This window comes from Ornithorhynchus anatinus, chromosome 6, assembly GCF_004115215.2.
Source record: "Ornithorhynchus anatinus isolate Pmale09 chromosome 6, mOrnAna1.pri.v4, whole genome shotgun sequence".
In the NCBI taxonomy this organism is placed as follows: Eukaryota; Metazoa; Chordata; class Mammalia; order Monotremata; family Ornithorhynchidae; genus Ornithorhynchus; species Ornithorhynchus anatinus.
The window spans coordinates 12,179,266-12,301,161 of record NC_041733.1 but is presented as its reverse complement, the minus strand read 5'-3'; the positions used below and the strand labels follow the sequence as shown (position 1 = coordinate 12,301,161).

Here is a 121,896-nt window from a genome sequence, read left to right as displayed (position 1 = left end):
CAGGAGCTTACAACTGAGCAGAGGAAAACAAACACTAAAATAAAATACAGAGAGGAAAAAGAAAGAAAAGTAGCCATGCACACAAGTTGAAGCTTAAGTAATAGTGCTTAGAGTTTGATTTGCACATGTTAGTACATATTAATTTGGATAGGATACCTCTGGGAATTCTAAGAGTGAATTACAAAGCAGAATACCTTTTTTGGTGTAGGAAGAACTAATTCATTAATTCATTCAATAGTATTTATTAAGAGCGTACTGTGTGCAGAGCACTGTACTAAGTGCTTAGAAAGTACAATATGCAATAAAGAGAAACAATCCCTGACCTCAATGGGTTTACAGTCTAGAGGCGTGGGGAGACAGACAACAAAACAAGTCAACAGGTATCAATTTAAATAAATAGATGGCATCTGGAAGCAGGTTTACCTGCCATGGCAATAGGATTTGAACCTGGGCCACTTTGACCCTCAGGCCTTTGAGCAACCAACCAAGTTGGGCTGACCGTTTGAACCCACGGGCTGCTGCTGGAGAGGACAAATCAGCCTCCTTTTACCCTCGCTCAGAACAAATGACAATAGTTTGGCAGCATCAGGTTTATTAATAGCGTTGTCATTTTAACCTCAGCCTTCACCTTTTGTTCCTGTATGGAATTATGAATGCAAGGAGGGGGGCATAATTCACTACCGATTGATTGAATGGGGTAGTTCTGTTGGTGGTGAATTCAGTGTGGACTGTTGATGGACTTCTAGCTTATCAGCAGACTAAACATTGCAACAAAGTGGGAAAATGCTGTTGTGTGTCTCCAGGGAGTTGTTCCATGATTGTGTTTTTTGTGTTGTTATTGTTTTTGTTGTAGTTATTTTGGTTTTTCATGGCATTTGTTAAGTACTCACTTTGTGCCAAGGACTTTGCTAAGCAGTGGGGATAGATAAGGATAATCAGTTTGCGCCCAGCCCATGTCCCACATGGGGATCGCTGTCTGAACCACCATTTTACAGATGAGGAAACTGAGGCACAGAGAAGTGAAGTGACTTGTCCAAGGTCACACAGCAGATAAGTGGTGGAGCTAGGATTAAAACCCAAGTCCTTCTGCTCCCAAGTCCCATGCTCTAACCATTAAGCATGCTGCTTCTATAGTCTCTGCTTCTGAATGTCTTGACCTACTACTTGACACACACTTTCATATCAGCCAAGGCATATCTTCTGAATACTGCCTTAAAAAATAGTATTGGATTGCACATTCAGTTTTATGTGCCTTAAAATACATTACATAAGCACATACATGGGACGAATGGATTTAGCCTGATTATTCTGTTTAAAATGATCAGCTGGAGAGCCAGGTGCTTTAAACAAATACCTATTACAGGTGATGTTACCTGGAGAGGGGCAGTAAGCCTACTTAAGTTCCTGTAGCAGCTAGTGCCAGGTATGTCTGAAGAGACAATGCCAGAGGAGTATTTTGACTAGCAAGTCGACCTTGTTAAGCTTTATTACATAAAGTGAGAGTGAGCAAGATCTTTATTGGGGCTAATGAATTCCATTTTCCTTTCTCCTTAAAGCTCGGGCTTACAATTCTCTGACACAAAATGGCATGTTTTCCTTTGTTTTGGGAATCACCCCTTGTCAGCAGGGCAGCTGTAACTTTTTTAAGGGTCTCCTCTGAGGTTGGCAAGGCAATGGGATCTTAACTCTTGCCTAGCCTGAAGTGCTGAGATCTTCAGAAAATGCCTGGAAAAGGGAGGGACTTAGGACCCTGGAGTGGAAGCTTTTTAGCATCACTTTCTCCCACTCTGTCTGTGTGTCTCTTCCTCTCTCTTGCTTTCTGCTCCTTTTTTTGCCAAGGAGTAGGTTAAGAAATGCCCAACTTTTATTCCTATCTTGACAAGGATGTAGAAGGGAAGATTGCCAACCTAAAAACAGAAAGAGGACCAGGTGGTGTGGGGGGAAGCTCGGGCAAGAGGAAAAGAAAGAGAGAGAGGATGAGGATCTGTGTACCTTAAGCTGCAATATCAACCGGTGGGGTTTCTGGTGCCGATAGCTCTGCCTACCCCACAGGGCTCGGGAGAGGCAACTAACTGCCGTGTTTGGGGAGAGGGCAAGTCAAACTAGTGGGGGAACCCCTTCCCCAAAGATCTTGGGTATTCGGGCTGCTCCTAGAGAGGGCATGGCATGAGAGCCCTTTCTCAACTTGCTGCTTTGAAAGATGCTTTGCAGAGCACACTGTTTGTTTTCATCCTTCTGAACTTGGATTCTCCATCCGTTACTTCTTTCTCTCTCTCGCTCTCAAAAAAAAAAAAATCCTATTCTTTGCTCTCTTCTATTTCCATCTTCATTTGATTTCTACAAGTGTTTTCTTCTCTCCATAGTAGCTCCCACAGATCCCAGCTGCAGCTCATTTGGACAGATGTGATTTTGGTTTGGGAGCACAGCGAGGGGAGATTGGGTGGACTGGGGGGCCAGCAAGATTCTCACCAAACCCTCTGAATTGCTTCTCTTTATGTGGACGTCTACCAGAGAAACGATCTGACTGTTGCCTTTGAAATGGCTGGGAAAGTTCTCCTGATATACCTGACTATCTACCCTGCCCTCCAGATCAGGTGAGAATGCTTACTTGGCTATTTAACCTCCTCAACCTCCTCCTCTGTCCCCCCCACCTTGCAACCCTTCCCTCAAGCCCTTTGAATTAACCCATCAACCTCTGTCTCCCTCCCATCCCCCAGCCTTTCCCCAGCCCCGTTCTCATTCTCAGAAGGTGAAATCTGTGCAGTCCCCCTGCTGCTGCCTACTTGCTCGTGATGGCCTCTGCCCCTGAGGCTCACTGCCTGCCAGGTGACAGAGAAGGAGTTAATACATCTGGAAATGTCCTTTAAACTGAAGGAGGGAGGAAGAAAGGTTCTTAGGAACCACTGTCCTGAGCCAGGGCTAGATTGATGCTCTCCCTCTTTTCCTCCCTCCCTCACTCCTTCCCTCTCAGCAGGCACAGCCTCTCCCTTTGGGCCTCTCCCTAGCTAAAAAAAATCCATCCCTTCCACAAGGGCCACAGGCAAGGTCAGGGTCCCTTTCCCACCCCCTTGCAATCCTCCATGCTGGGGGGAGGGGGGGTGGGCGGGGGCGGGGAGCGGCAGAGAGGGCAGTCTGGCAACATTTAAGGCCCTTTCCAATCTCCCCTGCCTGGTTTGCTGGGGAATTAATTTTTGCCCCATTAACAAAGGGGCTGATTTAGGAGATGGTAATGCTGTAGCCGGGAGTAGGGGGATTGTTACCAAGCTGCGTGGGAATGTCACACTGCACAAGCTCATATTCATTTCTCTTTCTCTCTCTCTCTCTCTCTCCTTCCTTTCTCTCTTTCTCTCTCTCTGTCTCTCTCTCCTCTCCCTCTCCTTGCTTTTGGGCCAAGTCAGTGCCTCCCCCAAGGCTGCATGCCGCCTCCACCGAGCCCGCCAGAACCTGGGCGTCCTGGCAAGGAGCAGAGAGTTCTCTTCCCCAGCTTCGCGACACGGATGTTGTCTAAGCCTCTGGGGGAGGGTATTTTTTTAAGCCTTCTCTGATTTCTAAAGCAACGAGCTCAGAATAGATTTCGATTCTCAAAAAGTCGAAGCAGCAGGTTTTCTTTCCGTTCTTTGCTTTCCCTCATTCCCTCTTTGGATCTTTTGAGTTTGCCTGGGAAAAAGAAATAGAGCCTGAGCTATGCTGTCATTTCTGTAAGGAAAAAAGTGATCTTTCTCTCCATGTAGTTTGTTTTCAAATGCTGTCCTGCCTGGACTTTCCTTTCACACCCTAGTGCTTTGTTTTTCCCAAATTGCCACTTTTCTGTTGGTCACCTCTATTCTGATGCACCTGGGGTACAAGGATGGAGAGATCAGGGGAGGTGAAGATTCTCGGATTTGAAAGGCTAGGGAATTTAATTATATATATACTTGTCTCTAGAGTGTAAACTCCTAATGGGCAGGGAACCTGTCTCCCAACTCTGTTGTCTTGTACACTCCCAAGTGCTTAATACAGTGCTCTGCATACAGTAAGCGCTCAACAAGTACCCTCCCTGAGACCTCCTGGCTTGTTATCTTGAGGGCAAGGGAATCAAAGGTGTCTCGTTCATCTAGGGGAGGGACCTGAGTCGGAGAGCCTCAGGTTGACCCTGGATTTTAACTAGCCGGAGCGAGACATAGCAGAGTGGAGATGTACTCCACAGGTAGGAATCTCACTGTCTCTGGGGAGCTTCCCCATGCCCCAACCCAGCTCTTCATGCCGACTGGTGTCTGAAACCACAGGATGTGGTGAGAGGGGATTTGAACCCTATCTGGGAGCAGACAATTTGTAAAGCTTTGCTGCAAATAGGGATGGAAGCCCAAAGCACAAATGTCTTCAAGTTTTTGCTAGTCCTACTGGTGAGCGTTATTGCTGGATGGGGAAAAGAGCATGTTATCAGCAGACCATTCCTCTCAGGGCCCCTGGGAAGTAGGATTTTACTGACTGGAGCTCATTGGCAGAATAAGGCAATTTAAAGCAGATCAAATTCCTTTACAAATGCCTTCAGGGGTCGGGAGCGTGAAACCTAGTCGCTTTAGTCCATGGGTGGCAGTGTCTATCCTAGGGCACATTGCTACACCCAGAGGAGGGGTGTAGGGCTGGGTCCTAGGTCTGAAGCCTTCCAGATTTTCTGAGTTTAAGGCTTGGGTGTGGGCCTTTCAAACTGAGAGCTTTGTGAGGGTAGAAGGAGATACCTAGGCACCTGCATGCTCAGTGCCAGCCTGGGATACCAGGTCCCTAGTGAAAAAACTCTAGCAGCTTTAATAAATTCCATGCCTTGTCATCTGTAGAGCTTTTGTTCTGAATGATCATTCTCTTCCCCAGACTACACCCTCATCAAAAAGCTGGGGACTGTCACTTTTGAAATCCCTGGAGATTTGGGGGTTTTGGTTCCCCTCAAAGAGACTTCAGAAGGGTCTTGGAAAGAGGGACCATTTAGGATATAATATTCAAAGGTGACAAACATCTTTTCCTGTAAAGTGTAGGCTCCATTTCTCTCCCGTCTCCTGTTGAGAGTATGCATTTTTGGTATTAGAAATGATGTAGATTTTTCCCATTTATCTGTTAATTACCCTTTGAATTAATGGAAACGTTGCTAAGAGCTTAACACATTCCAGAGTGATGCTGGGGCTTCCCACTCTCCAATTACATGATCTCTGGCTCCAGGGTTCTTCAGGATTTCTAGGGGTTGGACTTGGTCTCTACTCTGCTCTCCACCCTCTCAGTCCCATCACCAAGGCACTCCTGGAGTGTCACTCGTCTCCATCCCCATCCCCTGGCACTCTACACTGGCACATGACTTGGCCTCTCACTTGCGTCTTCCTCTTTCTTGTCCTTTGGATTTGGACCAGTGGTTTGATGGATGTGATTCGGCAAGGCATTGAGGTTAATCCTCCTCCCCAAACCTGCTATTCTGATAGCTCTGCCCCTTCAGGGTGGCAGTAAGAAAAATTCAGGTGAATGCTGAGTCCCTGCTTTAGGGTTTGGTCATCAATTCCAAATTCCACCTGAATCCACAAAACATGACCTAATTTTTGTGTATCTACCCACGGGCTGAGTACAGGGATTGGCACATAGAAAGCACTTCTTAACAAATACTCTTTTTTATTACTTGTAAACTTCTTGAGAACAGGGATTGTCTACCTACTCTATTGTGGTCTCCCAAGGGCTTCCTACAGTGTTGGGCACACGGTGAACATTCAATAAATACCAGTGAGTGACTGAATGAGGTAAGGATCCATCATCTAACAGGTTTGTAGGGTCAGCAGCTCAGAAGGTCAAGCCCTAATGCTTATTCCTCCCCTTAATTGGTTTGCTCAAGATAAATCAGGATTATCCATTCAGTTCAAATAGGAGCCCCTAACTACTGTTTGAATAACCACTTAGCTTCTCTGTGCCTCAATTTCCTCATATCTTTTCTCTCCTACTTGGACTGCGACACTCATGTAGGACAGCAACTGTGTCCAACCTGATTATCTTGAACCAATCCCACTACACAGTCCCTTCCTTGTCACATAAGTAGGTCCTTAACAAATACAACTCTCATTATTACTAGCTTTCCTTTGTCCTTCCTAAACTTTTTATAAGCTCTTTGAGGGCAGGGATCAGTGTGGCTCAGTGGAAAGAGCACGGGCTTTGGAGTCATAGGTGATGGGTTCGAATCCTGGTTCCACCACTTGTCAGCTGTGTGACTGTGGGCAAGTTACTTCACTTCTCTGTGCCTCAGTTCCCTCATCTGTAAAATGGGGATTATTTGAGCCCCATGTGGGACAACCTGATTCCCTTGTGTCTACCCCAGCGCTTAGAACAGTGCTCTGCACATAGTAAGTGCTTAACAAATACCAACATTATTATTATTATTATTATCATGTCTACTGGCTCCATTCATTCAATCGTATTTATTAAGCGCTTACTCTGGGCAGAGCACTGTACTAAATGCTTGGAAGAGTACAGTATAAAAATAAACATACTTTCTCAAGTGCTGAGTATAATGCCAAGCACAGAGTGACTCCTCAGTGAATACCATTGTGAATTAACTGATTGGTCTTTTCACCACACATTAAATCACAGTTTGTCCCCCTCCCTTTTGGACACCCATCTGCCTATAGCTCCACTACTTCCGAGAAAGTCATCAGCCATTACCCATCAAAGACGGGCTCAAAGTACACAGCTACAAAAAACACCAAGTGCCTTGAACAGCTCCCGGACACTGTGTCTGGATTGCTCCAGTGAGCAGCCAGCCTCCAGGGCCAGGACCGTGTCTCCAGCATGCCCTGGGCTCCTGCAGTTCCAGAAATTGCTTCAAGCGAACAAATTGTCCTTTCTTCAAGTGGCCAGTGATTCCCAGGCACAGTGACAAGTTCTATAAGAGGAACATACTCTCCAGTGAGTAAGCAGACATATACATCTGGAACTGAACACTGCATTTGTCCTCTAACCCCTCTACCTATCACCCCTCATGTGCTGGAGGCACACACCACCCCCTATGCCCCCAGCCGTCAGCTCTCTGAGGCAGCTCCTCTCCCAAAGCAAAATCCCTACAGCACTGCAGCTGCTCGTTCAGGTGAGGCTGAGCAGCCCTGTACAGAGAAAAGAGACAGAACCCTTCCTGGAGCCCGAGTGTATGACAATGAATCCTAACTAAAATATCATGGCCAGAGGTGGAATTGGCAGAAGCAAAAAGTCTACTAGTAGTGGCCGTGTATTCATCTTGGTTTTGCTAGGAGGGTCCATGTAACGTTCTGGGTTTTGCTAGGAGTGGCAATGTTCTGAGTTTTGCAACCTGACTTCTCCATTGCAGCAGGCTCACGTGGAGATCCTGCCATAGGCATCCATGTGGCTTGACCTGGATCCGGTCATTCACTCCACCTCCAAGGAGTGTTCCCTTCTGGGGAAGCAGGGACCTTCCTTTGGAACCTGGGGAAAGTTCTCTGGTTTTACTCCATAGAAACCTTAGGAGTGTCTTGAGAAGTCTGTCCTGAGGAGCCTGTCTGCAGCTCTGGACTTCTCCAGGTATGAATCGCTGAGCCTAAGAAGAATGGGTTTGAGGTTCCTATCAATCAATCATATTTATTGGGTAATTACTGAGGCTCATCTCAAATAGTATTTATTGGGTACTTAATGTGGGCAGGATACAGTATCAAGGGCTCGGGAGAGCACTATAGCAGCATGGCTTAGTGGAAAGAGCACAGACCTGGGAGTCAGAGGTTGTGGATTCTAATCCCAGTTTTGCGACTAAGCTGTGTGACTTTGGGCATATCACTTAACTTCTCTGTGCCTCAATTACCACATCTGAAAAAGGGGGATTAAGACTGTGAGCCCCACATGGGACAACCTGATTACCCTGTATCTCCCCCAGTGTTTAGAAGAGTGCTTGGCACATAGTAAGTGATCAACAAATACCATGATTATTATTATTTATAGGGTACGTAGATGTGACCACTTTGCTGAAGTAGTTTATAATCTAGTTGGGGAGAAAGAAGATCCCCAAATAAATTACAGGTATGAGAAACAACAGTGTATAAGGAGGATGTGTACATAGGTAGGGTGAAGAGACAGAATTTAAAGCTTACTGTGGGCAGAGAATATGTCTGTTTCATTATTATATTGTACTCTCCCAAGCACTTAGGATAGTGCTTTACTGAGTAAATGCTCAGTAAATACCACTGAATGAATGAAGTGCTATGGGATAAGTAGGGAAGTGTCAAGGTGGGGAAATAATTGGTCTGTTTGTGTGTTTTTACGGACCTTGTTAAGTGCTTACTTTCTCTTAAGCAACATTCTAAGTGCTAGTGAATATACAAGGTAATCACTTTGGACTTTATCCCTGGCCCACATGGTGCTCATATTCTAAGTAGGTGAGAGAACAGTTACTGAATCCCCATTTTATCCTCATCAGTGGGATTTATGGGATTTACCATGTGCTGAGTTCTATGCTAAGTATTTGGGAGAGTACAATACAAAAGAGTTGGTAAACACTTTCCTGCCCAAAATGAGCTTACAGTCTAGAGAGGGAGAAAGACATTAATATAAATAACGTATTATTTATAGAAATGTACATAATTTCTGTTGGGCCACCCACATGTTCAATCTGTCACCAAATCCTGTTGGTTCAACCTCCACGACATGACTAAGATGCACCCTTTCCTCTCCATCCAAACTGCTATCACATTAATCCAAGCACTTATCCTCTCCCACATTTATTATCGTATCAACCTCCTTGCTGACCTCCCTCCCTCCTGTCTCTTCCTGCTCCGGTCCATATTTCACTCTGCTGCCCAGATCATTTTTCTACAAAAACGCTAAGTCCTTGTTTCCCCACTCCTCAAGAGACTCCATTGGCTACCCATCCACCTCCCCATCAAACAGAAACTCCTTATCATTGGCTTTAAAGCAATCACCTTGCCCTCTCCTACCTTATCTTGCTGCTTTCCTACTACAACTTAGCCCGCACACTTCGCTCCTCTAATGCCAACTCACCCATTCTACCTCCATCTCATCTATCTTGCTGCTCACCTCTCGCCCACATCCTGCCTCCTGTCCTACCTCTTCGTAACTGGCAGACAATGACTCTCCCAACCTTCAAAGCCTTATTGAGGGCACATCTCTTCCAAGAGGCCTTTCCTGACTAAACCCTCATTTATTTTTCTTCCACTCTCTTCTGTGTGGCTCAGTGGAAAGAGCCTGGCTTGGGTTTGAATCCCGGTTCTGCCACTTGTCAGCTGTGTGACAGTGGGCAAGTCACTTAACTTCTCTGTGCCTCAGTTCCCTCATCTGTAAAATGGGGATTAACTGTGAGCCTCACGTGGGACAACCTGATTATCCTGTATCTCCCCCAGCGCTTAGAACAGTGCTCTGCACATAGTAAGCGCTTAACAAATACCAACATTATTATTATTTGCACCCTTTATTCATTCATTCATTCAAGCATATTTATTAAGTGCTTACTGTGTGCAGAGCACTGTACTAAGCGCTTGGGCAAGTGCAATTTGGCAGCAGGTAGAGACAACTCTACTCAACAATGGGCTCACAATCTAGAAGGGGGAGGCAGACAACAAAACAAAACAAGTGGACAGGCATCCACAACATCAAAATAGATCAATAGAATTATAGATACATTCACATCATTAATGAAATAAATAGAATAATGAATAGGTACAAATATATACAAGTGCTGTGGGGAGGGGAAAGGGGTATCCCTCACTCAGCTTGAAAGCACTTATGTCCATATCTGTAATTTATTTATGATGTCTGTCCTCCCACTCTAGATTGTAAGGTCGGTGGGGGCAGGGAATGTCTACTACCTCTGTTATATTTTACTCTCAAGCACTTAGTACAGTGCTCTGCACATGAGCACTCAATAAAAGCAATGATTGATTGGGGCAAATATCAAGTGCCCACGAGGTCACAAATCCAAGTACACAGATGACACCAAAGGAAGAGGGAGCACTGGAAAAGTGGGCTTAATCGGGGAAGGCCTCTTAGAGGAGATGTGGCCTCAATAAATCTATGAAGGTGGGGAGAATAGTGGTCTGTCATATATAGAGGGGGAAGGAGTGCTGGGCCATTTTATACTTGAGCAAACTGAGGCACAGAAAAGTTAATCGACTTGCCCAAAGACAGAGCAAAGTGGCAGAGCTGGGATTAGAACTCAGAAGTGACTTCAAGGTTCACATTTTTTCCCCTAGGCCACACTGCTGTTCTAAATAAGATGGAGGTATGAGAGAGTCGGCCTTAAAACTCTATTACAGGACAGAAAATGACAGTATAAACTGGATTTCTTTTAAAAGTTCTCCATCCTTTCAATACCTTTGCCCCATGAAATATTGCAGGGCTGAATTTAACTTCCTAAATAGGGGAGGATCTTGTGGTTTTGTGTTTTTCCTCTCAGCTCAGTCCTCTAGACTGTTAGCTCATCCTCTAGACTATGAGCTCCTTGTGGGTAGGGAATGTCTATCAACTCTCTCATGTTGTACTCTCCCAAGGGCATAGAACAGGGCTTGGCACACACTAAACTCTCAAAAAATTCACTTGATAGATTAATTGATGGCAGTTCACAGAACTGGCGTGTTCAGCCAAGAGTCAGAAAGACTTTCCCCAGACCAGGAGACTCGGTTCCCTCCAGTCAAGTGGGAGCTGGCCTTTAAGTGAGGAGCTGGGCCACCTTCCATTGTCTCCCTGGTGGGACTAATAATAATAACAATATAACTGTGGTATTCATTAAGCACTTACTCTGTGCCAGGCATTGTACTAAGTGCTGGGTGTGAATACAAGCAAGGACATCATCTCTGTCCCATATGGAGCTCATAGTCTTAATCCCCATTTTACAGATGAGGTAAGTGAGGCACAGAGAAGGGAAGTGTCTCACCTCAGATCACACAGCAGACAAGTGGCAGAGGCAGAATTAGAACCCAGGTCCTTCTGACTCCCAAACCTATACTCTATCCACTAGGTAACACTGCTTCTCTACAACCAAGGTAGACCACCTGGGCCTGGCTCTGTGCTCACCTTTGGAGTCGTTCAGACCATTAACCCTGTCCTTGTAGCTAGAGGACCATATGTACTCAATATATACTTTTTCTTCCAATAAGAGATGTAGGGCAGCTAATGAAACTGGCCAGTATCCTGAGGAGACACAGATTAATCTCTGGCACCCCCAGACTTCCCTAGGACTCAGTATTTCACCTTAAGCTGAAGGTGTCAATGCCACCCTCCCTCAGGAGATTGGGAGATCTAGGGGTGATAGATAGAGCACTTTGAGCTACTTGGATGAAAAGCAACACTAGGCCGCAACTTTTATTACATACTGAACGAGTGATTTAGCCTGCTCCAGTATTTTAGAAAATCACCAAGTAGTTTTTGTGTGTTATTTTTAAATAGCGTTTAAGTGCTTACTATGTGCCGGACACTGTACTGATCGCTGGGGTAGATACACGTTAACAAGTTGGACACAGTCCACGTCCCACAAAGAGCTCAGACTCCAGTCTTATTTCTCATTTTACAGATGAGGTACTTGAGGCATAGAGAAGTGAAATGACTTCCCCAAGGTCACACAGCAGATAAGTGGCAGAGCTAGGATTAGAACTCAGACCCTTCTGACTCTGAGCTTACACTACTTCACTAGTCTGACAGGGCACTGATCTCCAAATTCTTAATTGTGAACCTGTCTCAGCTGAAAGACTCGCTCTCTGGTAGATTTCTGGGTTCTGTTTCATTAGGATGACTGACTTTTAAAATGGAGGGATCCAAGGATAGATCTGGATTTGAATCTCCCTCTACTCTCTCTCCCTGACTAAGGAGTCATTTATTGGCTCTAGCAATCTCACTGCTGCCTCTGCCAGCAATCCCATCATTCAATCAACCAATGATATTGATTGAGTGCCTAATGTATGCAGCGCTCTGTACTAAGCGTTTGGGAGAGTACAATACAATAGAATTGGTAGCCTGATCCCTGCTCTCAAGGAGCTTACAATCTAGTGGTGGAGTTTATAATCTTGCAGTGGAGTTCTTCTTTGTATCTTATTGCCACTGTAGGAGAGAGGATTCTGGGCTGGATGACCCATTGGCTGAGTCAGGTTTCAATCAACAGTATTCACTGAGTCTGTACTGGTTGCAGAGCACTTCCCTAAGCACTTGGCAGAGTACAATAGATGTAAGTGGCACTGCTAACTGACCTAGGCTATGATAAGAAAGAAGAGAAGGGAAAGAAAGAAAAAGAAAGAAACCCAAAAAACCCTTCCTAGAGCTGAGAGCTTGAGAAGCAAGAAGCCAAGTGACGCTTTTCTCTACAGAGATCTCATGTCATGGTGTTTTTGCAACTCTGTGGCTGGGTGACACTCTTTCCTTACTCTGCGTCTGTTTTCCCCAGGACAGACAGTACGGAGGAGTACGACTATGATTATCTCAGCATCAATAAGACCTGGGTCCTGACGCCAAGGACCCACGAGACCGATGCCACCCAGATCCTGAACACACTGCTACTGAACTATGACAACAAGCTGAGACCTGACATTGGCAGTAAGTACTGATCAGAGCTGGTCTCCTCCAAGATGGCCTCTGTGTGGGAGGAGGGGTCACCTCAGGGGAGTTGGAGGGCAACTATTAGTCCAAGGGAATGAGTTTCAGGGGGATTAAAAATCACAGCCTGTTTCCCCAGTGAAAGCTGAGTTCTCTGCCTCATAGACTGGACCCCAGCAGTTAGATCCTATCCATGCCAGCCCCAGAGGTTGCTGGGAATGACTTTCCTCCAACTCCAGATCCATGTTCTAGTTTGGGGGGGAAATTCATCATCTCCCCTTTCCCTAGTTTCTAGATTGGTTGAGGTAGGGAAGCAGGTTGATCTGGTGGGAATGGATCTCCTGGGGATCCCCAGCCTAGACCAACCCCCTTCTCACCTCCTTGGTACTTGCCCTCCCTGTGCATTTCACCTTTCGCTCCACCTACAACTTACTTATGCCTACCTTGTTCTGATTTCAGTCAAGCCCACGTACATCGATGTGGATATTTATGTGAACAGCATTGGTCCAGTGTCTGTCATCCAGATGGTGAGTTCTGGGGCCTGGGGGGGGGTGGGGGGGGAATCTTTGGAAGAATGGGGGAATATGGGAATTGCTGAGGGAAAAAGAGGAAATTAAGTCTTTAGAGCAGATAGACTTTCAGATTATCAATTTTGCAAATGACTTCCATTCCACTAACACCTTTAGGTTATAAGTCCTCTCATTGTTCTCCAGCCTTCCTCCCACCCCACTCTTATCTGCCTCATTTCTGTAGGCAAATTGACAGTCTGGTGGCCCTGCCATACTGGGAGGCAAATCCCTTCCTTGAGCCTCTCCAGAGCCCTGGGGATTTCTGCTTCTCCAACTACTCCAAATTTCTCACTGGTTTTAAGACTTTCAAAGAATGGGGACCTCCACAAGCCACTTAAGTAGGCTGAAACGCTCCCTAGCCTCACCTGGCCTATTATCCTTGATGCTATTCATGGGAAAAGGATAGATGGATGAAAAGGAGACCCTAAAGCCTGTCACAAAGAGAAACACTTTTCTTTAAAGTCATCTTGGGATATGAGGGATGAAGAAGGGCAAAAACAGGGGACATGGAAACATTTTGACAATGTGACATTTGTAAACACAGTTTGCTGCAGAAGCAGCCTCCTCTGATCTTGATCTTTCCAGTAAGTAGTAGCACTAATTGTTAAGTGCTTACTATGTGCAGAGGACTGTTCTAAGCCCTGGGGTAGACACAGGGGAATCAGGTTGTTCCACGTGGGGCTCACAGTCTTAATCCCCATTTTACAGATGAGGTAACTGAGGCACAGAGAAGTTAAGAGACTTGCCCATAGTCACACAGCTGACAAGTGGCAGAGCCGGGATTCGAACCCATGACCTCTGACTCCAAAGCCCAGGCTCTTTCCACTGAGCCACACTGCTGCTTACTATGTGCAGAGCACTGTACTAGGTGCTTGGGAGAGTACAATACAACATAGTTGTCAGATGAGTTCTCTACCCACAAGGAGCTTACAGTCTAGAGAGGAAGACAGATATTAATATATACATAATTTATGGGTATAAATTCCACTAAGTATATAAATATAGGTATCAATATCTATACAAATGTAAACCAATGGAAGATGTGGCTCTGGGCTAGGGAGCAGGATGGCTCTCCCTGCCTGTGGCCTCCCTCCTCTCTTTCCTGGCAGCAAGATGTGACCCTCTAAGACTGCTTAAGTGGCTTGGGGTGAGAGAGTGTGGAGGAAGGAGTAACTGCCCCCCACCCACTTCCTTTTTCTCACTCACTTCCCAGCTCCTTTTCTTGTCCAAAAATGGACTAGCAAAGGTGAGTAGGGATGGAGGACTTGAAGAAGCAGCCAGGCCAAGAAGGGAACAGGCCAGGAGACATCATCAGGAGTCAGGATCTGAGGCAGAGATTGGGAGGGGATTGAGGGCATCTAGTGAAGGACTCCTGCCAGACAACAAAAGGCACCCCAGTTCATCAAGCTTCATTGCATCTTGAGGGTATTGATGTGACCTGAAATCTGGACCCCGATGGTAGCCATTCCCCAGAATATTTAACTCCTGCTCAGGGGGTATAGAGATCTACAGGAACCTGCTGCAGAAGGCTTTACACTCTCCATCCCCATCATTATAACGCTGGGGTAAGTCAATGAACTGTTTGCAATTCCTTAAATGTGTACCTCTAGCCCTTCAAGAGGTAAAATAGCAGTCTTTTTTGGTTGTGTATTTTTCTATCAGGTACCTAATTATTTCCAATGTATGGGTGCCATCTTCTCATGTTGAGTGTGGGGAAAATATGAGGTGAGCAGGCAAGATGTCAGGCTTTGGGGAGCAAAAGAGAATGAAAATTGGTTCAGAAGGTCTTGGTGCTCTGTCGGAAACCTGGAATGAGCAAAGCTGGGGGTCGAGCCTCAAAGCAGTGGGGTCATGGCAGACAGTTGGAACCTCTGTTCAAAGTACCCTATGTCTGAATGACAAACAACATAGATGCAGATTCACCTTCAAAGTTTATCCCCCAAAATCCTTTCTTTAGGCTGTTACAGTCATTTGAGCATGTCTTCATCTGAGCATATCTTCACTTCAGCCAAAGTTTTCAGATTCCAAGCCAAATCTGTATCAGAAAGCCAGCAGGTATTGATTAATTTCAAAATAAATGTTGCATATGTAGGCTGTCCATCTACAATGGGCCAGTCCTCCAAGGGACAAGAAATAAAATATCAAACGTCCACTAAATCCCCCACGGCCATTTCCTATCTCGGATTTGAATGTGCTTGCTGTTCTATAGATCGAGGTCTCTGACACGAAGTCAGTCAGTCACTTATATTTATTGAGCTCTTACTGTGTGCAGAGCACTGTACTAAGCACTTGGGAGAATACAGTACAACAATAAATGGACACATTCAATAGACACAACAACCTTACAGTTTAGTTCCAGTTTATGCTCTTCCTGGAGTGGAGCAATGATGGGCAGACTTCGGTACTAACTCCCTGCCTGGTAGCTGGTGAGAAAGAGGAGAACTGGGTGATGAGGCATGGCCTAGGTCAAAGAGTTTATATGAGGAGTCAGAGGAGCTGGATGCTAATCCCAGTTTTTCTATCTGGCTGCTTAGTGACCTTGGACAAGTCACTTAACTTCCCCATGCCTCAGTCTACCCACCCGAAAAATGTTTGTTTTTAGGGTATTTGTTAAGCATTTAGTGTGTGTAAAACACTGTTCTAAGTGCTGGAGTAGGAGCAAGTCCATTAATTGGATATAGTCCCTGTCTTGCATGGGGCTTACAGTCTAAGTAAGAGGGAAAACAGGAGAACTGAGGCACAGAGAAGTTAAATGTTTTTTTCTAAGGTCACATAGCAAGCAACTGGCAGAGCTTGGATTAGAACCCAGGTCCTGTGACTCAGCCTGTGCTCTTTCCATTAGGTCATGTTGCTTCTAATGGGGATTAAACCCCTGTTCTCCCTGCTACTTAGACTGTGAGCCGAGTGAGGGACAGGAACTGTGTCCAACCTGATTATCTTCTGTCTACCCCAGCTCTTAGTATAGTGATTGGTGCATAACAAATATTATGCACTTAACAAATATCATCACTACTATGGGGTAGAGCAGGCTTTGCCTGGCAAGGGGAGAAGGATTTCATTCAGACTACCAGTTCTTGAGTCAGGTCAATGGAATCTGATCCCACTTAGCCAGGCTACGAAAGCAGTGGCTCATTGCAGCAGAACGTGAATCGGATCTAACTGCAACAATGCAACTCTGGCACACAGGGACTGAGAGAAAAGCAGTGAGGAGAGGAGGAAGCCACAGAAACAAATGACGTGATTACCCAGAATTGCTTCCATTTCTCCGCTTTGCTTCCATTGCACTGCCTGAGAGATGGATACCCATCTGGCTGTTACAGACAACCATCAGGTTTCTAAATCTTCCTTCTCTCTGCCAACATAAAGACAACATCTGTTAGGTTTTGAACAAAACCAAACTTAGCTGACAAGTGGAAGCCATTCTGTGGCTCTGGTCCCTTTCCCATCTTTCCACTGTTCAGATTGGGAAACGATTTACCTGCTTTTCAGATCCTTCGGGTCATTATTTTTTCCCTTTTATTCATGGGGGTGGTTCCCTCTCCATCCCTGATGTCTTGGAAACTGTGTAAGCCCCTCCACCAGATTGTTAGATTCTTGAAGTCAGGGACCGCCTCTAACAACTCTATTGTGTTGTACTCTCCCAGAGGCTTAGTGTTGGGTAGCAGCGGTACGGGAGAGAGTTGAGGGCGGAGACTTGAGTTTACTGCGTGGAAGGAGGCAGTGCTAAACCACTTCCATATTTTTACTAAGAAAACTCCGTGGATCCACTACCAGAATGATTGTAGATGGAGAGCAGGATATTCTGGGGGAGATGTGTCTGTGGTGTCGCTATGGGTCGGAAACAATTCAGTGGCTTAAGACAAGACAAGAGGCTTAGCACAGTAAGCACTTGATTAATATCATCAAAAGATTGATTAATGTATGTTGGAGTGAAATCTTCCCAGTCTTTCCCCGAGTGTCTGATTTTTGAGGGGGTGGAATGGGGAGAAGCAGAAGGGGGAGACAGAGTTCTTCAAACTCATCCCACCAAACGGCTCTTGGGACTGTGACGTTATGCTACCTTCCATGGCCATGGGCAGTGCCACTCACTAAACCCCTACAGTTCTTCCAGAGCCTCTGGCTTCCAGTGGCTGCTGGGTAAATACTAATTGATGATGGTAATAAATGAATCATTATTAATGTAGGTGGTTCTAGGCTTTTGGAAATAAAGAGAGAGGGGGAGGCGGGATTTGTCCCCTAAGCCCACCTGCCTGAGTGCCCCTCTTCTGCCCCCACCCCTGCTAGATCTTCAATATGCAAAAAAATCCCTCCCTGGCTCTTTCCAAAACACAACTATCACTGCACCCCAGATAGGAGAGGGATTTGGGGCTTTGTGGTCCCTCTTATTGTTGGGAGGAAGTGATTTTTATTAATATTTAGTTGAATTAAAATTAGGAAGCTGAAGGCCCCGGAGTCTCAATAAGACCCACTGTGCAGTCAGTGTGAGTAAAGAGCATTAAGCATGACTATCTCTTGGAAATTACCCACATCTGCAGGGCTCTGGTGGGGAAACAGCTTTCGATGGACAGATTTACGCAGCTGGAGCCTTGCTGACAGGAAAAATACTCACTGTGTGTATTATGGACAGTTCAAGAGGGAATCTGGAGTTGGCCATCTGGGGGAAGGAGCGTCTGCTCTTTGGAAAACCCAAGGGACCTAATTCCAAATGTCTCTGGTCTTTCTGCTGAGAAGCAGCATGGCTTAGTGAAAAGAGCATAGGCCTGGGATTCAGATGACTTGGGTTCTAATCCCAGCTCTCCCACGCGTCTGCTGTGTGATGCTGGGTAAATACTTAACTTCTCTATGCCTCAGTTACCTCATCTGTAAAATGAGGATTAAATCCTACTGTCTCCTAGACTGTGAGTCCCATATGGGACAAGGACTGTGTCCAACCTAATTAAATTGTATCTACCTCAGCACCTAGAACCTATAGTAAGCGCTTAAAAACTACCAAGTACTTGGTATGGCTGATGCAGGCAGGAGTTCCGAGCTGGAAATGGAGAAGACTGATCTAGAGAAAAGAGCACAGGACTGAGTGTCAGGAGAGCTGGATTCTAATCCTGGCTCTGCTCCTTGCTTTCCAGGTGACCTTGATCAAGCCACTTAACATCTCGTGCCTCAGTTTCCTCAACTATAGGTTGGGCATAAAACTCCTTCTCTCCCTCTTAAAATGTGAGTCCCATGAGGGCCAAGGACTGTGTCTAACCTGCTCATATTAAACCCTGGTGTTTAATACAGTGCTTGGCACATAGTAAATGCTCAACAAATACCACAGCTGTTACTTTGATAAGAAGTCTGATGCTCTTCTTTCTTCCTCTCCCCTGGCTCCCATTCTTTCCCCCCAGTTTCTCTCCCTACACTGGTTTTCTTCTCCATGCTAGAAAAGCCCTTGTTGCTGTTTTCTCCTTACTAAGGTCCTTCTTCCTCATACATTCCCCTCCTGAAGTTCACCAGCCCCTGGCCCACAGAGGACACAAGCAGACAAAGCCCAGTCTCCAGCTGAGCAGGATGACATCTCAGGCTCTAGCCATGCAGAACGAGATTTTATAGTTATGAGGCAACTCAGCCACTAAGGGAGACAAACGGACAGACACAGGCTTTACTCAGCATCTCAGAAGTGGACAGAAGTACTGAGGGTTTCCAAGCCAATTAATTCCTCTGGAGCATCAGCTGCTACTAGAGTTCACAATAGGTATCCTAGAAACTACTCTACTCATTTGGTGATTAGGCTGCGGAGTCACTAGGTGATTTTTTTTTTTTGGCCTAGAAGGATGATGACATTTTCTTTATTTAGATCTAAGATTCTCCCCAACATCATGGTTGACCCAGAATTGTGATGCAATAGACAGAACAGAACTCGTACCAAGAAAAGGCAGTATGCTGTTAGTTCAGGCCCAGCACCGGCCCAAATAATAATCACGGTATTTGTTAAGCACTTACTGTTCTAAGTGCTGGGGTTGATACAAGGCAATCAAGTTGTCCCACGTGGGGCTCACAGTCTTAATCTCCATTGTACAGATGAGGTAACTGAGGCACAGAGAAGTTAAGTGACTTGCCTAAAGTCACACAGTTTATAAGTGGCAGAGTCGGGATTAGAACCCATTTCCTCTGAATCCCAAGCCCGGGCTATTTCCACTAAGCTCATTCTCATAATACCAAATACCAAGCCCACTGGAAGACCAGGAGAATGTGGCCTGCGGCTGGTAAGGTGGGGAACAGAAGAGCAGGAGATGTCCTCACTTCACATAGACACCTATTTTTAATGACATTTGTTAAGTGTTTAATATGTGCTAGTCACTGTATTAAGCACTGGGGTACATAGAAGATAATAAGCACTCAAGGCTCGTGTGGGACAGGGACAGTGTCCAACGTTATTGTCTTGTATGTACCCCAGTGCTTAGTATTGCTTAGTAGTGTTAGTCCCCATTTCACAGAGGAGGTAATTGAGGCACAGAGAAGTGAAGTGACTTGCTCAAGATCATACTGCAGACAAGAGACGGAGCCAGAAATAGAACCCAGGTCTTCTGTCTCCCAGGCTCTTTCTGCTAGGCCACGGTGCTTTTTGTTGAGCAGTGCTCTGACCTGGGAGGGACACAGACACTCACTACGGCTCAGGTTTCCAGTGTCCTGTTCTCCCTGTTTCCCTGGGATCTCAGAGCTGGATTTTGGGAGCCAGATGCCCCAATACTCTAGAAGGTGTAGGTATTATCGCCTGGACTCATAAGGACAGCTCTCCAGCTGGGGCACCAGATGATAAATCATGTCAAAAAGCGAAGCTCATTTTGTTCACTTTTAAAAATGAAAAGAAGATGTGATTTAAAATCTCCTTCTTAGGAGGTATGAGCAAAACCCCTATCATCCATCACCCAAATTGAACTATATTAGTTAAGAGCTGTTTGAAGGGAGACAAAGCGCAAACATGTATTGTTATACAATGCAAGAACAATCCCTATCTAAATGGCTCATTTTTTATACCTGCCCTGTTAATTGTGTTTCATCTTGGGGACAGTTTCCTGGAGTCAGATAATCTTCCTTTGGATTAAAGCATAAAAACATAAGCAATGACCTTTCGGGTAAGATGGATAGCCTATCCAGCCCAGTATTCTGTCTCAAACAGTGGTACCAAAGGATTCAACCTTAAGAGTTAAAGACGCTCATCAATCAGTCAAGAGTATTCATTGAGCGTTTACCATGTGCTGAGCCCTTATGGTGTGCAGAGCACTGCATTAGGTATTTGGGAGTAGCCTAGTGGAAGGAGCACAAGCCCAGGAGTTAGAGGACTTGGGTTCTAATCCCAACTCTGGCTCTTGCCTGCTGGGTGACCTGGAGTAAGCCGCTTAACTCCTCTGTACCTCAGTTTTTTTAAGTAAAATGGAATTGAAGAATGGAGGTTCAATAACTGTTCTCCCTCCATCTTAGTCTGTGAATTCCAAGTGGGACAAGGACTATGTCCAACCCAATTATCCTGTATTTACCCCAGTGCTTAGTACAGTGCTTGGCACCTAGTGAGTGCTTAACAAACATCACAGTTGTTATTAATTATAGAAGTAGTAGTAAACATGATTCCTTTCCCTCATGGAGCTTAGAGTTGAGTGAAGAAGACAAATGTTCTTCTTGTTACTCATAAATATAGTTAACCCCTCCCTTAAAATTGGAGTTACTGAAACTCCTTGAGGGCAGGGACAGTTTTTCTACTACTTCCATTGTACTCTCCCCAGTGCTTAGTACAGTTCTCTGTGCATAGTACGTACTCAGTAAATCCTATTGATCGGTTAATCAATTTAAGCACCTCTTGAGATTCAGATGAGTATTGCATAGACATGAGTTGTTAAAAAGGAAAAAGTCTATCTCACCTCCAGTAGGACATGCCCCCGTGTTCCTTTTGCAGTAATCATGATGGTGTGGGCCGAACAATCCATACTCTCTCCCAGTTCCCCTGAGCTGAAGGTCATCTCTCTCTAATACTATTTAAACCCCTCTGCACCTATTGATAATTTCTGCCTGCAAAGCATTCTACCATCCTGCATTTTTATTATTATTATCAAATGCCATCGAATGGCTTCCGATTCATAATAAACTCCAAATATTTACTACCCATCAGGTCTTCAAAGACGTATTTCCTTTTGTTGTCTAAGGCTGGTGTGTTTCTCTAGAGGCTTCCTTACTCACCTGCCCCTACACTGAGAGCCTTTTCTCACTGAGGCTAACTACCATCTTTCTGGGGGGTTCACAACCACCTCACCTAACTGTCTACTTCTGCATTCAGTCTCATCCCCTGTGGCTCATCAGTGGCCTCTCTTACCCAGTCAACCTTCTTAAAACTCTGGGGAGATGAGCTTCCTTTGCTCCTATTAGTCACATAGAGAGGCTAAGTGGAATAAAATAATCTGGAGCCCCTCTATAGCTGAAGCTCAAATAAATTTTGTCAGACTTCCCTGACAAAGCCTTCATTTCCCCTTTTGGCCTCTCCTTCTGCATTGCCTATGCACTACATATGTACCTCTCGAGTACTTGATATTCTTCCCACAGCACTTATGTATAGATCTTTCTACTCTGCCACTTTTCCTCTATGTTCGTCTACCCATCTAGACTATAAATTCTTCACTGGGAGGGATCGTCTCTACCAACTATATTGTACCCTACCCTCCTAAGTGCTTAGTATAGTACTCTGCAACCAGTAAATGCTCAACCTCTGATTGATTTCCTCCCTGTTCACGGGACAAGGACTAGGTTTATTCAGGTATTTACACTGGGGCCTATAGTAAGGTATTGCACTTTTACAATTAGTCAAGCAATCAGTCAGAGGTACTTACTGAACATTTACTGTCCTCAGAGCACTTTTTTCCACGATGAGGGAGGGATCTTTTAAAAAGCAGCTTTCCCACCAAGACAGCTTTGGCTGCACTCCTAATCCTTCCCCTTAATAATAATAATAATAATAATAACAATGCAGAGCACTGTTCTAAGCGCTGGGGTAGATACAGGTTGTCCCACATGAGGCTCACGGTTAATCCCCATTTTACAGATGGGGTAACTGAGGCACAGAGAAGTTAAGTGACTTGCCCACAGTCACACAGCTAACAAGTGGCAGAGGGGCATTCGAACCCATGACCTCTGACTCCCAAGCCCAGGCTCTTTCCACTGAGCCATGCTGCTTCTCTGGTGATGTCACTCAGGGTAACACCAATCCTAGAAGCCCTGGCCCTAAAAACCTATCCCAGTGGCCTAGAACCCTTCTTCTGGGTGGAGTTAATCCAATCCTGCTTAAGTCAATAGTTCATTCATTTATTCAATCGTATTTATCGAGTGCTTATTGTGTGCAGAGCTCATGGGGAGGAATATGTCCGATATATTGTACTCCCCCAAGTGCTTAGTACGGTGCTTTGCACACAGTAAGTGCTCAATTATATGAATGAATGCATGAATGAGGGTTCAATGCAACACTAAACAAACCCATTCCCTTCCCACAGCAAGCTTATAGTCTAGAGCGGAGGAGGAAGACATTAATATTTAAAAAAATGACAAATACGTACATAAGTGCTGTGGGCTGAGGAGGGAAGAACTAAGGGAGCAAGTCAGGGCGATGCAGAAGGGACTGGGAGAAGAGGAAAGGGGGGTGCTTAGGGAAGACCTCCTGGAGGAGATGTACTTTCAGAAAGGTCTTGAAATGACAGGGGGTTGGGGGAAGGGGAGTGGTAATTATCTGTCAGATTTGAGGAGGGAGGGAAGCGTGGCTCAATGGAAAGAGCCCGGGCTTGGGAGTCAGAGGTCATAGGTTCGAATCTCGGCTCTGCCACTAGTCATCTGTGTGACTGTGGGCAAGTCACTTCACTTCCTCTGTGACTCAGTTACCCCATCTGTAAAATGGGGTTGAAGATTGTGAGCCTCACATGGGACAACCTGATTACACTGTATCTACCCCAGCGCTTAGAACAGAGCTCTGCACATAGTAAGCGATTAACAAATACCAACATTATTAAATACCAACATTATTAATTCCAGGCCAGAGGCAGGAGGTGGAGGAGAGTTCGGCAGCGAGATAGGCAAGATCGAGGCACAGTGAGAAGGTTAGCGTTAGAGGAGCCAAGTGTATGGGTTGGGATGTAGTAGGAGAGAATTGAGGTGAGGTAGGAGGGGGCAAGGTGATAGAGTGCATTAAAGAAACTTGGTCCTAAATAAAGTACCTCATTATGCTCCACAGTGTCACGGAAGATGGGTGAATGAAGAAGCTTCATTTTCATTAGTTTATGTGCCTAAAACAGACTGATGCTTATTAAACCAAGCCATCCACAAGCAATACCTTCCTCTTCTACTGTAAACTCCTTGAAGGCAGGAAACACTTATTTAACTTCTGACGTACTTTTCTAATAATAATAAATATAGTGCTATGTGCCGAGTACCATACTAAGTGCTGGGGTAGATACAAGGTATTCAGGCTTGACACAGTCCCTGCCCCATCCAGTGTTCACATTGTAAATATGAGGGAGAACAGGTATTGAATTACCATTTTACAGATGAAAAGCTGGGGCACAGAGAAGTTAAGGGACTTGCCCAGGGTCACACAGCAGACAATTGACAGATTCAGGATTAGAACTCAGATCCTCTGACTCTCAGGCATGTATTCCTTCCAGTAGACAATGCTATTTCTCAGTCTTTACAGTGTTAGTCTCATGTGGGACAGGAACTACATCTGATTGTATTGTTTTTATAGCAACACTTAGTGCATTTCATGGTATATGGTAAGAGCTGGACAAACTCTACAGTTATAATTAGTACAGTGCTTGACACTCAGTAAACTCTACAGTTATAATTAGTACAGTGCTTGACACTCAGTAAGCACTCAATAGACAACACTGATTGATTGCAACTCAGAGGACAGATAGACCCTCCCAACAAAATGGCAAGTCCCTCAGCAGATTCATATTCAATCAATCAGTAAATCAGTGGCATTTACTGGATGCTTACCGTTGGCAGAACACTGTACTAAGTGGTTGGGAGAATATAATGAAACAAAGTTTGATGACACATTTTCTGCTCAACAGGAACTGACAGTCTAGAAGGGGAAAGAGAGACATGGAAATAAATTATGGATATGTACTAATTGCTTTGGGGTTGACGGTGGGGTGAATATCAAGGGCTTTTAGAAAAATCAAAATCTCTTAACTACTGTGTGCTATGAAACACTGGCCTAGACCCTAGACTGTAAACTCCTTGTGGGCAGGAAACATGTCTTCCAATTCCACTGTACTGTGCCCTCTCAATTGCTCAAATCTGTGCTCTGCAAGTGCTCAGTAAATACCATTGATTGATTCAGAATGCAATGATACTACATATATAAGATTGCAGCTAGCTGCATTAGTTCTTGCATGGTGCATATTTTTGGGGTTTTAAGCTGTCCTGGAAAAATCCAGGATTCTTTGATGAAGTCAGAATAAAAAATAACATTGGCATGCTGGTGCTGTGTAACTAACAATTATTGGCTTGTTAAATATGAATTAAATCCTTGTTTGATCCACGTTATAATTTAGAATATAAGCACAGCATGGATGCAGCACGCTCCTCGCTGCCTGCCTTAATATTCAGTAAGAGAAGCAAGGGAAAGAAGCTTTGGGTTTCAGAGTTTAAGTACAAGAGAGAAATTGCCTTTAAGGAAAAGCAAGTTCCTTCAAAACCTCATTATGGGTATTCAAAGTTCAGTCTTTTAAGTAACGACTGAGAAGGTTGCTCTGTTAAGGATGGACATCTTGTCTGTTCCTTTTGAGCACAATCCCGCTCTACCATGTTGCCTGGTACAATGCCCCACAAAGAATAATCATTCAGTAAATACTTTCAACTGATGAATTGTTGGGTCCCTGCCTGCCATCACTGCAAGATGGCAGCTTCCTCTTAAGGCTTTATGTTCAGTGGTTTAGACCACCTCTTTTCAGTCTCCTTATTTTCCAGGCTAGATGTCTTGGGGGCTCATTACCCAGATTGGCTTACCCTCTTCCCAGAACTCTTCTTGCCACCTAGAGCAGAGCTCCTGGTTCAGATCTGATCCGATATGGTGAAATATCAAAGCCTTTTGCTGAAGGTAACATTTATGGACCCTCAAAGGGGTCTTGGCTTAAGTTTTGTGGATTACAAATTTACTAATTAATGGCACTGACCATCGGTCAAGGTTGTCATGGCAACCATATCTTTGGATGCCAGGTTTGGGGAGGGGATGTCACCCCAAACCCTGCTGGTATAGGAAGGAGAGTTATTACTGGAGGGATATAGGGAAAAGTTTCAAGTACAAGCTATCTGTTACAGTAGTTGAGAGAGAGCACAGAAGAGATGCAGAGTGTGTTGGCGGGGAGGTGAAGTAGAGTGAGGCAGAGGGTGGTCAGACATGGAAGGAGGATTGGCTTCTTAGTGGGTGCACGTATGGCCGGGCATGAGCTCAATAGCCCCACTGATTTACCTCTTCTGCTCTTACATCCCTCCAGAACTGAGGATGGTTCTATTACCTCCTCCCTTTTTGAAGGTTGAAACCTTCTTGAAAGGATTTTTTCCAAGTTGCTCAGGAAGGAAGCCAAATATATGTTTTATTTTTTTTTCTACCCTTTTTTTGTCTTCCCCCTCTCCACCCCCTGATCCCAGAGTTCTGACACTGTGGTATTGACTTTTAGATTTTCAGGCAGTTATTATTTCTAAATGTAGGGGACTTTCCTGAAATTGGCCCTGTTGATCTTTGTGTTAGCAAGTAGATCATTCGTTTAGAATCCCCCTCCCTTTTTTTTAAAGGAGACTGAGTCCCACAGCTTTATTTTATATTGTGACAGTGAGGGACCACTGTTGAACTTTACAGTAGCAGTATGGCTTAGTGGAAAGAGCATGGGCCAGGAGTCAGAGGACTTAGGTTCTAATCCCCACTTTGTCACTTGTCTGCTGTGTGACCTTGGGCAAGCCACTTAACTTCTCAGTGCTTCAGTTCCCTCATCTGTAAAGTGGGAATGAACACTGTGAGCCCTCTGTGGGACAAGGATTGTGTCTGACCTGATAATCTTGTATGTACCCTAGCACTTAGTAGATTGCCTGGCACGTAGTAACTGCTTAACAGATTCCATAATCGTTATCATTATTAACGTTATATTATTATTATATCATTACTAATGTCTAATCATAGCCTCATTTAAATGGACCCCTCTGTTGAGTAAAACAGAGCAGCTCCTAAGCAGAACATTGCTGAACTGAAAAGCCAAATCATCACGTCCATTAGCAATGCAGGGGCCCAGTCATCCATCAACTCCAAATGGAGTCAACTTCCCTTGTCCTTGTCCAGGAGAAGCAGTGTGGTCTGTTGGATAGAGCGTGGGTCTGGAAACTAATTCCAGCTCCTCTACTAGTCTGCTGTGTGACCTTGGGCAAATGTGCCTCATTTACCTCATCTGCAAAATGGGGATTAAGGCTGAGAGCCCAGAGGGGACATGGACTGTGTCCAACCTGATTAGCTCGCATCTATCCAAGCACTTAGTTCAGTGCCTGGCAGATAGTAAGCATTCAACAAATGCTATTAAAAACAAAACAGAAAATAAAGCAGCCCCTGCTGCCTCGGTAGTCTTAAAGGGTAAATTTTCTGCTGCTTCCTGACATCTGTATTCACCATGGACAACCTTGCTGCTTCCTTCCCCAACATAATCACTATGAAAACAACCTACGTTCTTTTGGGTACTTGCCTCTCGGAGCAGGCTTGTTTGGTTTTAGTTGCCTATGGTTTGTTTTATCTTTCCTTCCCAATGAAGGCATAAATCACCATCCCCTCTTATTTCTTCTTGCTAGGCCTTCTCGTAGAGATTTTTATAAGCAGTTTATGGGGTAGGAAGTATCTGAAACTGTGTGATAAATAGTGTGTACATAGCCCAATCAAGCCAGTTTCTGGGGCAGTGGCCTTGGTTAGAAAGGAGAAAAACAAGTTTCCCCTTAGAAACCAGAAACCTGAATCAAATAAGAATTTCTTTTAGGATTCAGGGCTGCACTTTTGGAATTGGTCCTGGAGAACGAAGGCCTGAGGTTAATTACCATTTGTTCTCTCCAATCAAAAGCCGAGGGGGAAGTTGGTTGTGTTCCATTTAGACTTGGGGGTCTTTCTTCCCGTTCACTGCTGGAAGCCCGATGCCAAGAGGGACAGGACACCGCTTGTGTAACACGTGTAATGTCACTCATGTAACATGGGAGTGGAGAGCTGGGACACTGTGGGACAATACCGCAGCCCTATCATTAAGCACATACTGCCTGTACGTGTTCTCTTCAAATGCCACTTCACCATCCTCTGGGGAGCATCCCTTTTACTGCAGTCACATCTGAAAGCCGAATTAATTTTATGTCCAGATTGGAACAGCTTCCATTACTGTGACTCAGTGAATTTAGCCTTCCTCAATGGGCCTTGGGTATTAAAACTCACCATGGGGGGAGCGGAGGTACTGTTTTTATAGTATTTGTTAAGCACTTAGTGTGTGGTAAACACTGTTCTAAGAGCTGGGATAAATGCGAGTTAATTAGGTTGTACACAGTGTCTGTCCTTCATGGAGCTCACGGTTTTACAGTTACAGTTGAGAAAGCTCGGGCACGGAGAAGTTAAGCAATTTGCCCAAGGTCGCACATCAAGCGACGGGCAGAGCCAGGATTAGAATCCAGGTCCTTCTGACTCATGGGTTTGTGCTGTCTCCACTAGGCCACGCTGATTCATCTGAGCTACCATACGTGTGCTGATTCCTTCTTCTGTGGCGTCAGTGGGTGGTCTTAATTTGGGCTCTGCTCTTTGTGGCACTGAAACTGATTCCTTCCTGCAGAGGACATGGGCAGGAGAAGCAGAATCTTCATTCTAGCCTTTGCTTGCCTTTATTTACTTTGATTTGTTCTCTTTGCATTTGCCCACCAGTTCCCAGCTGGTTCTATGAGTTCTTCCCAGTTGTGTAGTCTAGCCCCTAGTATTCTACCCAACTACCACGTTCTAGTGAATGTCAAGGTTAATGGCCCCATCTTGCAGCTCGGCAAATAAAGGTTGAATGGGGTCCAGCATTTCAGGTTCAGTGCTGTAGCAAATCAGGGGAAGAGTCAGAAATTGAGCCCGGAGAGTACAAGCTCCACAGGTTCTTTTTCCAATCAATTGAACTGCATCAAATTGACATAGCCTCAGGAAGATCAATCTTCCAGTCAGCAGTGACCTGCAGTCTTCTGCCATCTCACCTCAAACTTTTGATGTAGCTCTTTTAGATAACCTGAAATCACAGTAAAAATCCTGTGGAGGAAAAAATGTTCACTCAGATACATTTTAGCCCATATTTTCAGACTCCCTTTAGACTGAAAGCTCATTATGGGCAGGGAACATGTCAGCGAATTTTGTTGTATTCTCCCAAGCGCTTAGTACAGGGCTCTGCACATAGTAAGCACTAAATGAATGTGAATGATTGACTGATCAATGGATATGGCTGATTCCTAAAACACCTATCTGTATGCTTTATGATAACCTGATCCTCTGGAAAAAAAAAAAGGCCTACATTTTTCATTCATTCATTCACTCATTCATTTATCAGTATTTACTGAGAGCTGTATACACATATTGGCTGCTGTGGCAATTACCACAGAGAATTTAACCCAATCCCTACCCTCCAGTTGATCCCAATTTAATAAGGGAAACAGAGTTAGTACAAATTTAGCATGTACAAACAGACACAAAAATAGTGATAGATCTAGAATGTATGACACAAGTCCAAGGAACAGATACATACAATATATACAAGAGAAGCAACTGCCAGAAGGCAAGGCAGCTGGAGGGACAAGAAGGTCAGAGTCAAGCAGGGTGAATATAGCAGAGTTTCGTTAGCAGAGTTTCTCTGGGGAAGAGGAGGAAGGAGGGCATGAGAGATGGCTTGATGCCTGGAGTGATAAGTAAGCAGGTTACTACGTCTGCAGTTGAAAGCATATGAATAATGGGAAAGTAAGGACAGAAGATAAGCAGAGAGCTAGCACTGAAGAATCTCAAAGTCTTATTTGGCAAACATTGCACAGAGACTGGTCAATGGACTAGTACAGTATCGAGGAGAATTAAGAATTCAAATGCTTTTTTTGAGGATGATGATCATAACTGTAATATTGGAACCAGTGGGATTGGTGGGGATGGGTCGTGGTCTGTGTTCTAAGTAAGCTGTCAGCTTACTAGAATTAGATTCTAAGTTGGCTGTGGGCAGGGAATAATAATAATAATGGTATTTGTTAAGTACTTACTATGTGCTAAGCACTGTTCTAAGCACTGGGGGATATAAGGTCATCAGGTTGTCCCACGTGGGGCGCACAGCCTTAGTCCCCTGATGAGGTAAGTGAGGCCCCAAGAAGTGAAGTGACTTGCCCAAAGTCACACAGCTGGCAAGTGGCAGGGCCAGGATTTGAACCCACGACCTCTGACTCCCAAGCCCGTGCTCTTTCCACTAAGCCACGCACTCTCCCAGGCACTTAGTACAGTGCTCTGAACACAGTAAGTGCTCAGTAAATACGATTGACTGACTGACTAAACAATTGGGCTTTAAAAAAAAAAATTGTAACCAGAAAAAGGATATTTGCAAATGTAAGGGGCTAGTGAAGACAACTAGACGGTCATGCAGAGTCAGTAAGATGTCACGTAAATTATAAAAGGAACAATGACAGGGTAATAAAACTCACTTGAAATACATAGAGCAAATGAAATCAAAAGGAGGAAGTCTGGGGAATCGGACTTCATCATCTGCCCTTAACAAAGAAGCTGTTGGCAGAAGAGAACACTTGGTAATCAGTGGAGACCTCATAAATGCATGCCAGGGATTGAGACTGAATTTAGAAGCATCTTTCTAGTTAAAAACAGTTAATTAGTTTCCCCTCAAGGCAAGTTGTCTTTTATTTAATAAGAACTTAATGTATTAATGGCAATAATAGCAATATTTTGCATTTCAATTTCCCCACTTATTCAGGTTGCTCCACAGGCTTTTTAACTATTGCTATCTCCTACAGGATAGTAATAGTAATCAGAGTATTTGTTGAGCATTTACTTTGTGCAGAACATTGTACTAAGCTCTGGAAAAGAATTAACAGGTGGAAAATAATACGACTCTTGGCTCTTGAGGGAGTTAAAGTCAAAAATTGAAAAAGTGGGAGAAGGGACTGGCAGCAGATGCATAAGAAAAAAAACAAAGCAACAAGACAAGCGAAAACAAAAAAACAACTCTTAGTAGGGTGCTCTGACTATAGAGGAGCAAAATTTCAGGCTCCTCAGCATAGAGTCTAGTCACAACCATAGCTACAGAGATTACAGTCGATTAGACCGTAAGCCCGTCAAAGGGCAGGGACTGTCTCTATCTGTTACCGATTTGTACATTCCAAGTGCTTAGTACAGTGCTCTGCACATAGTAAGCGCTCAATAAATACTATTGAATGAATGCAGAGAGCAATACAGCAGTAGCCGCCACCTCAGTCTTCCTGAAGTTTTGTTGAGGCGGTGCCAAGCTGCGGCTGTTTTTCTCTGTCCCACCAGGGTGGTGTGAGGCAGGACAGGATGGAGGTGGCAGGGAAGCTTCAGTCTTCATACTTTATACATTAAGGTACCATATGACCTAAGCCTAAGTAAACAGGTGCTTGTCCCCACTGGATAAGCAGGTGTAAGTCCCTACGGATACTAGACGGAATGGATTCCAGACTAGTTGGCCTTAACTGACGTACTTTTTTCCCCACCCCCATGCCATCTCTTTCTCCTCCCAGGTTTCCATTATACCTGAGAGTTATTTTAGTGAGAATCCATTTTCTTTTCTTCCAGAAGTAGTAGAAGTCTGGGACAAGCCACTGATCCAAATGATTGAAACAAATAGTTTGGAAGCTCCTTGGGAGCAGGGCCATGTGTCATCCCAAGTCCATGGAGCACCCACAGTAAAAGTCAGAATATGGAAACCTCCACGAATGTTCCCTCAGTGAGAAGTAGAGTGACCTAGTGGAAAGACCGTGGGCCTGGGAGTCAGAGGATATGAGTTTTAATCCCTAATCTGTAGTGTGACCTTGGACAAGTCACTTTACTCCTCTTTGCCTCATTTTCTTCATTTGCAAAATGGGAATTAGATACCTATGAGCCCTGCATGGGACTGAAACTTTGACTGAATGTCTTATATCTATCTCAGCTCTCAGTACAAGGCTTAACACATACTATTCTTATTCTTGTTCTTCTTATGATTACCCTGCTGGCCTAACTCTACCCCTGGGACTGCCCTCAAGGTGAATAAGCCTAGGTCATCTGGATCCAGCCCGTAGACTACTATGTTCGAGGGAACTGGGATGGAAATAGCATCTGTTGACACGTACTCTCAGCTGAATTAATTAGGCTCCAGGATGCTGTCCATGTGGACCACCCAACAAAATCTCAGCATTCCATCACCCAGCACCCAGATAGCACCCAAAAGCAGTGGTGGGGGGGCAACCCTGTCTGTCTGAGAGGCTGTGAGATGCTGAGACCCCTGCTCCTATCCAAAACTTGGTGTCACTCCCTCTCTTGGCTCATCTGGTTCCCTTTCCCCCGTCATTTTAAATTCTTCTCTGCCTCTCTCCTTTAAAATGTCTAAGAGATTGCAGAAAAATGCAGTGTCGCCCAAAAGAGATGGATTGATCTCACTGATTAGCTGCCGGGCTCACTGCCGACAGGTGTTGGGCTGACCCACTCCCCCAAACAATGTATCTTTGTCAAGCTTCCTCTATTCTGATCTGCCACACGTTGTAATTTATTATTTATGGAGCATGATCGGGATGCATGGCACAGTGCAAAACCCAGAGGCTGCCGCCATTTCATTCCCGGGCCCAGCCCATCTCCTCTGATGCACCCTCCCGCTCAGAATGGGCTCCAGTTAAATCCCGCCTCAGCCAGCCGACGGTGACAACTGTACCTGAGAGTGAAAATGGGGACTCTGAGAAGTCCCAGCAGGCCCTCCCGTTGCTCCCTCCCTTCCAGCTTCTGAGCCTCTGCCTCTGGGTCCCTCTCTCAGCCTGAACCACCCTGGAGGAGCAGTGGAAGAGGGCTGAGAGACAAGGTGAGAATATAACAGCCAGTAGAAATGGGGGCTTTAGAGTGGTAGCTGCTGCATAGCCAGCTGGGTCGGCCCGTTCTCCTAGCAGACTGTCAGGAGGAAAGTGAACCGAGCAGCGGAGAGATGCTGGCAGATGCCACGGGCAGGGAGACGACGTCTGGGAAAAGTTGGAACATTCCCAGGCAGCAGGAGTAGGCAGCCAAGGTCCCGCTGACATAGCCCGGAGCCCGATGGCATCCGAGCAGCAGGTGTTCTCTCCCGGGTGAGCACCGTGATGCCAGCAGGTGCCGAGCAGCCCGGGAGATTTGAGTTAGCAATTAGAAGGATTTTCGCAGGGAACGAAATCTTTTTCCAGGGTTCATGTCTGATCTGTACTGAGGGCTCTGGGGGGCGGACCACAGGCCAAGGCTGAATTCGTCCCCCTGAAAAGGCACGTGCAAGGCATTACTCCAGAGAGGCAGCCTCTCTTTAATGCTACCAGTTTCCGTTGCTTCTCCTTTTTTTTATGGTAGTGGTTCAGTGTTCACTATGTGTCAAGCACTGTTCTAAGCAGTGAGGTAGATACGATTGAATCAGGCTGGGTAGAGTCCCTGACCCACATGGGGCTCACAGTCTAAGTAAGAGGGAAAACAGGTATTGAATCCTCGTTTTTATAGATGAGGAAATGAAGGCATAGAGAAGTTAACTGATTTTCCCAAGGTGTCACGGCTGGCAAGTGGCAGAGTCGGTGTTAGAACCCAGGTCCTCTGACTTCTAGGCCTGTGCTTTTTCCACTAGGCCATGCTATTTCTCCTCTGCTTTGTCAGTTGATCCAGTGCTCCAAGCAGAACTGGCCAAAGCTAGGAACTTTCTTTTCAGAAAGAGGAAGGAAGGGAAGGAGAGAGAGAGGAAGAGAGGGAGAGAGGCAGACATTGTAAGCTCCTTTAGGACAGGAATCATGTCTATTTACTCTTCTGTACTCTTCCAAGTGCTTAGTACAATGCTCTGCACAGAGTAATCACTCACTAAATGTTTTGATTGAGTAAAGAGGGTTATAGAGAGGGAAAGAGATCCCAAAGGTACATGGTGAGTGATAGTTGACTGTGCATTGTAACCCTGAAGTTTTCAACATTAGGATGGCAACATCAGAGTGGCAGATTTCTAAGCAAGCAGGGTGGCCATCAGACACAAAGTCAAGACTTTCAGGACATCTTCATGCCAGAGCTGCATTTGATGGTGCATTGCTTGAGGACAATCAGTGTGTGCCTTGTTACCATTGACCTCTGCCTAGCTCCAGGGGCCTAATCCAGGGACCAGTATTTGGTAAGTGGTCACTGAATACTATTGATTTGATTGACTGGTGGTAAAGTAGGAGAAGCCAAAAGGGGAACGAGCCAGAAAGGAGAAGCGGATAAAGCTAGAACCTTTGACTTTGTAACAGGGCTGGGGAATCTAAACTCTAATCCCAGTTCTAAGCACAGTTTGTCAGATGGGCAGATTACAGATTCTCTCTGGGTTTGGTTGTTGATCCAGAGTTGCTTTGGCTATCATAGGTTTTATGACTCATTTTCACCCATCCTTCAGTCAGTCCCTATTTCTCTCCCCCTCCCAGACTCGTCTTGGGCAGAAGAAAGCTGGAGCTTTAACCATTCTCAGTCTTCAGTTGTTGCTTCCCAGCTCCACCTGAACCACTTGGCAAAAAAATGATATACTGCCCTGAGCTGCTATTTTTATATGTCCAAAGGTTTTACTGAGTCTCTCTGCTGTTAAAAGACCTGTGAATATGCATTAGGCATGTGGGAACTTTTTTTCAAGTTTCACAAGCAGCACAAATAATAAAAAATGAGACTTCCTCTCACGTGTCATTCATCCAAGGATTTTGAAGAGTTGGCCAGGGATTAACTCCTTCACAACTGCCCAGCCAGAGTCTGGATCTCGAGGAGGAACAGAAAGAGGAAAGGTGGTTTGGGTTGGTTTTCTTTTCCCCCAGTGGGAAAAGAAATAATTAGTCCGGAGCAGCCCCTCTCCAGTCCCTCTTTCTTCCTGTCCCTTCTTCAACTCTTCCAACTTTCCCATAAGTATCTAAAAAGGAGATCTCCTGCCTCTCTCAAAGTCCACCAACTCCACCTGTGCATCTGGCCCTATCCCTTCGCACTTTATCAAGACACTGTTCCCTCCCTTCTTCCTTCCCTAACGGCCATCTTCAACTGCTCTCTCTCCAGTGTCTTCTTCCCCACTGCCTGGAGGACTCATTCGATCCTGTGGCTTCAACTGACACCCCTAGGCAGATGATTCCCAAATCTACATCTCCAGCACTGATCTCTGTCTCCCCCTCTGCAGTCTTGTATTTCCTCCTCTGCCTTCAAGACCTCTCTACTTCGATGTCCTGATGTCATCTGAAACTTAGCTTGTCCAGAACAGAACTCATTATTTCCCACCCAAAGTCTGTCCTTCCCCTGACTTTCCCATCACTGTAAACAGCACCACCATCTTTCCTGTCTCACAAGCCCATAACCTTGGCATTACTTTAACTCCTCTCTCTCATTCAATCTGTCACTGAATTCTGTCAGTTCAACCTTCACAACATCGCTAAAATCAGCCCTTTCCTTTCCATTCAAACTATTACCACATTAATCCAAGCACTTATCCTACCCAGCCTTGATTAATAATTATAGTATTTCTTAAGTGTTTACTATGTTGCAAGTACTGTTCTAAGTGTTGGGTTTGATTCAAGGTAATCAGGTTATTCCACATGGGGTCACAGTCTTCATCCCCATTTAATGGATGAGGAAACTGAGGCACAGAGAAGTTAAAAGGCTTGCCCAAGGTCACAGAGCAGACAAGTGCGGGATCTGGTATTAGAACCCATGTTCTTTGACTCCCAAGCCCCTGCTCTTTCCATTGTCACACTGCTACTGTATCAGTCTCTTTGCTGGCCTTCAAGCCTCTTGTCTCCCCACTCCAGTCTATACTTCACCCTGCTGCCCAGATCATTTTTCTACAAAAAACATTCAGTCCATGTTTCCCCCCTCCTCAAGAACCTCTAGTGGTTGCCCAACCACCTCCGTGTCAAACAGAAACTCCTTACCACCAGCTTTAAAGCACTCACTCCCCTTCCCTCCTCCTTCCTCATCTTGTTGCTTTCCTACTATAACCCCGTACATACACTTAGCTCCTCTAATGCCAACCTTCTCACTCTACCTCGATCTCGACTATCTTGCCTCCAACTTTTTGCCCAAGTCCTGCCTCTGACCTGGAACTCCCTCCCTCTTCATGTCAATTACTCTCCCCCCATTAAAAACCTATTGAAGGCACATTTCCTCAAAGAGGCCTTCCCTGACTAAGCCCTTATTTCCTTTTTCTTCCACTCCCTTCTGCATCACCCTGACTCACTCCCTTTGGTCATCCCCCAACCCAGGCCCACTGCACTTATGTACATATCTGTAATTGATTTATTTGTATTAATGTGTGTCTCCTTCTCTTGACTGTAAGCTTATTGTGGGCAGGGAATGTATCAGTTATATGATTCTATTGTACTCTTCCAAGTGCTTAGTACAGTGTTCTGCACACAATAAGCACTCAGTGAATTCAATTGTTTTTGTTTGGGGAAAAAAATGAAGTCTGGGAACCAGACATACCTGCTAATGTCTAATTCCCAGCCACAGTGGAAGCCCTTTCCTACTCTCAATCTTTCTCTCTTCATCACGTGTTCAAATCTCAGAGTGAAGCAAAACCAGCAGCCCCAGGATTAACCAAAACATAGCAATCAAAGCCACTTCTCTACCACAGGGAAGAAGAGTCAGGAGTCCTTGCCTGCTGTGTGAACTTGGGCAAGTCACTAAACTTCTCAATGCTACAGTTTCCTTATCTGTAAAATAGTGATAAAATACCTGTTCTCCCTCTCTCCTGGGCTGTGAACCCCATGTGGAACAGGGACTGAGTATGGTCTGTCTGTATTATGTCTATCCCAGTGTTTAATAATAATAATAATAATGTTGGTATTTGTTAAGCGCTTACTATGTGCCGAGCACTGTTCTAAGCACTGGGGTAAACACAGGGGAATCAGGTTGTCCCACGTGGGGCTCACATCTTCATCCCCATTTTACAGATGAGGGAACTGAGGCACAGAGAAGTTAAGTGACTTGCCCACAGTCACACAGCTGACAAGTGGCAGAGCTGGGATTCGAACTCATGAGCCCTGACTCCAAAGCCCGTGCTCTTTTCCACTGCGCCACGCTGCTTCTCAACAGCGTTTGGCACATACAAAGTGATTAACAAATACCACAGTTATTATCATCATCATCATCATCATCTCCATAATAGTTTTCAATGGCCCAGAATGGAACAATGCCAGTGGACTTTGTAGCCCTGTGTGGGATCGGATTCAGTCTGGTAGTGGCCCCTCTGGGCTGGCTCTAGCCCTGTTTAAAGCCTCATCCTCTAAAAGGCTATAACAGGAGAGAACTGCTAGATAGAACTGAAGGGGGAGAAAGTAGGACCAAAAGAAAGGGGAAAGGAGGGGAGGAAACATCGGGAGAGATGAGAAATAGGCTGAAATGGAGCCAGAAGTGGAAAGGAGGGAGCACAAATTGCAGAAATCACTGGAGCACAGATCTCCCAACTCCTCTTTCTCCAGACTGCGAAGTACCCAGAAGGCATGCTCGTTCTTCGCTCAGCTCTAACGCTCCACTTTGCGAACGAGATGAACTTTTTATGAATTGATTTTTTTTCCCTCCCAAAGCCGAAGGAAGGAGAGGAGGAAGGGAAACTGAAATTGCTGCTGGGCTCAGAATCTCAGTGCTGCAGAAAGCAAGCCAAGCAACAATGGTCTTTCCCAGAGGAGCTTGGAAATCCTTCCAGGCAGTAGAGTCCGGATTTCCCAAGAGGGAGGAGGCACAATCTCCCACACCCCAGAGTCACGTTGGACTGATTCTTCTCAAGCCAGTATTAATCACAGGCTTGTTTTCTTTTAAGGCTTTGCCTATGGGTGAATTTTACTGTTAGAGAGAATTTTACTGTTGGTTTTAGCCTGGGCAAGTGACTGTGGGCATCAATGGGCCCACCAGCCTGGTCCCTGTCTACCCTCAGACCTCCACTGTTGCCAGGTACTTGAGTTCCCAGGACTTACCCAGGTATCCCTCTTGCAGAGGCTGCAGATACTACAGGGTTGGGTTTTTTTGTTGTTTTCTGTTATCTGATAAGCACTTACTATGTACCAGACACTGTATTAAATGCTGGGGTAGATACAGGATAATCTGGTTGGACACATTCCTTATAGCACATGGGTCTCTCAGCCTTAATCCTCATTTTACAGATAAGGTAACTAAGGCACAGAGATGCAAAGTGACGTCCAAAGTCACACAGTAGATAAGTGACAGAAAGACAATGAACTTGCCCACGGCCTCACAATAGAACCAGTAGTTTTACCTAACTAGTGAGTTTTAAGGGATGTACTCTGATTAACCTCATGTGTAAGGAATTTTTTCCTTTGGTCTATTTTAAATGTCCTGCCCTTTGGTTCAGGCAATTCTCGATTACCCAGGGACTGATTATCTAGACTGTGATTATGTATGCCGTCTTGCTCTGTCTCTCCTACTTCCAACCTCTTGGCCATTTCGCTGCTCATTACCACTTCCACCAGAGGGTAAGAAGAAGAAAATTCAAGCCAGCTCATTTCACTCTTGGTAAGCCGTGCTGGAGAAAGGTTTGGTGGGTGAGGAGGTTGGAACTTGAAGCTAAAACTCATTTTTGGGACTATCCAAAGAGCCATTAGTCTGTGTGTGGTATAGTAGTGATGATGATGATATTGGTTAAGGGCTTACTATTTGCCAAACACTATTCTAAGCACTTGGGAGAGTAAAGTATAACAGACACATTCCCTGCCCGTAACGAGCTTAAAATCTATTACTACCGTAAGGATGAGAAACTAATTTCTTTTGAGATGGAGCACTGAATGACATAGTTAATTTGACACCATCAGGTCCATAGATTGCACAACTACTTATGGTGCTTACTTCTCACTGCATTTATTAGATGATTATTTTGCACCCAACCACAGTAATAAGCATTAAGTAGATTACACGATGATAGGATATAGTCATATTCCACTCAGGGCTCCCAGTCGAAAAGGTAGGGACAGCCGTTACCTTATCTTTTGTTGCCGATCTGTACTTTCCAAGCGCGTAGTACAGAGCTCTGCACACAGTAAGCGCTCAATAAATACGATTGAATGATCTCTATTTTTCAAATGAGGAAACTGAAACCCAGGAAAGTTAAGTGACTTGCTCAAGGTCATACAGGGCATGAGACTGGAAGTCAGGAAACATGGATTCTAATCTTAGGTCTGCCATTGGCTGGCTGTGTGACCATGGGCAAGTCACTTAACCTCTCTGTGCTTCAGTTATCTCATCTGCAAAATGGGGATTAAAACTGTGAGCCCCCAATGGGACAAGGACTGTTTCTGACTCCATTTGTTTGTATCCACTCCAGTGCTTAGTACAGTGCCTGGCACATAGTGCTCAACAAATACCATTATTAGTAGTAGTAGTAATAGTAGTAGTAAGCTCGTTTTGGGCAGGAAATATGTCTGTTTTATTGTACTCTCCTAAGTGCTTAGTACAGTGCTCTGCGCATAGTAAGCACTTAATATGGTTGACTGACTAGTAGTAGTATTTATTAAGCACTTACTCTGCAAAGCGCTGTACTAAACATTGGAAAAAATACACAGATGAGGGTGAGGGTTAGACACAGCCTCTGGCCTCCCAGGGGCTCATTAAAAATAGGTTAGGTGGGGTTTGAGAACAGACACAGTAGGAACGATGAACTAATATAAATACAAAACAGTAAGAAGGGCAACATTAAAGTGCAGAGTCCAAAAAACTCTGGTGATAAAGATGACCTGTAGAGGCCTTCTACAGTTTGTGGAGGCTGTGTACTGCTTCAACTTAAATCCCTAGAACTCAGCATGCACAGAGCACCTCAGGAGCAGATCCTGGATGTTGTAATGGGAAGATAACAGGGTCCCCAGTAATGTCACTGAGCCGCCTGGTGGAGAGAGTGTCTGGCCCGCTCTTTGTCTCTCACACACCAGAATTTCATGCCCTAGGTCCTTGCTTCCATCCTCAGATGTCATTACGGGTAGGTATCACCTTCATCCCCGCTCCCGAAGGCTGCAGAGAGACCTGTTTGCCTATTGGGGAGGGAAATGGCAGGTGGTCGGCCCACGGTGCCGTGTGTGATGCAGATGGGATCGCTCAGCTCTGCCACTCAGTGGAGTGGCTTTTTGGAAGACATTTTAGCTGTTCCTGGTCCCTGCTGTGCCTCTAGGGTGCTTACGCTCCATTTCTATCCAGTCAACATCTTGCACCGAAAGGGAAAAGTAAAAAGGGAAACAAAACAAGAAGGAAAGCAAAGGGAACCTTATTGCAACGGCACGCACATTTCCCTGAGACGTTCAGATTCTCCATCTTAATTAAGCCACTCCATCTGCCTTTTTTCCCATCCTGGGTCCACAGCTCTGCTTTTTCTAATAATCACCTCATCGGCTGGAGGGCAGTGGCTAGCAGCCTGGCTGCTGTCATGTCTCAACTCAAGGACTCTGCTAACCCTCTGGGTCACCCCTGCTAATCGTTAAGTCACAAGATAAGCATTTGGGGCATTATGCTTGGGAATGAAAGGCAAGAACCTGAGGTGACCTGAGTATTCTGGCAGAAAAGGAGGCCCTGGACAGCAGAAGTAGCTTTTTGACCTAGAACATTTTTTTAAATAGAATTTGTTAAGTGCTTACTGTATGCCAGGCACTGTACTAAGCGCTAAGGTGTATACAAGATAATCAGGTTGGATGCAGTCCGTCTCCCACGTGGGGCTCCCAGTCTTAATCCCCATTTTACAGATGAGGTAACTGAGGCACAGAGAAGTGAAGTGAATGGCTCAAGGTCCCACAGCAGACAAGAGCCAAGATTAAAGCCCAGGTCCTTCTGACTCCCAGATCCAAGCTTTAACCATTAGACCACACTGTTTCTCCTTAGGACATAAAGAGGAAATGACATCACAGGGGTTACTTCTGCAGCAATTGTGTGTGGTAGGATGTGACATGCCAGCAGGTCAGAATTGATATTCTCTGCCATCTTAGAAGATAGTGGAATCTCTCACTGGCTGATAAATCCTCACTTTCAGTCCTTCACAAGGAAGAGCAGAATCAGACAAAACAAACAGCAAATGCGTGGAATTGCTATTGCTATTTTGTGGAATTTGCAAAGTACTCACTATGTGCAAGCATTGTGCTAAGCACTGGGATAGACACAATATAATCAGATTAGATACTAATCAGATTAGATACAGTCATTATTCCTTGTGGAGATCATACGCTAAGGGAAATAGGTATTAAATTCCCATATTAAAGATGAGGAAACTAAGGCACAGAGCACTTAAGGTCACATAGCAAGGTCACATAGCAAGCCAGTGACAAACCTGCAATTAGAACCCAGTCCTGAGCTCTTCTCAGTAGTCCATAGCATTGTTAGGGGTGCCTGGAGGGTTACAGCAGTCATGACAGAAAACCCACAAGGCCTCTGGGGAATGGAAGGCACAGAATTTGAACTTCACTGGCCAGATCTTGAGTTGCAAATCTTTATGCCCCTTGGGTGGGGCAAATGAAGAGAGAATGAAGAAAAAAAGCACATCTATTAGTTCATAATCGGAGAAGTGTGCACTGTCCTGAAGTCTGTTGGCAGGGAACACGGGGAATGATGGTGATAAATATGTTTCAGTGTGCTTGAAGAAAAAGAAAGTTCCAGTGAAGAATAAGCTGCCTGAAGCAGCTTATGCCCTCCCTCCAGCCGGAAACTCCCTCCCCTTCATATCAGGCCAGCAGTCTTTCCATCTTCAAAGCCCCACTAAAAGCTTATCTCCTCCGGGAAGTCTTCTCTGACTAAGTTGTTATTTCCCCCACCTTATAGTTCCTCCCTCCCTCCTTACTGCATCACCTATGCACTTAGCCCCACCTCCAAAGGGGTTAGGTACTCACCCACCCCCATTCCAACAGCTTTTATCGATCTATGTACTTGGTTGCTATCTTGACTTGCAACTTATCTTAGTGTCAGTCTCCCCACAATAGATTTAAACACCTTGAGGGCAAGAATTATACCTAGTCACTCTACTGTGCCCTCGCAAGCATTTAATAGAGTGTTCTGCACTCAGAGTAAGCACTTTATCAATTCCATGGATTAATGAATTAAAGGTTTCCAAGGCTGGGGTTTGCCTCTATGTATGGAGCTGCAATCGTTCTCCTACAGGACCCTGCTGTCTCCAATTTCAACAGTCATCCCTTTGCTTCATCTCACTCAGTAAGGATCTGGGACAAAGTTCTGACAGCAGCAAGCTCTAGGCGAGATACAAGCAAGAACGTGGGACAACCTGATCTCCTTATGTCCCCCCCAGCGCTTGGAACAGTGCTTTGCACATGGTAAGCGCTTAGCAAATGCCATCATTATTATTATTATTTAAGTCCCTAAGTCTTGGTCCTTCAGGTCCACCCATGTCCATCTCCCCTAGGCTTTTATGTTGTCATGACCCCTGACCCCCGTTTAGACTGTGAGCCCGTTATTGGGCAGGGATTGTCTCTATCTGTTGCCGAACTGTACACTCCAAGCGCTTAGTACAGTGCTCTGCACATAGTAAGCGCTCAATAAATACGATTGAATGAAAGAACTTCCTGACCATAAGGAAATGGAAAATGTTACCAAATGTATGATAGTGTGCTTCTAGGAGATTTTAAGTGGATAAGGTATCTTTTACACAATACCTACTGGAAAGAACAGGGACCTGCAGGTCAGAGAACCTGAGTTCTAATCTCAGCTCTGCCAAGTACCTGCTGTGTGACCTTGAGCAAGTCACTTCACTTCTCTGTGCCTCAGTTCCCTCATCTGCAACAAGGGGATTCTGTATCTGTGCTCCCTCCTAAATAGACAGTGATCCCCATGTGGGACCAGATCTTCTTTTGTCTAACCCAGTTCTTAGTACAGTGCTTGGCACATAGAAAGCACTTAAGAACTACCACAATTATCATTATTAATTATTATTATTTAGGGCATATGGATGCATAGACAGGGGAATGGGACCACGTAGTCTTTCAGCATTTTGAATGTTTCTCACATCTTGAGCAATGACGCATTTTAATGCTTGCCCCATTGTGGAAGTGCTTGTAGAAGGAAATATAAGAGATCTTTGCTTTCCTTCCTCTCACTTGAACACAAACTCAGGATATTAAGCCTTGTTACAAGAACTCTTACAGCCAAGAACCAAAGAATATACTCTGTTGGTACTTCACAGAGCTTGAGTTTAATTTTATCTCTACTTTGTAGTAGTAATTCTGTCACGCTAATTGAAAATATTGGCTCCTCACCTCTAACTTCACATGGGGGTTAGGAAAAGATCAGGTAGCCTAGAGGAAGCTCTATCTGCTTTATATTTCAAAAGACCGGTGCTCTAATACCGGGCTGTTAACAAGACTTAAAATGTTTTCTCTTCAATACGATTTATAGATTCAATTAATTATTAACACATATCTAATGAAGGGAAAATGAAATTTCAACTTCAGAAGGAGTCGTGGGTAGAAAGCATTATTAGAAGAAAGAAAGTGTAATTTTAGGAGGATGTGTGTTCGGAAAAGACAGCGTGCTAGAAACTGGGGTTAATTAAATGTTAACGGTGAAGCAGTTTTGGGAACTTTGGCCCAGGGTAGAGATGGCTGCTTCTATAAGAAGCAGCATGGCCTAGTGGAAAGAGCACAGGCTTGGGAGTCAGAGGACGTGGGTTCTAATCCCGCCTCCACCGCTTGTCTGCTATGTGACCTTGGGCAAACCACTTAACTTCTCTGTGCCTCAGTTACCTCACCTGTAAAATGGGGATTAAGACTGTGAGCTCCAAGTGGGAAAACCTGATTACCTTGTATCTACCCCAGTGCTTAGAAGAGTGCTTGGCCCATAGAAAATGCTTAACAAATTCCATAATTATTATTATTATTATAGTAGTAGTATTCAGGATGATAAAGGATCTTCCCTTAGTTCCCAGGGCCAGCCCTGCTCCACCCTCCACAGCCCTTATGTCCACATCCTCTACTGGACCATTTCCCCTATCTGTAATCAATTTAATTCATTCAATCATATTTATTGAGCACTTACTGTGTGCAGAGCACTGTACTAAGCGCTTGGAATGTACAATTCGCCAATAGATAGAGACAATCCCTGCCCAACCACGGGCTCGATTTCATGTCTGTCTGCCCCAGTGAATTGTAAGTTCCTTGAGGGCAGGGGACATCGTATCTACCTACGTGGCTCAGTGGAAAGACCACGGGTTTAGAAGTCAGAGGTCATGGGTTCTAATCCTGGCTCCACCAACTCTCAGCTGTGTGACTTTGGGCAAGTCACTTGACTTCTGGGTGCCTCAGTTACCTCATTTGTAAAATGGGGATTAAGACTGTAAGCCTCACATGAGACAACCTGATTACCCTGTATCTACCCCAGCACTTAGAACAGTGCTCGGCACATAGTAAGCGTTTAACAAATACCCACATTATTATTATTACTTTATTCTACTCTCCCAAGTGCTTAGTTCAATGCCCTGCACTCAAGCACTCAATCAGTGGTCTTATTAAGTATATACTAATATATAGTATATATATATATATATAGCAGAGCATTGTACCAAGTGGTTGGGAGACAACAACAATAGAATAGACTTAGTAGAAAGGTACTCTGCAAATAAGGAACTTACAGTCTAGAGGTAGCATAGACTGACTGATGGATTGATAGTCCTGTCCTGGATTCTCACACACCTCCGCCACCTCTTCCAGCATGGCCTAGTGGATAAAACACAGGTCTGGGAGTCAGAAGGACCTGGGTTCTAACCATGGCTCTACCACTTGTCTGCTATGTGACTTGGGTGAGTCACTTAACTTCTCTGTCTCTCAGTGAACTCAACTGTAAAATGGGGATTGAGACTGTGAGCCCCATGGGGGACAGGGACTGTTTCCAACCTCATAAACTTGTATCTACTCCAATGCTTAGAATATTGCTTGACACATAGTAAGCACTTAACATTATTATTATTAGTAGTATTGTTATCCTACCTTTGTCTGCCTCAACAACTTTCCATGCTAGACCCAGAACTGGAGGAGCCTTTACTCCTCTCATCCTGATGCTCACCTCTCTGGAACAGAAATTGACAGTTGTGTTTGTTACATAGGCAGGAGACTAGCGCATAAGTTTGTCTGTTTCCTTTTAATCTTGTTCTCCTTTTCTGTTGCTTTTGGATATGTTTCTCTTAGGTTGTATGCCTGCTGCTGGGGCTTTAGGGGGGACTGGGAATTATGCAAAGGTGAAGGTAAAATTTTGAGAGCAATTTGAAAGCTTCTAAGTGCCAGGGCCCCAAGAATGACTATAAGAAATGTATGACTTTGTCATTCAGGTAGTTCATAGGATGGCCAACTCAAAATCTGCATTTTTTAAAATTGTTTTGTTTGGGTTTTATATTTAATTAAAAGGAAATCTAGCCCTGTCCTGAGATGAAGCCCTAAAAAGTTCAACACATCCAGACAAAAATGTATCTGGCAGAGGAAGCACCATTTTCAACCATGTCTCGAAGCTGGCAGCTAAATGCTAGGATGCCCTATTCTCCAGTGGTGTTTATCTCCCTGCAGTTCAGGGATATTAAAAGTCATTGGGCTACTGTGTTTGGTAATGTCTGTGAGATGGATCTACACATCCCCTCTCATATGTCTCATATGTCTCTCAGCCTGCCTGATAGGCATTTTGTTTACAGCTGAGCAGCCTGAGATGAAATTGGTCACTAAGCTCAATTACCATCTCATGCATATGCAAGACCGAGATGTGTTCTGCCTGGTACAAAGGAAACAGTAAATCCAACCTAGAATCTCCTCACCTAAAGATTAATTTCATCTGTGAAATCTGTTCAAAGTCCTGATCCTTGCCTACTTCTTTTCCCTCCTCTCTCTGTTTGCCAATTGATTGATTGATTGATTAATGGTCACCTCCTGCCTTCATTTTCCCATTTCCTTTCCACTGTCCAGAACCAAATGGAATAGTAAGGAGAGACAGAGACAGGTAAGAAGTGGACTGATATATGTGATGGGATGAAGCCTTACCACTCCTATTGAAATGTTTACCCACTGAATCAATTAATCAATCAATGGTATTTACTGAAGAAAGCTCCAGATCAAAACCCAGACTTCCACTCTATGTTTTGTGAGAAGCAGCAAGGCCTAGTGGTAAGAGCATGATTCTTAGAGTCAAGGGACCTGGATTCTAATCCCAGCTCCATCACTTGCCTGCTGTGTGACCTTAGGCTAGCCACTTAACTTCTCTCTACCTCAGTTCCCTCATCTGCAAAAGGGAGATTCAATACCTAGCCCTCCTACTTAGAGTGTGGGACCTGATTACCTTGTATTTACCCCCAGCGCTTGGTACAATGCTTGGCAAGTAGTAAGCATTTAACAAAACCCACAATTATTATTATCCCCTTATTGAAGTGATTTTCCATACCCCACAGGGACTAGAAATCTGTAATCCTCTCAAACTCTGGAAAAGTTATCTCCCTTTTGGTGTTGGATTTGACATATGAGAGCCAGTCCCTTTCTCTCCCTGACAGTCAAATAATAAACTTTGGTCCTGAGAGCATATAGACAATCAATAAATCAGTGGTATTTATTGAGAATTTATTGTGTTCAGAGTACTGTATTAAATACTAGGAAAATGTAGAATAGAGTACGAAGACATGATCCCTGCCTTCAAGCAACTTACAATCTGAGTAAAAAAGATGACTTTTTCCTGGGGGGTTTTTTCCTTCAAAATGGAGAAGTAATAAGGCCACAGAAAATGTTATGACTGGGTGAGACCAATGATCCATTCAGCCTAGTTTTTGTTCTCTAACAGTGACATCATGATTCTTAGAGAAACACTGCCATGATTGCCATCTTTGGCAACCACCCTAATTTCTAGGAATGTACTCTCTGATCACCCAACTCAATCATGGGTTTATTAAAAACCTTTCTTGAACCTTTATGGGAGACAGTTCTCATAAGAGAGCCCCAAGGAAACAATCCTCCCCACCCCCTGCTTCCCGAGCCCTTGTGTTTTCCACTGGACCAGTCAGTCAATCAATCAGTTGTATTAAATAAACATTTATTCTGAGCAAAGCAATGTACTAAGCACTTGGGAGAGTACAATATTACTGTTAGCAGATTGGAGAAGCAGCGTGGCTCAGTGGAAAGAGCATGGGCTTTGGAGTCAGGGCACATGAGTTCGAATCCCAGCTCTGCCACTTGGCTGTGTGACTGTGGGCGAGTCACTTAACTTCTCTGTGCCTCAGTTCCCTCATCTGTAAAATGGGGATTAAGACTGTGAGCCCCACGTGGGACAACCTGATTCCCCTATGTCTACCCCAGCGCTTAGAACAGTGCTCGGCACATAGTAAGCGCTTAACAAATACCAACATTATAATTATTATTATTATTATTATATATTGCCAAGGGATCACAGAAGCAGAGTTGGAAGGGGAATCAATGGGGTGCTTGGTCCAGCCCCTACTATCCACCAAGACCTCAAATCAGGCCACAGCAGTAGCATAGAAGAATCCCTTCATCGGAGGTTCAGAATCCTCATTCCCCAGGTTTATTGGATTTATAGCCCCAGTGGTTTCGCAGTCTCTCATTACTTAATGCTGCTGTCACGGTCAGGCTTATTAATGGTCTAGCAAAGGCAGTGTTTCCAAATGAGAGAGGAGATAATGATGCTCTGTACTCAGTCTGTTCCTTTGAGATGCAGCCACATGGATCATCTTTCTGAAAAAACCTATTCCAACTGGAATATGTCCCTTCCTTCTCCGAAACCTCCAGTGGCTCACCATAGCTCCTTGCATGAGGCCAAGGCTTCTTACCATTGATTTCCAGGCTTTTCACCAGTTGTTTCTTTCTCATCTCTTCTCCTACCTAGTTTGGGCTTTCAACTTCTCCCAAGTTAAATCTCTAAACTGTCACTCAAACCAACTCTTGCACCCTGTACCAATGCTGATATTTTCCCCCTTGCTGGAACACTTGCCCCATGAACCTCACTGAATCATATCCTTCCTCTTCTTTAAAGTATTCCAAAATGCCTCCTCTTCCATTCTCTGTTTTTAATCCCAAGATCCCAAAGCTGTCACCCTCCAACTTGTCATCACTCATATTTGGTCCATATCTCTTCATTTCTCTGTTACAGATGTATTTCTTTGTCCTTTCCTGATCTATTAACTTATGTTTTCATTTTTATCTATTTTCATGGTCTTTCAACTATTGTTTCTTCACCCAATCAATCAACCAGTGTTATTCACTGAATGCTTACAGTGTTCAGAGCACGGTACTAAGTGCTTGGGAGAGTACAATACAGAATTGGTAGACAAGTTTCCTATTCACAAGTAGTTTACAAGTCAATTCAGTCGTATTTATTGAGGGCTTACTGTGTCCAGAGCATTGTAATAAGAGCTTGGAAAGTACAGTACAGCAAAAAGGAGAGACAATCTCTGCCAAAACAGGCTTACAGTCTAGAGGGAGCTTATAGTCTACTGCGTATGCTTGCTTTTCTGTTTTTCAATCAAGCAATCAATGGTATTAATTTCTGTGTGCAGACCACTGTACTTGCCTTTCCATTTATCACTTAAGCAATCAATGGCATTAATTGAGCTATGGGAAGAGCACTGTACTAAGCATTTTGGAGAGTACAATACAATAGAGTTGGTAGACATGATCCCTGCCCTCAAAGAGTTTGCAGTCTAGAGGACTTTGTCTCATAATTGTTCTGGATGATTTTGGGGCATCTAGCACAGTGCTCTAGTCCCACTAGGCATTCGCTAAACACTGTGGTTGATGATGAGGGTGATGATCAAAGTCTAGGAAGAAGGTAAATGACTAATAATGTGGGGGGTTTTCCATCAATCAATGGTATTTGAATGATTACAGTGTGCAGAGAACTGTACTAAGCATTTGGGAGAGTAAGATACAACAGAGTTGGTAGACGCATTCCCTGCCCACAAGGAGTTTACAGTCTAAAGGAGAAGCTTACAGTCTACTGTTTTCTCACCTTTTCAGTTTGAAAGGACTGGTCCCAAAATATGTACTGGTCCTTGACATAACCAGTCTGGATAAAGAATCCAAGCAGGCTTGCGCTCTCTGTCTCTCTCCGTCCCTCCCTCCCTCCTTCTCCCTCTCCCTTCCTACCCCCTCCCTCTCTCTCTCCCCTTTCCTTTCTGTTTTTATCTCTCTCTCTCTCTTTCCCTTCCTCTCTCGCACCTCAGTTTGGCATACCATTAGTAGGGAGGAAACATATTCACCAAATCTTCTAAAGAGTTGCAATCTTTCAAAAAAAAAAATTGCAGTTCAATCTATCCCTCCTCTTGCCTATAAATCTCCTAAGGAATTCCAAGAGCACTAGGATAGAGCTCACTGTGGTCAGGGACCATGTCTACCAACTCTGCTGAACTGTACTCTCCCCAGTACTTAGTACAGAACTCTGTATACAGTAAGCATTCAATAAATATCACTTATCAATAGACGATGCAGAAGTGCCTGTTTTTCCCAATCTGGCCCTGTGCAGGTTGACAGGGTTGAATCTGCGCTTCCAGAGAACAGTCTACTCTGTCATCTTCACTGTTCTGACCCTTCCAATCCCCATCCCCTGATCTAGCATCACTCAGAGAAGGAACAAATAGAAATGCAATTTCCAAACTGAACAGCATTCAGCAGGTTGGGGGTTCACACAGATCGTCTGTGGCCGGACTTGAGGCTCACCTGAAGGAGTTAGGGCAGAGGCCATCCTGAAACTCAGATTGGAGGGCACCACAGCAGGTCTGGTTACTAGATAGAGGGGGGAGGGCAGGGGGAGTGCAGTGGGGTGATCAGTGAACCTCCATCCATCACTTCTTTGCCAGGCAGTAAGCCAAAGATTTTCCCTTAGAAAATAGGCAAAATCCTACGATGTGAACTTGGTCAAATAGATATCTTTTCTCCCTTCCCTTTAAACCGGGAGGCCCATTTGGAATAACGGCTGTGTCTAATCTGATTATCTTTACCTCAGTGCTTAGCACAGTGCTTGGTAAATACTGCAATATAATTATTTTCATTATTATTACTACTATTATTATTATTATTGCTCAAAGCAACTGCCTTTTACGGCGAAGGAAGAGAATTAAGTTCCATCTCCAACTGAAAATTATTCCTTGGGCCACTGCAAGAGCCCAGTCCAAATGACCTGACCACGACCAAGTAGACCCTCTCCGAGCAGGTGTGCTCTGCTAGTCGGGAACCTTGTGGAGTAGAGAACCTAATGTGGGCCAGGAGAGCTGATGGTCTGGCTCCAGATCACAGGGTTCTGCATCCTCTGGCTTCCTCGGGTGAGCCCAATGCCGGTAGATGGCCTTTCGTCAATAGCTAAGATGATGCAGAGGAAACCGAAAGACTTGTATTAAAAGGACAACTCCTTCAGAAAGCCTTCCCCAACTAAGCCCTCATTTCCCCTTCTCTCTCTCCCGTCTGTGTTGCCCTGGCACTTGGATTTGCACACTTTAATAATAATAATATTCACCCCGCCTCAGCCCCACAGCACTAACGTACATATATGTAATATATAATTAATACGTAACATATTAATGTCTGTCTCCCCCTCTATACTGTAAGCTCATCGTGAGCAGTGTCTTCCAACTCTGTGGTACTGCACTCTCCCAAATGCTTAGTACAGTGTTCTGTGCACAGTAAACGTTCAATAAATATGACTGGTCGATTGAACGATTGACTTGTCCCGGGGGGTTAAATGAGGCTTCGAGCAGGAGCCTAGGTCTGACAGCAACTTCAGGAGCCTGAATCCCCACACCAAAGCGCAGAACCCTCCAACCCCGACCCACGGTGTATACCTTTCTCTCCTCTGTGCTAGGAATACACCATCGATATCTTCTTTGCTCAGACCTGGTATGACCGCCGTCTCCGTTTCAACAGCACGCTCAAAGCGCTGACCCTGAATAGCAACATGGTGAGCCGCATCTGGATCCCTGACACCTTTTTCCGGAACTCTAAGCGGGCTGATTCCCACTGGATCACCACACCCAATCAGCTGCTCAGGATCTGGAATGATGGGAAGGTGTTGTACACTCTCAGGTACTCGAGGGTGGGAGAACATGGGGTCACCCGGGAGGGATGGGGGGGGCGGGGGCGGCGGAGAAAGTACAGAGAATCTGATTGGGTGTATTCAGTGCTGCATTTCCTAATTTTTCAGGGGTTGGAAATATAGGCACTACAGAATGGTAGTTGCCACAGTAATAGTTATTGAATGTTTACTGGGTGCAGAGCACTGTGCTGATCACTGAGTAAAAATATGCCAGTGAGATTTAGACCCAGTTCATAGCTCACAGTCTAAGAATAAGGTGGGGAAGGGTCTGGCAACAGACGCAGTAGGGAAAATGAAATTATATAACCCAAAACAACATAAAAGGAAAAGAGTCCAAGAAACTGGTAGTCAACAAGACCAGTAGAAGCTCCAGGGGTATCAAGGGCATATTTACTTCTAAAACTTTTTGAAGTTTTTAGTGGAAGCACTGCTGCCACTTAAATGTCTCCTGGCTCCTTGGATACCGGCCACATCAGGAACAGGGGCTCTGGGTGTCACTTTGGGAAGGTGGCAGGAATTCCCGGTGGTTTCGCTCCACAGTGAGAGACCAAGCCAGCTAGTTCACTCCAAATCCCACAGGCACCTAGTTGGGACTCTGCAGTCACACGTCAGTGCTGGAGGTTCTGGCTGCAGCGGCAGTCCTGCCCCAGAGAAGGGGCAGCTCTTGGCTTGGAGCTGGATCACCTGCCGTGAGCCCTTCCAGGATGACAGTGATGGCAACTGGTCTGACAGCCAATTCCCAAAGAAGCAGCACAGTCTATTGGGAAGAGCACAGGTCTGGGAGTCAGAGGACCGGGTTCTAATCCCAGCTCTACCATTCATTCATTCATTCAATAGTATTTATTGAGCGCTGACTATGTGCAGGGCACTGTACTAAGCGCTTGGAATGTACAAATCAGTAACAGATACAGTCCCTGCCCTTTGACGGGCTTACAGTCTAATCGGGGACCTGCTGAGTGACCTTGGGCAGGCCACTTCATTTTTTGATGCCTCAGTTTCCTCAATGGTGAAATGGGGATTGAATATCTGTTTCTCCTCCTCCTTAGACTGAGCCCCATGTGGGACAGGAATCGTGTCCGACCTGATTAATTTGCATCTTCTTCAGTGCTTAGAACAGAGTTTGATGCTTAGTTAAGTGCTTAACAAATATGACGACGATGACGATGATACCAGGCTTCTGTCTTCCTTCCAGGCTTACCATTGAGGCAGAATGCCTCCTTCAGCTGCAGAATTTTCCAATGGACACTCATTCCTGCCCTCTCATCTTCTCCAGCTGTGAGTACCTTTTTCTCAGTTCTCCGGGATCAGACTTCTGAGAGAAATGGTAGAGGCCTACAACCCTCCCCCACCCAGCCCCTACCCTGCTTTCTTCCTTCCCCTGGCCAGGCTTCCTGGGGTTGGCTTATCCTTGCGGGAGGTTGGAAGATGCTGGCATCGCCTCGCTCCCCCTGTGCTCTCTTCTTCCGCTTCTTCACAGTACACACCACACCTGCTTCTCCATTAATTAGAGCCATCAGTTAGTCATTTTGTCAGCCCTCTCCTCCTCCCCAGTGGAACTGCCACACAAGCAAGACATCAAGGTTTCTTCTTCAAAAGGGCTTTGACATTTAATTTCACAAATCAAGCCAGGCCTGCAAGGGGAGTCTTGCCTGCTCTTACCGCTGGAGAACGTTGGCTTTGGAAACCGTGTTATCCGTGGTGTTTTAGAGGAGCAATTCATTACTTGTGCACAATCTGGAGTGGGCCAGACCATGCCTTCACTTGCTGGACAGAGGGTTAAGTGAGGATGATGATGATGGTGATGATGATGATGATGCCAGATTCTTTTCCAAGGTCCGTTTCTAAATTATTTCTCTACATGGTCATTTCTTTGGAACTTGTCAATATATTGCTTGTAGATATGTGTCAAAGTACCACAGAGGAAAGAAAGAGACCACAGAATCCCCCCTCTAGCTTAGTTGGCATTATCTAGGGTTGGCAGAGAAGGCCAGAAGCTGAGGGAAAGGGGAGTCACTTTGGAAAGAGCCTGGGAGTCAGAGAACCTGGGTTCTAAATCTAGCTCCATCACTAGCCTGCTGTGGAACCTTGGGCAGGTCAGAGAAGCAGCGTGGCTCAGTGGAAAAAGTACGGGCTTGGGGGTCAGAGGTCATGAGTTCAAATCCCAGATCTGCCACTTGTCAACTGTGTGACTGTGAGCGAGTCACTTAACTTCTCTGTGCCTCAGTTACCTCATCTGTAAAATGGGGATTAACTGTGAGCCTCACGTGGGACAACCTGATTACCCTGTATCTACCCCAGTGCTTAGAACAGTGCTCGGCACATAGTAAGCGCTTAACAAATATCAACATAATAATAACTTCTCTGTGTCTCAGTTCCTTCATCTGCAAAATGGGATTCAATACCTGTTCTTCCTCCTACTTAGACTGTGATCCCTAGGTGGGATCCGATTATCTTGTATCTCCCCCAGCACTTAGTACAAAGCTTGACGTATAATAAGCACTTAACAAATACCACTATTATTCTTCTTATTATTAATTATTATGATTATTATTACTACTACTACATCGCAGGGCACAGGGCAGACTGCCTGATGAAACAACAAGAGAACCAGGTTTGAGTGGTTGGAATTGAAGATCGTAAGCTCCTCCTCTAGGTTGGAAGCATCTTGGGTTTAGTACAGTGCTCTGCACATAAAAAGCTCTCAATAAATACCACTGATTGCCTGAGAGGGTTGAACGAAACACTGTGTAGAGATGTGTCTTGGCCCAAGCCTGGGGACCAAGCCAATTTTTTTTTCTTATGGTATTTGTTAAGAACTTAGTATGTATCATACATTGTTCTAAGTGCTGGGGTAGATACAAGTTAATTAGGTCAAACACAGTCTCTGTTCTGCATGGGCTCCCAGTCAAATTAGGAGAGAGGACAGGTATCCCCATTTTATATTTGAAGAAACTGAGGCATAGAGAAAAATAAGAAGAAAAATAAATGATGGCATTTGTTAAGCGCTTACTATGTGCAAATCACTGTTCTAAGCGCTGTGGGGATACAAGGTGATCAGGTGGTCCCACATGGGGCTCACAGTCTTAATCCCCATTTTATAGATGAGGGAACTGAGGCACAGATAAGTCAAGTGACTTGCCCAAAGTCACACAGCAAGCAATTGGCAAAGCCAGGATTAGAACCCAGGTCCTTCTGACTCATAGCCCCATGCTCTCTCCACTATGCCACACTGCTTCTCTCAGTTGGCTTGAAGAAGGAATTCACAGTAAAGTAAAGAGATTTCCACTAAGGGTCTGGGCCTGGGCAAGAATGAGACATAAGCCATCAGGATTCTACATTTTAATTGGGATGGGAATGAAACTGCAATCAGTCACCGTGCTCAGGACATCTGTGACTCTGGGCATCTGCTTTGAGTCATCCCTTAAGACCTAGATGGGACCCTGAAGCTCCGGCCATTTCTGCCCCAGCCACAGGCTGCCCAGTTCCGTTGAAGGTGTAGAATCGCCAGTGTTTCAACTGGCAGAGCTTCATCGGGGAGATTCTACTGGCAGGTTGAAAAAGGAAAATAGTGAAGGGAGAAAATGACCGATGCCCCTCCTTGGGGAGTTAAGCAAGGTAAGGGCCACTAGCACATCAACCCAGAGCTGAGAGAGAGAGGAAGTAGGAATCAAATAGCCACAAGTGACTCTGGCCAAGGGCTAGGCAGAAAGCCTGACTCCTTTCTTTGAGTCCAATGTTTCCACGTTATGACTTATAGGGGTTCAGGAGCCCAGTTGCAGGCCTGAAGCGAGGACTGAGAACCCAGATGGAGGAGAGAAAAATGAAGGGAAAAATGTCCCAGGAAGCAGTGCTCAGAGCAAGAGGGGAAGTTCTCACCATCATATCCCTTGACATTAGGCTCCATCCTGATAGTATCTCAAAAATGAGGAATGGGGAAGCTCTGACACCAGTGAACCACGAGGAAAATCCTTCTCAAGTTGTATATCATTACCAGGGTCTTTAACTGAAATGTCTTCTCCTGGAGGGTCAAGAAAACAGAGGGTCCCACACTCCCTGGGCTGGGAGCTTGAGAGAACCACTGTAAAAGCAAGGTCCCCATAAGGCATCAAGAAAATGCAGGGTGACATAGTCCTTAAAGGATCCTGTTCTGCTTTGTACACAGTAAGCACTCAATAAATATGTTTGAAAGAATGAGTGAATGGAAAGAAACTCCTGAGTACATTCCTTAACCTCCCTTGATTCTTACATATTTCATAGATGGATATCCCAGAGAAGAGATAATCTACCGCTGGAGGCGTTATTCCATCGAAGTATCTGACCAACGCTCCTGGAGACTCTACCAGTTTGACTTTACAGGGTTGAGGAACACATCAGAAGTCCTCAGGACTGGAGCTGGTAAGACAGGGCATCCGAGAACACTGTTCGCTCAGTGGGACCCACTGGTTTGAGAATGGATATAGCGTGGGAAGGAGGGGAGATGGAAAAGTGGGAAGATCAGGGGGTGGAAGACTGGCAGAATGGGTGCATGAGGAGGCTGGGGACCAGCAAGAACTAGCAGCAGGAAGCAGCATCAAGAGGTGCCAAAAATAAACAAATCAAGGAAGCACAGATAAGCAATCTTAGGGTGTAGCTACCTCAGTGCTTAGTCTTGTAAATGCTTAACGAAAGCCATTCTAAAAAAACAAATGGGAAGAAAATCCTGGAATTTGAACCAAAAAATAGTTCCTTCTTGAAATATAGGTATTTTTGAGGAACCAGGAGGATTCTTTTTTTTTTTAATGGTACTGGTTAAGCACTTACTGTGTGCCAGGCACTGTTCTAAGCACTGGAGTAGATACAAGGTAATCCAGCTGGACACAGTCACTGTCCTACATGGGGCTCACAGTCTTAATTTCCATTTTACAGGTGAGGTAACTGAGACCCAAAGAAGTGAAGTGCCTTGCCTCGAGGCCACACAGCAGACAAGTGGTAGATCCAGGATTAGAACTCAGGTCCTTCTGACTCCAAGGCCTGTGCTTTAACCACTAGGCCACACTCTTCTTAAGAAAAAAATTATTCCTTGTCCCTGATGTGATTTGAACAGTCAACATTCTGATCTGACTCCAGATCAGACCAGGGATTCTGGGGAGTGGGAACTTTTGTAAAAGTAGACATAATATGTACTTCAATCTCGTCTATGCAAATCAACCTGTGACCTTTGGACCCTTGATATTCGCCCCACCCCCAATCCCACAGCACTTATGCATATTTCTTTAAATTATAAATTATGTTACTTCTGTATTCATGATAATGACTGCCTCCCCTGCTAGACTGCAAGCTCATTTTAGGCAGGGAACCTATCTATCTGCTAATTCTTTTGTATTATACTATCCCAAACACTTAGTGCAGTGCTCTGCACATAGTAAGCATTCAATAAATGCGATTGATTGACTGATTAAGAGAAGGATTTGTATTGGGTTAGGGCACAGTAAGAGAATCCCACCAGCTGTCACTGGTCCAGTAGAAAAGCACACTAAATAGTGGAGAGAGGAGGAATCAACTTTTGACTCCTTAATTCTATCCTACTGTTTTCCAGCCTTATCATGGGTCTGCCTCTTAGGCTCAAGAAAGTGGAAAAGAGCACGGACCTGGGAGTCAGGAGATCTGGTTTCTAATCCTCGCTCTGCCACTTGACCGCTATATGACTGTGGGCAAGCCACTTAAGGAAACTCTGATCTCTCCTTTAACCAGGTTATGGTCAGGAATCCATTTCTCCAAGATTGTATTTACCTTCTGGGTTGGAAAAATTTGAGTCCCCCAATCTCCTTGTCTCCCCATCAGAACAGCACCCCTGGTTTCAGTTTGAGTCCACTCCAACCTTACTTTTCTCTTTCCAATTTCTACGCCTTGTGGCACTGGACCCCGAATTTTGCATCGAGTTGGTTTCGCTCCTCTTCTCCAAAGAAGAATTTCTGCTTCTTGACAAAGGGTGATGATTCCTCTTCGGTCAGAAGACACCAACTGAAAATAGAAAAGGTCGATAGGATAATAAATCTGTCTGTAGGAAGAAAATATTAACTCTGCAAAGGAACTGCTCAAAACCAATTAATTACTGTCTGCGGGAGGGTTGCTGCTGAGTTTGGACGTGTTCAATTGTGGCTTTTGCCGCAGAACAAGAGACAAGAGCCTGCTAAATAAGAGCAGCCTAGTTCATCTTTGCAATGAAGGGGAACGAAGCACCAGGGCTGTAAATCAAATGTTCATGCTGGGACCTTTGGTCCAAAAGAGAGTCCAGTGAAGCCCAGCACAACATTTCATAATTTATTATCGAGGAGCACTCAGAGAGTAGGGGCAGGTAAAACAAAAATTGGTTGGAAGGTTATTTTGGGGTGATTTTTTTATCCAAACTCATTGGGGGAAGCACTGCCCTATTGGCAGATGCCAAGAGTGAAGGTCCCATTTTGTGCAAAGAAACAAGCTATCTCCAAGAGGCTATGGAGAATGAGAGTGGGTAGAGTCTCCTTTTTGTAATGACAGATGGATGGGGGCACTCCATGGAGGAGCTCAGCACTGACTACTGACCTGACAAGTTGTGAGGTGGACAAAGAACTCCTGGTTTCCACAAGGGCCACTTCTACATTTAGCTCTTGAGAAGACCATGGTGCCAGGAAAGATGATTCTCAGTTCTTCCTGTGAATGTCTTGCTGCTACTCTCAATCAATCAATCAATCAGTGGTATTTATTGAGAATTTACCATATGCAAAATGTTATACTGAGTGCTCGGGAGAGTACACAACAGTATTGGTAGACACTTTCCCTGCCCACAAAGAGCTTAGGGTAGAAGAGGAGCTTGCAGTATAGTCTACTCTCTCTGGAACTGTCTATGGCAGATTAATGTTCAGAATGTGTGTGAAGTATTCCTGTGAAGGGTTCTTGTTATTGCAAACGTGAACACTGCCCTCTGAGACAAACCCATGAAGAACCATCCAATGTCTGCTGTTCATTCTGGACTTGCTGGAGAGGGGCTGAGAGCAAGATCACCCAGGTGATGTAACCTTGGCAACCCAGGAAAGGAATCAACTTCAACAGGGGACAGCTGGGGTATATCTGGGTATCAGCTCTCGTGGACTGAGAACAGGAGAAGGGAGCTGCTGGCCAGAAGTGAAAATTCATGAGCCCAGAAAAAACAAAACCCCAAATCTATTGCTCTTTTCCATCTGCCTGAACCTGCAGTTGAACATCTCTTTTAATGCACTCCCTGTTGTATTTTCCCAAGTGCTTAGTTCAATACACTATTACTCCTACTATTCTTCTGTGACTACTATCACTACTATCTCTCCAGCTATCTGCATCTAGTTGACTATTTCTGCACCACAAATTCCACTTTCTGCTTTCTCCCTTTCCCTGGACATATGCCCGAGGTCTGCAGTGGATGGGATCTTATAGGGATTTAGATCCAGATCATAGATTTTTGGTTGATAGCTGGTGAAGGTGCTGGACAACAGGCCCTCAGGTGGCATAAGGAAATGTCCTGTCAAAGTTCAAAAACCACTATTTTTGGTGACTCTTTCAGTGACTGAACCCATAGTCCCTTAGAAAGTTCCACTGTTTCGTTGTTGGACTTCTGCTCTTTTCAGGGAATGGAAAGAATAAACCAAAGTAAAATGAAAGATCATGGTACCCTTTGGTGATTGCCATCTGGGGAAATCACCAGGACAGTCAGATTAAGGTTTGCATATTCTAAGTAGGAAGAGGGGAGGGAAGAAGAAGAGAAGAAAGGCCTGTTTAGAGAAGGTTAAAAGAGGGTCTTCTGATATCTGGTGTAACAGAAAGAATTTCGTGATTTAGTTAGGCAGGAATGGTGCTTGTGAACCCTGGTCCTTAATGGAGTCTTTCAGGAAGGAACTAAGAAACAGCATGGTCTATGGTTAGAGCACGGGCCTGGGAGTCAGAAGGACCTGGGTTCTAATTTGAGCTCTGCCACTTGACTGCTGTGTGACGCTGGGCAAGTCATTTAACTTCTCTGGGCTTCAGTTACCTCATCTGTAAAATGGGGATTAAGACTGTGAGCCCCATGGGGGACATGGGCTGTGTCCACCCTGATTACCTTGTCTCTACCCCGGTGCTTAGTACAGTAGCTGGCACCTAGTAAGTGTTTAACAAATACCACACCCCCCAAAAAAATCTCAGAGACGAGGAGAGCAGTAGCCAAGCAATCCATAAATCCAGGGAGCTAAACTACAGAGAGCCAGACCTGCCTCTTGCTGGAGCAGAAGGTAGCATGCCATTGGCTGGAGGGGGGATGCAGGGTGGAAAGTTCACTATTTCATCTCTTTTCAACAGTCACCTGCCTCTATGTGTCTTCCAGGGGATTATATGGTCATGACGGTTTCCTTTGACCTGAGCAGGAGGATGGGCTACTTTGCTATTCAGACCTACATCCCTTGCATCCTGACTGTGGTTTTGTCCTGGGTTTCCTTCTGGATCAAAAGAGACTCTACCCCTGCCAGGACATCGCTGGGTAAGCATGAGCAAAGAGCTGGCGTCTAGAGGCTTAAGGGGGGCAGTGCTTAATACAGTGCCTGGTTCACAGAAAGCGTTTAGCAAATACCATTAAAAAAAGAAGTAGGAGTTGCCTTCTATGCTGCTTTGCAATTCTTCTCAAAACCAAAGTCAAGCAAGCAGTTGTCAAGGATGCTTTAGGGGCAGAGGGATGCAGGAGATGTACTCTCGAGATTCCTTCGGATTGCTATGAAATCAAAACTTACGTAGGTCAGGGGCTGCAGGCTTCTGGCCTAGTAACAGAAGAGCGGGCCACATTACTTGTATTACCTAAAGGACACACCTGAGATTTTTTTAACACAATGTTTTTTGTTGGTTTTTTCCCCAAATTAACCAGCATGCATAAGCCCTAGGACCAAAGGGCCTAGTTAGAATTGAGATGTGTCCCGACTGAATGTTAAATACCGGGATTCTCACTGACTTGATTTAAATTGATCAGTGGTGAGCACAGGCTTGTGGGCATCTGCTTTTGCACTACTAATGTAGAGTCAACTGTTTTTTAAGCTTTTTTAATTCTTGCTTGAAAAATCCATATTTTTGAATAGCAAACAGGCTATATTTCACTGTTGTCATCAATAAAGAACTGGCCCATGTGCATATGGATTTCTAGTCATATGACCGTATTGAAGAAATTTGGATGCCCTAGGAAAGTGCATCTAAACATTCTGAGCTAGGTCTGCTCCTAGGAAGCCACCTGACCATTGTCCTGGATCACCTACATGCAATGGGCTTTGGATAGGTTTCCTCCCATCACTGTCACCTGAGCCCCAAAAGACAAATCCACCTTGGAATTCAAGGATAATGCAGAATACCAGTCCCCCAGATTCATGCATGAGAGGTTGCGGGAGTACAGTACCTTCTGTGGCCCTTTTAAAGGGAAGGTTGTAAAACTGGCTTTATGAGATAGATTGATTGCCTGGAGGCAGGGGGATAATGATAATATTAATAATAGTATAGTGCCTCAGCACTTAGTATAATGCCTTGGCACATCGTAAGTGCTTAACAAATGTCACCGTTAATAATAATTACTATTATTATTTATGTGAATATGGTATTTATTCAGTACTTTCTATGGGCCAAAGAAGTATGTTCAGTGCTGAGGTAGAAGCAAGATATTTAGATTGGACAAAGTCTTTGGTCTCATATGGGGCTCACATTCTAAGAGATAGTGAGAGCAGATGTACATCCCCACTTTGTAGATGAAGGAATTGAAGCCCAGAATAGTTGAGTCATGCCCAAGGACACACAGCAGACAAGTGGCGAAGGTGGGATTAGAACCTAGGTCCTCTGACTCCAATCTCAAGTTATTTCCACCAGACTCTGGAGGATGAGCTAGAAGATCTCTCCAGAACAACTTCCAATCAATCAATCTAACAATCAACCAAATTTATTGAGCACTTACTGTATGTAGAGCTCTATACTAAGTGGTTTGGGAGAGTACAGTATGACAGAGTTGTTGGACATGTTGCCTGCCCTTCCAGAATCTTTTACAGCTACAAAATTTTTAGAGTGCAACCTTGGGCAAGGAGGACACCCCACCCCTCCCATAGCACTTATACACATGTCTGTAATTTATTTATATTAATGTCTGTCTCCCCTTCTAGGGGCTGTAAATTCCTTATAGGCAGGGAACGTGTTCATTTATTGTTATATCGTATTCTCCCAAGCACTTAGTACCATGTTCTGCACACAGTAAGTGCTCAATAAATATGAGTGACTAACTTACCACAAGAGTGAGTCACTGGCCATCATAGAAGAATATGCCATCAGCACTGTTACAGCTCCATTCTGAAGGAGCCCATGAGGCTGCTCTCTCCTTCCCAGGTGGCCTTCCCAAATTCCCTCCCCCTTTCTCCTTGATCAGAACAACAGAGTCTGATGTGTCACCCCTTACAGTCTATATTGCAGTCTATATATCCCAGCTCTGCCACCTGTCAGCTGTGTGACTGTGGGCAAGTCACTTAACTTCTCTGTGCCTCAGTAACCTCATCTGTAAAATGGGGATTAAGAATTAAGACTGTGAGCCCCACGTGGGACAACCTGATTACCCCGTATCTACCCCAGCGCTTAGAACAGTGCTCTGCACATAGTAAGCGCTTAACAAATACCAACATTATTATTATTGCCTTAGTACACATGCAATCATCTCCCTGAGCTAATCCCTCACTCCTTACCTTCCTTGAGACCTAGTTGCCTCTAGACTGTAAGTTTGTTGTGGCCAGGGGATGTGTTGGTTTATTGTTGTATCGTACTCTCCCAAGAGTTTAGTACAGTGCTCCACACACAGTAAATGCTCAATAAATATGATTGAATGAATGAATGAAAGCTGCCCTTCCCCCAGGACATGGTGGCCAACTGAAAGTGCTGGGGCTGTGAGGGGAGGTAGTACCATTTCATAGGAATAATCATTATTATTATGGTATCGGTTAAGCATTTACTATGTGACAAGCACTGTGCTAAGTGCTGGGATAGATACAAAGTGATTGGATGGGACACAGTCTCTATCCCACCTAGGACTCACAGTCTAAGAGGAAAGAAGAGCAGGTGTTTCATCCTCATTTTTAAGATGAAGAAACAGGCACAGCGAAGGTCATGTAGCAGGCCAGTGACAGAGCCAGGACTGAGACCCATGTTTTTTTGACTTAGAGGCCTGTGCTCTTTCCAAGGGGCCTTTCTTCTTGTAAGCAAAACAATACTCAAGATGGAGATATTTGTTCAGAGCTTATTAAGCACTGTACAAACCTCTAGAGTGGATAAGCAAGTCAGTCACAGGGATCTGAGTTTCTGAGGAGGGTCCAGCAGGTCATCTCTTCTTCCTATATAAAACAGAAAAGGCCAGTGTGGGAACCAGAGACTTGAAGAAGGACAAGTCACTTAACTTTTCTGAGATTCAGTTTCCCCATCTGTAACTCAGGGATGAAATAGCTGTTTTCCCACCCTCTAAGCATGAGAACTCCATGTGAGATAGGGACAGCATGCCTAATGGAAAAAGCACAGGGCTGGGACTCAGAGGACCTGGGTTCTAATCCCTTATATGCTGCATGTGACCTTGGGCAAATCACTTCACTTCTCCATGCCTCAGTTACCTCATTGCTAAAAGAGAGATTCACTACCTGTTCTCCTTCCACTTAAAGTGTGAACCCTGTGTGGGACAGGGACAAAGTCTGACCTGATGCTCTTGTATCTTCCCCAGAGCTTAGAACAGTGTTTGACAGATAGAAAGCACTTAACAAACACCACAATATGTCCCATCTGGTTATCCTGTATCAAACCCAGCACTTAGTACAGTGGTCAGCACAGCTTTTTTTTTTAAAAAAAAAAGGCATTTGTTAAGTGCTTATTATATACCAGACACTGTAATAAACACTGGGATAGACACAAGATAATCAGGTTGGACACAGTCTACCTTCCACATGGGGCTCACAGTCTTAATCCCCATTTTACGGAGGAGGTAACTGAGGCAAAGAGAATTTAAGAGTCTTGCCCAAGGTCATAAAGAAGACAAGTGGCAGAGCCAAGATTAGAACCCAGGTCCCTCTGACTCCCAAGTCCGCACTCTAGCCACTAGATCTAGCCACTGCTTCTCAATAGACTTAGCAAATACCATTATTATTATTTATTATTATCATCAATAAGCCAACCACTCTCAGGCATGAACGAAGTCGACTAGAATGCATAGTTTTTTCTTCCTGTGCAATTTTAAGCTCTAGGAGAGAGTCCTAGGATCCTAGAATTGAAAGACCATAGAGAGACAGTTCTTCCTCTTATCTAACCCCATTCACATTGTCTTTTTCAAAGATTGCTCAAGCGGTTTCCAGCAAGTATCTCAGAACCGCTAGCAGCCCCTGGAGAACAAGTGTTCTCCTCCCTGTTTTGCAATGGTGGGAAGGGGAGAGAGGGGTTAAAACTCAGAGAGGATAAATAGTTGCCTGCTGGTGGTGCAGCAATTTGTTGATAAAGAAGGATATCAAATCCACACTTTCTTGTTCCCACTTTCTATTCTATTCACTAGAATATATTTCAATTCATCATCATCTTTGTCCAATCGAATGATGATTATGAGGTGCCCATGGGGTGCAGAGCTGCCCTAGGTGTGTTTTCTTGATTGGGTTTGTGTTTTTTAAGGAGGTCTTTCCCGCAGAGTATCAAGAACGATGGCAAAGAAATTAAAAATAATGATATTTCTACCAGGCAACTTTTAGTTCACTAAAATGAAATCATTCTTCCAAAAATGTGAGACAGCTAGGCCCCTCCTCAGATGGGCTCCAAAGAGTGAAAGAAATGTGGTTATGACTGGAGGCCTTTAGGTAGTAGGCTGATAAATAGTAGTTGGTGAAAAAAGTTTTTGTGTTCAGCCTATTTTTTCTGTTACCCAGTAGAAGTAGATAGCTTATTTCAAGTCTAGACCCAGGAATCAGAGGACTTGCCCAATGCAGATCACTTAACTTATCTATGCTTTAGTTTCCCCATCCACAAAATGGAGGTTCAATACCTGATTTCCACACTTAGACTATGAGCACCTTTGAAACGGGGACCGTGTCCAACCTGATGATCTTTCACTTGCCCTAGCAATTAGTACAATATTTTCATGTAGTAAGTGCTTAACACATACCACAATTATTATTATTACTATTATTATTGTTATGATTTTCCCCAGGTTTGTGTTACAAAGTTTGAGGGCACGTTTCACCTCCCAAGTTGGTTAAAATACCAGTTCTGAGCTGAACACAGGACAGTAGACCTGGTTAGAATCCCATTGCTTCCCCCGGTCTGTTGTATGACCTTGGGCAAGTCACTTAATTTTTCTGATATGGAAATAAGTAGGGGGAATCTGATCATGAATGGCTTTCTTTGAAGGGGCCAGGATTTAAAATAAATGGTAGAATAGCTACCGTTAGATAAATGGTACAACAGTGTAAAGCTTCAACCATCTGTCTGCTATGTGACCTTGACACTTCACTTTTCTGTGCCCAAATTACTTCATCTGTAAAACGGGGATTGGGAATGTGATCCCCAAGTGTGACAGGGACTTTGTCCAACCCGATTTATCTTGTATCCACCCCAGCGCTTAGTACAGTGCCTGGAACATAGTAAGTGTTGAACAAATACCATTATAATTGTTATTACCTCAAAATGGATTATCCATTTTGTGGATTATCTGAGGCAGAGCTTGAAATCATTCCAGACGGGGATCTGCCTTTTCTCTGACGTTCCCTCACCCTCCCACCAGCTCAGCCTGTCCATACCAGCGAATTTCACCTGTTGCTTTGGCTGACTTGATCTCTAGCCTGCCCACCTCCGAACTGCCCAGACAGTTCCCACAGTCCCCCTACTCTCCAGTCAGCGCCCCTTAAGGCCCACAGAAGCTCCCTGTCACTCCAGATCACCCCACTGCTGGATGTTCAGTGAGCTCCCTTCCAAGCTGCCTCGGAAAATTTCACACCTGGCTTATTTGTCTCCCCAACCCTTTAATAGCATATGTGTTTCATCTCCCAAAACAAACCAGGGCTCTGTGCCTGCCGACCGCACCGCCATAAACTCATTTGAGACCTGTCCAATTTCTAACACTTATTACAAACTCACTTGTCAACAGTGCAGAATTTGGACTCTGTGTATGAAGTTCCTTATTAGGTTACACTTGGCACAACTTATTTCTGATTCCTCCACGCGTGGGTGAAAACTTCACCTTTCTTTCAAGGAATTGCAAGGCAGAGGGTGAGCTTCCCAACCCCCCTGCCCCCCACACACACACACGCACCCCACCATAATCAGTTGCTGGAGTAGGGCTTTTTTTCCTGTCTGCATCACCCACATACACACAGAGCTGCCACAGGCTAAGATCTCAGTTTCATCAGTCAATCAGTGGCATTTACTGAGTGTTTACCATGTACTGTCCTCCTTGCCCTTGGATTTGTACCCCTTTACTCACTCCATCCTCAACCCCTCAGCACTTTTATATGTTCTGATGTCTGTCTGCCCCTTTAGACTGTGAGCTCTTTGTGGGAAGGGAATGTGTCCACTTACTTTGTTTTATTGTACTCTCCCAAGTGCTTAGCATGGTGCTCTGGAAACAGCGTTCGGTAAATGTGATTGATTGATTGATCAAGCACTGTACTAGGCACTTGAGAGAGGATAATACAGTAGAGTTGGTGGACACGAGCTCTTCCCTCAAAGGTCTGAGGAACCTTCTTGGACTGTTTGTGAAAGCAAGGAACTGAGGAAAAGATGACAGTCAGCAGTCCCCAGGGAAGATGCTTGTTTCAGTGGGAACAAAAAGGCAATCTGCAGTCAGTACTTCCAAGGCTGCAGGGTCTCTTGGAAAGAGCACTGAGCCAGGAGTCAGGAGAGCAAGTTCCCTAGGGTGTTGACCCCCCAACAGCAATGACAGATCAGATTATTTTATCATCCCTCTGCCCCGGACTTTTCTCCTTTCCTCTCCCAGAGACATCCAGAATCCCCCAACACCCTTATCTTTCACTGTGGAATCTAGTTTTTTAGCCTGGTTTATTAAAGGATATTTCCACCCACGTCTCCATCTCAGTCAGCAAATCAGTCCAACCTGGGTATCCCTGGTAAGTTCCTGGGTAATTGAGAGGGTTAACTTTTATTGCATTTGGACAGCTCCAGCACAGATGCTGTTCCATGCAATGATAAAAATACCTTGAATCTGTAAAGTTCTTTCTGTTTTCCAGAACCGCTTCACACCACTCGTCTCATTTTATCCCCCAGACTTATCCATTCAGCTGTTCCTTTAGTGTTGGTGGAAATCATTTTGCTGCAAAGCGTGTTCACACTCCATCCAAAGTACCACGATGCTCATTGCATGATTGGACCTTGTCGATCGTAGAGGTCATGTTCCTGAAAATCTATACAATTGATGAATTTGCAATGGAAAGGTGATTGGGGCAATAGGAAATTAGGGGTTATGTCCCATTATTTCTGCATGGTGTGCAAAATATGTGGAACTAATGTTTCAAACTAATGCTGAGGAGCCTGCTAGGCTTGATTTCTGCGAATGGATAGGCAGGAAAATTGATTTAATGGGAACTGATATTGTTTGAGACATTGTGGTTGGGGGAATTTGTTTTGTGATGCATTAATGCTGGGGATGGAAGGTAAATGTTGTGGTAAATGAGAATTGCTATAGTTGCGGACCGTGAATAAACCAGGTATTAGGCCGTGAACTACGAGTTGGGCATGAGTGGTAACTGAGAAAAAGCAAATTGCTGATAAAAAAGCAGTGACTTGAAAATTTGAATTGTTGTTCACGTTGTAGTAAGTGACAGAGAACTGTCAGCCTCATCAACATCAATAATATTAAATGTTTGATGTGTGCAAGCAATGCACTGTTTAGGAGAATACCAGAGAGTTCATAGATCTGATCCCTGCCCTCAAGGAGTGTACAATTTAGTGATGTAAGCGGAAACTAAAATAAATTACACAAAGGAGGAAGAAGGATAAGGGGATGTTCATATGAGTTACTTCTTAAGTAATGGGGCATGACGATAGGTGTGGTGGTAGAGAGTACAAAGAAGCATAGATGATGTAGATGAAAGTTAAGGGGGCTTTAACCTGGGAAGTTTAGAAATTAATCAGGGAAACCCTCTTGGATGAGATGTGATTTTAGAAGATTTTTGGAAATGAGTAGAGGAGAGGTCTCCTAACTGTGAAATGCGAGAGAGTTCCAGGCAGAAGGGAGGGTATGAGCAAGTGGTCAAGCAGCCAGAGAGATAGGAAAAAGTCACAATGTATAGAATAGGTCAAAAAGAACAAAGAGTACAAGCTGGGCATAGTGAGAAAAGAAAATGGATAACTTGTTGGGAGAGAGTAAAGTGAGGGCTTTCAAAGCAATGGTCATTAATTCTGCTCTGCATGCTTCAGGAATGGGCAGCCATTCCAAACTGATGAACATCAAAAGTCAGTCAAGTAAGACAATCATATTTATTAAGTGCTTACTCTGTGCAGAGCACTGTACAAAGCACTTGGAAAAGTAAAACACAACAGTGTAACAGACACTTTCCTTGCCCACAACAAGCTTATGATCTAGAACAGAACTGATTAACACAAGAATGGTGCAGTAATTGTCATTTCCAGAGCCAAAAAGCCATATCTGCTGCTTGGTCAACACAAATAATAATGATAACAATAATAATAATGATGACATTTAGCACTTACTGTGTGCAAGACACCGTACTAAGTGCTGGGGTGAATACAAGCAAATCGGGTTGAAGCCAGTTGCTGTCCAGAATGGGGCTCACAGTCTTACTCCTCATTTTACAGATGAGGTAACTGAGGCACAGAGAAGTGAGGTGACTTGCTCAAGTGCCTTCAGGTTGAGTGGGGTTTATGTCAATTTATGACTAGTAGGGAGGAGTGGGGGAGGGAGAAAAGGAAGAAGGGACTGTAATGTAACCATCTGCTTCCTTGTTTCTCCATCTAAAGTGACCCACAAGCCATCCTGCTTCCTCTTCCTCCCAGGCCAAGTCCAGGGTAACCCCAGGTGATTGATGGTGCCACAGGGCAGCTGTTGATCATGTCCTTCTTTGCACTCCCCCAGGGATCACTACCGTGCTGACCATGACCACCCTGAGCACAATTTCCCGCAAGCATCTTCCACGGGTTTCCTACATCACCGCCATGGACCTCTTTGTCTCAGTTTGCTTCATCTTCGTCTTTGCTGCCCTGATGGAGTATGCCACCCTCAACTACTTGGTGGGGAACAAAAAGCCAGTGGAATACAGCGGCAGGAAACCCAAACTGGTAAGTGGAGGCTAAAGTGGGGAGGGGGGCTGATGGCTCTGTGTAGCCCCACCTAAGGGAGATCTGGGGAGCATTCACTAAAGCTCTGATGTGATCATTTCCATGAAACACAAGGAAATACTTTCTAGCACAACAGGTGGTAAGCACATGGAAGCCCAGGGAGTTGTGGAGGCAAAAGACATCCACAGGAGTGGATAAATCCATGAATGATTTTGGGAGTTTTAGAGAGAGAAATTAGGCAGGCTAGAGGGCAACTTTAGGAAGTTGGAATATGAGAAATTGTGATATTTGTTAAAAGGCTTACTGTGTGTCAAGCACCATGCTAAGCACTGAGGTAGATACAGGATAATCCCATATGCGGCTCACAGTCTAAGAGAGGAAAGCTCGGGAAAAATAAATGTGTGAATAATCTATCCCTGGTGGATTATTAGAGGAAAAATTGGGGATATTAGAAGGTGCATTATTGTCTAGAAAGAAATTATTCCCTTCCAACATTCTCTGATGTTTCTCTTAGAGAAAGGTTACTGGGATGGGAAGACCATTGATCTGATCCAAATTGGTACTTTCTACCCTGGCTAGTAGTACTGGTAGCAACCACATTTGCTCAGCATCTGCTTTCCATAATGTACTCTATTAGACCCTGCAGGAAATTGAAATCAAGGCTCCTGCACAGCAGAAGCCTATATTTGTTGGTGTCTCCAGTCAAAACTGAGAGAAGAGCCTCAGTCCAGTCAAAAGGACTATGGATCCGAGAATCTGTGGGAAGGATTACGTTCTATAGTGCTTTTCACTGGGACATGTGTGTTTTCTCATCCCTGCCAGTTATGAATTAGTGAGTGCTTTGGAGGTTGGAAATGAGAAGAGAGAGGATCTCTATAACAAGTTTCTTTGTCTTTTTCCTTATTTTGAATGGTATTTATTAAGCGCTTACTATGTGCCAAGAACTGTTTTAAGCACTGGGATAGATAGGAGTTAATCAGGTAAGCCCCTATCCCACACAGGGCTTACAGTCTAATACTGTGGAGAGTGAATCCCCATTTTACAGTTGAAGAAACTGAGGCACATAGAAGTTAAGTTTCTTCCTTGTCTTCCACTCTCATGTTATCCTGCCTGCTTGGTTTCAGCCTCCCTCCGGGGCCAACGCCATGCCCTCCTTCACTGCCATTACCATCAACAACGTCATACACTGGCCCCCAGAGGGCCCCGAGGAAGAAGAGGAGCGGCACCCCAGCTCTTCCTGCTTAGAAGGGAAGGAGTGTGAGAAGTTCTTCTGCTGCATTGAAGACTGCCAGACTGGGACATGGCGAGAAGGAAGAATCCGCATCCACATCTCCCGTCTGGACTCCTATTCCCGGGTCTTCTTTCCCACGGCCTTCCTTCTGTTCAACATTGTCTACTGGATTGCTTACCTGTACCTCTAGGTGTCCCTCTCCCCTCCCTTTGACAGGAAAGATCTGCCAGTATTTCACACAGAAGACCGTAAACAACAGAAAAGAGATTAAAAAAAGAACCAGTTTACAATTTCTTCCTCCCACGCCCCCACTCATGTTAAGGAATTTAGTCTCCTCTGACCCTTTCTCTAATTCTGCGGGGGTTCTCCTGGGACCCTCCCTCTTAGGCCCATGTACCCCAAAAAGAGCTACCCCAGAAGACCCTAGTTCCCTTGGCCTTCTCCACCCTTGTTATGTCTGCCTGGATGGGGTAAGGATGTGGAACAGGCCAGACAACGATATCCCAAGAATTCCAAACTTGAGGAGGGCAGGGAAAGAAGATATGGAGAGATAAGGAGAGTCTGCATGAAGATTCCTTTCTATTTGAAATATTCATCCTTCTTTCAATGGCTAAAAAAAAAAAAGAAAAACAGACTTAGGAAAAATACTGTTGAAAGACAGCCTTGTTCTGGATATGGCCAGGAGTCCCTTCTATAGATCATAGCTGAAGGGTTCCACTGCCCTTTCGTTTATTTTTCCACGAGCAATTGCTTCCGGAACAGAGTCCACAAAGGAAAACATACAACACATCAGCTTAGAAATCTTGGCACCTCCGAGAGTGGCTGCACATCCTTCTTTCTCCCGATGACGCTGCCCGGAATTAAACTCGGTCCCACCTCTCTCTCGGGGCCCATTCGCTGCTTTTGTAATGATGCAGACCTCCTTGTTATCTCTGCCACAATACCCCCGTGGCACTTCATCGCTGTTATTGCCCTGCCCACAAGCAGTGGCTTAGAACTCAGCCGCACTGGCATCATCTAGCCTGGGAGTCCTCCCACCTGGCAGCCACAGAGTTACAGCCTGTTGCTATGTGGAGGCAGGTAGTTCCTATCTGTCAATCTGCCACACTGGCTCCATCTCAGTCATGTCTCAAGAGGACACTATCAATTTGGGGCCCTCTGCCATATTGCTTATGCTGGTTTGCTTTAAACAAAGTGATGCACATATGCACGCATGCATACTATGTAATCCCACTGCCATTTTGACATGTGCCCAGAACAGTCCATCAGTAAATCAGTTGTATTATGGAGTGCTTACTACGTGCAGAGCACTTAACCAAGCTCCTGGGAGGGTACGACATGTTATATAACATGTCCTGAAGCTCTGTTGTCACTCCCTTCTCTCTCCCCCAGCAGTATTTAATGTGACCGTCAGATCCGGAACCTGTTTGATTGGTGTGAGAAGAACTGGAAGGGATATGTGACTTTGGTTATCAGAGGTATATCAGAGGTATATCGGAGAGAGAGAGACCCAATGTCTTTTCCTAGTTTTATCATTATCAGCCTGCCTCCAGGCCCTGTTACCCCTATTCTTCCCCACAACCTTCCATTGGGTTCAAAGGGCTGTCCTTGGTGGGCAGAGGTGGGTGGAATCAAGCTTCGGTGCATTCCCTATCACTTCTTTTACAGTTGTTCTTGTCCACACACAGGTCTGTGGCATTCCCTTTTGCAGGAAAGGAGCCAGAAACCTGGCACCACTTGGCACAGCTGCCCTTTCCCCAGTCACCTGCTCTCACCCACTCAACCCCATGGATTGATTATTCCAGTTCCTCATTCGATGCAGGGCATCCAGAGGGCATTTGATGAATATTTAATGGTGATATCAAGCAGGATGCATCAGGTCTCTCTCTCTTTGCCCGCGCACCTCTCAGAGGCTCTTTTAACCTGGTCTGGGCCCCATTCCAATCTCTGCATAGTAGGATCATGTCATTCTGATTGAGGCAGACCCAAGTGTTAGCTCTAGAGTGATGAAAAAAGGCTGGAGATAATCCCCTCCGGATCATTTGGCTACTCTTCCACAAGGCAATCAGTAAAAAATAGCCGATTATTGGGATCCTCCTTGTTAACTAGCTTCTCCATTCACATCTGAGCTCACTCTTTCTAGGGCAACTCACATGTACCAGTGGCATCGTGTCTTTGGGTTCCTCTCCATGAGCCATCATTAGCGATGACATTAGGCTATCAGGATCTTGCTGGTTACAATCCAGAAACCCTCTCCCCCCCTCTGATACCTGCAACAGACAGCTGTCCTGGCTGAATCCTGTTAGTCTCCTCAGAAACCATGGACAGTAGAGCACAAGGATCTCCCTCCAGGCAGTTGCTGGGTTTGGGCCAGGTACAGTGACCACCGATGGCCAGGAGTGGAAGGGAGATGAATGTTCCAACAACTCAGCGTCAGGTCTCTGGTTACCACATCCCAGCCATGCAGCTGCCTCATTGGGACTGCATGAAGATACTTTCTTACCTTGTGACGTAAATCTAGACACCTCCCAATGCTTCTGACCATGGAAAGTTATATATTTGTAATGTTCTGGGAGAAAAGGCCAATCTGCTTTCTTCCGATTAAACTTTAGAAAAAACAATTAAATATATTACAAAATCATAGAAGGGGAATGCCTTTTTGTTTTTTTCTCTGCCTCGACTAGTACAGAAGTTTGCAGGTTTTAAACTTTATGTAGGGGATTTAATTCCAAGATAGGCCTTAGCGTCCCCGTAACAGGAAGCATCAAGAGCATCATACATGCAGAACGTGACCCTCTCCTCCACTTCTGCCCTGTTGTGTTACTACTGGGGAGGGAGGGAGAAGCACTATAAGGAAAAGAGCAAGTACACTGGCCTCCTCCAACTCCTCAACTATCAATCAATCAATCCAGGACCAATCTTCCCACACTTACCTCATTCTTGGATTCTATCAAAGTCCCTTCTCCCCACTACGGGCCTGAAGAGTGCCTCACCCCCTACATATAAATCATATATCCATTATTTGCTCTGGATATATTTCTTGGTTTTGTGGAACATTATTTACCCAGCAATCACTGAGCCTAGACACTTGCCTTCAATATATCTTGTTCAAATGGGAAAGAAAAGTGAGGGGGCATATTTCAAAAGGTAAGGGGATGAAAAGGAGAAAAGAAATGGCAATAAAGGAGAGGAGAATGAAGAAATAGAGCCCGTTGGCACCCTGCATCTATTCTGGGAACTGAGAGACTTTGTCTCGTTTCTCCTGTTTCCCCTCCTTGCTATAAGAAAGGAGATGATCCATAGGAAGGGATGGGCATCTGGGTCCATTTGAAATGATAGTGCTTGTTATGCACTATGTACCAAGCACTATGCCAAGTGCTGGGGTAGATGCTGTATGTATAGATGAGATAGAATCCCTGACTCACATGGGGCTCACTATCGAAGTAGGAGGGAAAGAGTACTGAATCCACAGTTTAAAGATGACGAAATGGAGGCTCAGAGAAGTAAATGACTGATCCAAGACCACCCAGCAGGCAAGTGGCAGAGCCAGGATTAGAACAGGTCCTCTGACTCCCACTAGGAGTGTTCTTCCCAAGAGGGTACGGAATGATGGCGGACAGAATGTCAGTTCCCCAGTAATCCAGATGGAACTGTTAAAAGATAAGCAAGTATCAGGCAGGAATATAGTGACTACAGTTAGACCTGATGGTTTGGGACAGGAAGGAGCTGGATCTTTGAAATACAAAACAATAATTTTGAGGGGTGGGGAGAATGTTTTACAACTTGCTGGGTTCAATCTAAATCAAGTTTCCCCAACAGAACACAGAAGCTTAATCACTTCCCCTAATTTGACCATACACACGACATAAATTGTGTATTAAAAAATGCATCTTGTGCCCCCCAAAACTCTACAATTATAGGCACAGTTCATGTGTCAAAAACTAAGAAAGTGCAGGAAACGTTTGGTGTAATCTTGTTACCGGATGAGAAATGGTGATGCCTGAAAGTCAACAGCAGTCCATATGCCTATAATAAACTGACGATTACATTTCATAACATCAGATCTTACAAGCTCTCATTTTGTTAGAAAAATAAATCTGAATGTATTCAAATTTGCCATAGATCCCTCTAGAATGTAAGCTTGTTATAGGCAGGGAATGTATCTGCTATATTGTTGTGTTGTACTCTCCCAAGCGCTTATTATTGTGCCCTGCACAAAGTAAGCGCTCAATAAATATGATGGATTAATTGATTGATCCTGAGTGAATAAATCTCTCTGAAACCCTAACTTACTTCCAGGGAGACATGTAAGTAATGGGGGAAAGGGAAAGTCTAGGTGCTTATATGTGTTGTCTAAATTAAGCCCCAAATCCAGCTCCAGGGAGCACTGATTAAAGTTAACCTTTTTCTTCCCCAAAAACATGTGGCATCTAATTTTTTTCATTAATTCTTTCATTCAATTATATTTATTGAGCACTTACTGGGTGCAGCCTGTATGAAGCACTTGGGAGAGCATGCTACAACAGAGTTGGTAGAAATGTTTCACACCCACCAGGAGCTTTCAATCTGGAGGGATAGACATTAAAATACATTACAGATATGTACATAGGGCTATGGGGATGAGGTTTTGTGAATAAAGAGTACAAATCCAAGTTCAAGGGTGATGCAGAAGGGAGAGGGAGTAGGGGAAGCAGGGTTGGGATTCTCATAGACATGTAGCTACTATTTATAGGCTACTCATTGTCCATTTCTCATTTGGGGGCAATTCAAATAATAATGAGGTTTTCTCTTACTCAGGTTTTACTGCTAATGCATCCTTATTCTTTCATATACAAGCAAAAGTATGGAATTATAAAACATCTAGAGCTGAGGATGAATTTTGCATATCTTGATGGATGCATTATAAAGGACCAGTACAGAGGTTGTTTTAATGAAGTCATGAGGCTTCCCTTAGTCTTATCGAGCAAATTTCATCCAGATTGGAGATCGGTTTTGGGACTGTTCGATTGAGTTTGAGCTGAATAATGATTTATCATGTTTAATTCATTGACAAATATAGTCTCACCTCAGCTCTGGGGAAACGGATGGAGAACCTAATTAAGGACAGAAGCGGACAACACTTAGACAAACCTTTCAGCAGTTAACTAAGTATATCCTAATAAGGCCAATGCAGAAAAATGGCATCTCTGTAGGAAAACTGTTTTTCATTAATGGGTAAAGAGGTCCTGGAGAAGAGGAACTCCTTGGCAGAGGGAGGTGACTGAGAAGATGGATATTCTTATATGGCATATCCGAAAAAGACTGATGAAATTTTGATTAGCTATATATAATAAAGCAGAGACTAAGTCCTGTGGTAGATACAGAAAACAGTTCTTCTCTCTGTCTCTCTGCATAAAGTACTTCATAAATACTACTATGGTTAGTAGTAATGTGACCATAATAATAATAATGATCGTATTTGTTAAACACTATATGCCAAGCACTGTTCTAAGTGCTAGCTTAGATATAAGGTAATCAGGTTGTCCCATGTGGGGGTCACAGTCTTAACCTCCATTTTAAAGATGATATAACTAAGGCACAGAGAAGTTAAGTGCCTGGCCCAAAGTCACACAGCTGATAAGTGGCAGAGCCGGGATTAGAACCCACGATCTCTGACTCCCAAGCCCGGGCTCTTGCCACTAAGCCAGACTGCTCCTCCAGCATGATGAGAGCCACCCACATCTATGGGCTTGCTGACTGGCAAGTTGAGGGTTCTTTCTAATCCCTCAGATAATTCTGGGAAATGTCTTTCCAAATCTTGGGAAATGGGGTTCCCAAGAGAGGATTGTAAGGAATAAGCTTCCTGCTCCTCCTTTAGTTATAATTCCTCTAGACTGTAAGCTCCTCCTTCTTTATTATGGTATTTATTAAGCACTTACTATGTTCCAGGCACTGAACTAAGCTATGGGGGGGTAGATACAAGCTATCAGGTTGTTTCACAGATTGTTTCCTTGTGGATAGGGATTATATTTACCAACTCTGTTATACCGTATTTTTCCCAAGCATGAGTACAGTCAACTGTCCACAGTAAGCACTCAATAAATATCATTGATTGAGTCAATAACACCTCCAACAGATACCTGAATCTTTCCACATCCAGACTCTGACAACCCTGATATCCTATTCTCTCTACTTTCAGGGAAAGTTTCCTGGCCTATTTGCAGAAAATTTTACATTGCTAGTGAAAAGAAAAAGGCACAAGGTATCTCCACGCTGTTTTGTTGGCCTCATTATGGAGATTTTTTCTTCCAGTGTAAGTGTAGTCTAAGCCAACTATTCCAACATGTCAGCAATGCTCTAAGTCTGTCATTACCACCATTAGGCATCTCATTGATCTTGTCTTGCCTTATGCCGTCGAATCATGTCTGACCCATGGTGACATCATGGACACATCTATCCCTGAACGCCCCGCCTCCACCTACAATCCTTCTGATAGAGGATCCCTAGAGCTTTCTTGGTAAAAATACAGAAGTGGTTCACCACTGCCTCCTTCCATGCAGTAAACTTGAGTCTCCGCCCTCGACTCTCTCCCATACCGCTGTTGCCCAGCACAAGTGAGTTTTGACTTGTAGCAGATAGCCTTCCACTCGCTAGCCACTGCCCAAGCTAGGAATGGGTAGGCCGCTGTTTGACTCTCCCTCCTATAGTCAAGACTGGTAGAGTACTGACTGGAAACTCTCCAGGTGAGACCCTGAGAGGGATAACATTGCTAAATTCCCCCTTAATTCAGAAGAACTTTTAAAGTCAGCTCTAGGAATTGCATTGACACAGTTCTGCCACAAATGAGAATAGTTTTAGTGGTCAAAGTTGTAGTTGCAAGTAGTACTAGTGGTAATGGTAGTATTATTTAGACTGTGAATCCTATGTGGGACAGTGACTGTGTCTGACCTGAATAACCTATCAATCTTCGCAAGAAACAAAACTCCTCACTCTTGGCTTCAAAGCTCTTCATCACCTTGCCCCCTCCTACCTCACCTCCCTTCTCTCTTTCTACTGCCCACCCCATACACTTTGTTCCTCTGCCGCTTATCTCCTCTCCTCACGGTCCCCCATTCGCGCCTATCCTGCTGTCAACCTCTGGCCCATATCCTACCACTGTCCTGGAATGACCTCCCTCCTCAAACTAACTCTCTTTCCCTCTTCAAAGCCCTACTGAGAGCTCACCTCCTCCAGGAGGCCTTCCCAGACTGAGCCCCCTTTCCCTCTGTTCCTCCTCCCCTCCCCGCCACCCTCTGCTCTTCCCCCTTCCCCTCCCCTCTGCACTGTGCTCATTTGTATGTATGATTTATTACCCTATTTATTTTGTTAATGAGGTGCATATCTCCTTGATTTTATTTATCTTGATGATGTTGTCTTGTTTTGTTTTGTTCTGTCTTGCTTTGCTGTCTGCCCCGTTTAGACTGTGAGCCCGTCATTGGGCAGGGACTGTCTCTATCTGTTGCCGAATTGTACAGTGCTCTGCACATAATAAGCACCCAATAAATACTATTGAATGAATGAATGAACCTGTATTTTCTCCAAAGCTTAGAACAGGGCTTGAAGCAGACAAAATGTTTAATAAATACCAGCATGATCCAGTAGTTAGAGCATGGGTCTGGGCATCAGAGGATCTGGTTTTTAATCCTAACTCTACCACTTTTCTGCTGTGTGACCTAGAGCAAGTCACTTAGCTTCTCTGTGACTCAGCTACCTCCTCTGTAAAATGAAGATTATACCCTTCTTCCTCCAATTTAAATTGTGAGACTCATATGGGACAAGGTCTGTGTCCAACCTGATTATCTTGTACCTACCCCAGCACGTACTATAGTGCCTGACACATAGTAAGCACCTAACAAGGACCATAAAAGTAAAAATAATTACTGTTATTATTATCAGTAACAGTCAGGGTATTTATTAAGCATCCACTGGGTGCAGAGCATTAGATTAAATTCTTGGGAAAGTGTAACAGAGCCCACAAGGAGCTTACACTCTAAAAGGGGAGACCGACATAAAAATATGTACAAATAAGGTAATCCAGATGAATAAATTGCTTAATCAATCATACCTATGTACTATAAGTGCTGCTAGATGATATAAACACATTTATAAGTGAAAGAAGTAATATTTGAATATTTGAATTGCTCCATGCAATTCCATTATCCCACAGTGATGAACTTTCACCTTTTCAGAGGGAGAGAGATTCCAGCACTTCTGATAGTCCTCTGAGAGTCCCTATATGGGATTCGAGCAACAACTCAAATAAGCGCTAAGCACTTACTATGTGTCAAACACTTTTCTAAGTGCTCGGTACAGTACAAGTTAATTAGGTGGCCCTCCCACCCCAGAATCGAGGGTGTCCCTGGGGCCAGGAGGCTGGACTATACCCCTGACCCCTAAATCAAATAATCATCATAATAATTATGGTATTTGTTAAGCGCTTACTATGTGCTAAGCACTATAGTAAGCCCTGGAGTGTGGACACAAGCAAATCAAGTTGGACACGGTCCCTGTCCCACATGGGGCTCACAGTTTCATCCCCATTTTAGAGACGAGGGAACTAAGGCACAGAGAAGTGAAGTGACTTGCCTAAGGTCACACAGCAGACAAGTGGTGGAGCCAGGATTAGAACCCATGCCTTTCTGATTCCCAGGGCCATGCTCCATTCACTCAGATCAGCACCCCCATTACAGGGTCAATTTATTGGGGATTCATCAAGAAGAATGACCTTAGAGCTATCAGTTGGCCAAAAGACCCTCCACTGCCGTCTGCCACTATTTGGGTTCCGTTCAATAAGAGCCTTCTCAGCTCCTGTCCCTGAAGCATTCTATAAGCCACGCTCTTATCTGCTCCTGGGACCATCGCTTAACTTCCTTAATGGCTAATAGAGTGTCCGTGCTAGCCAGTGTACTCACCTCCCAAAGGAAGAGAGGAGAGATCCATAGCTTAAAGTCATTTAAAACCAGACTACACAAATACAGGATGGGCAACTGGACGATGTAAAGCTAGAATGTTCAGTACATACCTCACCTTCACAGTCCGGTTTTACTTTTGGCTGTGACATTGCTCTTCATCTCCTCCAGATGGACTTGAAATAGGACTGTTTGTGGATGGAGATTATTCTGTTCTCCCGGACAACAGCGAGGAGTTCTATTTAAAGACAGTACCTCTGAAGTGATAAAGAAGCACAAAAGTATTAAAGACGTGGAACTAGGCTAATTCTCACTTCTATAAACCACCAACACCGCAATTCCTACACCAACACACAATGGATTTATACCACATTTCTGAGATTGCTTAGTTGCATAGAGAAATGACAGTCTCACACTTTCCCTGTTAAACTTGCAGTTTGCTTACCAGCCTCCTGCAAATAAAAGGACCAGATGTAGGGAGAAGGAGATGAGCCTTCCAGGGGATGAGAACGGTGGTCCAAAAATGCAGAGGTGGGAAGAAAGGAAAAAGGGAAAGGAGGATTTGAGCTGGATTGGGGAGAGAGCAAAAGAGAGGTGGGGAGTGGGGTGGAGAGAGGGAGATGCAAGGGCAAAAGATAGAAGCAACCACCTCCCTCCCCCGCCACACACACACACTCCCTCAGAGCCATGGACACACTTGGTGCAAAGCCCAAGCAAAATAGGAAGGAAAATTCCAGCAAATGTTGAGTTACAGTGGCGACCACCTGCTACCCTACATTCTCGCCATTGGAACCAAAAGCTGGACCCTGGCCATTCCTGCTGGCCATCTCATCATTGGCCGATCCCGCTGATGAAATGTGTGACAGTGCCATGTTAAAGGTGAGGTACGTGGTCTTTTTCCTATAAGGGATTATATATTAGTAGTAGTAGTAATAATAATAATTGGAGTTTTTTAAGTGCTTACGATATGTCAAGCATTGTAATACGTGCTGGGTTTGATATAAGATAATGAGTTCCCACATAAGGATCACAATCTAAGTAGGAGGGAGAACGGATATTGAATCTCCATTGTGCAGTGAGGGAACTGAGAGAAGTGAAGAGACTTGCCTAAGGTCACACAGCAGACAAGCAGCTGAGTCAGGATTAGAATGCAGAGCCTCTGACTCGCAGGCCCTTATTCTATCCACTAGGTCACACTGACTGAGTTTCCCTTCTGGGGACCCACACAGGTGGCTCAGGCTCTGCTCCCTCGGAGTTGAGCCTCCAAGGCCACTCAGCTAAAGGGCAGTAAGAGCCTCTTACTCTTCATTTCCATCCACCATAGTGTCTCAATCTGCCCTTCCCACAAGTCACCCAAAACTATTATGCCCTCCGTGTGGTCTGCTCCTTGTGGACAGGGATCACATCTACCAACTCTGTCGCATTATACTTTCCCAAACACTTAGTATTCAGTAATACCTTGATCCATGGTATTAGCATTCAGGCCCCCTCAACCTTCCTCCTCCAGCCCACATGGAGGTGATTTGGAATTGGGGAATGGGAGAAACTAGCTTACACAGAAATTAAATCATAAGAAGCTGCCCGCCAGCTTTCGGAGTGTGGTGTCAACACTTGATAAGAGTGTTTCTATGTAATATTGGTAAGGGAAGGACAGAAGGAGAGGGGGGGAGGGACAAAACAAGTAGATGATGTATTGCTTATAAATTTAAGTACAGATTTACAGATTTGAGTCTACCCACTCTGTCACATTATACTTTCCCAAGCACTTAGTATAGTGCTCTGCACCCAGTAAGCATACTGTAATAAATCCCACTGAAATAGGCAAGATGTGCCAGGTGGCCAGGCTGTCCATCAGAAGGGAAAGGAGGCTACCTGATGAATGAACAGAAAGTAGAAAGTTGTCTGAATCTCTGTAATTTTGCATTTTAATACCTAATTCCACTTGATCTTGAAACACTTGAGGGGCCCTTATATGGACAAGAGATGTTGTCCCCATGAGAATCTACTCCTGCAGCTCAAGGACTGTGGTCTAGTAAAAGCAGTGCAACCTAGTGGAAAGCATAGGCCTGGGAGCCAGAGGATCTGGGTTCTAATCCTGACTCCAACGCTTGTCGGCTGAGTGACTCTGGGCAAATTATTCAGCTTTTTTTGACCTTCAGTTTCCTCATCAATAAAATGGGGATTAAAGATTTGTTCTCCCTCCTACTTAGACTGTGAGCCCCATGTAGGACAGGGACTGTGTTTGATCTGATTATCTTGTATCTATCCCAGTGCTTAGGGGAGGCCCTTGATCCATGGTAAGCACTTAAAAAAAAACACCTCACTCATGATTTAGGGATTCCATTCAGTGCACTAATAGATATGACCTGAACTTCCAACTCCAAATACCATGGCTGAAAAGGGCAGATGAGGCCAGATATTTAATTCAGTCAGGATCACTTGGCAAGAGAGAAGAGCCTTCATCTGGCATAGGAAGTAATAATAATGATATTAAAAATTGTGGGACTTGTTAAGCGTTTACTATGTGCCAGGCACAGTATGTATTAAGCACTGGGGTGGATACAAGCAGATTGGGTTGGACACAGTTCCTGCCCCACGTGGGGCTCACAGTCTCAATCCCCATTTTACAGTTAAGGTAACTGAGGCACAGAGAAATGAAGTGACTTGCCCGAGGTCACATAGACAAGTGGTGGAGCCAGGATTAGAACCCATGACCTTCTGACTCCCAGGCCCGTGCTCTATTGGTTATGCCATGCTGCTGTGGTGGGACGTATTGGGTGCCTTCTTTTCCTCACCATCATCATATGAATCTGGACAAGAACACCGGAAACTGAAATTTCTGGAGCCTCTGTATCCACCATGGAAAGGGTAAAGACATTCCAAATGTGACCACTCTGACAGGATGCCACCCTACCCTTTCCGGCCCTCTCAACCTTCCTCCTCCAGCCCACGAGGAGGTGATTTGAAGTTGGAGAATGGGAGAAACTGGCTTATGCTGAAATTAAACCATAAGAAGCTGCCTGCCAGCTTTCAGAATGTGGTGTCAACACTTGATAAAAGTGTTTCTATGTAATATTGGTAAGGGAAGGACAGAACGAGAGAGAGGGGGAGGGATGAAACAAGTAGATGATATATTGCTTACAGATTTAAAGGGGTCACTGACATGCCATCCAGACCTCACCAAACTGTTTTCTAGAATCGATGCTTCGGACTGTGACTTTGCTTTCAAGGCCACAGCTAAACTTAAAGGAATCCTTTTTCTCTTCCCTCAGCTCTCCCAAAATAGCCAGCTCCAGGGAACCTCTCTGGTGTTCCATATTCTTTTCACAGAGCCCTGAAGCAAAAGAGAGCTTCCTTGCTTACTCCCTGATCCTAGGAAACAAGAAGCTGGGAGAGTTCCCAAGTGAAACAACTCAGGAGAAGAATACCTGATGAATGAACAGGAAGGAGAAATTTGTCTGAGTTCCTGAAACTCAGCATTTTAATAGCTAATTCTACCTGATCTTAAAACACCCAAGGGGGACCTAAATGGACAACTCACCATGTCGTTTGGCTTCAGTAAGCCTCATCTTCACCATCTGTAAAGTGGAGGCTATAGCATCTGCTCCTCCTACCTATCTTACAGGGGTCTCTGATTCTTCATACATCAGGCAACTCAAACTTGAAATCAGTGTAGGCTGCTCCTTATTCCTGCATCCTTTAGTTTTCTTCTTCACTTATATTTTCTCAAGCTGCTTTGGAAGCAGCGTGGCTTAGTGGAAAGAACACAGGCTTGGAAGTCAGAGGTTGTGGATTCTAATCCCAACTCTGCCATTTGTCAGCTGCATGCCTTTGGGCAAGTCATTTCTCTTCTCTGTGCCTCAGTTACCTCATCTGTAAAATGGGGATTAAGACTGTGAGCCCTATGTGGGTCAATCTGATAACCTATCTATCCAGTGCTTAGAACAGTGCTTGGCACATAGTAAACGCTTAACAGATACCATCATTATTATGAAGCATCATTTGGTCCACTGAAAGTTAACTTAAAATCTAGATTGTTTCTGCACGGGTTCTCTACATGGAATGTGTGGAATCACTTGGTCCACTGAAAGTTAACTCAAAATCTAGATTTTTTCTGCGTGGGTTCTCTACATAAAATGTGGGGAATCTTGGGGCTCTGGACCATGCTTAATACTGAGCTCTGCCAAGGTAAACACTCAATAAATGTGATCGATTGATTGACTGATCAAATGGCCTCTCCTCAGCCACACTGAGTTGGGACAACCCACCTAAGGCCTTCACAAGCATAATCAACGTTCATCTATCTCTTCTCATGTCTTGAAACTCCCTTCTAACAATACAATTCTATTAAACACCTGGAAGACTAAAAATAATAAATAACGAAGGCTGGAGATGTTTCCATTCTGACAACGGGGAGAGGAAAACACAGGCATCCCCTGAGAATTATTTTCATGATGCACCCTCAGCTCCACCCCGACCTACTATATGACGTTGGAAAAGTCACTTAAGCTCTCTAGACCTCATTTCCTCATCTGTAAAATGGAGATAAGATAGAATGCCACCTCTATGTGTGACAGGGACTGGTTCATAATATTGAATTTATCACTTAGCACACAGTGTGTGCTTTCTAATAAAGGTCTTCATTATTATTAGTGTAAAAAGTGAGGAAAGGCAAGGAAACCAAGAAAAAAATTACAGAATGGAAGATTTGGAAAGAAAAGAAAAAAGTCACAAGTGAATAATTAAATAGGAAGCCTTTTCTTCCACAGGAGGAAATGAGAGATGGGAGTGATTGGAGTGGAGTGACCTTTTTGCTTCATTAACCAGAGGTGGGACAGGTATATGGCTTTTCATATTTTCAGGGGCATTAATTGGCCTAAGACTAGCTCAGTGGGCTAAAAAAGGAAATGACCAAAATTAGTCCAACCTTAGGGTTTAGTGGAAATTATTTTTCCTGTTAATGAGTTAAAGAGGACAAAGAAAAGCTAAAGAATCACTGGAGGATAGGCTACAAGGAACAAAAATCAGCCTCACCAGCCTGACCAGAAGAGAAGAAGAAAACTGGGCAGGGCTAACCTAGGCCAAAATTTGACCATCAAGGAAGTCTGCTTGTAGCTTTCAGATCTGCAAGTAGAGCCTTGGGGCGATGGGCCACCTAGATCAGGTTTGAAAATAATCAATCAACCAATTGTATCTGTGGAGTGCTTGCTTGGCTCAGAGCACGGTACTAAGCTCTTGGGAGAGTATTATGCAACAGAGTTGGTAGACCCATTTCCTGCCCACAGTGAGTTTACAGTCTAGAGATCTCATTGTAGTTTTCAAAACTAGTCAGATTCTCAAGTTACCTGGTCCTTAGATTTGCTTCTGCCCAGCTGACTGGAGTAGGTCTTAGAAATGGAAATATTGTTAGTCAAATACAGTGAAGACCTCCATCATATTATGGTGTCTGTTAATCACTTCCTATGACTCAAGTCTCAGTGCTGTTGTGGATATAAGATTTTCAGGTTGGACACAGTCCCTGTCCCACATAGAGCTCACAGTCTAAGTAGGAGGGAGTAGGATTTAATCCCCACTTTGTAGATGAGGAAAATGAGGCACTGAGAAGTTAAGTGACTTGCCCAAGATCACAGAGCAGACCAGTAACAGAGCTGGGACTAGAACATAGGTCCTCTGACTCCTAGGCCCATGTACTTTCCACTAGGCCACACTGCTTCTCCGAAACTGGTCCCTGAACAGTCTCACCTCTATTTCCTCCGTTCACTAAATTCATTATCTGCTCCTCCCCTCAACAGTAAGCTCCTAGAAGGCAGGGATTGTGGCTACCAACTCTACTGTACTCTCCCATATGCTTAGTTCAGTGGTCTGTACACAGTAAACATTCAATAAAAACCACTGATTCACTGATTGTTTGGGCTGAAGCTCATAGTTCCAGGGAGTTTCCCATTTTCCTTACCAACTCTCAGCCCCGACTTTCATAATCATCCACTCACAGGAGAGTCAGTACCTAGCAGCGTGGCTCAGTGGAAAGAGCACGGGCCCTGGAATCAGGGCTCATGAGTTTGAATCCCAGCTCTGCCACTTGTCGGCTGTGTGACTGTGGGCAAGTCACTTAACTTCTCTGTGCCTCAGTTCCCTCATCTGTAAAATGGGGATTAAGACTGTGAGCCTCACGTGGGACAACCTGATTCCCCTATGTCTACCCCAGCGCTTAGAACAGTGCTCAGCACATAGTAAGCGCTTAACAAATACCAACATTATTATTATTATTACCTAGACTTCCAGTTTGGGTCTTCAAGGACACACAACTGCTGCCAATAACCTCAATCTTAATTTTTTTTTATGGTATTTGTTAAGAGCTTACTATGTGCCAGGCACTGTACTAAGTGCTGGGGTCGATACAAGATAACCCAGTTGCACACAGCCCATGTCCCATTTTACAGATGAGATAATTGAGGTACAGAAAAGTTAAGTGACTTTCCCAAGGTCACATAAGAGACAAGTGGTGGAGCTGGAATTCGAACCCAGGTCTTCTGACTCCCAGGTCCATATTCTAGATGATGAGTTTCTTCCCACCACCTATTCCAGCTAAAAAGTTTGATGGAGTCTCTTTATCCAGTTTTATCACAAAAGTCTAAGCAGGAGTAGTACCGGAATGCACTGAGTACCCACTGTCCTTGGAAAAAGACAATACAAAGAGGAGACACATCCTGCCCAGCAGGAGTTTACATTCTAACACATTAGAGGGTTGTTGGACCATCCTAAAGAAAAAGGCCATCAGAATAAGAGAGAAGTTAGAGGCATGAGAAGGGGAGAAAGCCAGTGTTCAGCCATCATTTGAAATGAGCTGGAAAGACCTAGAAGGTCAAAGAATATTGAACAAGTTACCCTTTCCAGAAGTGACCCAGAATGAGCCAAGTGGAGGAGACAGGGAATAAATCAGAATGTGAAAATGTGGCTTTCGTTTTGAAGATTGGAACAGGATGGGGAAAACAACCAAATGCAAAGAAGAAAAGAAACGTAGAAACTTCAAAGTGGAGAAACATCAATAAAGGATGAAGATCATGATAGATACCAGGCTGGCAAGGAGATACGAGTAGAACACAAGTGCACACATCTTTGCCGAAGCATATAGGATCTTGAAACTTTTATATTAAAAATAATCAAAAGGGTGTTTTATGTCTTTGAAGTACTCATAAAACATATAGGACAGCAGGGCTCTGACAATTCTAACATCGTTTCACAGGGGCTTCAGCTTCCCACTCCCCTTCCGCTCGACAGTGTGGGAGGTGACTCAGAGATCTTACCTCGGAGGATCTTACCTGGGACAACCATGATCTGATGGCTGTGAAACTAATGAAGTTCCCCAGTGGTCCCCACAATATCCTTACCCCTTCTTCTTTTCATAGCCCACCCCGCCTGAGCATTCCATGTTGTGGGAGGGTTCGTGGCATTGAGAATCATGTCACAGGAGAAAGGAACAGAGGAAGCACCGAAGTTTTAGAGCTCTTATTTGGAGGATCATATGCTGGAAATGGAAAGTGGGGAGTACAACGAGAAGAGAAGAAAATGAGTAAAATCAAGCAGGATTGCAAAAGTTGTCATTAAATAGCCTGAGTGTGGCTGCTAAGGCAACTTTAGATCCAATAGTGGTAGATGTGAACTGTGCTTGGGACTGTTGTTTGGGCTTAGTTGTTTGAAGTTTTCATTTATGCACTACGGGGACACCGGATGAATAACCCTAAAAGGAAATTAATTTATTTATATGCAGTAGAGCAAGCACGGGGAATGATGAACCGGGAAGGGTTTGTTGTTTATGTGTTTTGCTTAGCAGAAAGCAGGAAAAGAAAGGGGATGTGAGGTGGAGGCTTGAAGTCCTCCTTCCCAGTTGGACAGCCAGAAGATTTGGCCTGAGTGAAAGGAGAAAGTGAGAGGTGGGAGAAGGAAAGTAACAGAGTATTCTGGTGCTGGTGGGAGTTGAAGAAAAAAGAAACAACTACATGGGGACTAGCTAAAAGCTAATCAGAGGACCTGGCTTCTAATCTTATTTCCACTACTTGTCTGCCATGTGACCTTGAGCAAGCCCCTTAAGTTCTCTGTTCCTCAGATATCTCATCTGTGAATTGGGGATTTAAGACTGAGAGCCCCAAGTGAGACATGAACTGTGTTCAACCTGATTAGCTTGCATCTACCTAAGTGCTTAGAACAGTGCCTGGCACATAATAAGCACTTAAATAGCTTTTTAGAAAAGCAATTTAGCATTCCAAAAAGAAAAAGAATTAAAAAGAGCATGAAGAAGCAGGAGCATAGATTCCAGGGGAAAGGATGCCTCGAAGAGGTGACATTGAAGTTTTATGGAAAATAAAATGGGTGTGATTAAGAAGGAAATACAGTGTTAGATGGTCAACTTTACATGGGAAGTTAAGGGTTAAAGAGAACATATTTGGAAAAAATAAAGACGAAGACTATCCGAGAGAAGAATGTGAGGAGAATGAAATGCAAGAGCATTGATTTCAGAATGCAAAATCGAAAAGAATGTCGGGATGCACTGGACCAAAGATACGAGGAACAAAGCAACGACACATCATTGATTAAAGAAAGGTTATCAAATAAAAACAAGGTATACAAAGTCTTCCGGAAAACACAGAGCAAACAGGTAAAAATAACAATGGAGAATTAAGGTCTTGTGGTAGAGTAGAAATGGTAAGTAATTTTGGAATAAATCACCAGCTGGGAAAGTTTGCTAAGAAAGGTGATGGGTGAGTGGAACAGTGTCTGATGAAATAAAGATAAATCATAGGAAATTCGGGTGAAACCACAAGCTTGTATAACTAATCATGAGGACAGATTTTAAAATGCTGTGAAAAACAAGCCAAAATAAAGAGAAACTCTCTGCCACCCTAAACTGAGATTTCTCTGACTTTGGTGCTTGCTCTGGAGAAAAATGTTTAACGTTGATCCTCTGCTGAGTGAGGGATTTTAAGATTCATTTTCTGTTGTTTATTGGTTTTCCCTGAAAAATGTATAAGCATTTATTAATGCTAAAATAGATAGGCCAGGTCATTTCATCAAATTGTACAATTCATAGGGTTTCTTTGGAATAGAATTCCATCACTGGTATTGAGTGCCTTCCATGTGCTTAGTACCACACTAGGCCCTGGAGAAAGTACATAAGAGTTAGTGGACATGACCCTTCCTTTGAGAAGTTTACAGTCTAGTGGGGAAGACAGGCAATGACATAATTTACAAATGAGAGGAAAAAAATGTAATAGAGATGAAGGGAAATAAAAGCTTATTTATTTAAACTAATGTCTGCCTCCCCCTCTAGACTGTAAGCTCCTTGTGGGCAGGAAACATATCTACCAATTCTGTGGTATTGCACTGTCCAATGTGCTTAGTATAGATTCATTCATTCATTCAATAGTATTTATTGACCGCTTACTATGTGCAGAGCACTGTACTAAGCATTTGGAATGTACAAATCGGCAACAGATAGAGACAGTCCCTGCCGTTTGACGGGCTTACAGTCTAATCGGGGGAGACGGACAGACAAGAACGATGGCAATAAATAGAGTCAAGGGGAAGAACATCTCACTAAAACAAAAGCAAATAAATAGAATCAGGGTGATGTACATCTCCTTAAACAAAATAAATAGGGTGATGAAGATATATACAGTTGAGCGGACGAGTACGGTGCTGAGGGGATGGGACGGGAGAGGGGGAGGAGCAGAGGGAAAGGGGGGAGAAGAGGGTTTAGCTGTGGAGAGGTGGAGGGGGGGCGGGTAGAGGGAGCAGAGGGCAAAGGGGAGCTCAGTCAGATCTCTGCACACAGTAAATGCTCAATAAATACTACTGAATAATGGATTGATTAAGTAATAGGGTATGTACATAAGTGCTACAGGTGCTTGTGGATACTAAGTGCTTAGGGCAAAAGAGTCGATGCCTTGCTGAGAGCAACCTTTGAGGTCAGAAGGTATTTCATGAGTGCAAAACATTAACAGCGAAAGCTGAACGCTTCCTGATGGGTGATGTGTCCCCAAACCCCAGGAGCTCTACACCGAGATGCTTAACTGCCTATATCTTGGTGACTTCTACTGTTTCCAGCTCAGGTGTTTAGCAGTGCTTGGCACATAATAAGTACTTAACAAATACCATTATTATTAATAATAATAATTGTATTAATAATGGTAATTGTTAAGCACTTACTATGCGCCAGGCACTATTTTAAGTGCCAAGGTAGATACAAGATCATCGGATTGAACGCAGTCCCTTCACACATAGGGCTCACAGTCTTAATCCCATTTTACAGATGAGGTAACTGAGACACAGAGAGGTGAAGTCACCTGGCCAAGGCCACACAGCAGAGAAATGACAGAGCCAGGATTAAAACCCAGGTCCTCTGACTCCCAGGCCCATGTTCTTTTCCCTTAACTACACTTCTTCCCACACTGCTTCTCTCTCTGGTATCTGCTCTTCATCTGAATCACTCAGGCTAAAATGTCCCTTTCCAAATGATAATAATGATTATAATAATAACAATAGTATTTGTTAAGAGCTTACGATGTGCCAAGTACTGTACTAAGTGCAGAGTTAGATACAAGATCAGGCTCCATGTGGGGCTTACAGCCTAAGTGGGAGAGAGAACAGGTATTGAATTTGCCCCTTCTTACCTCACCCCCCCTTCTCTCCTTCTACATCCCAGCCCGCACACTCCACTCCTCTGATACTAACCTTCTCACTGTGCCTTGTTCTTGCCTGTCCCACCATAGACCCCTAACCCACATCCTACCTCTCGCCTGGAATGGCTTCCCTCCTCAAATCCACCAAACTAGCACCCTTCCCCCCTTCAAAGCCCTACTAAAAGCTCACCTCCTCCAGGAGGCCTTCCCAGACTAAGCCCCCCTTTTCTTCTGCTCCCCCTCCCTTCTCCACCGCCCCGACTCTTTCTCTTTACTCTACCCCACTCCCCTCCCCAAAGCAATTGTGTATATATGTACATATTTGTAATGAGGAGGAGCGTGGCTTAGTGGAAAGAGCACAGGCTTGGGAGTCCAAGGTCGTGGGTTCTAATTCCAGCTCTGCCACTTATCAGCTGTGTGACTTTGGACAAGTCACTTCACTTTTCTGTGCCTCAGTTCCCTAATTCGTAAAATGGGGGTGAAGACTGTAAGCCCCACGTGGGACAACCTGATTATCCTGTATCTACCCCAGTGCTTAGAACAGTGCTTGGCACATAGTAAGCACTTAACAAATACCAGCATTATTATTATTAATCATAATTCTGTTTATTTTTATTAATGATGTATATATATATAATTCTATTTGTTTATAATGATGTTACAGATGTCTGCTTACTTGTTTTGATGCCTGTCTTCCCCCTTCTAGACTGTGAGTCCATTGTGGGCAGAGATTGTCTCTATTTGTTGCTGAATTGTACTTCCAAGTGCTTAGTACAGTGTTTGGCACACAGTAAGCACTCAATAAACGTAAGAATGAATTCCCATTTTGCTGATGAGGTTACTGAAACACAGAGAAAAGACTTCCGATCTTTTGACCCCATCCGATTTTCTCAAGTCATCATGCCCCATTTAATCTCCATACCTAAACTACCTTCCCTTCATGATCAAACTGTCACCCTCAACACCACCCTCTCTACTGAACACAGCTCACTCATTCCTCTATCCCTTTGCTGATCTCCTACCACTAACTCACAGCCCTGGATCACTTCTACAGTCTGTTTCCTTTGCTTCCGCACTTAAACCACAGTGTGCTACTGGTGGAAATCCAGATATCGGACTTACCTTTTCCACCTCAACTTGCCTGCTTTTACTCTGCCCTCTCTATCCAACAACATTATTTCTCCATCCTTATTGACTCCCATACCCACTGCCCTTGCCAGTTGCTTCAATCATTTAACTCCCTCCTCAAACCCCCTGTATTTTACTAAGAAAATTGAAACCATGAGGCACGATCTCCCTAAAATCTCCCCTGCTCCTCTTCGGTCCCTCCCTCCTCAACTCTCCCATCTTTCCCAGCAGTATCTCTAGTAGATCTCCTGCCTTCTCAAAAATCCACCCCCTCTACTTGCACCTCTGACCCCATCCCTTTGCACCTTATCAAAATGCGTGCCCTCTCCCTTTCCCCTTCCTAATTGCCATTTTCAACTGTTCACGCTCCAGTGGCTTCTTTCACACTGCTTTCAAACATGCTCACATCTCCCCTATCCTAAATAAACGTTCCCTTGACCCCATGGCTCCCTCCAGTTATCGCCCCATCTCCTTTCTACATTTCTCTCCAAACTCCTTGAGCAAGTTGTCTATGCCCACTGCGTCCACTTCCTCTCCTCTAGTTCTCTCTAGATTGTAAGCTTGTTGTGGGCAATGAATGTGTCTACCAACTCGGTTATATTGTACTCTCCCAAGTACTTTGTACGGTGCTCTGCACACGGTAAGCACTCAATAAGTACAATTGATTGATTTTCACCTGGATCCCTTCCAATCTGGTTCCCACTCCCTTGACTCCACCGAAACTACCCTCTCAAAGATCACCAGTGATCACCTTCTTGCCAAATTCAACAGCCTCTACACCATCCTAATCCTCCTGGACCTCTTTGCTTCCTTCGACATTTTCAGCAAACTTCTTCTCCTGGAAACATTATCCAAACTTGGCTTTACTCATGTTATCCTTTCTTGGTTTTCCTCCTGTCTCTCTAGCCACTCATTCTCAGTCTCTTTCGAGGGCCCCTCCTCTGCCTCCCACCCCCTAACTGTGGATTTCACTTAAGATTCTGGTTTGGGTCTGGGTCTACACTCCCTTGGAGAACTCATTCCCTCCTATGGCTTCGATTACCACCTCTATGTACATGATTCATTCATTCAGTCAGTCGTATTTATTGAGCGATTTTGCGTGCAGAGCACTGTACTAAAACTTTGGAATGTATAATTCGGAAACAGAAAGAGACAATCTCTGCCCAACAACAGCTCACAGTCTAAAATGAAGAGACAGATGACAGCAGACAGCAAAACAGAACAGGAGAGATTCCTGATCTCTCTCCTTCTCTGCATTTCTTCCTGCCTTAAAGATATCTCTACTTGGATATCCCACCAAGACCTCTAACTTAACATATCCAAAACAGAGTTCCTCATCTTCCCACCCAACCTTGTCCTCCCCCTAACTTTCCTATCACTCTGCACAACATCACCATCCTCCCTGTTTTACAAGCCTGTAACCTTGGCATTATCTTCAGCCCATCTCTTTCGTTCAACCCGCATAATCAATCTGTCACCAAATCTTGTCGGTTCAATCTTCATCACTAAACTTCATCACCTTCGTCACTTCATGACAGCACTAAAATGTGCTCTTTCCTCTCCATCCAAACTGCTACCATGTTAAAACCAAGTATGTGTCCTAGCTCACCTTGATTACTGCATCTTCCTCCTTGCTGATCTCCCTGCCTCTTGCCTCTCCCTATTTCAGGCCATACTTCACTGAGCAGGCCAGGTCATTTTTCTACAAAACCATTCAGTCCATGTTTCCCCACTCTTCAAGAACCTCCACTGATGGCTCATCCACCTCCTCATCAACAGAAACTCCTTACCATAGGCTTCAAACCACCTAATCACCTTGCTCCCTCCTACTCTACCTCCCTGATTTCCTACTACAACCCAGCCCACACGCTTCACTCCTCTAAAGCCAACCTACTCACTGTATCTTGATCTCATCCATCTCACTGCCGTCTCCTCGCCCATGTCCTGCCTCTGGCCTGGAACTTCCTCCTTCTTCATATCCAACAGGCAATCACCCTCCTCTATTTCAAATCTTGATTAAAAGCACATCTCCTCCTAGAGGCCTTCTCTGATTAAGCCTTCATTTCCTTTCTTCCCATCATCTTCTGCATCATCCTTGCACTTGGATTTGCACCCTTTATTCACCTTTCTCTCAGTCCCACGGCACCTATATACATATCCATAATCTATTAATTTGTATTAATGTTTGTATCCCCCTCTAGACTGTAAACTCACTGTGGGCAGGGAGGATGTCTACCCACTCCCTATATGGAGTGGGAGCAGCATAGCTCAGTGGAAACAGCACAGACTTGGGAGTCACAGGCTGTGGGTTCTAATCCCAGCTCCACCACCTATAAGCTGTGTGACTTTGGGCAAGCCACTTAACTTCTCTGCCCCTCAGTTACCTCATCTGTAAAATGGGGATTAAGACTGTTAGCCCCACGTGGGACAACCTGATTACCTTGTATCTACCCCAGTGCTTAGAACAGTGCTTGGCACATAATAAGCGCTTAACAAATACCATCATCATCATCACTCTGTTATACCGTACTCTCCCAGTGACTTGGTAGAGTGCTTTGTAAACAGAAAGCACTGAATAAATATTATTGATTGATTAGGTGACTCGCCCAGGGTCTCACTACAGGCAAAAGACAGAGATGGGATTAGAAACAAGGTCCTCTGACTCCCAGGCCCATGCTCTTTCCACTAGGCCATGCTGCTTCTTAAAGCGCCTCAAAGTACCCCTATACTTTGTACACATCCCCAGTGGAGTCACTCTCTAGGAAAATGAAATTAGCTGACAACAGTTGCTGAGAAGCAGCAGACCACAGCAACACTTAGATTTTCTAAAGGGGGTAGAGTATGACAGAAAGAAGTAAAGCTGCCCTGACACATTTGCGGCTAATGTTTTCCATTCTAGGCTATGGGACTGGAAAACTCACAAGAGAAGGAGGTACTAAGATAAGAGGTTTTGACCACATTTCAGAGAAATGTAGGAAAAACTTTTCAGAGCTTAATTCAAGAGGAGTTTGATTGGAAGGCAAAAAAAATTCATTTTCTTTTTCATCCTTAGTCAGTTTTCCCAGAAGGGTAGAATGAGTCCACAGGTTAATGACCAATTAACCAACAGTAGATCCTTCTTAATACAGGAAAAGCCACTCTATTAGAGATGTTTTTCTGCTTTGGCTTCTGGTAGAGGAATATAATGTGGGAGGAAAGGACTGGTTGGAGAAGAAGTCAGCAGGAACTGAATTTTCTAAATCTGATGAGAGATGCTTTCCTGAAAATATGGATGAAGATCAACCATTAGCTGCATGTATCCCTCCTCACATCATTCTGTTTCCACAGCAACTGAATTAACAGGGTGGTGGAAGGAAGTTTTGTATCCCATTCATCTTCTAGAACAGCTCTTGCCCTGATGGGGGCCTTTAAACCCATCTTTAATCTGAATTTTGTGCTTGTCTTTTTTCCCTGCCACTATCTTCAATCCTGCTATGTTTTATATATCTAGATGACTCATGCTGGGCCAACCAAGAATAAATCAGTCTAGGCTATTCCAACCCATAACTTAAGGGAGCATCTTTGGTTCAATGTTGTGTGCCCCCAATTCTGTAGTGGTACAGCACAAACTTAGCTCAAACTTAGATCAGTACAACACTCTGTTTTTCAGGGTTGTGTAACATAGGATAGATTCAAACACAGGATAGACCTGAAGCTTTCTGCCAGCCTCACTGGCAGGATGGTATAAAGACTAGAGTCTACTCCTCTATATTGCCTTACAAGGCTCTGCCCTCCCAACACAGCTTGATTTTATCTCCAACTCCTGCGGGAATTTCCTGGACATATTTCTTCATTGTTTTGTGCCTCTGTTTCCCCCATTTGCAAAGTGAGAACAATAGAATCTGCCCCTCACCTATTTCACAAGGAAGACTGAAGTTATAGTGAGGCAAATAACTGTCCCCTTTGTAGCTACACAAAGGTGAGGACAGCCTTTCTCAGATACCTGAGATGGCTGTTGGGAGGGTCTGCATTACGGAGAAGAAAATTATTAGAGGAATACCCCCCTCTTTGAAAGTTCTCCTCCTCTGCTACTCTTGCAAAAAATGAACAAATGTTGAGAGACAGGGAGAGACTGAGAGAGATTGGACCTGGGGATATCCTACCTGGACTGGACCAAGCTGGGCATCGGTAGTTGTGACTGAGGCTTGGAACCAGTCACTGGCAGTCCTAGGAGATGAGCAGCCATGGCAGCCAGAGGATACCTTCCTCTGTCCAGTGATGTGACAAGGGATCTGACAGCCTGTTCCTTGCTTCCGAACCCCAATCTCCTCTCCACATGGGCCCCACAGGAGGGTTTACTCTGGGGACTGTTGGGTGGAGGGGGGGGCAGGCCTGTGATAGTCCTCTCCAGTTCACAACCCCCAATATCTGATGTCAAGATGAGACGTGGCACATGAAAGTTTAGCCTGCGGGGAATTAGAAGGACAACATCCCCTCTCCTCCAGGAGAAGCTGGATATTTTGTTCTAAAAGTATTACCCCCTGACCTTAATAGATTTCACATGGCTCAAGTCTCCCACATTGTTTGAAAATCTGGGAGCATGGGATTATGGTCCTGCTGTCAGGCTGACATGCTCACATTTGATATGTTTCAGAAAAGAAACCGTGAGTACACAACTCGACGTCAACTAAGGTAGCCCTGCCTGTGTGGAGTCAGGTGCCCAGGGCAGGATGTGCCACTGTATGCCTGAACACATCTAAGGGCTTAACTCACCACCTGACTTTGAGGACATAAAAGGGAGTATTTTCCTGCTGTTCTCCTCTTTCCCCCTAGCACACTGACTTTATCCTCCAGGCTAAGAGACAGAGGAAGTTTGAAATAAGGGAACGGGCATGAGAATAGGATCTTCATTTACCAGAAGATCATCAAATATGGCAAAAATAATTAGCCTTGATGCAACTGTGCTGTCAACCAAAGGGGACATGTTGCCTCTGGATCCTAAGAAAAGACCTGGTGGCACAGAAAGGCTTTTTCAGAAGTCCTCAGTGTCAATAGTGCTGGCCCCAGCAGCCTGTTTAAACAGTATCTTACTTGGACAGAAGAAAGTTTGACTCAAGTTCATCCCATGGCAAGGTCTGGGAGGCCCCTGGAGTTGCCTATGCTTTTTCATTTTGAGCCCTTTCAAAATCCTGAGTTGAGCCACCCTGCACTGGTGCCTGCTGGGTCAGATGGCAGAGCTGCTCCAACTAACAGTCACCATCCTCAGAAATGATATATCACTCTCCTAATCAAAAGTCTCCAGTGGTTGTCCATCTACCTCCTTATCAAACAAAAACTGCTCACCACTGGCTTTAAAGCAGTCCATCACTTTGGCCCCCTCCTACTTCACCTCACTTCTCTCCTTCTAAAACCCAGCCCACATACTTCGTTCCTCTTGTGCTAACCTTCCCACTGTGACTCAATCTCACCTGTCTCGCCACCCTGTACCCTGTTTCAAAGCCTTAGCTAAGGCATATCTCCTCCAATAAGCCTTCCCTAAGCCTCACTTTTCCTCATCTCTCACTCCCTTCTGCATCATCCTGACTTGCCCCTTTTGCTCTTCCCTCACCTCCCAGCCCCACAGCCCTTATATATATGTATATATCTCTAATTTTATTTATTTATACTGATGTCAATTTCCCCACCTCTAGATTGTGAGCTCACTGTGGGCAGGGAGTGTCACTCTTCATTGTCGTATTGTACTTTTCTAAGAGCTTAGTACAGTGCTCTTCACACAGTAAGTGCTTAATAAATATGATTGAATGAATTGAATGAATAAATAACAGGGTTGGACCGAGGGCACCATTCTCTATGGTCCGGTCTGGATCCAGAGGACCCTAGAAGGCCAGAACCTAGAAAGCCAGGGTGGGCGGACAGAGGGAAACAGATGTGTACTAACTTAAGCCACAGCTGGCTATTCCGTTGTCTCCCAGTGGGGTTTCCTGAAGTCCAGACTTTGGGGGCATCCTCGCCTTTGCCTCCATTCTTTCCCAATCTCCTTCCCCACCCCGACTTCTCTCAGAAGCCCATATTTCCACTAGAATCCTGGAGGGAAAGAAATGAGAGGGAACGGCTTTGCTGAGTAGGCTCAGGGGGAGGGGGCTGTCCCACAAGTACAGCTTGTCACGCCCCATCACACCATCTCTCCACAGGAAGAGGAGCCTGGGTGGGGGGCAGGGATAAGAAGGAGGGACCAGGAAATAGGACAAGAGGGTAGCAAGCTGATGGGAAGAGAGGGGGGGACATTTGGGGTAGGGAGGGAAGCCATAATAAGGATAATGAAGGAGAACAATTGGCCTAGAAAACACTGAAGATTTCATTGAGAAAGGGGGAAAAATTGAAGCTAATTCCAGAATCCTGAATCCCCACTGAGCCTGTAAGAAAGCATGCAGAGAGGCACCAGGCGTGACACAAGATTTTCCTAAGTGCCAGGGAGCTGCTGTGATAGAGGTTGCCAGCACGGAGGGCTGACTTGGATTCCTCCCGCTGACATCGTCAGCCCCTGAAAGCAATGTGCCATTTGTACATCTTGCCGCACCACTGCCTACTTCTCTGTCACCTTCCTGACCTTAAGACCCAAAGGGCGATGCAGAGGACTGAGCTGCCACCAGGCAGCTCCTTCTCAGTCCAGGGGAGCCAACGGCAGCCCTGACCAGGAAGCCAACGGCGTCTGCTGAAATCCTTGGCCCTCTGGGCCCAGCCGGGCCTACACCTAGCCACCAGGGTGGTGTCAAATCAAAGCAGCGGGATAGGAATGTCCACTCCTTCGTCCACCTTTTCCCTCTCCCTGTGTGGGGAAAATTCCATGTGCGCCATTCATCTTAAAAAGCTGACCACGTTCCTGAACTGTATGTGTGTTAGAGTGCTGTCCGCTGCTCAGCCCCGCTCCTCCTCATCTGCCCATTCCTGTCCAGTTGTTCTCCAGAGGGGCAGCTCTTCCAGGGCAGGGATTGTGTCAAACCCCCACAGTGCCCGGTGCCCACATTCTGCACACCATGAGGCCCTTAATACTGACTGGAGACATAAAAGGGCAGACACAGAAGAATTTGGAGCCAATACATTACTGAAAGCGGTGTGGCAAAGTGACTGAGCATCAGTCTAGGAACTGGAGGAGCCGGGTTTGAGTTTGAGTTGTGCCGCTAACCCGCCATGTGACCGTGGGCAAGTCACTTAACTTCTTTGTGCCTCAGTTTCCTCATCTGCAAAATGAGGGTAATAATATCTGCCTTTCTTATGTAAGTCACAGGGTTGTTGGGAGGGCAGATATGGGTTAATTAGTGTAAGTCTGCTTTGGAAATGAAAGCGCTGTAGAAAACCCAAGGTATTATTGTAGTACTCCACTAAGATTTTCCCCTCTGGACTGTAAACTCGTGGGCAGGGATTGTGTCTACCAACTTAGTAGAGTGCTCTGCACACAGTAAGTACTCAGTAAATATGATTGATTGATAGGCGTGCTCTACTCCAGCCCCTTTCTCTTATCCTCCCCTTAGCAGCCTTCATTCCATCCCCAATTCATTATGATGAGAATAATAATATTAATAATAATAAAAAATAATTGTGGAATTCATTAAGTGCTTACTATGTGCCAAGTACTGGGGTAGATACAAGATAATCCGGCCCTATCCCATACATTGCTCCCAGTCTAAGAGGGAAGGGGAACAGGCATTGAATCCCCATTTTCCACATGAGGAAACAGACACAGAAGTGAAGTGACTTGCCCAAGGTCACTCAGTGAGCAAGTGGCAGGGGCTGGGACTAGAACATGGATCTTCCAACTGCAGGTCCTGTGCTCTGTGCATTCAGTGGGAAGCCGAATTCCATCCTGCGGACACTGGGTACACCAGAGGTGGAGGTGGATGATAATAATAATATTGTTGGTATTTGTTAAGCGCTTACTATGTGCAGAGCACTGTTCTAAGCGCTGGGGTAGATACAGGGGAATGAGGTTGTCCCATGTGAGGCTCACAGTCTTCATCCCCATTTTCCAGATGAGGGAACTGAGGCCCAGAGAAGTGAAGTGACTCGCCCACAGTCACACAGCTGACAAGGGGCAGAGTCGGGATTCGAACCCATGACCTCTGACTCCCAAGCCCGGGCTCTTTCCACTGGGCCACGCAGTGCCCCAGGCAGGAGACCCAGATCTGCCTGTGTCACACTGGGCTGCCTACTAGCCAAACTACCACACTGCCCTGAAGTGCCTGACTCAGCTGCCTGCGGGACAGTACTGATCACTCGAAACCACAGCCTCAAAATGCCTTGTGGTCAGCAATGCCTCCAGTTGATTTGGGATGCTAAAACTGAAGTGGACGTCAGTAAATCAAGTCATCTGATCAGCCACAAATTCAGTGTCAACTGTGAGATCTGGATCTGCAGCAAGCCTCACAACCGACTTGGTGAGCACGATTATCATCATCATCAGGAGGAGCAGCAAGGACTAGTGGTAAGAGCACAGGCCTGGGAGTCAGAGGTCCTGTGTTCTAATCCTGACTCTGCCACAAGGCCAATTTGTGACCTTGGGCAAGTTACTTCACTTCTCTGTGCTCAGTTTCCTCATCTGTAAAATGGGGATTCAATTAGCCTATTCTCCCTCTTACTAAGACTGTGAGCCGGACAGGGAGTGGGTCCGATCTGATTAGTTTACATCTACCCCGGTGCTTAGAACAGTGCTTGACACATAGTAAGCATTAAACAGATATCATAATCATCATCATCATCATCATCACCGTCATCTTGCCTTACTGAATTCCAAAGGGCAGGATAGGATCAGCGACACCACCACCAAAGTGCAACACAGCTGATCCACCAGCCTCAAAGCAATGTTCATCACAACCCACTTCGTCTAGTCAGAACATGTGAGAAGAATGGATGACAGAAGGGTACCTAAGCAGCTGGTATAGAGTTTAAGCAAAGTGTAGGGGGGCCAGAAGCAAAGATGAAAGAAAAACGGTTTTAAAGAGACAATAAAGGACAAAAATAAATGATGTCGTACTGCTAGAGTCCACCGTGACAGACAGACCAGCCTGACATGTGGCAATCAGGAATGGAGTGTACCTTTAAGTAGAGAGGGGTCAGGACAATCCTGGTAAGAAAAAAGCAGAATAAAAAATGGCACCAGGCAATGAAAGCACCAAATGTGTCAACTCAGCAATGTACAATGTAGCTGAACCTCATTCTGTTTTATAGTCTCACCCCCACAAATGGATTAACTTTCCCCATCAGTGGCATCATTTTTGAGCTATACCTTCAAGGAGACTTATGAAGGTAGCTCTTTATTCCAGTCAGGTTTCACCAGTTAACTTTAGGATGCCTCTCACTGCAAAATGTCCAATTAGTCCTCTCTACCCAGTTCCAGAGTTCTAGCCACTTCTGTCCCTGTCCCTTGCCAGGGTTACAGTGTCAGCAGAGAAGCTCTAGGTAAATTAGGATGCCTGTGATGAACTCTCTCCTCGCCCTGAGAGGAAATCTGGAGCCAGACTTGTGGCACCCAAATGTTCTGGGGAAAAGACTCTCCTGCTGAGATAGAAAGGTGCCACAAAGATCTTAGAGGGAAGATGGGCACTGGGAAAGACAGGCTTCAAAGAGCTAATTGGCCAGAAAGCTGACATTTTGGATCATTTCAGCACTGAGTGGAAACTCTTAGGTCTTGTCTGAGACTTGGGTTGAGCAAGGATAAGAGTCCAGCTCGCAACCCTGGGAGCTCTCCCTCCCGTCACTTGCACCTTTTTTTTTTTGGTATTTATTAAAGTCTTATTTTGTGCCAGGCACTGTGTGAAGCACTGGGATAGATACAGAGAAATCAGGTTGGACACAGTCTATGTCACACATTCGGCTCACAGCCTTAATCCCCATTATTCAGATGAAGTAACTGAGGCACAGAGGAGTTAAGTGACTTGCCCAAGGACCCACAGCAAAGTGGCAGAGCCGGAATTAGAATCTAACTCCTCTGACTCCCAAGCCTATTCTCTTTCCACTAAGCCATGCTGCTTCTCATTCCTTGGGCCCTTGTGGACTTGGGAGAGCAGGATCCTTTCCCTGATGGATGGACAAGTTTTTGTGGGTAAAACTTCATTTTGCCCTCAGAGAACATGTGACCTAAACAGTGATCAAGAAAGAAAGCACCCCCTCTGAGTTTTAAATCTTGGCCTTTGGTCAGAACTGAATTCCTAAAGTTTCCATTTTAAACAGCTATAAGTCTTAAAGACAATTTCGAGGTTGAAGGAGAGAGCCCATTGGAATGCCTCTGTTTGGGAGTGACCCAAAGCAACCTTCCTATGGGCTTCAAACTGGGAAGTTTTTCTGGGGGGAAAGTTTCCCTGAAGAACTTTTATGTCTTTATTGAAAGAAGTTAGAAGATGGGAACAAGCTGATAGCAAGTTCAAAAACTGGCAAAGAGAACAGCTAAAAATGGTTCTGAAATGGGTTTTCTGTCAAGTGTCATGGGTGGTTAATAAATTGTCAAAATTTCCCGGAGTAAGAATCCGTCTTGCTCCACTCCTGGGACTCCAGACAGTTCTTGAAGTGAGAACGGTCAGGACGGAGCGGGGGGGAGGGCGGGAAGTGCGTGAAGCTGGCCCCCGGGGGAATCGGTGATGTGAAACTCCCTGTGCGTTCACTGAGCTATAGAAGAAAAGACATAAACTGCTTCGCCACTTACTCTCCAACCTTCCTCGCTGAAGCTCGTAAACAAAGACAAACGCTTTCTACCCAGGGGTTCGAAAGAAATTTGCCATCTGATTTCTGATTCTAATGACTCCTCAAGGTTGTAAGTCTATCCCCAGCCTGCCCACCATGCAGTCGATCAGGAATATTTGCTGATCTCCTACTGGGTGCAGAATACTTGGAAAAGGACAACAGAAGCAAGACACACATCCTCTGCTGTCACGGAGTTTACAGTCTAATGGACTGCATTCCTATCCTTGTCCTGAGTGGCACATACTTACTCCTGCCCAACCCTAAGTTCACCCACCTATCCCTGACAGGGAGAAGAGAAGTAACTGTTGCCAAAAAAAAAAGAAATTCTCCAAGCTGAATTGAAGTCATCCACATTGCCACTCAGGCACAACTAATTGACAGTCCTACATGGGCCGGACAGGAAAGTGCTTAATCCCTGCGAACACGACTTGTTCTCTGTATCACTGAGACCGGGTAATTGTCTCGAGATCAGCCTCTGAAGGCTAGAGCAATCATCCCATTACTTCTGTTGGCTTTGCCAACAAGATGAAGAAAAACTAACCCGATCTCCCCCTCTGTCTCACTTTCCCTTTCTTTACCTTTCTCCTCCCTTCTTCACTCTGAATAATCCTCCAATAGGACAAGGACTGCGCCTGGATTAATGTAGTACATAGGTGCAATGTCTGTCTCCTCCTCTAAACTGTAAATTCCTTCGATTGATCAATCATGTATACTGAGCACTTAATGTATGTAGAATACTACATTAAGCACCTGGGAGAGTACACTCTAACACAATTGGTAAATACGTTCCCTGCCCACAAGGACCCTATAGTCTAGAGGGGGAGACATATTAAAATAAATGTCAGATTTGGACATAAGTGCTGTGGAGTTGAGAGTGGGGTGAATATCAAATCCAAATGTGAGGGTGATGCAAAAGGGAGAGGGAGTAGGGGAATTGAGGGTTTAGTTAGAAAAGGCCTCTTGGAAGAGGTGTGTTTTTAATAAAGCTTTGAAGGTGGGGAGAGTGGAGGTCGGATATAAAGAGGGAGGGAGTTTCAGGCCATAGGCGGGACATAAGCGAGGGGTCGGCAGAGAATACATCTACCCACTCTGTTGTAATCTGCCAAATGCTTAGGACAGTGCTCTGCACATAGTAAGCACTCAATAAGTGCAATTAATTAATTGATTGATTGATTGTCTGATGTGAGGTGGCCAGTCTCACTGCAGGGGTGGTAATGGAATTGATAGATAATGCAAACAGTCAAGCATGTGTCCCTCCTGCTTCCCGCATCCTCAGCTCAGGGGGATGATGGGGTTCCACACCAGCATCCAGGGCGGTGGACTGATCAGGCCAGGCCAAGAGGAGCAGTGCTCTGCTACAGCCTAGAACAATCCTACGAGGTCCAGATGGGCCCTGACCACCCCCAGTTCAGAAAACCTCTGAGTGGTTGGTCAGAACTGAGACCCTGCTCTCAGCTTCGACCCCTAGCTCACATCTTCCTTCATATCTGTAACTCCCTCCCCCTTCAGATTTCCATCTTCAAAACCCTATTAAAATCATATCTATTCTCTTCTCTGAGTAACCTCTCACTCCCTACCTTATTCTCCTTCCCTACTGCATCGCCCAAGGACTTGGGTCTGTACTTGGGTAACCTTTAAGCACTTCATTATTCACCCCACCCTCAGCCCCATAGCACTTATATACATATTCTTATACTCTGCCATTTCCCCAACCTGTAGTTTATTTTACTGTCTCCACCACTCGACTGTGAATTCCTTGAGGGAAGCAATTGTGTCTACCAACTCCATGGTCTTGAATTCTCCCAATCAACTAGTAGAACAGTGTGATCTAGTGGAAAGAGCATGGGCCTGGGAATCAGAGGACCTGAGTTCGAATCCCAGCTCTGCCACTGCCTGCTTTATGACCATGAGCAAATCACCGGGCCTCAGTTCCCTCACCTGTAAAATGGGGGCCCTGTTCACCTGTTCTCCCTCCCACTTAGTGCCCCATGTGGGCCTAGATGATTTTGTTTCTTCCCCAGTACTTAGTACAGTGTTTGGCTATAGTAAGCACTAAACAAATTCCACACTGCTCTTCACATGGCACATGCTCAATAAATACAACTGATTGATTAGGTTGGACCTTCTCCAGCCCAGGCCACCTACCTGGCCCCCAGGTTTACCCTTCTCTGCAGCATTCCTGAAACCTGCCTGTCTAGTCTCCTTGGGGGCCTTTGAACTGAGGTTTCCCAAGGCTGCCTAGATCTAAGCCCCACTCCTGCCTGCCCAACTTCTCTGGAAGCACTCAACTGCTCTCCCATAGCTGATGAGAAGACAGGCTTCATCCTCTCCCTCTCTCACTTGGCCATGAGGGACCTGTGAACCTCTTGTAGAACAGGGACAGTATCTGACCATATTACCTACCTCAGTCCTTATGAGTACATAGCACTTAATTGAATACCACAAGTTTTATTCTTATTATCTGATTAGGGGCTTTTGATGACTCTCAGTCCATTATATCTTTGATCCCATCTCAGGCACCCACAGCAAGAGTCCCAGACTGATAATAACAATAATAATAATGGTATTTGTTAAGGGATTACTATGTGTCAAGCACTGGACCAAGCACTGGGATAGGTACAAGATAATTAAGTTAGAGACAGTCCCTGTCCTTCATGGGGCTCCCAGTCTGAGTAAGAGAATGACTTGTCTAAGGTCACACAGCAGACCAGCGGCAAAGGCAGGATGAGAACCCGGGTCCTCTGACTCCCAGGCTGGTTCTCTTTCCACTAGGACAGACTCTTAACCGCTGTCCTTGATGGCTTAGTCACTGACCTCCCTGGAGGCAGGGGATCATGTTCCGGGATCACTCTCCCGACTTGTGGATGTGATTCAAGCCGAGAATCACATACCCATTCATGCTGCAGCCCGGAATCTCCCAAGCCAGACTCTAGTTTGGCAGTGGGACAAACAGCTTCCAATTTTCCAATCTTTAATGGCTCGGGTTGGGTCATAACTCAGCCCTGCATTGCACCCACTGCAGCTCTGTGCAGAAGAGAACAAAGCTCCATGTTGAGAAAGAGAATCTTACATGGCCCTTAAACAAAATCCTCGAAGCTCCCGATGGCAAGGTCTGATGGATGAGATAAACTTTGTGAATCCTCCTGGAAATGAATGGCCACAGCCAAACGGAATAAAAGCCAAAGTCCCCTCGGCCCTTAATATACAGCAGACCCAGATATGTCCCTTCCCTTACCCTGCTAGCGGTTCTCGCTTATCTCGCTATTTATGTTCCAAGTGCTTGCAAAAGGGGAAGGAGTCAGAATTACGTATATGATTAATGAGACCCACCTGACACTGGAGAGGATGGGGTTGAAGCTTCTCCCCTGATGCTTCCCTCTGGGGTGACTTTCTCCCTCTGAAGCTCTGCGATTTAATTCTTTCCTTTGACAAGACTGTGAGAAAACAACCAGACGGAGAGAGAGGCAGGCTCACAGTCCAGAGGCCCATTTGTTCATAGTCAAGGGCAGCAAGAAAACAACATCCAGGTCCTCGACTGCTCAACAAGACCGGGACCTGATCTGGGGGAGCCAGAAGGAGAGGTGAAAGGAAGCATCAGAGAGTACGGATTGTCCAGCCCCTCGGCAGGGAGAATGAAGGCTATTGATGTCTTGAGGGGGAAATAGTCAGTTCCAACCCTCTAGTTCTAGGGCATGAGAGAGCAAGATGGTTAAAATGCCTTTGTGGTCCTGGTTGCAGAGAGAAGGTGAATGGACTGCCACTCTGCCCCTTCCTGGGCAGCTCAAGCAGCATGGCTCAGTGGAAAGAGCACGGACTTGGGAGTCAGAGGTCATGGGTTCGATTCCCGACTCTGCCACTTGTCAGCTGTGTGACTGTGGGCAAGTCACTTAACTTCTCTGTGACTCAGTTACCTCAACTGTAAAATGGGGATTAAGACTGTGAGCCTCACGTGGGACAACCTGATTACCCTGTATCTACCCCAGCGCTTAGAACAGTGCTCTGCACATAGTAAGCGCTTAACAAATACCAACATTATTATTATACTGCCCCTCTATGGTCGTAAGCTCATTGTGGGCAGGGAATGGGTCTGTTTACTGTTGTTTTGTACTCTTCCCAGCACTACGTACAGTGCTCTACACACACAATAAGTGTTCAGTAAATATGACTGACTGCCCGGTCTTGGGCTCTGCAGTTCCAGAGAACCATGGAAAACATGGAGAAGGGTCTGAGGAGAGTGGCCCAGGGATGATTCAGGGCCAGGCCTGGTGAGATGCAGGGCAGAGAGAACTATGGGAAGTGTACTCTACCAGTCTTGGCTATGGGAGGGAGGGTCAAGCAGCGGAATACCCACTCCACTCCTAGCTTGGGCAGTTGGTAGCGAGTGGAAGGCAATCTGCTATAAGTCAAAACTCACTTGTGCTGGACAGCAGTGGCATGGGAGAAAGCAGAGAGCAGAACTCAAGTTTGCTGCGTGGAAGAAGGCAATGATAAACCACCTCCATATTTTTACCAAGAAAACTCTATGTAAACACTTCCAGAACGATCGCAGATGGAGGTAAGGTATTCTGGGAGAGATGTGTCCGTGGAGTCGTTATGGGTCGGAGATGACTCAACAGCATAAGACAAGACAAGACCTGTTCTCCCTCCCACTTAGACTGTGACCCCCACGAGGAACAAGGATTGTATCTGGCCCGATTAACTTATATCTACCCACTGTTCAGAACAGCACTTGATAGACAGTGTTTAACAAATGCCATAAAAAGTTGGTGGTATTTATTAAGCACTCACCGTGTACAGCGCATTGTACTGAGTGCTTGCGAGAGTACAACTAGTTGGTATAAGCCCAAGCTGCTGAGACTGTAATTAGATCCGGCGGGAATTTTCCTGGAATTGGAGCTTGTCTGGAGAGAGGACAGATGCCAGCTCCCTGATCCCCATTCACCAAAATAGAGATAGCTGCAATCCCTCCTACACTTTTCTTAGTCTAGGTCAGTGGCTGCATATTTATATATATTCTTTTTTTACTTTGGCAAGGACACATTCCACCCTTGATCTCTGTGCTGCTGTACCATCGACATGACATTATAAAATGGCAAAGGCAGATCAAAGAGCAGAAGTAAGACCATTTCGGGGAACTGACCTGGCCCAGCTCCCACACGATCCTGGAGTCAGAGGGCAGAAGCCTCAAAAAGCCAACGAATAGGGGCCACGAGGCGAACAGCATGGAACATAGCTCAGTACCATTCCCTGCCGTGGACTCTCAATAAATGTTTAGTAAAGGTGAGGAGCTGAATAAATAAATACATATTCCAGGGCCCGGTGGCAGGGGGAACCAAGATAAAGACTGTGAGTCCCCCAAGGGAAAGGAACTCGGTCTGATTCCCTTTTGTGTATTATATTCCAGGGCTTATTACAGTACTATGCACACTGTAAGCACTTAATAAATAATATTACTACCGAAACATTGGAGGGAGTCCTCCCCATAGGGCACAATAATGTGAAAGAGACCAAAGACCCAAGGACACGGCCACCACGTGACTTCTGAGGGATACATTCTCTCTGTGGCTCTTCAGTTACCTCATCTGTATGTAAAATGGGGATTACAACCGTGAGCCCCATGAGGGACATGGACCATGTGCAATCTGATTATCTTGTGTCTAGTAAAGTGTCTGGCACATAGTAAGCACTTAACAAAAACCATAAAAAAAACCCTGGCTCCTGGCCCCCATCTCCTCCATCTCTGTTTCCTCTCCCACTCCAGTTCTCTTTTCCCTGACCTGAAATCGGTTCTCTGTTTCCACAGTATTACCAAGGCATTTCGGCCCAAACCTCCTCAGCTTCTGCTGCTGCTACTCGACGCTGAAGCTTCCACACTTCCATCACCATCAAAATCTCCCCAAGAAGGCATCAATGTCCTTCTTTTTTAGTATTCGTTTAGCGCTTACTACTTGCCAAACACTGTTCTAAGCGCTGTGGTGTAGATTAGGTTGGACACAATCCCTGTCCCACATGAGGCTCACAGTCTAAGTAGGAAAGAGAACAGGAGAACTCAGGCACAGAGAAGTTAAGTGACTTATCCAAGGCCACACAGCAAACATCTGGCAGAGCCGGGATAAGAACCCTTATCCTCTGACTCCCAGACCTGTGTTCTTTCCACTAGGCCACACTGCTTCTCAAATGTTTCTGTTTATTGTTATATTCTACTCTCCCAACCACTTAGTACAGTGCTCTGCATACTGTAAGTGCTCAATGAATAAGATTGAATGAATGAAATTATGCCTGTTGATGTGGACCCCGGTGGGATGAGAGCACAATAGTCCTCAAGGGAATCTTCGCATGAGATTTCCTGGTCCTCCCCATATCAGCCAGTCAAGTCCTCTCCACCTTAACCAAGCTCATCTCCTCTCTGCCACCTGCAATCTGTGGTGATTTCAGACCCCGGCTTGGAGGCCTCTCCTCCCCTTGGCTCCCCTCCCAATCCTCACCTTCCATGGCCGTGGGACTCTCTGGCCACACCACCCCCTGTATGGCAGGCCATTAATGATTCTCTCTCCGTGCCATGGCGCGGGGCTCCTCATCGGTACCATCCGTGGAGATTTGCACAGAGGCATTCCGCCTGACTGAGAGCTCAGAATTATTCCACGGATGAAGATGTCCTGGGTCTCTCTCCTCCCTGGCCCTCCCCGCCATCACAGTGCAGTGGATTGAATCCAGAGATTCTCCCAGCTGGCTTGGAGGAGCAGGTGGGGAGGACGGTGGCCTCTTGCTCAGCTGGGTTACTGGCCAAGGGGAGGGGAGCGCGGAGGGCTGATGTCGGGGTCCCTCCTGGAGGTTGGAGACAGGTGACATATCTTAGGCTACGTGTGTATCTGGGGGTGTGTGTGTAGGTGCATCTGGGCCGGTGTTCATTAGCATGCAGGGGAGACAACAAGAGATGATGGAGCTTGAACACAATAGGAAGTGACAGACTTCCTTCAGGAGGATTTTGTGCTTATCCAGCGAGGCTTTAATAATAATAAATTGATTTTAAATGGATGTAAAATTGTCTGTAAAGCCTGTTTCTTTGGCTCCTGATCAAAACCCAGGGGTTCCCCGGTGCGGGAGGCTCGAGTGATGGTGGCTCGAGGGACCAACCGGGTGTGGGCAGCCTCGGGGATCCTGACAGGAGGAGGCTACAACTAGAAGCTGCTCCGACGCCCAAAACCCACCAGTAAAACTGTCACACTGGCCCTTCACCCCGGATCCCCCGACTCATCATCATCAGTGGTATTTATTGAGTGCTCACTGTGTGCAGAGCACTGTACTGAGCGCTTGGGAGAGTATGATATACCCGAGTTGGTGGACACGCTTCCTGCCCAAGACAAGCTGACGGTCTAAAGGGAAAAGTGCGGTGACCACCAAAAACTGGCGGACCAGCTTTCCGCTCCAGACCCCCTGACTCCAGTGATGTTGCCAGACTGGCCCTCCGCCCCAGCCCCCCTACCAACAAAACTGCCACACCAGCCCTTCTCCCCAGCTTCTCTAGCCTCCCTGATTCCAGTGACACTGCCACACTGGTCCTCTGCCCCAGCAACCCTGACTCCAGAGACATCGCCCCCGTGGCCGGCCTCCCCGGCCTTCATCACCACATCGGTCCTCCTCCCCAATTCCTTTTACTCTTCGTCATCAGCGGTATTTATTGAGAGCTTACTGTGTGAACCACATTATATTAAGCGCTTGGGAGAGTAAAATATAATAGAACTGGAAGATCTGTTCCCTACCTAAAATGAACTTACAGTCTAAAGGAAAAATACACTTGACCACCCACTCCACTGCACTGGTCCTCCGTCTCAGCCCCTCTTGACTCCACTGGCCCTCTGCCCCAGCCCCCAAACTTAAATGAAACCGCCAAGTGTAACCATTTACACAGACCAAACTTCATTTACATTTGTTACTATACAATAATAACAGCAATAACTGTAATGTTTGTTAAGGGCTTAGTATGTGCCAGGCACTGTACAGAGCACTTGGGTAAATAATAATAACAATGATTATTACTATCCCACTGTTCTAAGCACTGGGATAGATACAAGCTAATCAGGTTGGATACAGTCCCTTTCCCAGATGGGGCTCACAGTCTTCATCCCCATTTTCCAGATGATGGAACTGAGGTAAAGAGAAGTTAAGTGATTTGCCCAAGGTTGAGCCAGCAGACAAGTAGCAGAGTCGGGATTAAATTGTGTATTTGTTAAGCACTTACTCTGTGCAAAGCACTGTTCTAAGCGCTGGGGGATACAAGGTGATCAGTTTGTCGCACGTGGGGCTCACAGTTTTAATCCCCATTTGACAGATGAGGGAACTGAGGCACAGAGAAGTTAAGTGACTTGCCCGAGGTCACACAGCTGAAATAGCGGCAGATCCGGGATTCAAACCCGCGATCTCTGACTCCCAAGAACTCAAGTCTTTCTTATTCCCGGGCCCATGCTGTATCTACTAGGCCATGTTGTTTCTGGAGCATGCAAAGGATATAATGCATAGAATAAATGCATAAAAAAAAATCACAATCAGATACACTCCCTGTCCTACTTAGGGCTCACAGTCTCAGCAGGAGGGAGAAGAGACTGTAAGCTCTTTGTGGGTAGGGAACAAGTTTACCAACTCTGATGCAGCACACTCTCTCAAGTACTTAGTACAGTGCTCTGCACACAAGAGCTGGGAGCCGGCAGAATCAGAGTGGGCCATGGCCATCGGAGGGAGAAGGCAATGGAAGAGAGATTGAGTGTGCCAGTCTGCTGGGAGAGATGAGCCTCTAGCTTCAGATGACCCTTCAATAGTTATTGGAGAAGTAGTGAGGCCTAGGGCAAGTCACTTCACTTCTCCATGCCTCCGTTATTTCATCTGTAAAATGGGGATTAAGATTGTGAGCCTCATGTGGGTCAGGGGCTGTGTAAGTAGATTGTATCTACCCCCTAGCGCTTAGTACAGTATAGTAAGTGCTTAACAAATACCTTAAAAAAAAAGGTCCCCTTCTTCTCCACTAGGGCCAGGGGTCGTATCTCTACAAAGTACAACTCTCCCTTTAGGAGGCTGAAGGGAAAGGATACAAAGGCAGTTTCCTAAGCGAGACCCCCAGGCTCCTGGGTTTTTTGAGGATTATTTAAACCAGCAGCAAAACTCAGCGATTGGGCACTGTTCTTGGATCTGGGAAACTGGCCTAAGTTGCTCACCGAGATAGACTTCCTTTCCTGACTTGGGCTATGCTTCATTTAGAGTCGAGCCCCTTACAATCCTCTCAGAATGCCTCTTGAGAAGGTAGGAGCTGGAAGGGAAGAGGGCTCGGATGATAATGCAGACAGGCTGGAGAATGAGGTTGGGGGATCGATTGGATCGATCTCCGCCTACTTGTGTTGCGTAAAATCCTGTAAGTAAACTGTAAGAACAGTCAGATCTCACAGCCTGAGCTTCTAACAAAGGCTTGGCCCTTTTCTCTCTATCTTTCTCTCTCTCTCTCATCTATTGGATTTTTTATTTGAAGGGAGGTTCAGTCAATCAATAGTATTTATTGAGAGCTTACTCTGTGCAGAGCACTGCACTGAGCACTTGGGAGAGTACAACAGAGATAATAGACATGATCCCTGCCCTCAAGGACTTTACAGTCGAGTAGGGGAGACTAAAATTACAGAGGGAGAAGCAGTTGAATATAATTATAGGTGCATAAATGCAATCATTTGGGGAGTGAAGGAGATGTGCACCCAAGTGCCTTTCTAATAATCATAATAACAATAATAATGATGGCATTTGTTAAGTGTTTACTATGTGCCAAGCACTGTCCTAAGCACTGGGGTGAATACAAACAAATCAGATTGGACACAGTCCCTGTCCCTCCCACGTGGGGCTCACAGTCTCAATCCCCATTTTACAGATGAGGCAACTGGAGCAGAGAAAAGTGAAGTGACTTGCCCAAGGTCACACAGCAGACATGTGGCAGAGCCAGGATTAGAACCCATGACCTGCTGACTCCCAGGCCCATGCTCTTTCCACTCGGCCGTGCTGCTTTGTGCCGAGGTGGAGTTTGAGCAGTATATAGAGTGGGAAGATGAGGATTAATCAAGAAAGTCCTCCTGGAGGAGATGTGATTTCAGAAGAGCTTTGAACATAGGGAGAGCAGTGGTCTACCAGATGTGAAGGGGGAGGGAGTTTCGACAGTAAAAAAGGCAAGGGCAAGAGGTTGGCAGCAAGACGGATGAGAACAGGGCACAGTGGGTAGGATGGCTGTAGCCTCATTCTTACACCCTAAAAATGCTTATCCACAGGACATTTACTGCTCAAATCTAAATGGGCGATATAAAGCCATTAAATTTGACGTGTTTGATGGGTATTTACCAAAATTATTATTCATGTCACTTACTGCTACTTTACTGGAGAGCAGCCTCAGGGTAATAATTGATAACATTTTGCTTCCCCCCATTATCTCTGAGCATCCTTTCCTGCTTTCAGAGCTTTCCCATCTGCCAACATGCATATCAAAACACACCTCAGACTCTGCATTTTATGACCTTGGTCCTTTTGTCCTGGGTCAGGTGTTTCTGACTTTCTCCCACAAACAGTAAGGATAAAAATAATAATGATGATGATGGTAATGGGGAAGCACTTACTATGTGCCAAGCACTGTTCTAAGTGCTGGGATAGATACAAGGTAATCAGGTTGTTCCACGTGGGGCTCACGGTCTTAATCCCCATTTTGCAGATGAGGGAACTGAGGCACAGCGAAGTGAAGTGACTTGCCCAAGGTCACACAGCAGACAAGTGGCGGAGCCCAGATTAGAATCCACGCCCTCTGATTCCCAAGCCCGGGCTCTTGCCACTAAGCCTCGCTGCTTCTCTAGTAGTGGTAGAAGTCGTGGTGGTGGTGGTGTGAAGCAGCATGGCTTAGTGGAAAGAGCCCGGGCTTGGGAGTCAAAGGTCGTGGGTTCTAATTCCGCTCTGCCTCTAGTCAGCTGTGTGACTTTGGGCAACTCACTCCACTTTTCTGTGCTTCATTTACCTCATCTGTAAAACGGGGATTATGACCGTGAGCCCCACGTGGGACAACCTGATTACCTTGTATCTACCTCAGCGCTTAGAACAGTACTTGGCACATAGTAAGTGCTTAACAGATACCATAATTATTAGTAGTAGTAGAAGCAGCAGCCTGGTGTAGTGGATAGACCGCCGGCCTGAAAGTCAGAGGTCAAAGGTTTTAATCCTGCTTCCTCCACTTGTCTGCTGTATGACCTCGGGCAAGTCTCTTCACTTCTCTGTTCTTCAGTTACCTCATCTGTAAAATGGGGATTAAGACCGTGAGCCCCGTGGCCGACAGGGACTGTGTCGAACTCGATTTGCTGGTATCCGCCTCAGACCTTAGTACGCTGCCTGGCACGTAGTAAGCACTTAACGAATGCCACCATCATCCATTATTATTATTAGTAACTTGACCAAGGTCAAACGGCAGTCAAGTGTCAGAGCTAGGATTAGAACCCAGGACTTTCTAACTCCCGGCCCACGCTCTAACCAAAGGCCACACCGCGTCTGCTTCCCAGCCACCAAGAACGCAGAGGGACCTTTCGGGACACGCTGCCGTCAGTTTGGGTATAGATTCTAACCATGAACAACAGAGGAAACGTCGAGGGCTATTGTTCTCAAAGGTAGAAAAACAACCCCAAGAGGAAAAAACCGAACGTTCATTAGGACACTGTTGAGGGACTTTCTGTGGCGGTGCCGTGCTGTTGGCCAAAGCTCATATTGTTCTCTAATAGCGGAAGCTCCGGCTCCTCTCCGCTTGGGATACATCTTATTTTTAAATTGCGCGACTGTTGAATCAGTCACCCAGCTTGGGATGCCACAGCTGAGCATATGCACCTACCAGACGAGCAAAGTAAACATATCATTTTCAGTGCATGGCCCAGATATCCTGGCAAGTTAACACTGAACACTCCATTAACTCCAAGGCATCTGGATTCTGGAAGAAGGCGAGGGAGCGCTCTTCATCTTTAAAAGTTAGATGGAGGCAACGCTTTTTTTCCGGAAAGCAAACTCTAACCCGAGACTTATTAAAAACATAAAAATCAACCCCTCCGCCTCATTGCCTCCAGCTCAACCAGGGGAAGCTGTGCCCGGCAAAACAACGAAGAGGTAATCGGATCACATGCTTCAAGGGGCCTGCAGGCCCATCCCTTGCCTCCGGCTCAGGCAGAATCTAACCTTTTACTTCTACCCGCCTCCGTGGACTGCCAGGTGCATTCTGGGGGCTCGACTGCCTTTCACGCTTTGCTGTCTGCCAGCTGCAGGGCAACAGCTTCACAGACGAGCGGAGCTAATCCAGGACGGCAGCACCCTAGGTTCCTAGGCCACTCAGTGGCCCTGGGGCATAGAACGAATGGGACTGGGGCATTACCGGATGGTCTCCTGGGTCCTGGGTCCAAGCAGTGGATACACGGAGCTTACTGGCAGCCCCTGCTGTGCCCTGCCCTTAAAAATGTCTTCTAAAATCCCCCGGGAAATGAGAGATCGCCGGAAATTGGTGGCATGAGTGTAGGATGGGTGCTGACATTACTGAATACTGGACACCCCTTAACCCATTGTGACCCCATCAAACACCCACACCCGTGCTTTTGCACACATGTACGCACACAGGCACAAACGCAAGCACGCACACACATACACACATACATTACTCAGGAAACTTCAGTAGTTGCCCATCCACCTCCGCATCAAACGGAAACTCCTCATCATTGGCTTTACATCAATCAATCACCTTGCCCACTCCTACCTCAACTCACTACTCTCTTTCAGTGCCTGGCACATAGTAAGCGTTTAACAAACGCCATAATTATTATTACTACAGCTCAGCCCACACACTTTGCTGCTCTAATGCTAACCGCCTCACTGTATCTCCAACTCGCCGCCGATCTCTAGCCCACATCCTGCCTCTGGCCAGGAACGCTCTCCCTCCTCATATCCAATAATTACTCTCCCTCACTTCTAAGCCTCACTGAAGGCACATCTCCTCCAAGAGGCCTTCCCTGACTAAGCCCTACTTTCCTCTTCTCCCACTCCTTTCTGCATCACCCTGACTTGCTCCCTTTATTCATCCCCTCTCCCAGCCCCACAGCACTTATGTACATATCTATAATGTATTTATTTCTATTAATGTCTGTCTCCCCCTGTAGACTGTAAGCTCACTGTGGGCAGGGAATGTGCCTGTCTATTGTTGCACTGTACTCTTCCAAGCATTTAGTACAGTGCTCTACAAATACAACTGATTGACTCACATTCACTGTATACACACACACATCTCCACCCCCCCATTCCCCCGGCAGACAGTGTGAACAAGCTGAAAAACAGCCTTTCCAGTGTAGACTTGGATGAATTCATTCATTCATTCAGTAGTATTTACTGAGCTTTTACTATGTGCAGAACACTGTAGTAAGCACTTGGAATGTACAGTTCGGCAACGGATAGAGACAATCCCTGCCCAGTAACGGGCTCACGGTCTAAATGGGGGAGACAGACAGCAAAGCGAAACAGAACAAAACAAGACCACATCACCAAGATAAATAGAATCATGGAGATATACACCTCATTATGGCCACCACCCCTCTATGTGAGATTCTCTGGAGACATTTCCAGTTTTTCATTCGGTCAGCCAACAGTACTGATTAAGCTCCCTCCCTCTGGACAGAGCCAAACTGCTTCTGATCTTGAAGTGTTTATAGTGTAAGGAAGGAGACAAGACATATGCAGTATACCCTCCTATCAGAAAATATAAAGTGCAGGTGACAGACAATCGCCCAAACCCGGGCACAGATAGACTGAATTTACATCATATTGAGCTAGAGGGGAGCAAGATTGACCCAAGGCAGGCAGGGTTGATCAGGAAAGAATTCATGGAGGAAGGAGAGTTTTAAAAAGGTCTCCACAGGCAGATGTCAAAAGTATGTGAAAGCAAATAGTAAAAGCGAAGAGGCCAGACTTAAATAAACTCTTCCCCCTCTACTTTTCTTTCTTCCAACTGTTAATTAGAAAAAAAAAAACATGAACGGTTGAACAGCCCATAGCTGCTAACAAAAGCCCATCAATCTCCCTTCATAATTCTGCATGTTCCCACAAGCATCCAAAGCCGAAAGTTCTTTAAAAGGTTGGTTGGCTCCTTTAACTGGATGGGGAAAATCCAAAATCAGCCAGGATCAATTAGTCAATAAATGTCATTTATAATAATAATGGTATTTGTTAAGTGCTTACTATGTACCAGGCACTGTACTAACCTCTGGAGTGGATACAATCGAATTGGATTGGACACAGTCCCTGTGCCACATGGGGCTCACATTTTTGATCCCCATTTTACAGATGAGGTAAATGAGGCACAGAAAAGTGCAGTGACTTGCCCAAGGTCACTGAGCAGACAAGTGGCGGAGCCATTATTAGAACCCATGACCTTCTTATCCCAGGTCTGTGCTCTATCTACTACATCATGCTACTTCTCTGAGCACTTCTTGTGTCTACAGCAGCATACTAAGCGCATGGGAGAAAGTACAATACAACAGAGTTAGTAACCATGATCCATACCCACAAGGAGCTTAGAGGCTAAGCAAAACCATCTCCTCCATGAAGTCTTCTAAGGTTAATCCCACCTGATTCTGGGTATTCCAACCTTTAAGCCATTCTCTGGATCCTATACATTTCTCTTCACTGTGGAGGTAGGCTGGTCTAGAGAAGCATCCGAGAAGAGGCTGCAAGGGATCAGAAGCCTGGGAGACCAGAGACCTGACCTCTAGTCTCAGTTCAGCTCTGCCCTGCCCTGCCAGTGGCAAGTCAAAAGTCACAGAAGCAGCACGGTCTAGTAGAAAGAGCATGGTCCTAGGAGTCAGAGGGCCTGTGTTCTAATCCTGACTCTGCCATTGGCCTATGTGACCTTGGGCAAGTCACTTAATGTCCCTGTGTCAGTTTCCTGACATGTAAAATGGGGTTTAAACTACTTGTTCTCCTTCCATGTGGGACAGGGACTTTGTCTGATCTGCTTTCACTGTACCTACCCTTGTGCTTAGAACAATGCTTGGTACATAGTATTAATACATGCTATCATTAATTCTCATTTGTTTCTCTGGCCTCTTGACTATCTATATTGCTCTTTGCCTCTATTATTTGTGCCTCTGCTTCTTGGTGTATTTTGTCTTTGTCCTCACCTTCCCGTTCTAAAGTAAGGGCAAGGACTAGTTTTTGTTTCCACTTGTAAACTCCTCATTGTATCTAGAGACAGAAATGTTAATCTGCCAATCAATTATATATATTGAGCATTTACCATGTACAGAGCCACTGTACTAAGCACTTGGGAGAATACAATAATAATAATAATAATGTTGGTATTTGTTAAGCGCTTACTATGTGCAGAGCACTATTCTAAGCGCTGGGGTAGATACAGGGTAATCTGGTTGTCCCACGTGAGGCTCACAGTCTTTGTCCCCATTTTACAGATGAGGGAACTGAGGCACAGAGAAGTGAAGTGACTTGCCCACAGTCACACAGCTGACAAGCAGCGGAGCTGGGATTCGAACCCAAGACCTCTGACTTCCCAAGGCCGGGTTCTTTCCACTGAGCCACGCTGGTAAACACATTCCCTCAAGAAGCTTACAGTCTAGACAGGGAGACGGACATTAATTTAAACAAATTATGGATATGCGCATAAGTGCTGTGGGGCTGAGGGTGGGTTGAGTAAGGGGTGCAAATCCAAGTGCGAAGGTGATCTAGAAGGTAGAGGGAGAAGAGGAAATGAGGGTTGAGTTGGGGAAAGATTCTTGGAGGAGATCTGTGTTTAATAAGGCTTTGAAGGTTATCGTCTGTCAGCCTTCCTGACCCTAATGAAAGAACTTAGAAACTGTAAAGTCGGTGCCCCTCGTTATAGCTCTAGCTCCTTGAGTTTAAGGAATGTGAGTCTTTCTTCTGTCATCCACTCCCAAGAACTTAGTCCAGGACTTTGCATTCAGGGGACCTCTAATAAATACCATTGACTGATGGATTGGTTGATTGATTGGTCAATCCCTTATGGAGTCTAATGCTTGTCCCTGTGAAGAAAATGAAAATTCCCTATGTCTACTTTCTTCAGCAGAAAGCAAATTCCTTTCACCTCTCTCTATTGGGAGGAAGGTACTCGTGCTTCAATGGTTAAAACATTCTGTCAATTATTCTGTTAGCAGAGTAGTAAATGAGGTCTTTTTGAGAATAATAAGTAATAATAATAGTAGTAATAATAATAATAGTAGTAGTTAAGCATTTATTTTGTGCCAAGCACTGTACTAAGTCCTGGAGTAGGTACATGACACTCAGATTGGGCAAAGTGTCTGTCCCACATGGGATTCAGAGTCTAAGTTGGAGGGAGAACAGGTATTTAAAGCCCCATTTTACAGATGAGGAAATAGAGGCACATTCTAGAAAAGAATGTTAGCTACATTTACTTGTTCTCTATGCTTCATTCAGAACCACCTGGGGAAGAAAGAGCTAAAAAAATGTGGGCTGCTAAATTATTGTGAAAGGGCACACATGGCTAGAATGCTATATTTATTTGTATATTTGCTTATTTGCTTCCTCCTAGGTGAAATCTATTTTAATCCCTATCTTCCCTGCTAGACTGAAAGTTCCCGGAGGGCAGGATTTGTGTCTGTTAAACCTTCTGTACTCTCCAAGTACGGAGTGCAGTGCTGTGCAGGAAGATGTCCTGACTGATATTGATTCCTATTGCTCAAGATGAAAACAGGGGTGGGCTAAGGTGAAGAAATTGGGGGCAAAAATTCCAAAGCCCAAGATGGAACTTTGTGGAGGCCATTATGAGGTTTATAATTTAGAGGTGCCCTTCTTCAAAGTTTAATAATGAGTAATGAGGATACTCTATGAAAATTGGCTGCAAGCTAGTTAAGAGTAACTTCCCAGGAAATGGCTCAGAGGCATCGGTAATCTCTCAACTGTATATGGCTCTCCACCAGCAAATACCCGATCATTATGACCTGCATAAGTTGAAGCACCCTGGGCTTTTTTCTTCATCATCATTATCATCATCAATTAATCTCTGTCAGGCCCCCTCTGGCCGGATCTCTAAAATATCCACCATCCTGTCTCTTACCTCTATCTCTGCTGCTACTCTCCTTGTTTTTAAAGATAATGACCCTTCCAAATCCTCAGCTCACAATCAATCAATGGGATTTACTAAGGGCTTACAAAGTGCTTACTTAGAGAAGCAGCATAACCTAGCGCAGGGGTCACAGATCTGGAAATCAGAAGGTCCTGGTTCCAATCCCGGCTCTGTCACTTGTCTGTTGTGTGACTTTGGGCAAATCATTTCACTTCTCTATGCCTCAGTCACCTCCTCTGTAAAATGGGGATTAAGACTGTGAGTCTCATGTGGGACATGGTCTGTGTCCAAGCTGATTAGTTACCCTAGTGCCTGACATATAGTAAGAGCTTAAGAAATACCACAATTATGTGCCAAACAGGAAAACAGGCTGGGCATTTCTGATCTTTCCAAGCCTGCCCCAATTCCTGGCAGGATTAGGGCACTGGAGACACGAAGGCACCCGGGGCCGAGGCCCACTGGTCTGCCTGGCAAGCACAGGCCTTAGTGGCATAATGGGGGAGGCCACATCCTGTTCCCCAGGTACCTCCATTAGCAGTTACCGAAGTCTTGGAGCTTTGATTCTGCTGCCTTCCGTATCCAGTCTTCTTTCCCTCTCTCCCCATCCAAAAGAGATTGATTGCTTTGCTGCAACAAATTCCTGGAGCTAGCCAAGGAATCAGGTCTGGGTGATGAGCTGACAATTGGATGCAAAAGGAAAGAGAAGACCCGTAATGACAAGTGAAGAATATCAACAGCCCGACATCGTATCTGATGACTTTCCAGTGGCTCAGAAAATGCCCTGGATGATTGTTTCTGGTTCCTCTGGATCAGGTGGGGCTGCAGAGTAGTTGCCTTGAGGGCTGCTATTGGCATGATTATCCAACCACTTTCCTACCTGCCCTCCTCCTGCTATCGTTTTGTCCAGTGTAGTGGCAGCAGGTTTTGAAGCAGGGTGGGCTACTGGGAGGAATATAGCCCTGGAACTCAGAAGACCTAGGTTCTAATTCCAGCTCTACCACTTGCCTGTTGTGTGACCTTGAGAAAGTCACATCAATTCTCCGTATTCTATTTTTCCTCATGAGTAAATGGGGATTCAATACCTGTGGTCCCTCCTACTTTACCCACTTGACCTGACCAATTTATATCTACCTCACAAGAAGCAGAGTGGCCTAGTAGAAAGAGAATGGGCCTGGGAGTCAGAGGATCTGGGTTCCAATCCTGCCCCGCCACCGTGTCTGCCGTGTGACCTTGGGTAAGTCACTTCACTTCTCTGTGCCTCAGTCCCCTCATCTGTAAAATGTGGATTAAGACTGTGAACCCTATGTGGAACAGGGATTGTGTCCAACCTAATTATCTTGTATCTACCCCAGTGCTTAGTACAGTGCATAGTAAGTGCTTAACAAATACCATGAAAAAGTACCAACGTTAAGCAATCTGGAGAGGAAAGCTCCAGGGAGTGCAGAGAAATCTGTAATTTAGCCCTAATTTATTTTAACATCTGTTTCCCAAACTAGATTGTTAGCTGCTTGAAGGCCGGGATCATGTCTACTAACTATTTAATTGTACTTTCCCAGTGCTTAGTACAGTGCTCTGAACACAGTAAGTGCTCAGTAAATACCATGGATTGAGTGACTGATCTGCTGGAGGGAGCATTTTCTGTCTAAATGCTCTTTCCCTGCACCCCAACATCTTCTGAAGTAATTGGGGTATCTCTCATTTCACAGGCACCCCCGGAACATAGCGATCCCATTTCATTCCCCTAAATAACCACCCCAAAACCCAGGACGGAGCAGGAATTCCAAGAGATCCAAAGTACATAAAACCCTGTTCCGGGGACAGAAGAAATACGTCCGGTTCAGGTCAATGCTATTAACCTCCCAGGATCCTGCCTCTGGCAGTGACCAGCACTTAATTCTGAGAAAACACAAATCTGCCACCCTCCTACCTCTGCTTATCATCATTGACAAATATCTATCTGCAGAGTATCTCCTGAGTTCAAGAACAAACAGAGGACCCTGCCATTGCAAGAGATAATTTCCAGCCAGTAAAACCACCTGCCAGTTTCCATTCCACCCCCAACACCTCCGTCACCCTCTCTCTCCCTCCTGGTGAATCAACATCTAGTAAGAGTGAGACTGGAAGTTCATTCTGCAGCCCTAGTCAGTCGCGTGCAGAGCCTGGCAGTGGACTATTTGGGAGAGTTAACAAAGGCAGAACAAGAGAGAGCTCCTGCTCTGGAGAAGCTTACAGTCTAATGGGGGAAAGACACAGGCTTGGTACAGTGTCTGGCACATAGTAAGCACTTGATAGCATTAAAAAATGCAAATAAATATGAAACTTAAGAGGCAGATGCTTGAAGGTCCCTGAAAAATACATAAAAATACAAACCTCAGAAGATTCATTCAATGGTTTAGTGGTATTTATTGAGCACTGTACTCTGTACTATGTAGAAGATCAACATACAAGGATGCCGGAAAAAGTTGCAATGCTCTCCATGGAGTTCTTCACTGTAGGGCCGTGTCTGATGTCCCTGTAGGCAGGAAATCTGGGAATTTAGAATCACTGCCACGCGGTTCCAGCAGTAAAACATCATTAAACAAGATGGTGTGCAGCGTGGAGCAGCATGAATTCAGAGTTGAAAAAGCTGGCAGTAGGTAGAAATTCAGCATGTGCTCTTAGAAATGAATGTGGATGTAGGAAAGTTCCAAACAAAGCAACGTTTCCCAGATTGGAGGTATGAAAATCGTCATCTTTTCTGCAGTGGGGATATTGTTTTAAGAAAAAAACAACACAGGGAGGGTTTCATCATTTTCAAAAGATCCTGACTAACTGGCAGAGCTCTGCCCAAGAGCCAAGGGAAACCAAGTGCCTGGAACAACCAGAGCAAAAGGAAAATGGCTCAGCTTGATGCTTCGGTTTGGTCGTTGAATGGTCCTTCCTGTGAAGAGATAATCAGTCTCACGAATTATACTCCCCTCTAATCTTGGGGATATGCCAATTAAGACACATCCTCTATTTTCTGATCATGGGAGGTGTTCATAGGACCCCAGGATCAGAAACGAGACCCCAATGACCCCTCTACTCCTTGTAGTTCCTCTCTAAGCCAAAGGAGGCTCTTCCCTATTATTATTATCATTATTGTATTTCTTAAGTGCTAACTATGTGTCCAACACTGTTCTAAATGATTGGGTTAGAGACAAATTAACCAGGATGGATAAGTCTCTGTCTCACATGATGCTCACAATCTAAGTAGGAGGGGGAACAGATTTGGAATTCCCATTTTACCGATGAGGAAAGTGAGGCCCAGAGGAGTTAGGTGACTTGCCTAAAGTCAACCAACCAGCAAGTGGCTTTGCTGGGATTAGTACCCAGACCCGTTCTCTTTCCACTAGGCCACACTGCTTCCCTTGTAGGACTGGGACAGTTTCCAATCTGAGTATCTTGAATCTACCTCAATGTTTAGCACAGTGCTTGGTCCATAAGAAGCGCTGAACACAAATCATCATCGTCATCATCATTTTAAACCATCTTCCCCTCAGTTTCTGGGGATGCTTTCACTCCGTTTCCTGAGGTTAATGTAGAGTCAGGGGCTGGAGATCACCCTAGACCCCCCTGAATCCAAGGCAGGCCACAGGCCCCTTTCCCTCCATCCTCAAATCTTTTATATTGGGCCTCCAGGGTAGCCTGGGGAGGGGGTGAGGAATTTCCTGGAATGGTCCATTTCCCATTCGCACTTGACTGGCAGCATATCCCCTAACTCCGATCCCCAAGCCAGACTCTTCAGTGCTTGAGCTCCTTCCTGATGCTAAGACAGTCATGAACACATTAGAGAACCAGTTGTTGAGTGACCGGGAGAAACCGGTTTGCTCTTTGTCCAACACAGAATCTTGGCTCACCAACACTAGGCCTTCTCCACGGTGTTCGCCATACCTGCAGCAGAGGTCGGGGAGGTTGAGCAAGAACTTCTGTGGGGAAGCACAGAAAAGAGGAAGGAGCAAGAGAAACTAGCTGGCTGACTAGGCAGCCTGGCACAGCCCTCTACCCACATGCCAATTGGTCCCCAGGGCCCAGCACCAAGCTGAGCAGTAGTAATAGGCCAGATGCAGCCCACTAATTGGTAATGTCTGTCACGGTACGGGCAGCCCTCATCACTTCCAAACCAATGCCGGGGCCCGTCTGTGACTCAATCAATTAATCGATCATATTTATTGAGCACTGTGTGCAGAGCACTGTACTAAGCTAGGTGTTTGGGAGAGTACAATGTAACAGAGTTGGTAGACATGTTCCCCGATCACAGTGAGCTTAGAGTCTAGAGGAGAGACAGTAATAAAAAGAATTAAATTATGGATATATACATGAGTGTTATGGGCCTGAGGGAGGGTGAATAAGGGTGCAAATCCAATTGCAAGGGCAACA

General features: G+C 45.1%; 1 protein-coding gene across 3 annotated transcripts; it reads left to right on the top strand.

Annotated features, from left to right (window-relative positions):
* The first annotated feature begins 1,441 nt into the window (after window positions 1-1,441).
* Window positions 1,442-71,563, top strand: LOC100083627 (gamma-aminobutyric acid receptor subunit gamma-4). 3 transcript variants are annotated; one of them, XM_029067894.2, is made up of 10 exons: window positions 1,442-1,496; window positions 2,512-2,594; window positions 12,392-12,540; window positions 13,000-13,067; window positions 50,158-50,378; window positions 51,581-51,663; window positions 54,646-54,783; window positions 58,736-58,888; window positions 67,487-67,689; window positions 68,814-71,563. In XM_029067894.2, the coding sequence occupies exons 2-10, from the start codon at window positions 2,539-2,541 to the stop codon at window positions 69,108-69,110; spliced, it is 1,368 nt and encodes a 455-aa protein (XP_028923727.1). In that variant the 5' UTR covers window positions 1,442-1,496; window positions 2,512-2,538; the 3' UTR covers window positions 69,111-71,563. The 3 variants fall into 3 exon arrangements, with proteins under 3 accessions (XP_028923727.1, XP_039768330.1, XP_007669744.1); XM_039912396.1 differs by lacking the exon at window positions 1,442-1,496 and adding an exon at window positions 1,818-1,841; XM_007671554.4 differs by lacking the exon at window positions 1,442-1,496 and adding an exon at window positions 1,841-1,929.
* Window positions 71,564-121,896: the final 50,333 nt, after the last annotated feature.

What these genes read in the sequence shown, in the direction of transcription:
- LOC100083627 (XM_029067894.2), top strand. Translation starts at nt 2,539, where the DNA reads ATGGCTGGGAAAGTTCTCCTGATATACCTGACTATCTACCCTGCCCTC. An exon ending in TACCCTGCCCTCCAGATCAG is followed by an intron (nt 2,595 to 12,391) that starts GTGAGAATGCTT and finishes TGTTTTCCCCAG; the next exon opens with GACAGACAGTACGGAGGAGT. An exon ending in CCCTCTCATCTTCTCCAGCT is followed by an intron (nt 51,664 to 54,645) that starts GTGAGTACCTTT and finishes CATATTTCATAG; the next exon opens with ATGGATATCCCAGAGAAGAG.